Below are 144,179 nucleotides of genomic sequence, written 5' to 3' on the forward strand. Positions count from 1 at the left end.
ACAATAAGTACCCTCCGCCACACACCGTTAGGTGGCTCGCGGAGTATAGATGTAGATGTAGATGTAGATAAAGGTCGTGTCAGTTATATCTATACGGTGTACATGCATTCGGCTGAGTTTTGCACGAATTGTCTAAGAGATATCGCAGCCCACTATGAAGTAACATTAAATGACGCGGCTGTGTGTGTATGTGTGTGTGTGTGTGTGTGTGTGTGTGTGTGCCCATCTTACTGAAGTATGTAACAGATAAGAACATAAGAGATAGCGGACTAGTGCTGTTGCAGTTTTCGTAGCACTTCTATGTAAGTCTGTCACAAGGTTTAGTGCTGGGAACTGAAGAAGTGCAGAGGGACGTAGGTTGAAAGACAGGCATCAGCGTGAATTACGTTCCACACAGATAACTTGGGTGTAGACAAGACGTGAAGGATTTTTCTCGTAAAGCTGTTTTATCAAAACAATAGCAATAGTGCTGCACCTCTTTGCGAGCATCGACGTTTTAAGGGAATGCAGAGAGGTTCTCTTTCCGCATTGGGTTTGAAGAACATGATTCGGAATTTAGAATTAATTGGCGACTTGGGAATTGCTCCAGGGAAATGCCGACGGTCAGTTGCGCCACAAATTGTCGAAAAGTTACTGTTGCCTCGGCTAAGAATTCTGGCAGTGCACGAGCTGTTTCACGACCGCTGAACATCTCCCCCCTCCCCCCCCCCCTCCCCCCCACACACACATACCGTTCGAAAAGTGCTGCGAAAAATTGTGGAAAGTTATCTCTAGTACGGCTGTCGTAGTTGCAGATGGTCCTCACGCTGAGCAAGTTGATAATCTGGAAAGTAAACATGGTACGCAATTAACAAATATTTCTCTCTGATGTTGAAACTAAAATGTGTTTCTTTCAATAGTCCATTCCTTATTAGTCTTCCGCATGTCCTTACAAATGGTTTCAAAGTTTAATTGTCTTATGATCACGCGTTGTTCATGGGTGTCATCTCAAGTAGTGAAAGTTTAATTACAACCACCCCATACTCCATCCGTCCCTGGTGATCTGACACCTTTAATGCGTCATAGATGACTAACAGTTTAAAAGTAGTAAGGTATATAAAGGCTTTTAATACAATGATTAAAAATCGATTAATTAGAATAATATATACAGGGTGCCTTTCATAAAAGTCGTCTCCCTTACGAAGTCCGGTGTCAACAGAAAGCGTTGGTTTCTTTTTTATTGAACAAAAAATTATTTTTAAATCGGGATTCTACGTATCCATTCGGCAGAGCGCTCCCAAATTAGTCTTAGTAAGATATTTATCGATATGTATTAACAGGGCCAGTAAAACACGGAGAATGATCACCAATCCGGCAGCGACTTAGTAGCGATCCATGCTTGGGAGTAGCAGTTATCGCTGGCAGGTGTGATGCTGTTGCTGCAGGACTACTGATTATTCATCGAGTTTTTCTTTCTCTGTTAATACATACCATAAAACATACATAGCAGTAGACTAATCTGGGAGAGGTCGATCGAATGGGAACATAAAATCCCGTTTTAAAAATCCTTTTTTGTGTAACGGGTAAAAATCGACGCTTTCCGTTGACACTGGCTGTCCCACGAGGACTTGATGAGCACTGTTTGCAAGGGCTGATTCCTGCTATACAAGGCAAAAAAAAACTGCAAATATGTGTTCGAACCACAGAAAGTAGGTGTGTCTGTGTGTGTGTGCATTAATAATTAATGTAAATGGCCGGCCGGAGTGGTCGAGGGGTTCTAGGCGCTATAGTCTGGAACCGCGCGACCGCTACGGTCGCAGGTTCGAGTCCTGCCTCGGGCATGGATGTGTGTGATGTCCTTAGGTTGGTGAGGTTTAGGTAGTTCTAAGTTCTAGGGGACTGACGACCTCAGATGATAGGTCCCATAGTTCTCAGAGCCATTTGAACCAAATTAATGTAAATAGTAATCAACTTAATTACGTCTGTGTTTAGAACATCGCTTTAGCATAAAATTCTCGAATACGCAACTCAGAGAAATTTAGCGCTTGAAATGCATACGTCCGAAAGTTTAAGTGCATGTGTCATGCAGTTAATTTAGGAGCCATAATAGCAACAGAATCCCACAACTTCAGTAACGTCATAATGTATACAATATGAAATTGAAGTGTGCTGTCCTCAGTATCGTTATTTTTCCAGGTAAACCGGTTGAGAACAAAAGCTTGCAGACTATAGTTATATGTGCGTGTTAACTAGAGGAATACTGTTTGTTTCGGTCGTTCCCGCCTTCGTTCTGGAAGTCAGTCTTCCAGTTATTTTTTCCCCTTATTGGAGGGTCTTTGCCTTTCTGTCTGCCCGTGGATCCATGAGCCTTGTCGGTTCTGGTTATGACAGCATGTACGGCCAGGCTACGAATCTGCGTGTCTACCGGACTGCAAATTCACCGGTCAGCCCGCAAGCGCATCCGCGTGAGCATGCGCTGACACAAGCAGCTCAGAAATACCCTGTGTAAAATGTATTTCTGATATTTCTAATTTATGGAATAATTGTCCGAAACTTGTCTGTGAAATCTGTAAACTGATAGATGTAAAATATAAATGCATTTACTACAGAGTTTTTTTTCTGTGGGGTGTTAAGGCCCGTATACCACATATCTCCCCCACCCATCCCTTGTCATCCCTTTGGATCTGCTACTGCTCTCTGCCTCTCTTTTTTTCTGCATGGTCTCTCTCCCACAGACACTCTCTCTCTTTCTCTCTTACACACACACACACACACACACACATACACACTCAAAACGTCCTCGTCATTTACATCGCCCACGTCTTGTGGTCCTCCGAGCGACGCGTGCGTATGAAGGTGTGGCATTGTACCGGCCAGCAATTCTGCCGCTTCTCGTACAGTAAAGAGCCGGAACGCAGACGGTGTGTTAAAGGCGCACGCGGGCTCTCACGTCACGAGCGCCGTAACGCGGCCGGCCACTCTGCGGGCCCTTAATTAGACGCAGCAGTGGAGACGAGAGGAGAGGAGAGGAGAGCGGGCGCGCCGTGTCGGCTGCTCGCCGCTCCCAGTCACGACTGCGTCCACTGTGCGGCCGGTGAACACTGAACACTGTGCCTGGCGCCACGCTGACGCCACACCTCTCGCCGTCTCGGCGACGCGCCTGCGTCTTCTCTCTGTAGTCATGCATGTCAAAATGGCTCTGAGCACTATGGAACTTAACATCTATGGTCATTAGTCCCCTAGAACTTAGAACTACTTAAACCTAACTAACCTAAGGACAGCACACAACACCCAGTCATCACGAGGCAGAGAAAATCCCTGACCCCGCCGGGAATCGAACCCGGGACCCCGGGCGTGGGAAGCGAGAACGCTACCGCGCGACCACGAGCTGCGGACATCATGCATGTCAACAATCCCAAGTACCTGACGGTGTACACTAACTTCAAGAAACTGAACAGGTGGCGGTGGGGTGGGCGTCGGCAGTGGGGGAGGGCGTACTGGCTTCCAACCCCCGGCATGGGTCTCTGCAGGCGGCGCCGACATCTGACTTGTTTATTAACCTCCTGTGTTAATGGGGGGTAGGACGTCAAACGGGCCGACTTCGAGAAGGAGAGGCACCACAGGACATTTTAATTTGTACTGTCTACACTTTTATAAATAAATTCATAAAACTTTGTCAGCATGACCAGGAAGGATTCAGGATTCACTGTCATAGCAGTGGAAGTTCAAAAACAGGAAAAAATATGTTTTTTAAATGTGAAATTTCATGATTTTTTTCACTTACAGTTGGCTGCATTTGTTGCTATAGGTACACTTTTCTTCATTAGTAAGAGAGATTCTTCGATCAATTTTGCACAGCTTACAAACCATACTTACAGGTGTATGAAACTCTAGAATTTATTTTATCTATGGAAAAATGAATGGGCTGTTACGTTTTAAACTTCGTGTTTAGAGAAAACTCGAATTTTATAGTTAATTATCTCTGTTTTTACCACAGTTTTTAACAGATTTGGGAAATTCTAGAGTTTCATATACCTGTAAGTATGGTTTGTATGCTGTGCAAACTTCATCGAAGAATCTCTCTTACTTATGAAGAAAAGTGTACCTACAACAACAAATGCAGCTAATACCAAGTGAAAAAATGATGAAATTTCACATGTAAAAAAAATTTGTTTTGATATGTTTTTGAACTTCCTCTGCTATGAGTGTGAATCCTGAATCCTTCCTGGTCATGCTAACAAAATCTTATGAATTTATTTGTAAAAGTATAGACAGTGTAAATTAAAATGTCCTGTGGTGCCTCTCCTGCTCCAAGTCGGCCCGTTTCACGTCGTACCCCCTGTGGTGTCACCGCCAGATACCACACTTGCTAGGTGGTAGCCTTTAAATCGGCCGCGGTCCGCTAGTATACGTCGGACCCACGTGTCGCCACTGTCAGTGATTGCAGACCGAGCGCCACCACACGGCAGGTCTAGAGAGGCTTTCTAGCACTCGCCCCAGTTGTACAGCCGACTTTGCTAGCGAAGCTACACTGACCAATACACTCTCATTTGCCGAGACGATAGTTAGCTTAGCCTTCAGCTACGTCCTTTGCTACGACCTAGCAAGGCGCCATTACCAGTTATATTGAGCTTATTATAAAACCTGTACCGTTAAGAGCGATGTACACCAATTATGGATTAAAGTTAAGTATTACATCATCTACGTACTTTATTTGCGATTCTCAAGACATTGTCCTGTTCCAGACCTCATGCCAGTCTGCGTGTAATTAAACGCGTGCATTTTGGCCTCCTCTAGAAACACGGTGTTGGCACTTCTGCCAACACTTCATATGGTGACGAAGAATTAACGGTCGTATTGCTCTAATTTATATGTGTCATGGCTTCGCCACAATCTCCAGATGTACTGTCCGAATTTTATCGCTTGCAGAATCAGCAGACGCAGGCGTTATTGGATGCCCTTTGACAGCTCGTCCGGGGTCAACGTGCAATGCAAAACGATTCGGCCGCCGCCGGTCCACTGCTACCGCAGCCACAACATGCAGTTGCACCACCTTTTCGTCCATTTGATGCGGCACTGGAAAGCTGGACGGAGTGGTCACGCCAATTTGGATTCCATCTCGCCGCCTACAGAATTCAAGGTAACGAGCGGCAGCCTTTTTTGTTAGCATCCGTCGGGGTGCACACGTACCGTGTGATAGTGAAATTATTTCCCCATCGCGACGTAGCAACTCTGTCCTACGACGAAATTTTGTCTGCTTTAGATGCCTATTTCAAAGAATCAGTCAATGTAGTTGCCAAATGGTATACATTCTTTTGTACCAAACGTACGGCCGGTCAAACTAATCGGGAGTGGGTTGCAACTTTGCAAGGCCTTACCAGGGATTGTGCTTTTGAGTGTGAATGTGGACTCCCTTATTCAGATACTATGGTGCGTGATGCAATTGCACAGAACGTTTCTGATGTTCGTATAAGGGAACAGATTTTGAAACTAGTCAATCCCTCCCTTCAACAAGTGATGGACATATTGGATCGGCAAGACACACTTGACTTTGCTCAGAAATCATTTGAAACTTCGCCAGCTGTGTGTCACATTAAGCGGCCCGCCGGGCGAGCTGCACGGAACAGTAAACAGCCCTCGCGCTCGTCCGCAGAGCTGCCGCCAAGCTCTCCGCTACGTTTGCCGCGCCAGCAAGCAAATGCAGTGCTAAAGTCATGCCCGCAGTGTGCTACTAGACATTCGCGTGAGAATTGCCCGTCACGCCAAGCTATTTGCTTTCTCTGTAATAAAAAAGGACATGTTCAGAGTGTTTGCCAGAAAAAGCTCAGATCGGACACTAACAACCATTCCAGGCCCTTTGCTTCGCGCCGGAATCGGAATCGAACCAAGAATACTCGGGCTTGTGAGCCTTCGCCCATGGACATTCATGTAGTTCATTCCACTCCGCCCATTGCCACTCTCTCTAACAGTGACTGTGTTCGTCCCACAAAAAGTGTGCGTCGACGTCGCCGGAAATCACGTCAAATAGCAAGTGATTCTGTACCAGTGTCTGTTCACGTTGCACGAGACGGTCGCTCTTGTCGTCAGCAGGACAATAAACTTTTTGTAGATTTCGACATTCATGGCAAGGTAAATAACATTCCAGCTCGATACCGGAGCTGCAGTTTCACTAATCAATAAAGACACGTACAAACAGCTGGGCATACCCCTGTTGCGTGCCGAAAATTGTAACCTCCCCCTCACTTATCAACCTTAATGACAGTGAAAAATTAAACCGCGTGTACCTAATGGGAATTTTGGAAAAGCAATCGTCACCGAAGTTGATCTGTCGGTAAAGAGGGAGGAAAGGGTTACATCTAAATGAAAGGAAAAATGCAAATGAAACTGGTGGAAATTAATTTTGAAAAGGGGTAAAGTTAATAAAGAAAGTAAATGTGCGGCCGTTACGTCAACAATTAACTAGCGGTAATTAGATATTTGAGATTTGGGGGAAATCACAGTCGCCTGTCCTAAGGACAATTACTATAGTAACTGAAAAAGAAAGGTTATTACACATATAATTAGCACTAGAAGCGTGGCAACTGAAGGTTGACACGTGTAGTGTGAAAACTGAAAGTTTGTCAGAAGTAATAAATTTCGCTACACTCTGACTTAATTTAGCAAAAGAATTAATAAATCCGGAAAATCGAAAGTTAATTTAGTGACTGAAGTTAATAGTGAGCTTTCTTTCTGAAGCACATCAAAATCCAGCAGAATACGGTTAGCCTTGGACTACCTCAACAATCATTTCAAAAGCAACTTGACTCTACACAATTTAGAAACAAGAGATTTAACTTTGAACTTGAATTAAATGATTCTGAATAATTAACAATAGTAAAATTTAGTACGTACCAAGCTGAGCTGCAGTCACAGGTAAGCTAAAATATGCTAACAAAACTCGCACTCTTAATTTGTGCTTGTGTAATCTAACTATTGTAGCCAGCTATGCTTTAACTGCACTTTGAAACTAAAGTAATGAAATGCAATGATAGTACTTTAATGCTGGCGTCTGAATTTCAACGACACTCGGTTTCATTTCGGAAAACGAAGGGACCCTGCTTGGTAATGCAATTGGGACAATGAGCAACAAAGGTTCATGCTGTGTTGCTGTAATTTTGCGAGGCAAATGGAACAATTTGAAAAGCTGAGGTCTGCCATACAGTTCTGAAACTTTACGTGCTTTTAGTCTTCCTTGTTGGTTGATTGAAGGTTTGAAGCCGTCGATCGAGGAGGTGGAGACAGTCACTCATTGTCGGCCGTCGCTGTTGCAGAAGCTGGATGTTGGCGGGCCTTCTTCTCGACACGGTCACCAGGCGAAACGGGCTCTTGATGTGCGCCAGCTAATGCTTCCCGTCCGCGACACCATGTCAGAAACTATCATCGCGAGCCGAGCGCAATTACATGCTGCCAAACCCCGAAAGCGCGGCAACTCGCGGGAGCGTCACACAACACACCTGCTCCACTCGCTACTCCAGCCAGACCCCGACTGCCCTGCCCGCGCTCCACGCGGCAGAGTTAACACTACCAAAGATCCTACACACTTTGATTCTTCACACGACCTATCGATGTAATCGTTCGATAGCAGTTTTCCCTAGGCAAGACCCAGCGTAAAAATACAAATAATATTTACGAAACAAACCAATTATACATCGACATAAATGCATAAATATATATATACAAATAGTAAAACAATTACAATATGTAAAGACACAGAAATGTCATATATTCAGGTAACAAAAATAAGGAAAACAAGTTATAGTACAATAGATGGAAATAGGAGGATATGCATTTCCGGCGTTACAAAATGTTAAGTTAAATAGTTATTCCGGTCAGAATATCCCTGTGTTAGGACAGTGCAGCCTTCTTGCAACATACAAGGAACAAACAAAACTTGTGTCACTTTACGTACTTCGTTCTTCTTCTGCTGTGAACTTGTTTGGTTTGGATTTATTTCAGTTGTTTAACTTGTCTATAGTCAATCAGGTCCTATCAGTGAACCAGACTGTGCCTTCAGCCAGTGTTTCTCGTCTATGTGAAGAATTTGCAGACATTTTTGCACTGGGCCTTGGTTGCGCTAAGAACTATGAAGCCCATTTGGAACTGAAAGTAAACGCGCAACCGAAATTTTTCCGAGCGCGCAATGTTCCCCACGCATTGCGTGATGAGGTCGCAAGAACCTTACACGATTTGGAATCACACGGTGTGATTGAACGTGTGCAGGCTTCTCTCTGGGCCTCACCCTTAGTAATTTTGCCAAAACCTTCCGGAAAATTGAGACTTTGTGTGGACTTCAAGGCAACGGTGAATACACAACTAGTGATTGCAACTTATCCTTTACCCCGCCCGGAAGATCTTTTTGACAAACTGTGCCCGGGTAAATATTTTTCGAAGTTGGACCTAGCAGATGCGTACTTGCAAATACCGGTGGACGACGAATCCCAGCGCGTTTTGGTGGTTAACACGCATCTTGGTTTGTATCGATTCAAAATACTGCCATTCGGGTGTGCATCCGCCCCTACATTGTTTCAGAAATATCTGCAAACTGTTTGTGCGTCGGTCCCTACTGCAGCAAACTATCTGGACGATATTGTGATCTCCGGAAAGACGGAAGAAGAACATTTAGCCAATCTCAGAACATTATTTCAGGTCTTGCGACAAAATGGTCTTCGCTTGCGGAAGGACAAATGTGTGTTTTTTGCTCGTGACTTACCCTATCTGGGACATGTAATCAATGCCCACAGCATACATCCCAGTCCTGAACACCTCCGTGCCATACAAGACTTGCCTTCGCCGCAGAATTTGAAGCAGCTACAGAGTGTGCTGGGAAAAATTAATTATTACCACAGATATGTGCCACATGCCTCTTCCATTTCAGCTCCGCTTCATCGCTTACGCCGTAAAGGTGTTCCGTTTGTCTGGACGACGGAATGCGAACGCGCCTTTCGCCAGTTGAAAACGGCGTTGCTTTCAAATACTTGCCTTACGCCATTCGATCCCCAGAAACCCCTTTTGTTGATGGTAGATGCATCGGATTTCGGGATCGGTGCTGTGCTTGCGCACAAAGATGGATCGCATGATCGCCCTATTGCCTTTGCGTCCAAATTGCTCTCGTCGGCGCAAAGAAATTCTTCTCAGATCGAGAAAGAAGCATTGGCTCTCGTGTTTGGTGTTACTAAGTTTCATGATTTCTTGTATGGTCGTCACTTTACCATCATCACAGACCACAAACCTTTGACATCGCTTTTTCATCCGAACAAGCCTGTACCTCCACGTACAGCGCTGAAATTCATTCGCTGGTCTATTTTCCTCTCGCAGTACCGCTACGATATCTTGTATCGGTCCACTGCTAAGCACGGAAACGCCGATGCGTTGTCCCGTTTGCCTGTTGCTGAGGATAGAGCATTCGATTCTTCCGAACTTGCTTGCATGTTCATTGATTCGGAAACCGATGACGTGGTCGAATCGTTTCCGATTGATTTTCGTCGTGTAGCTACTGCCACAGCTGCTGACCCTATCCTTGCTACCGTTTTGCGTTTTGTTGCTACGCAATGGCCGTTGTCGAAGTCACGGATCGAGGACCCGTTGGTTCGCCGATTTTTTGCTCACAAGGAGAGACTTTTTGTTCGACGTGGTGTTTTGCTGTTGCGTTCTGATAATGATCAGTCCAGGATCGTGGTCCCACGTTCGTTACAGTCCTCTGTCTTACGACTTCTCCACCAAGGACATTGGGGTATGGTGCGAACGAAACAACTTGCTCGTCAGGACTGTACTTGGTTTGGAATCGATGCTGCGATTACGAATATGTGCTCTTCTTGCATGGCGTGTGCCGAACAACAATCCGCACCACCGCGGAAATTCTTTGCACGGCCGAAAGCCACTTCCCCTTGGCAATGCTTGCACATTGATTTTGCTGGTCCATTCTGGAATGCTCGATGGTTGGTTGTGGTCGATTCCTTCAGTAATTTTCCTTTTGTTGTACGGATATCTTCCACGACGTCGTCTGCCACCATCCAAGCGTTATCCGCTACCTTTTGCATTGAAGGTCTTTCGCAGACTATTGTTTCCGACAATGGCCCACAATTCATGTCCGCAGAATTTCAGTCATTCTGCAAGGCCATTGGAATTCAACATTTGACATCCGCGCCGTTTTCGCCTCAGTCAAACGGTGCCGCTGAACGATTGGTCCGGACTTTCAAGTCACAGATGTTGAAGTTGAAAGAGTCTCATTCTCGGGAGGACGCGTTATTGCTCTTCTTGTCTTCGTATCGCTCTCAGCCCCGAGATGGTCGCTCGCCGGCTGTGTTGCTCCACGGTCGTCCTCATCGAATCTTGATGTCTTTGCTGCATCCGCCGCATCAGGTTCCTGTGCAGCGGCAGCCACCTGTTTTTGCTCCAGGCGACGTTGTATACTATCGCAACTATCGCGGTTCACGGCGTTGGCTCGCAGGGCGCATTCTTTGCTGCCTCGGCCGCGCTATGTATCTGGTTTTGGGGACCTCTGGTGAGGTGCGTCGGCATCTCAATCAGCTGCGCCTCTGTCGTCGCGCGGGTTCTGCCGCTCCCCGTCTGCTTTCAGCGACGGTGCCGTCCGGTCAGCGCCCTGGGGACCCATCTACTGGCTCGCCTCAGCCCCAGGTGTTACCGACGCTGCCTTCCATTTTGCCCCATGGCGACGCGCCGCCGCCGCCGCCGGTCCTCCCGCCGGCGACGCCCGCAGTGGACGCGTCGCTGCAACCGCCGGGCGTCTCCCTGGGTCACGCGCCGCCGATCGCTTCCCGTGACCAGCTGTCCTCCGCAATGGAACTCTTGCCCGCTCCGGACCAGATGTCGTCTTCACCCGTCGGGTGCGCCGCCCCGATGGAGGTCGACTAGTCGGCCCTTCCTATCTCTCTAAGGGCGCATACACCGCATGTTGGCGTGCACCCTGGACTAGATTTTCAGGCGTTTCCTAGCTCCCCTCGGACCGAATGGCCGGGTGCGGGTGGCACAGCCTCGCCTGTTGTTAGGCTCCCGACCTCGTCGCATACGTCGACATGGGGTCCTCCCCACGGCGGGCGGAAGCCTTATAACACAACCGTTCGCCGATTTGCGGGGGAGGAATGTGGTGTCACCGCCAGACACCACACTTGCTAGGTGGTAGCCTTTAAATCGGCCGCGGTCCGCTAGTATACGTCGGACCCACGTGTCGCCACTGTCAGTGATTGCAGACCGAGCGCCACCACACGGCAGGTCTAGAGAGACTTTCTAGCACTCGCCCCAGTTGTACAGCCGACTTTGCTAGCGAAGCTACACTGACCAATACGCTCTCATTTGCCGAGACGATAGTTAGCTTAGCCTTCAGCTACGTCCTTTGCTACGACCTAGCAAGGCGCCATTACCAGTTATATTGAGCTTATTATAAAACCTGTACCGTTAAGAGCGATGTACACCAATTATGGATTAAAGTTAAGTATTACATCATCTACGTACTTTATTTGCAATTCTCAAGACATTTTCCTGTTCCAGACCTCACGTCAGTCTGCGTGTAATTAAACGCGTGCATTTCGGCCTCCTCTAGCAACACGGTGTTGGCACTTCTGCCAACACTTCACCCCCCTTAAACTGTAAATGCAGGAATGGAGAGTTCAACGGACACCGAGGTGACAAAAGCTATGGTATACCTCCTAATATCGTGCTGAACATAGTTTCGCCCAGCGTAGTGCAGCATCTCAACGTGGCAGGAACTCAGCAATTCGTAGGGAGCCCCCATATTTGTTTGGCGCAGCATTTTGTGCACGGACTCAAAAATGGTTCAAATGGCTCTGAGCACTATGGGATTTAACATCTGAGGTTATCAGACCCCTAGAACGTAGAACTACTTAAACCTAACTAACCTAAGGACATCACACACATCCATGCCCGAGGCAGGATTCGAAACTGCACGGACTCACCTCCCGATTACGTTCACAAATGTTCGAAGGGATCTACGTCGGGCGATGCGGGTGGCTAGACGACACGCTCAATTGTTCATAATGTTCATCGAACCAGTTGCGAACAATTTCGTCCTGGTGATGCCGCATTGTCATCCACAAAATTTCCGTCGTTGTTTGGGAACATGAAGTGCATAAAAGGCTGAATATGGTCTCCAAGTAGCCCAACATCCACAGGGGTCAGTTTATTCTGTGTAAACATAGCCCACACCATTATCGAGCCACCACCAGCTTGCACTGTGCCTCGTTGACAACTTGGGCCCATGGCTTCGTGGGGTCTGCACCACACTCGAACCCTACCATCAGCTCTTACCAACTGAAATCGGGAGTCATCCGACCAGGCCACGGTTCTCCAGTCGCCTAGGGTCCAACCGACATGGTCACAAGCCCAGAAGAGGCCAGCAGGCGATGTCGTGCTTTTAGCACAGGCACTAGCGTCGATCGTCTGCTGCCATAGCCCATTAACGCCAAATTTCGCCGCAACGTTCTAATGGATACTTTCGTCGTACGTCCCACATTGATTTCTGCGGTTACTTCATGCAGTATTGCTTGCCTGTTAGCAATGACAACTCTACGCGAACACCGCTAATCTCAGTTGTCAAGTGAAGGCCGTCGGCCACTGCGTTGTCCGTTGGTGAGAGATAATGCCTGGAATGTGGTTTATCCGCCAACTCTTGACAGTGTGATTTGTGGAGTACTGATTTCCGTAACATTTTGTGAATGGAAAGTCCATGCGTCTAACTCGAATGACCGTTCCGCGTACAAAGTCTGTCAGTTCCCGTCGTGCGGCCATAATCGCGTAGGAAGCCTTTTAACATGACTCACCAGAGTACAAATTGATGTGTCGGCAGCTGGGCCAACACCTTGTAGAATGAAGTGGCTGAAAGTGCACGCTAAACTAACGCAGACGGGCGTGAAGTACTGGAACATGAGACTTATTAATGAATAAGAAGAAAAGTACGTAGCTGGAATAATATACTTAACTTTATTCTCTTGTTGGAATACATCTCTTGAATAGTAGTAAGCTATAAGCACTGATACAAATGGCGCCTTGCTAGATAGTAGCTATGGAATAAGCTGAAGGCTATTCTATCAGTCTCTCGGCAAATGAGAGGAAGACTTGGTAGGTCTGGTCGCAAGCTATGTCGTCCGTACAACTGGGGCGAGGTCATGTCCGTGTCTTGTGACCTGCCATGTGGTGGCGCTAGGATTGCGATTACACAGTGGCGACACGCGGGTCCGACATGTACTACAGGACCGCGGCCGATTTAAGTTACCACCTAGCAAGTGTGGTGTCTAGCGGTGACACCACACAAATGACAGCTCCGCCATTGCACTGGCCTTTTATACCTTGTGAACGCGATGCTACCACCATCTGTATAAGCTATCCCATAACTTTCGTCGCCTAAGTCTGTAGAGATTTATTGCGAGTACAGTATCATCATATCTGTATATTATTTTGTTTGATGGTGTTCACAAGCGTATAAAACTCTTTACAAGATATCATTGCCGCTAAACACTTTTGAAATTATTAGCATCATAACACCGTGAAAGAGGCATGCAACAAACGCCAAATAGCTATTAAGTGTGCTACATGGTCGGATGTGGAAATGATTAGCGTTTCAATGCAGTCACACAAAGTAGGCAGCAGGACTCCTTCAACATCTATGCATATTATAGAAGTGGATCTACGTCTGTATATTTCACATCTCCTCCTAAGCCACTGGACCCACTGTCTGGAAAGAACCACTGTGGCGCACGAACCACCTACTTCTCAAATGGGTGGATGTCGCCGTGAGAAAGAGGCGTACCTCATAACGCGCAAACAGCCAGACTATCCAGTATTTCAGAACGAGAGCATCCAAATTTACACATAATTTCAAACCTTTATGATACTTTTTCTCGCTGACATCCCTCACAAAATGATGAAAGGGAAAAGCTTTCGCAGTTCATGCAGTAAAACTGCTGCATCAGGCATGACCTTTTACTTTATTACTTCCTTTCTACTAACACTATTCGCAACGCATTTCCCGGACAATATCCACATTCATCACTGGATGCACCTGCAACATCGTGTCATTGTAAGCCACAGAGTTAAGAGAATATGACGTCATAAATACTGAGGTTCGTGAAAACTAAACTGCAGGACAGAATTACCTAGTACAAATGCATGAAATACGTTAAATATATTTGACATGTGTGTACACAGGCAAAACTATGGGTAGAAAGCTCCGTTTACACCCCTGGACCGATTTCAGACAAACTTGATACACATTTTACTTACTGTGTGCCAACGAGTACTGCTGGGGTAAGAACCAGCAATCTCCTATAGAGATGGGGCTGTAGATGTAGCGAGGTGTGAGAGGAGGGAGGAGAAGGTGGACGGACAGAGAGGGGGAAGAAGGAGATGGACACAGATCGGAGAGCAAGAGATGGACAAAGAGAGGGGAGGAACAAATGGACAGAAAGGGGTGAGGAGGAGATGGACAGAGAAAGCGAAGGATATAGAAAGAAAAAAGCAGAAGATGGACAGGAAGAGGAGGGAGGAGGAGTGGTCAGTAAGAGGGGGAAGAGGAGATGGATTTAGAGAGGATGAAAGGGTTGGAGGGGGAAGAGAAGATACAGGGGGAGGAGGAGATGGACAGAGGGAGAAGGTGCATGTGGACAGAGGGGGAAGGAGCAGATGCACAGAGAGAAGGGGGAGGATTAGATCGACAGACAGAGGGGAAAAAGGAGATGGACAAAGAGTGGAGCAGGAGGAGATGGACAGAGAGAGTGGGGGAGGGGATGGGCAGAGAGAATGGGGGAGGAGGAGATGGACTAATAGAAGATTGGAATAAATATATAGCTGGGCAACGCTGGGTACGCATCTACTTCTTCGTAAAAGCAAACCGTGTGCAACTGTTCAGTCAGAAATCGAATATGAATGTTGTTTCCTTGTGAGAAGTGATGTTACGCAACATGCATGAAGAAGAAACGTTTACCAACACACGACGGAATTTGAAAGTGAAACGATCACTGCCTGCTTGCTTACTTACGGATCCCAAGACTGTCAAGCAAACCTGCGATCGATGGATTCAGGACAGCCATAATCAACGCTATGCAGTACTGCAACGTCGTCCCTTCCCCCTACCCAGCGACTAGCGTCTGAGAGGACAAGCATATTACGCCGTATTGTCAGCTCCGGCGTGCAGGATCGTATAGCCACTTTACATACTTTGAGTTAGAAAATGGGCTTTTTTTACAGCAAGATTTGCATCCACATGGACAAAGCTGATTCATTAATTTATTTATTTCTTAGCTTCCATTAGACGTACTCTCTCTATTTACATAATATGTCGTGTTTATACTTTTTGAAGTTGTTAGTGTTTTGACTGAATACGAATTGTGTCTCGGCAATAGTAATAATAATAATAATAATAATAATAATAATAACGGAAATAAAATGTTAGTAATGATTAGGTAGTCGTAAAAGAATAAAGAAAAATGAATACTGGACAGATAGAAGAAGTCATTTTTCACTAGATTGTAAATAAGAAGGCTGTGGACAGACACAAACTGAATGAAAACAATCCTCTTATAAAAATATAACTACATTTATATGCAAAGGTGTGTATGGTCAGTATTTATGCATGAAAACTGCCTCGGAAAGGCATCTGAACTGTTTTACGGCGATGTATTACACTCGATATGTTAGGCACCTCCGCCCGACACTCATCTCCTCGTCGTCTCCTAGTCACCGCCGCCAAGGTGTCCTCACGGGCAGTACCACGGCGTCTTTAGCCCCACAGACTGTCAGCTCGGCTACCACTGTTGTGTCTTTCCTTGAGGCGGAAGGAGACAAACGACAGCATTCGACGCAGGATTGGCATCAAGTGGCGGTACCAGATGAGTTCTGGTGCTATGTGCAGCATCACGAGGCACGAATCTATGCGCAGAGGATGTCAAGACAACGAATATCGCCAGACTATATTTGTCATCATCGTACTGGCGCAGGGTTTTGGTTAGGCGTGCCTTTGGGTAGACAATACAACCACTGGTCCGCAGAATCGATGATATGGACAGCAGGCACTTCTGACGTTTTAAAGCAGGTGGCAGCACTCTGTCTTCGAGATCTCCTTGGCGTTATCTTCCAACCAGATAACAGAAGATGGAATGTTGCCCGTGGTGTTCTGATCTACCTCTATACAGAGCATATCCGCGTCCTGTCCAGGACAGCATGTTCTGCAGATCTCTCACCCGATGAAAATATCTGTGCATCGATTGCTAAGAGATTGGTTCGCCACTACTCGCCACCGCTTGTCAACCTCAACTCAGGCGTACGGTTGTAGCTGCTTTCAAACATGTGTCCGTTTCTGCCATTCAAGATCAGTTCGACTCAATGCCCAACCAGACTGGACCCATGATTGCTTCTAGCAGTGATAGCTGTGTGAACTAAACTTTGCCATCCTGTGCATCCCCAGATCCCCTTCAAATTTGATCACGTATTCTTGCTACCACACTGTGTACGCAAAATATGTAAAATACCTCTTTCTGCTATCCTGCATTGATCGTGAGCTCGTTTACATACTTCACGTCTTCAGTGGACATCCTTCCTTGCGTTGCAATTTTAATGCTCAACATTGTAGCGCTTTCAAGTACCGCATATAGCCATCTCCATCTGAACAGCGCGGAAACAGAATGTAGAAGTGGAACAGTAATATTTCACTAACATAACACTGTGCAACGACACATTACTCACCTTTTGTGATTTAGCATGTGCCGAAATTGTAATACTGGCTAATTACAATTAAAGTGCAGCTATTCACAGAATTCCAGTATGAAGTGTAATTATCGCATGGGAGCGAAACTTCGTAGATATTATAATGCATCAATGTGGAACTGATTTACGTCGGAAAAAATTAGTTCCAATTTTGGCCGAAAGGTGAAAATCTGATACTGTAAATGCAAGAAAAACTTATAGAAATGTAGAAATGTTTCCATTTGTAAGGATTAGGAAGGCGACGTGGGTAGAAAAGGTCAAACAGGTGAGAAAGGCCTAATGTTGATTTTATTATGAACCGTTGCTTCCACAATGTGTTCAGAATGAACACCGGTGACATGGACGAAATGCTGCATCCGTAAAACAACTTGAGCAACAATTTTCTCGCAGTGGAAACTAACAACGAGTTCCAGTACACTGGCCTTCGTCTCAGATAGAGACCGAACGTTTCCTTGGAAAACGCGCAGTGGTAGATGTCCCCGCAACCAAAGATCACATTCATTCGAAGCATGTGATACTACAGGCCACGCATCTGGAAAACCTCTGGAGATAACTCGTTTCTGAAAGGTTGCGTGAAGCAGATCTTTCAGTGGGCGAACGATATAGCGTTGCCCCGTCTTGCATCATGGAAACAGCGGTTTCCACACAGCTGCGCTCTTCTAAGGCACGAATCACGTGCTGTACAAAGAGGTCTCTATAAAGTGCAGACGTCACTCTACACCTGACAGTCCCTTTGGGTGTACTCTCGTCAAAGAATAACGGGCCGAGAATAAAGGTGCTTGTAAATCGACACCACACAGTCACAAGTGGGCGAATGTAATAGCTATTCGTGCGCAACACGCCGTTTAATAGTTCTGCGTATTTGCTGCACCCTGTAGTGTCAAATGTGCCTCATAACTCCATAGAATATTACCATTTCACATGTCAACTTTGACCCGTGCCAGAAACCGAAGAGCATATTCGGAATGTTGCTGCGGATCGAGAGGTTTCAGTCTGTACCTTGCACCGGTAGTAGTGTAGAATGGACTGCAAAGCTTTCCGTAGTGTTGATCATAGGATGGACGATTCTCGTGACAATGCACAAGCACTCGCACTACTTGGGGCAAGTGCTGCACGGTCAGTTACAGCAACAGAAACCTTACACTGGGATAGGACCCCTTCCTCTTCCAGATGTCACATCAAGCTCACCCGTGTTTCCGAATTTCATTTTACAACTTCTTTAAACCATTTAAAGACATCGGGTCTCTCCTCAGACCTTACAGTCAACGATGATCTCTCAGTGTGGCGCTGTAATTGCTGCTTTCACATAAAACAGTTACACTAACAGCGCATGATCTCTCTTCTCGACAGCCACACTCACGTTATACTTGTCAAATGATAGAGTGGATGTTATACGATCATACAGTGTACAGCGCCAGATTTGCACCTGGTAGCCAAAATTGGAACTAATTTTTTCCAGCATAAATCGGTTGCGCATGAAAAACATTTGCATATCTACCGAGTTTAGTTGCAATACGATAATTGAGGCCCACTCTGGACCGCAGTGAGTAGTTGGACTTTAATTATAGCCAGCCCCTACATCAGACAACCCCAAAACAAAAAATACGAGCAATGTGTCGTTTTATAATAGAACTGCCACTTTAATGCGATGATGTCAGTGATGTAACATAGTTTTAAATGCACATTCTATTTCCGCAGTGTTCCACAGTGAAAAGAGCCAAACTCTGAAATTACAGCCGCGGCTGTTATGCACAACATTATTGGTGGCAAAGACGTCTTATAAAAACCATGTTCTCTGTTAGAACGCGGTGAGAAAGGGTAATGCCTGGAATTCAGTTAATGAGCACGGCTTTTCCTCGTTAGTGAGTCTTGTTATTGAGTACGCTAACGTAGGCTGCCACGCAACATGGATAGGTTTGGAAAAGCTGTTCTTTTGTATAGACAGCAGTGACGTCAGATGATACCGTGGTAGAAATAAATCATGTGCAAATGATTCAAGCTGCCGAGTTCAATGACAATCAGATTGTACTTGAGTCAAAATGAGCGACATTTTCTCAATAGATAATAGATTTTGAAATTTAGAGGCACTTGGTATGGAATCGACACTGGCTCGTCAGTTATACCTGTAATGATGTAATGAATGCAATGAAGAACCGAGGAAAACTTTTTTATGAACTTAACGACCTATTACGCTCTGTGCCGTTCGTTTATACTACTGCGCAGTAGTATACTACACGTTAGAACATGTGGGAAACTGTACATCGCTTAATCATACCGCGGCATCTTTTCTAAAGTGTTAGATGTTTGCTGTGTGTGTATTGTTATAGTAAAATGATTAGCTACGTAATAAAAGAAATACAAAACGTTTTCTTCTGCTTCATAGCGCACTTGCAAGTAATTAAAAATTAACAAAGATGTGGAGTATTTTTTGCACTCAAATGACAGACCTATCCTATAGACCTCCTGGTTCTCAACGGTTCTGGATATATGCCTCTTACTTCCGCTCAGTGATGTGCCACAGCATACAGTCTGTTAAAGAAATTTATTGATTCATGTCAATAACTGCCTCTTTGAGAATTATCTTCTATCTGAACAGAAATTCCTTCGCTTGCTCTACTGTACCGCACCTCAACATTTTACGCCACGGTATCAACGAATGTATGGCAGCGTACTCGTACTCATTACCGATATTGAGAGGCAGCGCCGGTCGTGGACTGTTAGTCGCTGGCGCGCCACAGATAAACAGCGCCCCTGTCGGTGACGCTAATACGAGGCAATAAGAATGGCATCCTGCCACCCTACACCATTAATATCGCCACATCCGAAAATTAACATGAGGACCTCGGAGATAGGGGTAAAGACTAGGAAAAAGAACATTACATTAATCGCATATCGTATCATACATCGCGTGGGCAGCAAAGTTCTCTGTGATGCCGAATAACTCCTGTACCGCTACACCGTGTTGTACACGCGACGGCACCTGCACCGTCACGCGAGGTACTGGCCCAGCGCGGCGGTGACAAATGCAGTGCGTTCGTTGGCTTGGGATCCGTCCAGCCTGAATCTGCACGCAGCAGCAGGCCTCTTCTGGAGAGACGGCGAGCCGTCACTGCTGTGTCTCATAGCTGTAGCTGATCGTGCCGCTGACGGCGCAGCTCGCCCTGCTGCCGCGTCGTGGCGGGTTGCCACCGTGGTAGTCGTGCTGACAGTCCGTGGTGCTCCAGACATCGTCGCACTGTCCATGTGGATATCTGTCTTGCTGCAAACAAGTCCATTTCCTGATTCTAAGTAGGTGACGTGGCTGTACGAGCCTGCTCTACCTAGTGAACCATATGTTTGATCTCTCGGGCACTATTCGCGTGCTGTAGTCGAGACCCTACATGGGGTCGAGTGTAACCCGCTTGGACCCATCGATTCCTTATTTTCATTGCAGTCGAGTTATCCCGACCAACGCGGGACACAGTAAACGTCATTCTCTACAGGGCACGACCCTGCCGCTGCCGAATACGAACACGTTTCTCATTCTTCCACGAGGCATAACACGGTCTTCTACCAAACAGACAATATTTGAATGTGATTTCTGAATGAGAAACTCGCTGCATCATCTTCTCTTACACGTATAGGTAATGCAGATGCATTACTCGTATATACTTTGTGTGGTTGCGCTTAGTGTTAATAATTCGCATACGTAAGTATGTAGTACACTTTATGACAGTCTGACTTTCCTTGTTGCCGCCTTCGTGATGTCGTAGTTTTAATGGCCACCAGTGTACTTGTATCGCTGGCTGTTCTACGGGAAGAAAATAACGAAGAATATTTGTATTTCTCTCTAATAGCACAATGCGTGGCGTCACAATCTAATTCTCCCTCTCGCCCCTTCTCCACTTCCGAAACCGAAAAAATTCGCCCGTAAGCGAGCACGTACGTAGTTATCACCTCGCACGACCGGCTATGATGTGATAAAATTTATCACTGCTTATTGGCTACGTGCTAATGAAGACTATTTGCCTCTGTGTTCAGTCAGTGCAAGATCGTGCGGATGACTCTGACGTTTCTGCAGTGTATATGTTCTTATGCACGAGAAAGGAAAAGAAGAGTGCTGACTCCTCTTGAATAGCATCAAAAGGCTCTCCTACTCTATCCTCATCCCGCAGACGTATCACAATGAATAGTGTCAATACGCTCACTGCACTGGTCATTGCGCAGACGTAGAAGTTATATACCTCAGGGTATTTGCTTACATTATGATGTAGATGGAGAGTTTTTCCCTCTCTGCCTGATAACAATGATTAAACATTTGTCACTGCCACAACTCCAGTCAAACACCACCAGGTTGAACGTCACTGCACTTTCGTAAGTCGCAACGATGGTTTGCTTTTACAAGCTGCAGGGTGTTGCGGTACTTATGATATTTTGCACGTACTCAGAGAACCGGTTTTCGAGTCCGTGCCGGGCACCCAGACTTAGATTACCAGGACTCTGCAAACAGTATCTGTCCCCTTAGCTGAGTGGTGAGCGCGTCTGACTGCCATGGAGGTGCTGCGGGTTCGATTCCCGGACGGGTCGAAGATTTTCTATACTTGTGGAGGGGGTGTTGCGTTGTCTTCATCATCATTCTCGCCGTCATACAAGTCGCCCAATGTGGCATCAACTGAAAACACTTGCACCTCGGCAGCCGAACCTCCTCAGATGGGGACTTCCGGCCATTAATGCCATACGTTGACTTCACTTCAACGAACACTGTCCCATTATTGACTATGAAGGGTTGTAACACTTACTCTTTAGCTCTCACGGTCAACGGAACGTTACCTAAGCTTCTTACTTTCACAGAATTCCATACAAGGTATTCGGTTTTACAATTTCGAAAGTTATCTTTGGATTCCTAAACGTCATGGAGATACCCAAGTTCCTATTAATTCCGTTATGGGTTACTAAGTGTTTGACAACAGTTGCCGGTAGAATTTACTTTTTTACCTCCAATTAAGATGAATTGATCACCATGCATTGTTTCAACCGCCCTTCCTAACACACTTTGTGCTATTTGACCCAATAATATAGAATAAATCGTCGTGTAACCAATGGTATGCTATTCACACTCAACTTACTTCTAATTTATTTGGGAAAGTTCTTTTTAATGTTGGTGACGATTATGTCATCTTACGGTTTGGTCTCCACATAAGATCAATGTTTCATTCTCTTATTTTTTCTTATGCGCAGCTTAGTGTGTGCTGCAATGATACATCATAAGTTCACGTTTTCGTTACAGAGCTTCATTTCTTTTCTGTAGTGCTACGATTAACGTTAGTGTTGAATCGCCTTTTTATTCCATATCAATCATTTTATATTGTGATAATGCTGCACGTTTCATCGCTTTCGAGTGTCATCTTTCCTTTGTCGGGCCTTACCCCTGTTGGGGCACTGCCTGCAATGTAAAACGACGACCTGTCTATCAAAATTCTTTCGCACTCTGCGATCTCCTGAGACGGATGCCCTAGGCGGCGCAGCGTGCCAGATTCATTAGCGAGTCGCTGGTAACAGCGTAGCGGGCTCGTGTTCGTCCCACGCGGGACACCCACAGCTGTCGGCGCCTGCTCTCATACCGATCCAGCCCCAGTCAACTTCACACCTTTTAATTAGTCTCATACCTATGTAACAGAGAAACGATCTGTCTCACATGCTTCTCCGGAGAACAAATTTAACCTTATAATGACGGTAATCTAATATCTTATATTATTATTTACTAACAAAACTTTTTCGACGGAAACTGTCAGTATCTCATCATTTCACTTTAATTGCTGAAGGCAGTCTCGGTGCCGTGTTGCTAGGGTTCCGAAAGTAAATGTTATTCGTGTTGTAGAAACTTCGCAGTTGAGATTTCACAACCCGTTGCGAGGTGTATGAGGTAGCCACCTACGATAACCCGCTGCTGACTACCAAAATACTGTTGCAAAGTACCTTGCAATACAAAATGGGACTGCTACGGTCGCAGGTTCGAATCCTGCCTCGGGCATGGGTGTGTGTGATGTCCTTAGGTTAGTTAGGTTTAAGTAGTTCTAAGTTCTAGGGGACTTATGACCTAAGATGTTGAGTCCCATAGTGCTCAGAGCCATTTGAACCATTTTGAACCAATACAAAATGGCTCTGAGCACTATGGGACTCAACTGCTGTGGTCATCAGTCCCCTAGAACTTAGAACTACTTAAACCTAACTAACCTAAGGACATCACACATCCATGCCCGAGGCAGGATTCGAACCTGCGACCGTAGCAGTCGCACGGTTCCGGACTGCGCGCCTAGAACCGCGAGACCACCGCGGCCGGCTCTTGCAATACAGGGAGGTTGCGGCGATTGGCTGGAATTCCTTACGGCGTGGCATAAGACTGCGCTCCGGGGTCACCTATGTGATCAGGTGTTGACATCTGTCACAACAAAGCTGGGCAAAGCGACTAGAAATACTCGCCGCTCAGCCCTTAGCAGCACTTGTTTCCACACTACGACTGGCTGCGGGACTTCAGCCTACTGCCGACCTGTAACAGTCTCCCTGCCAGCCAACAGCCCAACATGGACTAAGCAACTTCAACTACGCCTAACAGCATCATCAGCCTAGCCGCATGTCTACTAGCTAATGCTAGACCTGATGGTTCTGGGTCTTGATCCGGTGTCGCCAAAGGGAGACCTCCTCTACGGTGGCCACAGCGACGTAAGAGAAGAAACATTAGTTTCTGGAGATTTCAACGTACATTTCTTGAAAGATGCGGACAGGAAAAATGAGCTGAAATTATTATTTGGGTGTTTCAATCTAATTTCAGTAATCAAATAGGTCACTGATTGATAACATTTTTATAGGCAGTTATCAGGCTGAAACAACTAACGAGTACCCAGTTGCTAAGGACCTATCTGGTCATGCTCCACAATTAATATACATAAACAGTGTGGCACCTTGCAAACCTGAGGCAGGTTCATACGAAGCAGTGAGGCTTATTAATGAGAACAGGATACAGTGTTTTAAGAGTAAACTAAGAGCTTTAGGTTAGGTATAAGTAGAAACCCCCCATGAACCATGGACCTTGCCGTTGGTGGGGAGGCTTGCGTGCCTCAGCGATACAGATGGCCGTACCGTAGGTGCAACCACAACGGAGGGGTATCTGTTGAGAGGCCAGACAAACATGTGGTTCCTGAAGAGGGGCAGCAGCCTTTTCAGTAGTTGCAGGGGCAACAGTCTGGATGATTGACTGATCTGCCCTTGTAACATTAACCAAAACGGCCTTGCTGTGCTGGTACTGCGAACGGCTGAAAGCAAGGGGAAACTACAGCCGTAATTTTTCCCGAGGACATGCAGCTCTACTGTATGATTAAATGATGATGGCGTCCTCTTGGGTAAAATATTCCGGAGGTAAAATAGTCCCCCATTCGGATCTCCGGGCGGGGACTACTCAAGAGGACGTCGTTATCAGGAGAAAGAAAACTGGCGTTCTACGGATCGGAGCGTGGAATGTCAGATCCCTTAATCGGGCAGGTAGGTTAGAAAATTTAAAAAGGGAAATGGATAGGTTAAAGTTAGATATAGTGGGAATTAGTGAAGTTCGGTGGCAGGAGGAACAAGACTTTTGGTCAGGTGATTACAGGGTTATAAATACAAAATCAAATAGGGGTAATGCAGGAGTAGCGGGTTAGCTACTACAAACAGCATAGTGAACGCATTATTGTGGCCAAGATAGACACAAAGCCCATGCCTACTACAGTAGTACAAGTATATATGCCAACTAGCTCTGCAGATGATGAAGAAATAGATGAAATGTATGACGAGATAAAAGAAATTATTCAGGTAGTGAAGGGAGACGAAAATTTAATAGTCATGGGTGACTGGAATTCGTCAGTAGGAAAAGGGAGAGAAGGAAACATAGTAGGTGAATATGGATTGGGGGGAAGGAATGAAAGAGGAAGCCGCCTTGTAGAATTTTGCACAGAGCATAACTTAATCATAGCTAACACTTGGTTCAAGAATCATGAAAGGAGGCTGTATACATGGAAGAAGCCAGGAGATACTGACAGGTTTCAGATAGATTATATAATGGTAAGACAGAGATTTAGGAACCAGGTTTTAAATTGTAAGACATTTCCTGGGGCAGATGTGGATTCTGACCACAATCTATTGGTTATGAACTGCAGATTGAAACTGAAGAAACTGCAAAAAGGTGGGAATTTAAGGAGATGGGACCTGGATAAACTGAAAGAACCAGAGGTTGTAGAGAGTTTCAGGGAGAGCATAAGGGAACAATTGACAGGAATGGGGGAAAGAAATACAGTAGAAGAAGAATGGGTAGCTCTGAGGGATGAAGTGGTGAAGGCAGCAGACGATCAAGTAGGTAAAAAGACGAGGGCTAATAGAAATCCTTGGGTAACAGAAGAAATATTGAATTTAATTGATGAAAGGAGAAAATATAAAAATGCAGTAAATGAAGCAGGCAAAAAGGAATACAAACGTCTCAAAAATGAGATCGACAGGAAGTGCAAAATGGCTAAGCAGGGATGGCTAGAGGACAAATGTAAGGATGTAGAGGCTTGTCTCACTAGGGGTAAGATAGATACTGCCTACAGGAAAATTAAAGAGACCTTTGGAGAGAAGAGAACCACTTGTATGAATATCAAGAGCTCAGATGGAAACCCAGTTCTAAGCAAAGAAGGGAAGGTAGAAAGGTGGAAGGAGTATATAGAGGGTTTATACAAGGGAGATGTTCTTGAGGACAATATTATGGAAATGGAAGAGGATGTAGATGAAGATGAAATGGGAGATAAGATACTGCGTGAAGAGTTTGACAGAGCACTGAAAGACCTGAGTCGAAACAAGGACCCGGGAGTAGACAACATTCCACTAGAACTACTGATGGCCTCGGGAGAGCCAGTCATGACAAAACTCTACCATCTGGTGAGCACGATGTATGAGACGGGCGAAATACCCTCAGACTTCAAGAAGAATATAATAATTCCAATCCCAAAGAAAGCAGGTGTTGACAGATGTGAAAATTACCGAACCATCAGTTTAATAAGTCACAGCTGCAAAATATTAACACGAATTCTTTACAGACGAATGGAAAAACTGGTAGAAGCTGACCTCGGGGAAGATCAGTTTGGATTCCGTAGGAATGTTGGAACACGTGAGGCAATACTGACCTTACGACTTATCTTGGAAGAAAGATTAAGAAAAGGCAAACCTACGTTTCTAGCATTTGTAGACTTAGAGAAAGCTTTTGACAATGTTGACTGGAATACTCTCTTTCAAATTCTGAAGGTGGCAGGGGTAAAATACAGGGAGCGAAAGGCTATTTACAATTTGTACAGAAACCAGATGGCAGTTATAAGAGTCGAGGGGCATGAAAGGGAAGCAGTGGTTGGGAAAGGAGTGAGACAGGGTTGTAGCCTCTCCCCGATGTTATTCAATCTGTATATTGAGCAAGCAGTAAAGGAAACAAAAGAAAAATTCGGAGTAGGTATTAAAATTCATGGAGAAGAAGTAAAAACTTTGAGGTTCGCCGATGACATTGTAATTCTGTCAGAGACAGCAAAGGACTTGGAAGAGCAGTTGAATGGAATGGACAGTGTCTTGAAAGGAGGATATAAGATGAACATCAACAAAAGCAAAACGAGGATAATGGAATGTAGTCAAATTAAGTCGGGTGATGCTGAGGGAATTAGATTAGGAAATGAGACACTTAAAGTAGTAAAGGAGTTTTGCTATTTAGGGAGTAAAATAACCGATGATGGTCGAAGTAGAGAGGATATAAAATGTAGACTGGCAATGGCAAGGAAAGCGTTTGTCAAGAAGAGAAATTTGTTAACAACGAGTATAGATTTAGGTGTCAGGAAGTCGTTTCTGAAAGTATTTGTATGGAGTGTAGCCATGTATGGAAGTGAGACATGGACGATAACTAGTTTGGACAAGAAGAGAATAGAAGCTTTCGAAATGTGGTGCTACAGAAGAATGCTGAAGATAAGGTGGGTAGATCACGTAACTAATGAGGAGGTATTGAATAGGATTGGAGAGAAGAGAAGTTTGTGGCACAACTTGACTAGAAGAAGGGATCGGTTGGTAGGACATGTTTTGAGGCATCAAGGGATCACAAATTTAGCATTGGAGGGCAGCGTGGAGGGTAAAAATCGTAGAGGGAGACCAAGAGATCAATACACTAAGCAGGTTCAGAAGGATGTAGGTTGCAGTAGGTACTGGGAGATGAAGAAGCTTGCACAGGATAGAGTAGCATGGAGAGCTGCATCAAACCAGTCTCAGGACTGAAGACCACAACAACAACAACAAGTAGAAAAAGATGCTAACGTCAAATTAAATTTATTTCATATGTTCCAAGTTGCTCCTCTAAAAATCATCCAGAAGATCCATTACAAAAACCAAGCTAGCTAAGGGAATTAAAATCTCATGTAAGAGGAAGAGTGAAATTTATATAAAGTCAAGTCAATACCTGACATTAGTTGCATACTAAAAGAAAATTATTGCGTTATTTTAAGGAAAGTCACTAAAGTGTCCAGAAGTATGTACATAATGATATAAATAAATAATACAAATAATAAGATACAATCTATATAGGATATTGTCAAATGGGAGACAGGACAGGCACTCAGTGTACAACATTCCAAAACAGCTAAACTAATTGACAATGTAGTAACTGGTATTCACAAGTTGCAAGTACATTTAACAACCACTTTCTAAATGTTGCAGCAATTGTGGGATTAAATGGTTCCGTTAAAGAAGCAAGATAACATATTAAACATGTCATTCCAAGAAATTGTAAGCATCTAGAAGTGGCACCAACATCCTTCACTGACATTAAAACAATTCTTAAAATTCTAAAAAACAAAGACTCACGTGGCCTTGATGGACTTTCAAACAGAATTCTGAAAACTTGTTCCAATTTAATAAGCAATGCCTTTAGTAGTATATGCAATATGTCACTGACACAGGAAATTTTACGACAGGTTAAAACGTGCAATTCTTAAATCCTTTTATTAGAATGGTGACGAGACAGACTTAAACATTTTCCTCCAGTTTCGTTATTGACATCTTTTTCCAATCTATTAGAAAAAGGTGGAGTACTCAAGAGTATTCGCAATGTTAAGTGGAAACAGTTTACTCAGCATTCATTACAATACTAGACTTTAATGATAATATGTAACCAGTTGGTGGTTTTTGTGATCATTCCAAGGTTTCTGATAGTGTTGATCATGTCACTGTCACAGAACAACTCAAGTGTTATGATCCAAGATGCTATTCCAGGCAGGTGTAAAATGTTTGTGCGTAACGGAAAATACTGAACGCGAAAATCAAGATCTGACCCTGCCTGACTACCCTTAATTGTTATATTATTTCCTCCTTCTTGCTTTTCAACATATAAGTTAAATGAATGATTAGTGGAACTAGCAAGTAATAAATGATAAATGTTGTTTCAGGTTATACATTTATTGTAGATTAAAAACTCCTTTATATTACAAATGTTTATATTTCCAAACTAATATTACTGATCAATTGCCCAAATCTGCCCCTTTTTATGGCTACTCGATCTACTATAAATAACGCGAGATGACTGACATCATCTGCGTACCAAACAAGAGAAGACACTACTTTCAAAGATGATCTACAGTGGTGTGCAACCTCAGTGGAAATAAAAATTATGTAATCACAGCTGTTTAGCCTTATAGCCCTAATATCAGAAGCAATTAGCAATATCACCATATGTACTACGTCCGGTGCATCGGAGTGATGGTTCTCGTACACGTCTGCGACGATGGAAGAACTCCAGCCACAAAATAAACTCTTTCAAACATTAGGGCGGCAGAAGGCGGTCCTCTGACTAGTATAATCTAATACTGTCTTCTCCTCTCTCTGTACGACACACAAGAAACGAGAACTCCCAGCCACAAGGACGGAATTCAGATAATGTCTCTACATGAGTATAGACAGAAGAAGTGCTCTCAATCACCGAACGCTGCGTACTCAACGACGACTCCCTACCCGAAGGTGAAGTCCAGAATCATATAAGTTCGCAACAGTACAGTACCTATCCGTTTTAACTATAAAATCTCCTGAGGGCAAAGACAGAAAGTCCGTCTGTACCATCAAAAGCTGATACTGAGCGACCATCAGACACGGACGCTCAAAACGGAAGACCTCATTCTCTCCACTGCTGGCTTCCTAGCAAAGCTCGGCTCCCCTCCCTCGTAACTACAGAAAGGCGAATCATATTCTTGAAACCACGGACTATTCTCCTTGTATACAAATTCTTCCGAACACTGACCAACCATATTTTAGTCTTTTGTCGTCCAGCGCGGAAAGTTTGCGGGGGAATACCTATCCCCGTTAATTAGGAATCCATACAATGACACGCTTCTCAGAGTAAAAATTCACGGAAATAACTCAGCCTGCATGATTTCCGAAGTAACGCTTCTTTGTTCCTCTCTGCTGCATCCAAGATTTTCAGAGTTTCCGGTTATCCTTCCGGCCTAGCTGCAACACGGGCCTGCTGCCACTATATTGTGCTTCAGCACTCAGGTGCCCTGACCGTCCGGCTAGGGCTACTTCCTCTGTTAAGCAGGACCAGCACACCTGTGCGGACTTTTGCACCCAGGGCCTGAGTTACGTCTGCCGTTTCATTTCCACTGGCGTTCCAACCTCTACTAGTATAGGCAATCATTTATTACGCCGTTTTGATAATAAAAACACTCCATCGCCTTTCATGCAATAAGCGTTAATAACTATTTACAAGGTGTACGTGACAACGTCAGTCTTCTTTAAATGTTCATATATACGATTTACAACCTATCAAATGACACCTAATTCCGGTTGTAAATCATGGCAAAGTATGTAGATGAATGAGAAATTATAGCCACCTTACAATGAAACTGATGGCTTTACGCACAGCTGGTTTGGATCATACTTTGCAAACGGAATGTAAAAGGTTGTGCTGAATAATTCAGTGCCTGAAAGGTAGAAAATTTTAGTGAATGAGAGGGGAAAAATTACAAAGGGACTTCCACAAGGTTCAATTTTTGGTCCACTCCTATTACTTATAAATGTGAATAATGTTCCACTTAACGTTCAACAAACAAAATTGGTACTTTTTGCAGATGATCTAGTGTTATTATAAATTCCGTTAGATAGAAAGCAATAGAAGATTTAGTCGATGATGTTTTCCAAAAAATTATGAAGTTATTCCTCGAAAATGGAGTCTCCCTAAATTTTGGAAGAAACATACTGTATTCAGTTTTGTACAACAAACAGAGTAATACCAACAGCTGACGTAGCACATGAGCAGGAGTCAGTAAGTAGGGTACAACGCACAAATTTCTGGGTGTACATATTGTTGAAAACTTAAACTGGAAGAAGCATATTGCTGAGCTTCTCAATTAAGTTCACCAACTTTCGCTCATCATATAGTTGCTAATCTTGGAAGCAAATGTATCACTTTCTTAGCATGTTTTGTGTGCTTCCACTCAATAACGTCATACGGAATCATTTTTTAGGCTAACTCATCACTTACTAAGAAGGAACTGATAGCACAAAAGTGAACACTAAGACTAGTATGTGCTGTTTATTCACAGATATTATGTAGATATCTCTTCAAGGAGCTGGACATTTTAATTGCGCCGTCACAATACATATATTCGCTGATGAAATTCGTCATAAAAGGTCCATTTCAATTTGAGAAGAAGAGTGGTGTCCATACCTTCATCACTAGAGGTAAAAATTAACTTTATTACCCATTGTTAATGCTGACAGTGGCTCAGAAAGGAATTCAATATACAGAAATAAAAATTTTAGATCGTTTGCCCAATAACACCAATGTCTGACGGGTAGCGAAGCAAGTTTTAAATCTAATTCAAAATCACCTCTCCTGGACAATTCGTTTTATTCCGTTAATGAATTTATACTTAAAAACTGGTAGTCAGTAAAAAAAGTGTGGTTGCATGAATAGGACTAAAAATAATAATATATTCATTAATGTCAACACTAATATCTATACACACCCTGTAAACTGACTTTGTTCCGCGTAATTTCGATCAAAGAATAATTTAAATACTCTATGGAACATGTAACTGGGGCAACGGCCTTGCCACAGTGGATACACCGGTTCCCGTGAGATCACCGAAGTTAAGCGCTGTCGGGCGTGGCCGGCGCTTGGATGGGTCACCATCCCGCCGCCACGTGCTGTTGCCATTTTTCGGGGTGCACTCAGCCTCGTGATGCCAATTGAGGAGCTACTCGACCGAATAGTAGCGGCTCCGGTCAAAGAAAACCGTCATAACGACCGGGAGAGCGGTGTGCTGACCCCATGCCCCTCCTATCCGCATCCTCACCTGAGGATGATACGGCGGTCGGATGGTCCCGATGGGTCGCTTGCGGCCCGTTAGACGGAGTTAGTTAGTTAGTTATGGAACATGTAACTAACTAACTATCTAACCAAGCCCACTGGCTGCCAGAGGCACCTTCTCTTAAACTAGATGCACGCGTGAGATTTTTTCACTCTCAGAGAACTTTTGCGAATAATACGTGTCTCGTAAACAGCATCGAGAGTCGGCTCGCCGGCAGTGTCCTAGAGGGGGACAAGATCTTATAGCTGCGCTCTGCGAGTTTAGACCTCTCGAGTAGACGGCAACCTCCATCTCTCGAGACCTATTCTCCATAGCTCTCAGACAAGAAAAACTATACTGGCATTATTGTGGGAGCTGAGAGTACTTGACGAGTGCTGAGCGGCCCGTGCCCTATTTCACAGTTTTTGCGCTGCCACATCTTGTTAATATATTTTTTCCGTACTCATTCACACATTAAATGAAAGTAGTCACTGAAATGCATGTTTTGAGTCATAATTTGTGGCGGTAGCATGTTTCCGAGCGAAGAAATCTCTCGTTTTGCTTCCTAGACGAACAGCGTGAGCAGTTAGCCTATTTCGTAAGTTCTAGGCTTAAACAATGCACCGTAACAAAGACGTTATAGAAATCACCTAGGAGACTCGTTCTATGTCATTATGAATAGGAGACTAGCACGTTATCCATTGCGCCAGACAGACACTGCTACGTGTTGCTCTATGGACACCTACCGGCATTGTCGGACAAGGGAGAGACTACTGCCGTCTTAGATACGCCGGTGAAGTGAATGCCAGCAATGTGTCGGCAAAAAAAAAAAAAAACAAAAAAAAAACAAAAAAAAAAGTGACGAAGAAAGCTGTCAGGAAATGAACTCACGACGAAGTCGTGTATTTAATTAGTTTGTATGAGGAAAGGCTAGCGTTATGGAGTGCACATTTACTGGGCTATAGGAACCGAGATAAAAAGCGAAGTTTGTTGGCTGAAATGTCTACAGTTTGTGACACATCCACAGAAAGAATTTTCTAGTGTAATATCTCCACAGAAAGAATTCTCTAGTATATCCACATTCTATGGAAACAGATGAAGTGTTTTTATAAGGTAGATGAGTTAACATTAAGAAACAAGTGAATTTACCTTTCATAATCCGCAAAATTACCATTAGTTAACATAAGGAAACAAGTTAACTTACATTTTGGTACTCACAAAATTATCACTTAGCTTGAAGTATAGGTGTATCTGTAATTTCTTATGACATGGTATTTATTAATTATATTATTACATTGGGTGCTGGTTCGAATCCTGCCTCGGGCATGGATGTATGTGATGTCCTTAGGTTAGTTAGGTTTAACTAGTTCTAAGTTCTAGGGGACTAATGACCTCAGAAGTTGAGTCCCATAGTGCTCAGAGCCATTTTTGAACATTGGGTGCTGAAGGAAGGACTTGAGGAATTTCTGAATGGTTCCTTAAGTCAATATAACTAAAATTTTTCAGATAAATGTATGTCCATAAATGCTGCATTTCTCAGGTGGGTATCACGTTGAAACGTCGTAAAACATTATTTCATGGTAATTGTTATTTCACCAAATCTTATAAAGAATAAACGTACCTGATGCTAGAAATATTAGTGTCTCAAGCAGCCTGTCTTAATACTAATGGTTTTATGCACAACAGTGTGTCGTTTGGCAATTCTAGGTGCAGTTAGTAGAGCGGGCTGAAAAGCAATGCCTCCGAATTTTTCATGTGAAAATTCTTAAAGATTTTTAAATAAAACCAAAGTTATTAATAATCTACATCTTTATTCTTCACGTCTACATATTTATTTCGAACGCATTTCTACCAGCTAGAGACCAGTTTGCTGATACTGTCACTCCGGAATGTCTGACTTTGTGGACGGAGCCACAATCTCACTTCTGCATGCATTGCTTCATCGCTATCAAAATGGAGTCCTCGAAAGTTTCTTTAAATTTTGGAGACAGATGAAAATCATATGGGGCCAAGTCGGGACTGGAGGATGATAGATGACTGTGAACCCAAGGCTTCGGACTGTAGCAGATGCCGGAGCACTCGTGTGTGGTCTGGCATTATCACACTGGAGGTGATGGTGCTCCATGTGCGGACGAAGTCTTCGCATTCGAAACTCGATTTCAGCAAGCTGTTTCTCACGCACAGACATAGTCATGTTACACGCCGCCACGTTGCACATTACAATTCGGAACCCTCTGGCGGCAGAGGGCTGCTAATGACATGAGGAATAAAGATGTAGATTGTTAATAACATTTGTTTTGTTTAATAAAAGCTTCAAGAGTTTTCATGTGAAAAATTCGAAGGCATTACTTTTCAGCACGCCCTCGTATTACTTCCATCACCATTTCTATCATTCTCGTAAAATTTCAATATTGTTGTGGGTCTTTCATCACAATCTCTAGAATGAGATTCTTGCATACCCTAAATTCATCCCATCGCCCAGTCCACTTTATTATACAATACGAACACGGTAATTTATGTTTGTACTTTGCCATTAACGTCTTAGTAAGTCCAGCTGCAGCCCGATGCTCTTCTAACGTAGACTCTTCCTTCACGAATAGAACTATTCGGAAAATGATCTCTCACTTCTCGCAAACTTCCTCACTCTGCTATGTGTAAACGCTTCTGACATCTGCCCTCGCAAGGCTCTCAGGCACCTACAGTAAAATCAACTATCAGACAATAACCGTAGGAGGAAATTCTCTCTAGAGTAAACAATTTTGCGAGTACTGTCTGAGAGTGCCATGGCGTCTGAAAGCAAAAATCTGTCGCCTGTATGCCAGGCCGTACACTGGCACAGCAGCCGCGCTGACCACGGCCAACTGGTGAGTCAGGGACACTGCTTTGTAAGTCGCAAGCTGGGCACGCCTCTGGCTGCTACGCTGAGCCCACGTCCACCAGTTGGAGGTCGTCTTAGAGCTGCTGCGGTCCGGTACGCCACTAGTTATGCAGCCCGCCGCATATAGCTGTACGATGTGACACAGCAGTGTGCCGTACCTGCGGTACTTTACGCCACTGTGGCGGATCTCTCGGATATTTACGGGTCTGAGGGCGTCGAAATGGCGACTGTTACATCGGCCGGCAGTGTGTTGAAGTGCGCGCGCTGCTCGGTCATTTGAATAACTGGAGCGGGTTTGTAACGGATAAAGGGTCCACAAAAGTGCCTTTATGACGCTTTTCGTGGAAGATTCAGCAATTGATGTTTCTTATGCTTTTTGCTAGCGCTCGCGGAGTATCCTTCATTATTTGCCGTGAACTGGTATTTTTTGTCTTTGGATACTTTCACTGTTGACTCCACTAACAAACAATGGCTGCGTCATCCAGTTCGCAAGTGAAGGATATAATGAAGTAGATTAAGAAGAGGGAGTTAACACCTTCCCACGGTAAAACCTGCTGGGTGAGATTAGAAAAGCCTCGCCCCTCCACAGCTTAGAATGGAGGCACGTCTTGAGCTACATATTGCACAGTGGCGTTCTTGATGCGATCACACTCTCCCAGGAGCACAGAAGTTGAACTATGCAATCGAAAAGCAGTAGCCGGACGAGGGAAGCAGCCGAGATTTCGAGAGAATCAGAACTGATTACGACACTTAGGGTGACGACGTCATGACGTGCGAAGCTACGACGATGTGTCTCTGTATCAAGTACTCCACACATCACACTTCTACGACATAGGGTCAGTATTGCCTCGCGTGTTCCTACATTCCTGCGAAATCCAAACTGACCTTCCCCGACGTCGGATTCTACCAGTTTTTATTCATTCGCCTGTAAAGAATTCGTTTTACTGTTTTGCAACCGTGACATATTAGACTAATAGTTCGGTAATTTTCGAACCTGTCACAACTGCTTATTTTGGGACTGGAATTATTATATTCCTCCTAAAGTCTGAGGGTACTGCGCCTGTTTCGTACATCTTGCTCACTAGGTGGAAGAGTTTTGTCATGGCTGGCTCTGCCAACGCTATCAGTAGTTCTAATGGAATGTTGCCTACTCCCGGGGCCTTCTTTCGACTTCGACCTTTCAGTGCTCTGTCAAATTCTTCAAACAGTATCATATCTCCATTCTCATCTTCATCTACGTTTTCTTCTATTTCCATGATATTGACCTCAATTACCGCGCCCTTCTATAGACCCTCTACAAACTCTCACCTTCCTGCTTTCCTTTCTTTGCCTACGATTGGTTTTCCATCTGAGCTCTTGATATTCGTACAGATGATTCTCTTTTCTCCAAAGGTCTCTTTAATTTTCCTATAGGCAGTATCTATCTTATCTCTAGTGATACATGCATCTACATCCTTACATCTGTCCGCTAGGCATCCCTGAGTAGCCATTTTGCACTTCCTGAGACGTTTGTATTGCTTTTCGCCTGCTTCGTTTACTGCATTTTAATATTTTCTCCTTTCATCAATTAAATTCTGTATCTCTTCGGTTACTCAAGGATTTCTACCAGTTCTTGCCTTTTTAGTTACTAGATTCTCTGCTGCCTTTGCTACCTCATCTCTCAAAGCTACCCACTCTTCTTGAACTGTATTCCTTTCCCATGTTCTTGTCAATCGTTCCCTAATGCTCCCTATGAAACTCTCCGCAGCTTCTGGTTCTATCAGTTTATCGAAGTTCCATCTCCTTAAATTGCTACCTTTTCGCAGTTTCCTCAGTTTGAATCTGCATTTCATAACCAATAAATTGTGGTCGGAGTACACATCTGCAACTGGAAATGTCTTACAGTTTAAAACCTGGTACCTAAATCTCTGTCTTACCAGTATATAATCAATCTAAAACCTTCCCATGCCTCCAGCTTTCTTCCACGTATACAGCCTTGTTTCATGATTCCTAAACCAAGTGTTAGCTATTGTTAAGTTATGCTCTGTGCAAAGTTCTACCAGGTGGCTTCCTCTTTGATTCCTTACCCCTACTCCATATTCACCTACTACTTTTCCTTCTCTTCCTTTTCCTACAATCGAATTCCAGTCCTCCATTACTATTACATTTTTGCCTCCCTTAACTTTCTGAATAATTTCTTTTGTCTCATCAAGCATTTTTTCAATCTCTTCATAATCTACGGAACTAGTTGTCATATAAACTTGTACGTTTGTGATGGGTGTGGGCTTCTTGGCTGGAAAAATGCGTTCACTATGCAGTTCATAGAACCTTATCCGCGTTTTTATTTTCTAATTCATTATTATACATATTCCTGCATTAATACTATCTAATTTTGTATTTATAACAATGCATTCACCTGACGAGAAGTCCTGTTCCTCCTGCCACCGAACTTTACTAATTGCTAGTACACTCCTGGAAATTGAAATAAGAACACCGTGAATTCATTGTCCCAGGAAGGGTAAACTTTATTGACACATTCCTGGGGTCAGATACATCACATGATCACACTGACAGAACCACAGGCACATAGACACAGGCAACAGAGCATGCACAATGTCGGCACTAGTACAGTGTATATCCACCTTTCGCAGCAATGCAGGCTGCTATTCTCCCATGGAGACGATCGTAGAGATGCTGGATGTAGTCCTGTGGAACGGCTTGCCATGCCATTTCCACCTGGCGCCTCAGTTGGACCAGCGTTCGTGCTGGACGTGCAGACCGCGTGAGACGACGCTTCATCCAGTCCCAAACATGCTCAATGGGGGACAGATCCGGAGATCTTGCTGGCCAGGGTAGTTGACTTACACCTTCTAGAGCACGTTGGGTGGCACGGGATACATGCGGACGTGCATTGTCCTGTTGGAACAGCAAGTTCCCTTGCCGGTCTAGGAATGGTAGAACGATGGGTTCGATGACGGTTTGGATGTACCGTGCACTATTCAGTGTCCCCTCGACGATCACCAGTGGTGTACGGCCAGTGTAGGAGATCGCTCCCCATACCATGATGCCGGGTGTTGGCCCTGTGTGCCTCGGTCGTATGCAGTCCTGATTGTGGCGCTCACCTGCACGGCGCCAAACACGCATACGACCATCATTGGCACCAAGGCAGAAGCGACTCTCATCGCTGAAGACGACACGTCTCCATTCGTCCCTCCATTCACGCCTGTCGCGACACCACTGGAGACGGGCTGCACGATGTTGGGGCGTGAGCGGAAGACGGCCTAACGGTGTGCGGGACCGTAGCCCAGCTTCATGGAGACGGTTGCGAATGGGCCTCGCCGATACCCCAGGAGCAACAGTGTCCCTAATTTGCTGGGAAGTGGCGGTGCGGTCCCCTACGGCACTGCGTAGGATCCTACGGTCTTGGCGTGCATCCGTGCGTCGCTGCGGTCCGGTCCCAGGTCGACGGGCACGTGCACCTTCCGCCGACCACTGGCGACAACATCGATGTACTGTGGAGACCTCACGCCCCACGTGTTGAGCAATTCGGCGGTACGTCCACCCGGCCTCCCGCATGCCCACTATACGCCCTCGCTCAAAGTCCGTCAACTGCACATACGGTTCACGTCCACGCTGTCACGGCATGCTACCAGTGTTAAAGACTGCGATGGAGCTCCGTATGCCACGGCAAACTGGCTGACACTGACGGCGGCGGTGCACAAATGCTGCGCAGCTAGCGCCATTCGACGGCCAACACCGCGGTTGCTGGTGTGTCCGCTGTGCCGTGCGTGTGATCATTGCTTGTACTGCCCTCTCGCAGTGTCCGGTGCAAGTATGGTGGGTCTTTTTTCCATTTCCAGGAGTGTATATCTAACTTTAATCTATCCATTTCCTGTTTTAAATTTTCTAACCTAACTGCCCGATTAAGGGATCTGACATTCCACTCTCAGATCCGGTAGAACGTCAGTTTTGTTTCTCCTTAGAATAGCAGTTTGTGTGTTTCATATTATGGACATAATTGTTGAAATATATTTCCATAAATGTTCATGAGAGAATGAAGAAGATTCTGCGAGTGGATGATTTGTTAAATGAACATACGTCATCATTAATGATATTTATTTGCAGGTGGATCTATAAATCAATTAATTATAAGAATAATAAAAAAATTTCAGAGAATTTTTTCTAGAAATTATTCCTTTTGTGGAGTCAGTGTCATATGCCTATGTTTAAAATTTTTCATCAGGTGTAAACTAAAATTTTATCCATAATTTCGTAATTGAAAGCAAACCTCGGACAGATTCATTGCTCTACTTCCACCTGCACTATATCAAAACGAAGACTAGAAAAAAAAATTGAGAGGAATACATTCGATATGAGCTACAACAAAATTTAAATGCCCACAGTCTATTTGGCAATATTTTGGACAATCAGCAGTTGTAATTGGTATTGAGGACTACAAAAATATTCGCAATTGTCAGGACTGCTGGATGTTCCAGTCTAGTACAGATGGAAGAATATAAGAATCCACTCCGATTTTGAGTTCAATGATTAAATATGGACTTCGTTGCCTTAATACACTCTCTTCCAGGGATTTATTCAGTCAGAACCTTTTCTTATTCCACTTTAAACCTGTTCCATGTTCACGTCCCTGACCATCTGTTCCTGAGATGGTCTTGCTGTTTCTGCGGCACATTACCAGCTTCTGTCCTGTACCATAAGCCATCGCCTGTCCTCCGTACCGCCTCCACCAAACGCCGTACGTCGCCAACCCGCTGTCCGTACCCAGTTTTCCTGTTCCATCGACTTCACAACGAGACCGCCGGCTACATCGTCGAAAGAAGAATTTTGAAATTTTTTTTTTGGAGCACTATTGTAAAATTTTTTTTGGCTATGAGGCACTTTTCCTTCGATCTAATCTATCGAGCTTCTATATATTTCAAAATTACTGGATTTAGGCGTTCCTATCTTCTCTAATACCTGAGTTTGGGTCTATTCTTCCGGGTTTTCCAGGGTTTCCCTGTGAAGGCCAGTTCCCAAATGGGTAGACCTTTTTCGTAATTACACCAATCTACATCTTCCCTGGTTATGTACTCGGGATGCGGGTATACCCCGGTACATGTAAAAGCTACAGCTTAGGTATTCTCGTACTTACTGTCTTAACGTGTTACCCATACTCTCTACAGTAAAATTCTATTAATTCAAAATATTCCTCTTTTGAATAAACAACCCAACAAAATTTTCCTGTTAGCTCGCAAAGTGTATTATCATTAACTTTGCTCGCTGCGAGGGGCAATTGTAATATCTCTGTATATTCGATGAATTATTCTGATACAATTCTACCCTTGAATGACGTTTACTAATTTTCTATCTTCATACTCGCAGAATCCATGCGCAAAGTAGTTTCATACAATAGCTATGTCATGAGCGCATAATTATTCTTTGTAGTATTCTCTCTGGTGGTAAAAAAAAAAAAGCTTCCGAGCTTGTCTTCGTGCCGATTAGCGTGAGCTTGGTTTTGAAGAATTGTAATCTGATTATTGAGATTTATGACAGAAGATAACTGAGACGAAATTGTACGATTAAAAGGGAAATATACATATATTGCTCCTTTATACAAAAGGTGTGTATTTGACAATTGAGAATTAATGATATTCATCGATATATTGCGTAGTTGTTAATCAGAATGGAACTTACGAAAGACTGGATACGAACCTGCATGTAATAATCCAAGAGCTCCATTACTTCTTCGGAAGGTTAAACTTCATCAAAGCCAAATATCCGCTTGATCTGAGATTTCCCGACTGATTATACAACGCTCCCAAAAATTACGAGGCATTTTATTTGTACAGATTAGCAGACTGCCGTAAAGCACGAGCCTCCAGAGAAGAAGAATCATCGCCTGATTTCATTCTAGCAAGTAAAATTTTGAGTGAATGAGCTATGACTGTGTTTCATATTATGAATGACTGATTGCTCGAATGAATTGAGAGCTACATAGATAGGAGGAAAATTACAAACGAATTAATGACAATAATATGTAACAATTAATTAAGTTCGTCTGAAGTTAGGCAATTAGCAATTAGTCCAACGACTGAGAAAGGAAATTAAATGTATTGAACATGCTGGAATTCACCTTTAGGGAATCAGAATACTCGTCTAGTTTACAGCTTTTGCCGCCAACGTAAAGTCCTTTGTGCTTCAGCGTTCTGATGGTTTTATGCTTGTTTGTTGACGACGTGCGTCCATGCCTGCGTGGAGTCTGCGCCACACTCGAACCCTACCATCAGCTCTTATCAACTGAAATCGGGACTTACCTCACCAGGGCACGGTTCACCAGTCGTCTAGGGTCCAACCGATATGGTGACGAGCCCAGGAGGGTCGCTGCAGGCGATGTCGTAGTGTTAGCACGCACACTCGCGTCGGTTGTCTGCTGCCACAGCCCATTAACCCCAAATTTTGCTGTACTGTCCTAACGGATACATTTGTCGTACGACCCACATTGACTTCTGCGGTTATTTCACGCAGGGTTGCTTGTCTGTCAGCAATGACAACTCTACCCAAACGCCGTTGCTCTCGATCGGGAAGTGCATTGTCCGTGGTGAGAGGTAATGCCTGGAATTTGGAATTCTTTGTTGAAGACGAACTATGTCCCAAGACGGATTCGGATACGAGCGTATTCGTGTATCACACAAACCTTGAACGTTGGTAAATCAACCGACGAGTTACGCAGCTCAACAATAAGACATTATATGCGTATTTTCAATCCTTCATGTTCAGTTTTCGGTTAACCTCTTCATGATTTCCGTCGTTTCAATAAATTACAAAGTGTATTACTTCTTTGGACAGTCTAAAATCAAATTAGTTTCTTCAACAACAAACATGCTATCCACCAAATAATAAAGCACGATCATCTACCCAATAGCAGGCCCATAATACCCGGAAAGACCGAAAATATCAAAGAAGCTGTTGTCTGTCTCCTAACGGAAGAGATTTCAGTCGAATACCCACTCAGTTTATCCCACTACGCCACAAACAGCAACTACAGACTGTTTCATAAGATTACACCGACCTATCCGCAGTGCTCCTTTTCAATCACTGTCGACGCAGTCGTTTCTCAGGAAATATGGGTGTTGTCCAGAAAGTAAGTTCAGATCGGCCGCGAAATGGAAACAACAGTGAAAATCAGGAATCTTCTATTTACAGCAGTTAGCTACACATGCCAGCTTCTTCTCTACATGGTCGCCGCTCCGACATGGACATTCGGGAGGACGACGGTTCAATCTCGCGTCCGGCCATCCTGATTTAGGTTTTCCGTGATTTCCCTAAATCACTCCAGGCAAATGCCGGGATGGTTCCTGTGAAAGGGCACGGCCGACTTCCTTCCCCATCCTTCCCTAATCTGATGAGACCGATGACCACGCTGTCTGGTCTCCTTCCCCAAACAACCAACCAACCAACCGACATGGACATCTGTCGCAGTGTTGTAGCAGCTTTCCAATAGCCTCGTCATAGAAGGCAGCCGCCTGTGCTTTCCATCAATTCGCTACGCAGCTCGTTGTCTGAGCCAAAATGTCTTCACAGCCAGTGGTTCATGTGAGCAGATATGAAAATCAGAAGGAGCCATGTCCGGGCTTTTTGGTGGGCGATCAAAGACTTCTCATCAAAACGCTGCAGGAGCATCTTCATTGCTATTTTCTAGGTATTTTTACATGCTCACTGTGCGTTCAGAACTGTAAAGTGCAACGTGTCACGATCGACGGTTTTATTAGAGCCACTGCTCAACACAACTCTGCAAAACGTATTCGGATTTTCACAGTGGTGTCCATTTTGCTGCCGATCGGAACTTACTTTCTGGACAGTCCTCTTGTTAACAATAGAACACTGAAATTTTTTCGTCTACATTTACACTACTTGCTAACAAGCTGACATTTTTCTATGAATAATATACTAAAAATGTAATTTTGGAAAATATTTTAATAATGACTCTTTTTTGGGCAAATTTTTATGATTTAGCTACAAAGTTAAAAAAAGTCACTTCATGGACGTGTACTACGACAGTTGACTGTCAGAATTCCGTTGCCCTGGGAGAAATGGTTTCGTAGAGAAGGTATATTAAATGCCAATGCAGGCTTTCTCGGCGAATTTCATATATGAAGTCTTCACGGGTTGTTAGTCGAGTAGCATCGTCGTCTCGTAGCAACGTTTCGATGGAATGCGTCTCCATCATCTTAGCCTGAAGATGATGGAGACGCATTCCATCGAAACGTTGCTACGAGACGACAATGCTACTCGGCTGACAACCCGTGAAGACTTCATTTATAAAAGGTATATTCAGCTAGAAAAAAGTAAAGTTGCGGAAAAACGAGTTTAAAGTTTTACTGCACTTGCATTATCTTTAATACATTCCTGCTATGCATTCGCCATTTAAATTCACAATTTCTTGTACTGCATCTGTCATAAATTTTAAAGCAGCATGTATCAAAGAATTATATTTCTGAAGTGTTGTAGGAGGACATGGTAAATTCACAACGGCATGTAAAGTTTTTCCTGCTGTGATCCGCTTTCCAGTAGTACGGTTACCACACACAAATCTAATATTGTTTTCATTGTATTTGCTATTTTAGTTCATCAAAGCCCTACAGAAATTTTCTTGAAAGCTTTAGAGGTCGATCTTCATATTTCTTTGCTCAGAATCAAATGAAGCACATGTGCGTTATTGCTGTAGGAAACAATTGAATACAAGACAACCATCACTGTAGCCAATAGCTGAAAGCTCAAAGCAACTAAAAAATGACCCTAGGCTTATGAATTCAAAGAGAAGTCACAGAGCAACAAGTGAGCGGGTTTCACTCTGCAACCTGCCATTTAAACTAATATTTAGCACCTTTAAATATGTATTTGATCTAAAATACTTTTTTATCTGCACAAAGTATCACCATAATAAAAAGCTGAAAAATTCATGTTTTCATTATTTTAGTAACTAATATAACTAACGCAAGAAACGGCCACGGACTGAATCTACGTGAATCTTCGCACGCTTCTTTGCGCTGCTTAAGGGGAAACTTATTCCTAAACGTCAGTTGCAGCGTTCTTGCGGTTAAGGTTACTTCCCTTCCCAGGGGTGCTACTCGCTCTTCCATTTACAGACAGACTGCACCATGAGTAAAATGTGATATTTGTACCACCGCGTAGTACAGATAACATTAGCTAGATTAAGCACAACGGAATGAAAGACTGGCGGGCCAGGCTGTTTACGGGTCTGAATGCTGCCAGCACCCCGTACACCCTGGCGAGATTTCCCTGCAGGCAAACATAACTCAAGTGATCTCTCCGCAGCCGATTACCCTCTGACCTCTACGGGATGCGGGGGTGGGCAGGTTGCCGCGATAATCAGTGCTGTTGTACCAAAACATCTAAAACGTCTGCAGATAAACAGATTATCGGCACCTGAAAAAAACTACCATAACCACTTAGACGGTAATAAGCCTTCAGTCATGTATTTAATTTAACACGTGATTTACCGCGCCGATATCAGACTGTTATCCAGCGTAAATCACACGCAGCTGCGCTCGTGCTCGCTTCACCGCTGAGACTGCTGCTTCGCCTACAACCCCCCGACAGCAGGCTGGGGACGTGTGATGATGAGCCAACCAACTGCAAAGGAGACTGCTCCACTTCAAAGGAGTTCTTGTACGGTGATTCACGTTGCAATACAGAAATGTTAGCCTATGCTTTCTTCCTTATATTGTAGCTTATGTGATTGATAACGACAATCTGTCAACCACAGTCACGCGTCAGTTATGCGATGCATTGCAATTCTGTTTCAGGGTCAAGTGCACATTTGTTATTTAGCAACGATAAAGTTGCACATGTCTGACAATTTAGTAAAATAGTGATAAATTAAGCATTTCTTTTTTTCCCTTTTTTTTTACGCAGAAGAATTACAATTGGTCGCTCTCAGCAGAATGACGCCGTTACTTATAGGTTAGAATTGTCTCAACAACAATATATCATCTTCAGCCACTCCATTTAGTTTTATTATTTAAACATATTGAAAATATTAGCTAAAGAGCATTCTAAAATACTATTTGAGCTTTAGATATATTCCGGTATTCCACTTCCATTTATCCACACTGTATCCGAAATGCGCAGGGGCTACAGGTTGCAAAAGTACCTTCGTAAAGGCATGTTCTTATTCTTATATCTGGACCCATCTGTACACCCTTAATCCCTCCATTTGCGTGTTTTGCCATAACATGAGAGCCGGGCTGTCCGGTGACGAGGTAGTCTGGGAAGCAGCGTCCGTCGCTCGCAGCTCGGTATCTGGCAGCAAACGTTACTTGCTGGTCCTAGCCGAAAGCCATGTCCAACGTCGATACAAATTTTTATCAGTAGAATAGGACAACGAGGAATACTGCACGTGTACAAAGGGCTCAGGTATATTTGACTCAATGGCAGGGATTCACGGATAATACGAAAAGCCTGATCTCACAGATCCTTGAATGAACGGTACTTCAGCCCCTAAAGTATAATTCTCGTAGGCACGATGTGGACGAGATTCAAAAATGGCTCTGAGCACTATGGGACTCAAAATCTGTGGTCATAAGTCCCCTAGAACTTAGAACTACTTAAACCTAACTAACCTAAGGACATCACACACATCCATGCCCAAGGCAGGATTCGAACCTGTGACCGTAGCAGCCGCGCGGCTCCTGACTGAGCGCCTAGAACCGCTAGACCACCGCGGCCGGCTGGACGAGATTAAACTAACTGTATCACACATGAGGAATTAAGCAGTCATTCATTTCGCGCTCCATACGTGAGTGGAACAAGAAAAAACTCTAATACACCTCGATGATAAAAGTCGTGGGATATCTCCTAATATCGTGTTGGACATGTTTAGTCCTGGCATACTGCTGCAACTCGACGTGGCATGGACGTAATAAATCGTTGGAAGTGCCCCGAGAAATGTCGAGTCATGCTGCTTCTAGAGCCAACCATAACTGCGATAATGTTACCTGTGCAGGATTTTGTGAACAAAATGGCCTGTTGATTATGTACCATAAATGGTACATGGGATTCATGCTTTAGCGGTCTGGGTGGCCAAATCATTCGCTCAAAATGTCCAGAATATTCGTCAAAACAACAGCGAACAATTGTGGCCTGGAGACATAGCGCACTGTCATCCATAAAAAATTCATAGTTTCTAAACATCATGAAGTCTATGAAAGACTTCAAATGTATCCAAGTAGCTGAACATTCAGAGGAAATAGCCGATTCCATGTAAACACATCCCATTCCACTCTGGAGCCACCACCAGCTCGTACAGTTCCTCGTTGACAACTTGGATCCATGGTTTCGTGTGGTCTGCACTACTTTCCATCAGCTCTTACCACTTGAAATCGGGACTCATATGACCAGGCAACTTTTTCCAGTAGTGTAGGGTCCAACCGATAAGGTCACGAGCCCATGAGAGATGCTGCAGGCGATGTCGTGGTGTTAGCAAAGGCACTCGCGTTGAAGCTTCTTTGTTTAATAATATTTTACTTAAATTGCAATAACTGAGAAGGTGAAACATCTACATTATTTAATTCTGAAACTGCTGAGTGAAAATGAATGAAAGTGCCACTTTTCTATTTTTTTATCATTTAATTTCTGATCTACAGAATTTGCCCTGACAAACACAACTCAAACTTCTCCTATTCATTAATTACCCACAATATTCAAGGATAACGCGATCTGATTGCTTTAAAATTAAGTCAGAAGAATAGCCCTGAATTAGAAGAAAACCTAACAATAACCCATACATTTCATAAGTCACTTACATCACAGAAAATCTTCATTACACGAACTACAGCAACACAGCAAGCACCAATACAGCCAGCTAAATAAAAAGATTCTAACTACTGTAGGCCTCAACTATTAATAGGCATGTGGTTAGTAAACGAAAGATTTTGTTGCACAGCAAACAATGTATCTGCCAGCCGCTGTGGCCGAGCGGTTCTAGGCGCTTCAGTCCGGAACCGCGCGACTGCTACGGTCGCAGGTTCGAATCCTGCCTCGGGCGTGGATGTGTGTGATGTCCTTAGGTTAGTTAGGTTTAAGTAGTTCTAATTTCTAAGGGACTGATGACCTCAGATGTTAAGTCCCATAGTGGTCAGAGCCACGTGAACCATTTGAACCAAACAATGTATCTAGCAGATTTTACCTTAATCATCTGAAATCACATATATAATCAAATTATATAATCGTCAGTAATTCCATTATTATTTTACATTAAATCTACCTGATGGACACATGTCCAGACCGTCGGCTCGCGCTAATACTTCGGACCTCTAACACTGCTAATTATTAACCTTTAACCTCCATCACTGCTGACTATTCACTTCAAAACTGCCATCACTGCTGGCTATTCACTTCAAAACTTCCATCACTGCTGGCTGTTAACTTCCAACTGCCATCGCTGCTGGCTATTCACTTCAAACTGCGAGTCCAACCAGCCACAGAGTCTCTTACAGAGAGCGCACAGCGCTGTCAGAGATTTTAATGTAGTATGTAGCGCTGCATAGCGCTGCCAACATACAAACACATAAACAGGCTACATACAGCGTCAATGGTCTGCTGCCGTAGCCCATTAAAGCCAAAAGTCACTGCACTGTTGTAACGGATACGTCAGTCGTACGTCCTACATTGGTTTCTGTGGTTATTTCACGTAGTGTTGCTTGTCTGTAAGTATTTACAACTCTACGCAAACGCCGCTGCTCTTGGTCATTAAGTGAAGGTCATCGGGCACTGCGTTGTCCATGGTAAGAGGTTACGCCTGAAACTTGGTATTTTTGGCACACTCTTTGTGGACCTCGGAATATTGAATTCCCTAAGATTTTAGAAATGGAATAACCGATGCGTCTAGCTCCAACCACCAAACCGCGTTCAAAGTATGTTAATTCCTGTCGCGCGGCCGCAATCACGTCGGAAACTTTTTCGCATGAATCAGCTGAGTACAAATGACAGCTCCGCCAATGAACTGCCCTTTTATACCTTGTGCACGCGATACTACTGCCATCTGTACATGCCCATGTCGCTATCCCATGACCATTATCACCTCAGTATATGTGTTACAATAGGAAACGCATTCTGGCTTGCGGTTCAAAAGGCTTTACCTGGCGCGGATGTAGACGCAGAATGGTTATTCACCTGGTGCAGCGACCAAAGCGGCCACCTGTGTGGCACTGCTATCCATATTGAAGCAGCGGCACCGACAGTGATGTACAAGCAGACACCTTACGTCTGCGTACTAGCCAGGGTGACGGATATACCATGCAGACTCCGTCAGTTCAGTTACGCACTGCGCTCGTCAGTGCGTTTCTGTCACGTTTGTTAACTCAGTAAGACGAAACAACAGATCGCTCTTTCACTCAAAAGTGACGGCGAACAAGAACTAATACCTGCTGCAAGATGCGCCTAATTTATCAGTCCTCTTCCCTAGAGCGTTTGTGTTTGAGATGGCTCCACGTTCTGCAGAAGGCCTCTCAATTATTTCTGCAGCTTAGGGTGACATTATCGAACATCTAACGCAAAAGAAGCAAGACCTTTACCGTCATGGATTGATGCTGAAATATTCCTTCTCAGAATCTCCGTGGTGCCGCACCACGGCGGACACTGCCAAGACGCAATCTTTTAGCGGTGTGGGGCGAGCGAGACAATTTATACGAAGTATTGTTTGATAGATTTACTGAGGAACGTTTAATAGGGAAGCCGGATTAATCCTTTGCACTACTACACTACTGAATCGGTCTACATAAGGGTCTGCAATCTAACTTTGAGTCGTGCGACAGAGTTAGAAGTGAAAAAACTCATAGGGGCTATACCACAAGTAAAGGCCCGATACCAATCTTAACTACATTATAATACATCTGATATTCATTGCAAATATTATCGAACTACCAGTTTAATAAGTGATGGTTGTAATGTACTAACACGAATTACTTATACACTCCTGGATATTGGAATAAGAACACCGCGAATTCATTGTCCCAGGAAGGGGAAACTTTATTGACACATTCCTGGGGTCAGATACATCACATGATCACACTGACAGAACCACAGGCACATAGACACAGGCAACAGAGCATGCACAATGTCGGCACTAGTACAGTGTATATCCACCTTTCGCAGCAATGCAGGCTGCTATTCTCCCATGGAGACGATCGTAGAGATGCTGGATGTAGTCCTGTGGAACGGCTTGCCATGCCATTTCCACCTGGCGCCTCAGTTGGACCAGCGTTCGTGCTGGACGTGCAGACGGCGTGAGACGACGCTTCATCCAGTCCCAAACATGCTCAATGGGGGACAGATCCGGAGATCTTGCTGGCCAGGGTAGTTGACTTACACCTTCTAGAGCACGTTGGGTGGCACGGGATACATGCGGACGTGCATTGTCCTGTTGGAACAGCAAGTTCCCTTGCCGGTCTAGGAATGGTAGAACGATGGGTTCGATGACGGTTTGGATGTACCGTGCACTATTCAGTGTCCCCTCGACGATCACCAGTGGTGTACGGCCAGTGTAGGAGATCGCTCCCCACACCATGATGCCGGGTGTTGGCCCTGTGTGCCTCGGTCGTATGCAGTCCTGATTGTGGCGCTCACCTGCACGGCGCCAAACACGCATACGACCATCATTGGCACCAAGGCAGAAGCGACTCTCATCGCTGAAGACGACACGTCTCCATTCGTCCCTCCATTCACGCCTGTCGCGACACCACTGGAGGCGGGCTGCACGATGTTGGGGCGTGAGCGGAAGACGGCCTAACGGTGTGCGGGACCGTAGCCCAGCTTCATGGAGACGGTTGCGAATGGTCCTCGCCGATACCCCAGGAGCAACAGTGTCCCTAATTTGCTGGGAAGTGGCGGTGCGGTCCCCTACGGCACTGCGTAGGATCCTACGGTCTTGGCATGCATCCGTGCGTCGCTGCGGTCCGGTCCCGGGTCGACGGGCACGTGCACCTTCCGCCGCCCACTGGCGACAACATCGATGTACTGTGGAGACCTCACGCCCCACGTGTTGAGCAATTCGGCGGTACGTCCACCCGGCCTCCCGCATGCCCACTATACGCCCTCGCTCAAAGTCCGTCAACTGCACATACGGTTCACGTCCACGCTGTCGCGGCATGCTACCAGTGTTAAAGACTGCGATGGAGCTCCGTATGCCACGGCAAACTGGCTGACACTGACGGCGGCGGTGCACAAATGCTGCGCAGCTAGCGCCATTCGACGGCCAACACCGCGGTTCCTGGTATGTCCGCTGTGCCGTGCGTGTGATCATTGCTTGTACAGCCCTCTCGCAGTGTCCGGAGCAAGTATGGTGGGTCTGACACACCGGTGTCAATGTGTTCTTTTTTCCATTTCCAGGAGTGTAGAAGAATGGAAAAACTGGCTGAAGATAACCTCTCGGAAGATCAGTCCCGAAGAAATGTAGGACTATGCGAGCCAGTACAGACCCTACGACTGGTCTTAGAAGACAGGTTATAGAAAGGCAGGCAAACCTACATTTATATGTTTTGTGGATTTGGAGAAAGCTTTTGACAATGTCGACTGCAACATACTCTCAAATTCTGAAGGTAGGAGGCCTAAAATACAGGTAGCGAAAGGTTATTTCTATTCATTTATTTCATACAAGCCCTGTCTTACATCGGACTAGGGTATCACGAATACACTACCTTTATTACATCATAGTTACCTAAGGAATAACCATTTCAGTGTGACAAATAGCGTTAAAATGATGTGAATGTCTACAGTGACAATTTGAATGAATAACTGATGTGAAGCTATCATACGACTGTTATTCAAGCAATATTGAGGATACTCAGCGCAGTTGTCAATCATGTGATTATTGCCACAACAGCAGTTTGTAACCGTTCCTCGGAAACGGTGGATGCATCGGGCTCTGACGTTCTATGTTTTATACTTTATGTTGACAAAGCACGTCTGCAGCTTGTTTTTAAGTTGTGATGATGCTTAATGGCATAAAAAGCTTTTTAAGCACTTGCAAAAGGGATAATGTTGTTCCAAAACATTTTGTGGCAATACACGATAGACAACTAGGCTGAATGCCCTGAGCTCTGCTTGATGTGAGTAAATAATACTGACTGTGAAATAATAATATTAGTACTGGCAATACGTGTACTGCTGCTGCTGCTTCTGTCATTTAGTTCAAATGGTTCAAATGGTTCTGAGCACTATGCGACTTAACTTCTGAGGTCATCAGTCGCCTAAAACTTAGAACTACTTAAACCAAACTAACCTAAGGACATCATACACACCCATGCCCGAGGCAGGATTCGAACCTGCGACCGTAGCGGTCGCTCGGTTCCAGACTGTAGCGCCTAGAACCGCACGGCCACTCCGGCCGGCCTTCTGTCATTAGCAATAATAATAATAATAATAATAATAATAATAATAATGACAATAATTACAGTAACGATAGTGTCAGAAACAAAAAAGAATTTATGGGTGTACAGCCTATCAGCCACCGAAGATGAATGTAAGTACATGCATCATGCACTGGCCGCTCCTGCTTCCGCTAACAGCATTCCTTTTCAAAATGAAGCCAGGCCTTTCAGAAGTTTCCTCCCAAAAATTACTGGGAAAATTCCTGCCAAAATGGGAAAATCACTAGTCGTTAAGCCACATGATAGGAAAGGACCACAACGCAAAAGCAAGAGTACGGTAAGACTCACCGATAATCACCAAGTGGGACAGAGTCCCTTTTCCCCACATGAAACCGGCTCTGGTGTTCATAGTAGCCTAGAAAATCACATTAGCGCGATCAGGAACGCTATACTACAACTATTTATTGAAGAAACTATGAAATTCTATCTTACTTTCTACCGCTGCTGAGGCAATATCCATCCAGACTTCGACACATGTGCTTCACCAAATACTTCGTTCTGTATGTAGCACTGAAGGAATGAATACATTTGCAAACATTTGCAAAGGATCCGAAACATGCACCAGTGACGTTATCGAATGGAGCGTCCATGAACTTCAAAACGTTCTGGTTCACTCTATTCCACAACTGTATTCCGTTTTTGGCAGCACAGCAGTATTTCTGAGTGCAGAACTGTTCACAGAAATCACTAGAAGTGAAGAACTGCAAACTACTGCTACGTAAGAGATTCGCGCAGTAACGACAGGAATTCGCGAATGTGACAGCCAGCAGAAAATCTCATATTTGCAGTGTTGGGGCCGGTACTGTTCGTAAGTGTGTCGCAGACTGCCAGTGGTGAGATAATCGTAACTTCATAGACACTGGAGACACTGAAGAAACTAGAAAACCAAATTTGAAAATTTTAGATGTGCCATATACTTCGTATCGTCTCTTCTATTCAAGGAACCGAGTGAGTAAGCGCTTAGTTTCGCAAGCGAGAGGCACGTGAATCGAATCTCGCTGCTGCAATTTTTTTTTCGTTTCCACAAAATTCTAATAACAGATATGTGTGGTCCGCACGAAACTGTGTGATAACCGAGAGTCGTTTATGAATATAAACAAAGTTTGTTTCGAGAGAGGCACACTGAAAAAAACACGAAAAATTCGGCGTTCATTAAGACTGCTGCATGAAGCAATAATTATTTTTCGCATGTTTCTATGGTCCAAACACATCAAAGACACAAGTGTATGCTTTCCATCCGAATAGGGAAACCATCGACAGTTAAAGGTAGAGTGGTCAGGGGCTAAATTGGAACACTGTGACACTGCAAAGTACGTACGAATAACACTCGACAGATCTCTAACGATAAAAAAACAATGCACGAATTTTAAATCAAAAGTCTCCACAAGGAACAACCTATTGAGAAAACTGGCCGGATCACAGCGAGGCAGCCAAGCTGAAATCATCCGAACTTCTGCAACGGCATTATGATACTCCGCTACAGATGATGCCTGTCCTGTTTGGTATAAATCAAGGCATGCCAAACGGGTGGATATTGCTCTAAACGACACATGCAGAATTAGAACAGGCTGCTTGAAGTCAACTCCAGTCGAATGGCTCCTCCACCTTGCAGGAATTGCAGCACCTCCTGTTCGAAAAGAAATAGCAGGCATCCTGTGCATGAGCAACAACCATATCCACAACGACTAAGGCCAAAGAAAAGTTTTCTCAGAACATCGGAGAAATTAACGACCACTGATGAAGAAGCTTGGATGCAACTGTGGATGGCTGAGACAGCCCACCCTCCTGGTTTGAAAATATTTTCAGAATCTTTACCTCCTGTTCGTCATGAGAATTGCCCAATCTGGAAGTCCTTGAATAGGATGAATCAGCAGATCACGGGCTAACCTGGCAAAATAGGGATACACTGAAAAAAAAAAAAAAAACAATGTGACTGCGCGAAAGAACAGACTGTTCAACATATGCTACAGTGTCTACTGTGTCCAGCCACCTGCACAGAAGGTGACCTTCAAAAGGCAACGGAAAATGTACTCGAAGTGACCAAATTCTAGTCAAAGTTTATATAAACTGTGTTGATGTATCAATAATATGTTTTATGTGTGTTTCTGACATGAGAACAATAATGGTCGGTATCATCCTGATTCGAGCAGTGGTTCACAGGTTACACATTAAAATTGTAGCAAATGTAGATACAATAATATAAATAAAATGAACCGGCCGGAGTGGCCGAGCGGTTCTAGACCCTTCAGTCTGGAAGCGCGCGACCGCTACGGTCGCAGGTTCGAATACTGCCTCGGGCATGGATGTGTGTGATGTCCTTAGGTTAGTTTGGTTGATGTAGTTCTAAGTTCTAGGGGGACTGAAGACCTCAGAAGTTAAGTCCCATAGTGCTGATAGCCATTTGAACCATTTTTTTGACGTAAAATGACTACATTGATTTGATAGAAAGTTCATGTGTACCCTTCTTCTATTTCCAGTCTGCTTACGAAAATCTCTTCTCCTTTTTTTAATACAAAGATAATCAAATTAATAAATGAATCGTTCAATATTGATAATTTACACAGTTATAATAAATCTGTTGATAGAATTACGTGGAAATGAAAGAAAGTGTGTAGATAGGGGGATTCGATACCTGGACTTCGCCCTTGTGAAACCAATCGCTTACACGCTCGGCTGCGAACTTCTTAAATGCTAGCGACGAATTAAATTATATAAGCACGAGTAACATTTGCAAACTCGATTTTTTTCGAAAGAGGTTGGGAGTTGCGTCTTCCTGTTTACTGACATTGAAGTCCTCGTCGTGCCCTACATAGGCCAATACGAATCAAACCGGTGAGGAAAGTTCGTAAGGCCCCTAGTAAACAGGAAACTGCAGCGGAAAGTAACACAGCAACAGCGTGAGTGGAGAAAGCAGCTTTCTAGTAAATATAGGATGCATGTGTAAAGCTGGCGAACACGAGCTCCGGTGGTGAGCGTTCAGTCAGGCGGCTGTACAGCACGAGGCAGCGCTGGCGCCAGCGGTGCGACCTGTGGAGCACTATCTCCCCTCGCCAGCCGTCGTCACGAGGGCGTTAAAGCGGAGGGCGGGCGCTTAAGCCTTTCTCGCCAGATAAGGTAGAGGAGGTGTGCGCCAGTAATGCGGACGCCTTTATCCGAAAGGGTGCACACGGACACGGCATCTCTCTCAGGCCGCCGGAGCCGCCAGCCGCTATCGCGTGCCAACGCGTCCTTAATAATAGACAAGTTCTACACTGAACTCCAGAAGAGGCCTCCATTAATCGTGCAGTGACAAGCCAAAGGCACCTCCAGAAGGAAATAACGTCCGTCACTGTATAACGGAGCACAGCCCAGCTGGCGCCAGTTAGCATCATCACAATAGTCGTTGTTTATACTTACGAGAACATGTATTGTACACTCTCAATCTATGCAATTCAGCGCTTGATTTTTCCATTAGAGGTTTAATTTCTATGTCCAGCTACATGTTACGGTATCCCTTTCTTGTGAAATTACGTAATGAAACTGCGTGACAAAGTTAAAACTTAACGCAGGATCGGAACTCAACACCGGAAATTGTCCTTCCACAGCCATCGCTCACCCACTGAGCCATATGAGCACTTTTTATATTTATTTATTTTGGCATGTGGTTATACTGAACACAGAGTCATCTACGTACTGCTGGGTATCATTACACAAATACATCACACATTTTTTGTGCTTTGAATATATTTAATAATTAATATTTATTTAATAATATGTGTACTGCGATATTATTCATGGATAGCAAATAGTCGACAGGATTTGCTAGTTGTTTGCCACATTTTACAAAAAGGATCTGTAGATCTTTTGATGACTGTCATACCTCTTGCAAGACAAAAAATAAAAAAAATAAAATTCAGGAAAGCACGTGGTTGAAATCTTCTACTAACAAGTTATCACACTGAGAAAATGAGGACTCAGTAACCTTGATTTGATTTAAATGATCACAAAAATAAATCGCAGTTCAATGTGATTAATGATATTCTTCTCTACTGTTTTGTTTAAACGAAGTAAACAAGATTTACGGAGAATATCTGCCTAGCATTGCTCTTGATTCCAGTCAGAGCTTCAGCCTGTCAGCGCCTTTCTACACACAAGTTTGTGTACGTACCTTGCTTAACGAGTGTCGGACTGGAGAGCCAGGACTGCCTTATAAGATTTCAAACTCACAGAACCCATCTTTGTCAAAATTAATACGAATGTTCCAATATGTTGCACTCACCAAACATACGTCTCTTTTTCATCGACTTTCCGGTTTCATTTACTGCGGCACATCACATACTATGTCCTCCACTTGTTATGATTTCCCATCGGGTTCATGGTGTGCTTAATCTGTGCACTGTTAATCCAGATGCATGAAATGGTAAGGACCGTCTGCTTGAACGTTTTTGGGGTATTCCTTCGTTTGGCACTGTTATTTTCTACCTAATCCCAGACTATTTTGCAGAACTATGCATTTCTTGATGTGAAACTCAACACAATGTAGCACCACTACTGTTTGTTTGACACAAACGAACATTAGTGGCGTTTCATTGTGTTGTGTATCACATGAAGAAATGCAGAGATCTGCAAGCACAGTTCTGCAAGCCAGGTGGTACAAACAAACAGTAATGATGGTAAACTGTGTTGCGTTTCACATCAATAAATGCATAGTTCTGCAAAGCGATGTGGAATTAGGCAGAAAACAATAGCGTCAACGAAGGAATACCCCAGAAAAGGGCAAGCAGATAACGTTTCCTGGTGTGAGCGAAAATCGAGCAGTAAAACCACCAATGATGATGTTTTATTTCAATAAAATGAGGCCGGCCGGTGTGGCCGTGCGGTTTGGGCGCTTCAGTCTGGAACCGCGTGACCGCTCCGGTCGCAGGTTCGAATCCTGCCTCGGGCATGGATGTGTGTGATGTCCTTAGGTTAGTTAGGTTTAAGTAGTTCTAAGTTCTAGGGGACTGATGACCACAGATGTTAAGTCCCATAGTTCTCAGAGCCATTTGAACCAATAAAATGAAACAATTTTGGGTACAAAAATACTCATTTTCTTATGGTTGCAAAGGCGAATTCAAATTACTCATAATAGCTATAAAGCGACAATGCACAGTATCTTCACACAAATGAAGAATGTAAACCATCTCTCTGAGGTAGTAACGAAGTCTCAAGTCGCGGGAGTATCGACCTGCCTGCTCAACTATAGTTATCATAATTTTCCAGTTTGAGTTATATATACTCTTGTCGTAATTTCCTTCTTGGCTCAAAGAAGTTTCTTAAAAAAAAAATAACCTCAGTCGGTCGCGAAATTAATACCACAGTGAAAATGCGGTGAAGGTTTGTGTAGATGTATTGCTCTATACCCGTCTGTCGCGTCACGTCTCACTTTTGAGTTGTGATCGCACAGTGACCACGTTAAGATACCTCAAAAATACTGTCTTCCGCCAAATATGATGTTCTGCTGAGGGGTTTTGCTTTATTTTACGCAGCTCACATAACGTAACTGTCATGCGTTTCCTTCTTCATGCCAATTTAAATTGGACGGAACACATAGAAAATGTTGTGGGGAAGGTAACCAAAGACTGCGTTTTATTGGCGGGACACTTAGAAAATGTAACAGACCTACTAAGGAGGCTGCCTACACTACGCTTGTCTGTCCTCTTTTAGAATACTGCTGCACAGTGTGGGATCCTTACGAGATAGGACTGACTGAATACATCGAAAAAGTGCATAGAAGGGCAGCACGTTTTGTATTATGGAGAAATATGACAGAGAGTTTCGCAGAATTTTGACTGGAATGCGACGGAATCTTTTCACGAAATTCCAACCACCAACTTTCTACTCCGAATGCGAAAATATTTTGTTGACACCGACCTACATAGGGAGGAACGATCACCACGGTAGAATAAGGGAAATGAGAGCTCGTTCGGAAAGATATATGTGTTCATTCTTTCCGTGTGCTATACGAGACTAGAATAATAGAGAATTGTGAACGTGGTTCGTGAACCCTCTGCAAGGCACTTAAATGTGATTTCCAGAGTATCGATGTAGATGTAGAACTCTCGCCAGTACACTGCAGGGGTAACGAAAAGGGGCAACGAAGACGCTCCTGCAGCGTTTTGGATGGGAAGTCTTTGATCACCCACCGTGCAGCACGGACTTCTATTCAAGACTAGTCGCACATTAAAGTGGTAACGATTTACTTAGCACATCAGAATTTGGATGCTATTTATTGATTCACTCATTAGACAGTACAAGCCTTAAGTAATAATATATCGCCAATTGGTATTTTCTGTGGTCTCTCTAAGGCCTTCGACTGTGTAGATCATGATACTCTCTTAGAAAAACTCAAGTTTTATTGAACTGATGGCTTCACAAACAGCTGGTTTGAATCATACTTGACAAACAGAATAGAAGAGGTTGTGCTAAATGGTCAGACGCTGCTGGAAAGATAGAAAATTTTAGTGGCTGGGGTAAAATATCACGATTCAGTTTTGGGTCCACTCCTATTTCTTATTCAGCAAGGAAATAGGTACTTTTTGCCGACCGTACTATGTTATAATAAACCCCATTATAGAGAAAGCAACAGAAGTGCTAGTAAATAATATTTTCCACAGAATTATTAAGTGGTTCTCTGAAAATGGACTGTCCCTAAATTTTGAAAAAAAAAGAAAACCACACACACACTACATTCAGTTCTGTACAAAAAATAGAGTTGCCAACAATTGGTGTAGCACTTGAGCAGGAGTCAGTAAGTGGCTAGAATGCTCAAATTTTTGGGTGTGCATATTGATAAACACTTGAACTAGAAGAAGCATATTACTGAGCTTCTCAGACAATTAAGTCAGCTACTTTTGCTCTTCGTATAATTGCTAATCTTGGAAACAAACTTATCAACCTCCTGACATATTTTGCGTATTTCCACTCAGTAATGCTGTACAGAATAATTTTCTGGGCTAACTCATTAATTGATTGCGAGCAATAAGAATAATATGCGATGTTCGCCCGCGGACGTCATGTAAGTACCTCTTTAAGGAGCTACGCATTTTAACTGTGCAATCACAGTACATAATTTCGGCCGGCCGCGGTGGTCTCGCGGTTCTAGGCGCACAGTCCGGAACCGTGCGACTGCTACGGTCGCAGGTTCGAATCCTGCCTCGGGCATGGATGTGTGTGATGTCCTTAGGTTAGTTAGGTTTAAGTAGTTCTAAGTTCTAGGGGACTAATGACCACAGCAGTTGAGTCCCATAGTGCTCAGAGCCATTTGAACCATTTGAACATAATTTCGACAACGAAATCCGTTGTAAATAACCCAACATAATTTGAGAAGAACAGAAATGTCCTTACCTACAACGATAGAGGAAAAATAACCTTTATCACCCCATGTTATAGTGCCAATGGCTCAGAAAGGAGTTCAATATGCAGCGAAAATATATTTGATCATTTGCCCAGTAATATAAACAGTCTACAAGGTAGCAGGTTTTAAATCTAATTTAAAATTATTTCTCCTGGACAACTCCTTCTATTCCATTAACGAATTTGTGCTTAGAAACTGGTAGCCTGTTTTTCGGTGTAGTCCCATGAATAAAAATAAAACGATAATGTGTTCATTAATGTTTACAGTAATTATGTGTACATATTCTGTAAACTGACTGGTTCTACATCATTTCGATGAAAGAATCGTTCAAATGATCTATGGAACACGTAACTGATTAACTTGGCTCCTTCTGATTTTCATTTCTTCGCTCACATTAGCCGCTGGCTATGAAGGCAGCATTTTGGCTCAGACGACGGGAAAGAGAGTAAGGAGCTGACAGAAATCACATGTGCCTACCTTCAATGACTCGGGTATTGGAAAATCCGTACCACGCTACGACAAATGTCTGACGGAGGGTGGCTATGTAGAGAAGTAGCTCGAAGGTGTTGCTAAAGGTTGCGAATAGAATATTTTTGATTTTGACCAAGGTATCCATTTCGCGAGAGATTGGATGACGAAAAAAATTGCTCTCGTTTATACGTGATACCAAGTAATTATTTCTGCGGATATAGGTGCAAGAGAATGTGTGTGTGCAAGTTCATTGTTCTAATAGTGTGAGTGCATGCACGCGCGCGCGCGCTCGTGTGTGTGTGTGTGTGTGTGTGTGTGTGTGTGTGTGTGTACGCGCAGGCGGAGACGAATTGTTATCGATTGTATTTGCTTGACAATTTCTTCTCAAAAAGTTACGATATGCAAATGGAGAAGAAATACAGAGCAAAGTTTTTGTAGCACTTTAAAACATACCTTACTCCTCCTTTTCCAATAAATCATGATTTCAGTAGATACAGAGACGTATCTGAGTTAAGAACCTGAGAATCGTAACAAAACTAGAATTAAAATCGTCGTCGGAAATCACCAATCGTTAGTGAGAAGGATATACGGCTTGCATCAATCTCATTTATAGCCCATAGAAAAAGGGTCGGCGACAGTGCGTTATAAAACTTGCTTCCCTACATAGTATTGTAGTTGGAACGGAGTACGATTTCCCCCTCAGACGGTTCTCTCTTTTCACGATGGGCTGATAAAGAGTGGGAGGTGGCCTCGCTAAACACCGCCCGCCCACAGAGGGACGCCACGAAGGGGGTTGCTCGGGGCAGATAGCATCGCGACACGCCGGCCGCAGCAGGCGCGTTCAGTGTCTGTCCCGGGTGCGAGTCTGCCACACAACCGCAAACGGAACGAAACTCATATCGGGGAGTGCGTCAACGACTGACAATTCACATAAGCAGTTTGTAATACGAATGTAACGGAAGTCTGCAAACACTTTCACAGTTAACTATTACCAACATCTTAAAATGACAGCGTCACTAAATATTGGGACTGTTTCCGGAGAAAAGGAGGGTACGTTCGAAGGTGATGATAGGATTCATTACAAACGGGAAAACATCATAAAAACAAGTTCTGTTTTAAACTGATTCGGATTTAGATCTGTTTTATTCTGCCAAAAATAGATACTATGTAGATCCTACTAACTTCACCCGTGCTTACGTGTTGTCTTTTACCGTTAATTCCTATCTAAAATGAATGTCCAAAAATGCCATAAACTTCATTGCACGCTGCCATGAGTGTGGATAAATTCTTTGTCTCAAAGAGCAACTAATAACGTTACCAGTGCTCCAGCGGGCCGGCACTGTAGTTCAGCGTGTTCGGTCAGATGGTCAGCTGCGCTCTGTAATAAAAAAAAAAAAAAAAAACTGAGTTAGTCGATCAACGATGAACTTGAATGGATGTCAGGAGACGTCCGCTCCCAACAATTGCAAAGAACCATAACGAACAATATGAGACAAAAGATAAGTGGTAGCGTCGTTGACGAGTATTCAAATTGTTTAGGATTCGAACACAACCACTGCTTAAATTCTGAATTTAAAAAAAGCATCAGCAATTGCGATGGAAGACTTCCGACATGAGAAGTAGCCCTCGTGTAAGAATGGGTGGAGGATCATATAGACGTTCAACGTGGTCTCTTGCCACTGGGGTTGGAAAATTCCTAAAAGGCGGAAGAATCAGCAGTAATCAACCGCACGAGGATGCAGAAGGCAATACAAAGCACTGAATTAATTGTGCATCCACAAGATATGTTGCCTGTAATTGAAAATGTATCACGAAGATCTCTCCATTGGCAAAAGTTTCTGGCTTAGTCCCAGATTTGGATCTCCGAGAGTGGACTGTCAATGGGGAGACGGCCATGAGAAAAAGATGGAATAACTAAAGAAGGGATAACATTCCACGTGATTGAGTGTGGAATGTCAGAAGTTTGAACGTAGTAGGAAAGCTAGAAAAATCCAAAAAGGAAATGGTAATGCTCAATCTAGACATAGTGGAGGTTAGGGAAGAGAAATGGAAAGAAGATAAGGATTTCTGGTCGAACGAATATTGGACAATAACAACAGCAGCTGAAAATGGTACACCTGGAGTAGGTTTCGTTATTAATGGGAAGGTAGTGCAAAGACTGATCTACTACTAACAATTCAGTGATAGTGTTGTTCTCATCGGAATCGACAGCAAACAAACGCTGGCAATGATAGTTCAAGTATACATGCAGAAAATTAAGAAATAGAGGGAAAGTATATGAAGATAATATTGAACAGGTAATTCAGTATGTAAAGGGAGATGAAAATCTAATTATCATGGGGGACTGGAACGCGGTTGTAGGGGAAGGGATATGAAAGGGTTATGGTAGAATATACGTTTGGTATTAAGAGTGAGACAGGAGAAACACTAATTGAGTTCTGAAATAACTTCAGATGGCAATAGAAGAAAAAAAAACAGTTTAAAAATCACGAGGGTAGGAAGCAGACTTCGAAAAGACCCGGAGAAGCAGGAAGATTCCAGCTGGATTACATCAGAGATTCGTCTGGAAGGATCAGTGTAGAAGGATGTGGGGTACAAAAGTACTGAGGAAAGGGGAGATGCTCTGCAATTGAAGACGAGCGGACGCGTCTAAAGGGGTAATCACAGAAATTGGACAGACAATTATAGGTACAAACAAGGTAACTGTGAAGAAACCATGGGTAACACAAGAAGTACTTCAGTTTACCGACGAAAGAAGGAAGTACAAAAATGTCCAGGCAAAGACAGGAGTACAGCAATATATTTTCGTTAGGAATGAAATAAATGGGAAGTGTGCAGGGCAACCAAGGCGAAACAGCTGCGGGAAGATGAGAAGAAACAGAAACTGAAATGATCGTCGGAAGGACTGATTCAGCAAACAGAAACATCAAAACAACCTTGGATGAAGTTAAAGGCAAGGATGGTATCATTAAGAGCGCAACGGAAATTCCAGTGTTAAAAGCAGAGGACAGAACAGGTAGACGTATATGAGGGGAAGGACTTGTCAGAACAAGAAACTGGAGTCGAAATGGAAGACATACGCGATCCAGTATTTGAGACTGAATTTAAAAGACTTCTGGTAGATCTGAAGTATTACAAGGCAGAAGGTACAGATAACACTCTATCAAAGTGAGTTTCTAAAATTATGATGAGTAAACGGCAACCAAACGACTATTCAGTTTCGTGTGTACAAACTATGAGACAGACGATGTACCACCAGACTTTCAGAAAATGTCATCCAGGTCAGAAAAGGCAAAAAAATGGTTCAAATGGCTCTGAGCACTATGGGACTCAACTGCTGAGGTCATTAGTCCCCTAGAACTTAGAACTAGTTAAACCTAACTAACCTAAGGACATCACAAACATCCATGCCCGAGGCAGGATTCGAACCTGCGACCGTAGCGGTCTTGCGGTTCCAGACTGCAGCGCCTTTAACCGCACGGCCACTTCGGCCGGCTCAGAAAAGGCAGATAAGTACGAGAACCATTGCACAGTCAGCTTAACAGCTCATGCATCCAAGCTGCTGACAAGAATAATATACAGAAGAATGGAAAAGAAAACTGAGAATCTGTTAGATGAAGATTAGTTTGACTTTAGGAAAGGGTTGTTCTGACGTTGCGGCTGATAACGGAAGCTAGATTGAAGAGAAGTCAAGACACGCTCACGCGATTTGTCGACCTAGAAATTAGCGTCTGAAGATGTAAAATTGTGCAAGATGTGCAAACTCTGAGAAATGTAGGAGTAACCTATAGGTAAAGACGGATGATGTACAATATCCAGAAGAACCAATAGGGAGTACGATTGGAACACCAAGAACGAAGCGCTAAGATTATAAAGGGTGTGATAAAAAGAAAGCTTCAAGTTGGAATTAAAATTCAAGTTGAAAGGATATCAATGATAAATTCACTGATGACATAGCTATCCCCAGTGAAACTGAAGAATAACCGCAGAAACTGTTGAATGAAATGAACAGTCTAGTGAGCACAGAATATGGATTGGAGAAACCGGGCCGGCCGCTGTGGCAGAGCGGTTCTATGCGCATCAGTCCGGAACCGCAATGCTGCTAAGATCGCAGGTTCGGATCCTGCCTCGGGCATGGACGTGTGTGATGTCCCTGCGTTAGTTAGATTTGAGTAGTTCTCAGTCTAGGGGACTGATGACCTCACGTGTTAAGTCCCATAGTGCTTACGGCCATTGGAACCATTTTTTTTTCTTTTTTTTTTTTTTTGAGAAACCGGAAGAAGTAATAAGAAGTAGCAGAAATGAGAATAGCGAAAAACTAACAGTAAAATTGGTGATAACCAAGTAGAGGAAGTCAAGGAAACTGCTACCTTGTTAGCAAAGTAACCCATGAAGGACGGAGCAAGGAGGACGTAAAAAGAAGACTGGCACTGGCAAAAAAGGCAATCCCGGCCAAGTCTACTAGTATCAAAGATAGGCCTTAAATTTGAAAGAAATTTCTGAGAATGAACGTTCCGAAAACATTAGTTTATGGTAGTGAATCATGGAGAGTGGGAAAACCGTAACACAATAGAACAAAGCGTTTGAGATGTAGTGCAACAAAGGAATGTTGAAAATTAGGTGGACGAAAAGGTAAGAAATGAGGTTCTCCGCAGAATGGGAACATATGGAAGACACTGGCAAGAAGATGTGACAGGATGACAGGACATGTGTTAAGACAATTGAAAATAACTCCCATGGTACTATAGGGAGCCGTTGTTGTTGGTGTGGTCTTCAGTCCAGAGACTAGTTTGATGCAGCTCTCCATGCTAATTTATCCTGTGCAAGCTCCTTCATCTCCCAGTACCTACTGCAACCTACATCCTTCTGAATCTGCTTAGTGTATTCATCTCTTGGTCTCCCTCTACGATTTTTACCCTCCACGCTGCCCTCCAATGCTAAATTTGTGATCCCTTGATGCCTCAGGACATATCCTACCAACCGATCCCTTCTTCTAGTCAAGTTGTGCCACAAACTTCTCTTCTCCCCAATCCTATTCAATACCTCCTCATTAGTTACGTAATCTACCCACCTAATCTTCAACATTCTTCTGTAGCACCACATTTCGAAAGCTTCTATTCTCTTCAAAAAAATGGTTCAAATGGCTCTGAGCACTATGGGACTTAACATCTATAGTCATCAGTCCCCTAGAACTTAGAACTACTTAAACCTAACTAACCTAAGGACATCACACACATCCATGCCCGAAGCAGGATTCGAACCTGCGACCGTAGCAGTCGCGCGGTTCCGGACTGAGCGCCTTAACCGCGAGACCACCGCGGCCGGCTCTATTCTCTTCTTGTCCAAACTATTTATTGTCCATGTTTCACTTCCATACATGCCTACGCTCCATACAAATACTTTCAGAAATGACTTCCTGAGACACTTAAATCTATACTCGATGTTAACAAATTTCTCTTCTTCAGAAACGCTTTCCTTGCCATTGCCAGTCTACATTTTATATCCTCTCTACTTCGACCATCATCAGTTATTTTGCTCCCCAAATAGCAAAACTCCTTTACTACTTTAAGTGTCTCATTTCCTAATCTAATTCCCTCAGAATCACCCAACTTAATTCGACTACATTCCATTACCCTAGTTTTGTTTTTGTCGATGTTCATCTTATATCCTCCTTTCAAGAAACTGTCCATTCCGTTCAACTGCTCTTCCAAGTCCTCTGCTGTCTCTGACATAATTACAATGTCATCTGCGAACCTCAAAATTTTTATTTCTTCTCCCTGGATTTTAATACCTACTCCAAACTGTTCTTTTGTTTCCTTTACTGCTTGCTCAATATACTGATTGAATAACATCGGGGAGAGGCTACAACCGTGTCTCACTCCCTTCCCAACCACTGCTTCCCTTTCATGCCCCTCGACTCTTATAACTGTCATCTGGTTTCTGTACAAATTGTAAATAGCCTTTAGCTCCCTGTATTTTACCCCTGCCACGTTTAGAATTTGAAAGAGAGTACTCCAGTCAACATTGTCAAAAGCTTTCTCTAAGTCTACAAATGCTAGAAACGTAGGTTTGCCGTTCCTTAATCTTTCTTCTAAGATAAGTCGTAAGATCAGTATTGCCTCACATGTTCCAACATTTCTACGGAATCCAAACTGATCTTCCCCGAGGTCGGCTTCTACCAGTTTTTCCATTCGTCTGTAAATAATTCGCGTTAGTATTTTGCAGCTGTGACTTATTAAACTGATAATTCGGTAATTTTCGCATCTGTCAACACCTGCTTTCTTTGGGATTGTAATTATTATATTCTTCTTGAAGTCTGAGGGTATTTCGCCTGTCTCGTATATCTTGCTCACCAGATGGTAGAGTTTTGTCAGGACTGGCTCTCCCAAGGCCATCAGTAGTTCTAATGGAATGTTGTCTACTCCCGGGGCCTTGTTTCGACTCAGGTCTTTCAGTGCGCTGTCAAACTCTTCACGCAGTATCATATCTCCCATTTCATCTTCATCTACATCCTCTTCTATTTCCATAATATTGTCCTCAAGTACATCGCCCTTGTATAGAACCTCTATATACTTCTTCCACCTTCCTGCTTTCCCTCCTTTGCTTAGAACTGGGTTTCCATCAAAGCTCTTGATATTCATACAAGTGGCTCTCTTTTCTCCAAAGGTCTTTTTAATTTTCCTGTAGGCTGTATCTATCTTACCCCTAGTGAGATAAGCCTCTACATCCTTACATTTGTCCTCTAGCCATTTTGCGCTTCCTGTCGATCTCATTTTTGAGACGTTTGTATTCCTTTTTGCCTGCTTCATTTACTGCATTTTTATATTTTCTCCTTTCATCAATTAAATTCAATATTTCTTCTATTATCCAAGGATTTCTACTATCTCTCGTCTTTTTACCTACTTGATCCTCTGCTGCCTTCACTACTTCATCCCTCAGAGCTACCCATTCGTCTTCTACCGTATTTCTTTCCCCCATTCCTGTCAATTGTTCCCTTATGCTCTCCCTGAAACTCTGTACAACCTCTGGTTCTTTCAAGTTATCCAGGTCCCATCTCCTTAAATTCCTACCTTTTTGCAATTTCTTCAGTTTTAATCTGCAGTTCATAACCAATAGATTGGGGTCAGAGTCCACATATGCCCCTGGAAATGTCCTACAATTTATAACCTGGTTCCTAAATCTCTGTCTTACCATTATATAATCTATCTGATACCTTTTAGTATCTCCAAGATTCTTCCATGTATACAACCTTCTTTTATGATTCTTGAACCAAGTGTTAGCTATGATTAAGTTATGCTCTGTGCAAAATTCTACCAAGCGGCTTCCTCTTTCATTTCTTAGCCCCAATCCATATTCACCTACTATGTTTCCTTCTCTCCCTTTTCCTACTCTCGAATTCCAGTCACCCATGACTATTAAATTTTCGTCTCCCTTCACTACCTGAATAATTTCTTTTATCTCATCATACATTTATCTCATCATACATTTATCTCATCATACATTTATGATGGGGCCATAGAGGGTAAAAATTGCAGGGACTGAGATACTGATCGTTAGGACTATGCTGTGTTCCATCGCTGTTGCTAAAGGAAACTCGTTCAAAACATCGAAGATCCCGCTGTTCTTTGAGAAGTTTGTTTGCAAAATCTGAACCATGGAGTTTATTTTGAAAGGTACTGTACTACGCGAAACTACTGTCCACAATCGTGTTTCGGTTATCAGTCGCCCGTGTGTGAGGGGTGCGACTACTGTTACTTCCGTCACAACTAAACGTCGATTCATCGCTAAACATAAATCCTGAAATCAACTTGTCCTGAAATACCTTTCATCTGATGTTATTTCCTTCCTAACGTTGCTGTACTCGTTGGTAATAATAGGGGTACAACCCGCGCACCTACATCGCGTGTGATACTCGTTGGTGTGGAACGCCCTGTTAAGCAGAAAATCTTCTGCAACTACTTATTGGATTCCCCTCATTTGCTCGTAGGATTTTCTCCAACTCAATTTTGTTGGCCATCCCATTCAGACACAAAACCTGCATAGGGAAGAGACTCGCAACGGCATTCGTGACCATTAGCTCATAGTGCAAGCAGTTTCCCCATCAGTTTACAAGTATTCAAATCACCATTACGGAAAGCGTAATTAATTTCAGATAGGTGACTCTCGAAAGCTGTTGGAAAGCAACAACAGGTTTAGCTGATTAAATATTGCCGAACGAACTAGCGAACTGTCAATATGCTCTGAAACATCTTTTATTTTTCTCCGTAAAACTAGTTTCTGTCCTGGAGCCATGATCAAATGACTCCATTTGTGCTTACATCCCTCTTCCCGTAAAAATAAAAATTAGTTACAAAAAAGTATAATGAAAAATGGATCAAATGAGTGATATACTCTTTTATGTTTATTGCAATTTTTCCACAATCTTACCCAAAAGCTTATTCTATGTATTTTAAGTATTAATACAATTAGTACCAACATAAACTGTTTACAATGAAGCGCTAAAGAAACTAGAATAGGCATGCGTATTCAAATACAGAGATATGCAAACAGGCAGAATATGTCTCTGAGGTAGCCAACGCCTATATAAGACAAGTGTCTGGCGCAGTTCTTAGATCGGTTACTGCTGCTGCAATGGCAGGTTATCAAGATTTAATTGAGTTTGAACGTAGTGTTATAGTCGGCGCACGAGCAACGAGACGCAGCACCTCCGAGATAGCGATGAAGTGGGGATTTTCCCGCACGACCATTTCATGAGTGAATTGTGAATATCAGGAACCCGGTAAAACATCAAATCTCCGACATCGCTGCGGTTGGAAAAACATCCTGCAAGAACGAGACCAACGACGACTGAAGAGAATCATTCAACGTGACAGAAGTGCAACACTTTCGGTGTTCGATTGCTGGAGATTTCAATGCTAGGCCATCAAAAAGAGTCAGCGTGCGAACCATTCAACGAAACATCATCGAATGGGCTTTGGGAGCCGAAGGCCCACTCGTATACCCTTAACGACTGCACGACACAAAGCTTTACGCCTCACCTTGGCCCATCAACGCCGACATTGGAGTGTTGATGACTGGAAACATGTTGCCTGGTCGGACGAGTCTCGTTTCAAATTGTTTCGAGCGGATGGACGTGTACGGGTATGGAGACAACCTTATGAATCCATGGACCCTGCAAGTCAACAGGGGACTGTCAACCTGGTGGAGGATCTGTAATGGTGTGGGGTGTTCGCATTTGGAGTGATATGGGACCCCTGATGCGTCTAGATATGACTCTAACGGGTGACACGTACGTAAGCATCCTGTCTGATCACCTGCATCCATTCATATCCTTTGTGCATTCCGACGGACGTGAACTATTCCAGAAGGACAATGCGACCCCCCACACGTCCAGAACTGCTACAGGGTAGCTCCAGGAACACTCTTTTTAGTTTAAACACTTCTTCTGTGCACCAAACTCCCCAGACATGAACATTATTGAGCATATCTGGAATGGCTTGCAATGTGCTGTTCAGAAGAGGTCTCCACCCCCTCGTACTCTTACAGAGTTATGGACAGCCCCGCAGGATTCATGGTGTCAGTTCCCTCCAGCACTACTTCGGACATTAATCGAGTCCATGCCACGTCGTGTTGCTACCCTTCTGCGTCCTTGGGCGTGCCATACACGATATTAGGCAGGTGTACCAGTTTCTTTGGCTCTTCAGTGTATATTACAGTATAGTTGTGATATCATAATGTAATCCTCCTACCTATGTTATTCTGTATTTGCGTTACCTGCACTTATATACCAATTTAGATTATTATATTTTTTACGCCTTTACACATCTCTGACATGTCACCATTTTTGCTTTTTCCATTATACTCGCCTTAGCGTTTATATTATCTACTAGTGAACCCGGCAATGCTTCGGAATTGCTAAGTATTGTGGAACTAGATATACGTCCTAAACTGAACTACCCTGGGAATTGTGTCGGGACGCAAATTTCGGCTCCCCGTATTGACTTCACCCACTTTGAAGGGATGTAACTCGAAATTATAACACATAATTTAGAATACGAATGAAAAAGAGGCCTTTTGTTTTGCTACTGCTTGGTGTTGTTTTTAAAGTTTTTTTAATTTTTTTATACAGAGTTTCAAAACTTCAGAACAGATATTTTTCGTTTTTTTCGGATATTGAATTTCTGACCATGAGCCTTCTTTACTGTTACTGTAAACGAAACCTTGATATGGAAACAAATTCGCTTAAAACGAACGAATAAATCGGTTGGGAACATTGGTATACGGGGTATGAGAGAGGCCTCTCCAGCTGCTCGACCAGCGTGTTAGTTGCTTCAATGACATTATTTCACGTAGTTTTAAACTGTGAGCGGAAAGCATTACGAAGTTTCGGACGATTTCCATTGCATAGAAGCATTCCGAATATGAATCAATTAGCCCTTTCAAAATACACAGTTTTCTGTTAAACCCGGCTATGAGAAAGAAAACGAAATCGTACGTTTTTACAACACAATATTTGCTTTCTCGCAGTCGGCTCTAGCAGGAAACTTGCACAATATTGTTTAAAAAAAAACCTATAACACATGTGAGTTCCGATAAACTGATCAGCCAGAGCATTATGACCACCAACCTACTCTTCCTATGAACCTGTTCCGGCGATAATAGCGTTACCTGGCAAAGAATGACGTCTGGTGAGACATACGCATGGCGCGCATAACGTCAGTGATCGTCTTGTCCGTGTGTAGAATTTGGAAGGCGCGCAATCTATCTGAGTTTCACCGAGATCAGACTGTGATGGCCCGGATGTTCACCACGAGCATTTCGGAAACTGCACGACTTGTCGGGTGTTCGAGTGAGTGTCTTCAACACATGGCGAGAACAAGGTGAAACCATGTCCAGACGTCATGGGGTTGGGCGGCCACACCTTATTACACATGTCGGACGTCGTAGGCCGGGCAGAGTGGTAAAACAGGACAGGCGGCGGACTGTGCTGGAACTAACATCAGACTTTAACACTGGACAGAGTATACACGTGTGCCTGAACACACAGTGCACCGCACACTCCTAACGATGGTACACAGCAGCCGACGACCCTTGCATGTGCCGATGTTAACACCACGACATCGGCAGCTATGACTGAAATGGGCACGCCACAGTCGGAACTGGACGTTGGCGCAGTGGCAGAGCGTTGCGTGGTCTGATTAATCCCAGCGCTCTCGTCATTATGCCGATGGGAGGGTGCAAATCCGTACTGGGGGTTGGGGACAAGCCCACGGCGGTCCATTATGATCTGGGGAACATTCACGTGAGCGTCCACCGGTCCCACGAGGCTCGAGCGAGACCCCACGACGGCTATGGAGCGTCGTACACTGGTTGCAGACCAGACGATAATGTGTGTGAATTCCTAAGGGACCAAACTGCTGAGGTCATCGGTCCCTAGACATAAATACTACTTAAAATAACTTATGCTAAGAACAACACAGCCATGTTCGAGGGAGGACTTGAACATCCGGCGGGAGGGGCCGCGCAATCCGTGACATGGCGCCTTAAACCGCGCGGTCACTCCGCGTGGCAACGATAATGTTTCCTGACGGCAGTCGCATTTTTCAGCAAGATAGACTGCCATGTCACAAGGGCATGAGTGCGATGGAGTGGTTAGAGGAACACAGTGTCGGGTTCCAGTTGATGTGCTGGCCCTCCATCTCGCCAGAACTGAACCCGGTCGAAGATATCTGGGATGTGACTGAAAGTGGCGTCAGAGCTCATCGCCCGCCTCCCGGGAATTTACGGAAACTGGGTGACCTGTGTGTGCAGATGTGGTACCAGCTCCCTCCAGCGACCTACCATGGCTTCATTGCTACCATACCACGACGCATCGCTTCTGTTATCCGTGCCAAAGGTCGACATACCGGCTGTAGGTAGTCATAATGTTCTGGCTGGTCATTGTATATTTACATAGATTTTTCCTATTTCTATATATCGAGTCACTTTTTTCCAACATGTGTTAGTAACTTTCAGCACCGTATGCAGGATACAGACAATTTGTATCATTTCTTTGGTTTATTTTTCATAACACGCATCTACAGCATGTTTGGTAAGCCTTTGATTTGTTTACAGTTAGCTGGCAATCACTTATAACTAAGGTTTCACATCTGACACACCACCTCGTAAGTTTGTATGACATTAACGTAAATATTATATGAACTTTTCTAAGTATTAAGTTATACCACGTCATATATAGGAAAGAAATACAGTTGAAGAAGAATGGGTAGCTCTGAGGGATGAAGTAGTGAAGTCAGTAGATCAAGTAGTTAAATAGACGAGGGCTAATAGAAATCCTTGGGTAACAGAAGAAATATTGAATTTAATTGATGAAAGGAGAAAATATAAAAATGCAGTAAATGAAGCAGGCAAAAAGGAATACAAACGTCTCAAAAATGAGATTGACAGGAAGTGCAAAATGGCTAAGCAGGGATGGCTAGAGGACAAATGTAAGGACGTAGAGGCTTGTCTCACTAGGGGTAAGATAGATACTGCCTACAGGAAAATTAAAGAGACCTTTGGAGAGAAGAGAACCACTTGTATGAATATCAAGAGCTCAGATGGCAACCCAGTTCTAAGCAAAGAAGGGAAGGCAGAAAGGTGGAAGGAGTATATAGAGGGTTTATACAGGGGCGATGTTCTTGAAGGCAATATTATGGAAATGGAAGAGGATGTGGATGAAGATGAAATAGGAGATATGATACTGCGTGAAGAGTTTGACAGAGCACTGAAAGACCTGAGTCGAAACAAGGCCCCGGGAGTAGACAACATTCCATTAGAACTACTGATGGCCTTGGGAGAGCCAGTCATGACAAAACTCTACCATCTGGTGAGCAAGATGTATGAGACAGGCGAAATACCCTCAGACTTCAAGAAGAAATAACTGATGATGGTCGAAGTAGAGAGGATATAAAATGTAGACTGGCAATGGCAAGGAAATCGTTTCTGAAGAAGAGAAATTTGTTAACGTCGGGTATAGATTTAAGTGTCAGGAAGTCATTTCTGAAAGTATTTGTATGGAGTGTAGCCATGTATGGAAGTGAAACATGGACGATAACTAGTTTGGACAAGAAGAGAATAGAAGCTTTCGAAATGTGGTGCTACAGAAGAATGCTGAAGATAAGGTGGGTAGATCACGTAACTAATGAGGAGGTATTGAATAGGATTGGGGAGAAGAGAGGTTTGTGGCACAACTTTACTAGAAGAGGGGATCGGTTGGTAGGACATGTCCTGAGGCATCAAGGGATCACAAATTTAGCATTGGAGGGCAGCGTGGAGGGTAAAAATCGTAGAGGGAGACCAAGAGATGAATACACCAAGCAGATTCAGAAGGATGTAGGTTGCAGTAGGTACTGGGAGATGAAGAAAGCTTGCACAGGATAGAGTAGCATGGAGAGCTGCATCAAACCAGTCTCAGGACTGAAGACCACAACAACAACAACAACATATAAATGATTTTGTTCCATGCATTTCTTGTTGCTTCAGTTTTTTCTCTGTATACGTACATTGTTATGATTGCTGTGAACCGAAACCAGTGCGATATAGGTCATATAGACCGCTGCATGTCGTGCCACGGACTCCACGAGCGCCGACAGTGTGGAACTTAACTTCGTCTATTCGTTCACTTGTAACGCTGTATCTAGTAGCCCACAGATTGATTCTGTTTCCGGCTTCTAGAATATCTTCAGTACAATTTCACATCATCGCTTGCTAAACCAAATACCTCTGTATGGTGTATCGGAAGAGCGAATGTAGCGTCCAGAATATCTCAGCGAAGTTTGATAGGACCGTTATTTTGTCGATGTACCTAAATCTCATAGTAAACAATATCTGTAGGTCTCCGAGGGTATTTGCAGAGAACGTAGTAGTATACGGGAAGATCATATCATCAGATTGGTGAGAAGACTGATAGATGACCCTCAATGAATGCAGTGCAGTAAGCATAAACAGACGTTGTGACACTATACGATCGCTTGCCTATACGACTGGCGAGCAGTCACTTGAATTATCCACAAACGTCAAGCACACGTGTGTAGCGATTTAAAGTGGAACTACTACGTAAATCTAGCAGAAAGTAGACTGACTCTTATTGGGTGAATCCTAAGAAGGTAAGCAATCATCAACCCAAAAGATGGGTTGAGTACGGATCTGCTTTACTTGCCATAGTCCCGCATGTGGTGGTGTGCCGTTGCCTTCCTCTGGCCTTCGAAATGACTTACCAGACAGGTATGAAGGGACCTACAGTTTAACGCAAGCTCCGAACCACGGAGCAACTCAATATTTTTCACATCAACGGACTTTGGCTGAGGTGAAAGAAGCGGTATGTGACAAGGAACCCCTACCACCGACTGGGGTTCCCAAGGAAATGTAATTCACTCACAAAGGAAGCCGTTTACAAAAATCATGTTCAACCAATTCCTCAGTATTATTCGTCGGTCCATGGCCCTTAATACGTAGGATTAACAGAGGAGATAGGGAAGATTAAGAAATGAGCTGCGCGTTCGTCAGTTTAGTCAAAGCGAGCGTCGCATCAATGTTCAGTAAACTTCAGCCGAGTATGCCACAAGAGAGGAGACGCTTCTTGCTGGCAGCCTTACCCTGAAATTTTCGCTCTGCAGCGGAGTGATCGCTGACATGAAGTTTCATGCAGATTAAAACTCTATGCCTGAGAGAGACTAGAGCTCGAGACCTTTGCCTTTGGCGAGCAAGTGCTGTACCATCTGAGCTGCATGTCTATTTCCGCCAGTAGCTCGTTGCTCAGTTGCTGGAGCACTTGCCCACGAAATGCAAAGTTCTTGAATTCGAGTCTCGGTCCAGCACACAGTTTTATTCTGCCAGGAAGTTGCAGGGAGTTCTAGTTCAGTTACTGTAAGTATTTTCTGGATGCATTCCGCGTATTTGGCGAGGAAAAATTAGGGAAATTCTGGAAAAAATAGAGGAATGCAGGCTTTATGTAGAGGTGTTAGGAAGACAGTAATTGCACTCACCATCCACAATGCAGGAAGGGGCGGGATATGAATTCTTTACACTATGTATCGTTCGACGCACAACGTACTGTGGTTTTCGGGGTGCAAATAGAGTTGTATATTTTGGGTGTATTTTCTCATAATTAGGATATTAATTTCTGTTACTTGTATATAGTGGACTTAAAATGCTGTTATGAACATGCCAAAAATGTTTAATTGCTATAAGTTGTTAATTTCATTATTAAAATCAACAACCACACGAAGGAAATATATGCGATTAAATCACAAACGAGTAATATCCAGACATGACAGTACACAGATTTAATTTGTAAGGACAAATGACATTCTACAGCCTCAACTAAAGCTCCTATTTCATATAATCTTGTAATGCGGGCACATTTACCGAATTCGAGAAATGTAGCGAGTGTAGGTTTGACAATAGTAATAGGAGTGCCATTAGTAAATTAACTTCCGATTGGCTATTAAAAATATGTATACAACTACACTTACATGTTGACATAAATGCTCTACGTAAATTCAAAGATTTGTCACACCGTGACTTCAGCTTCTTTATCCCTTCATCAAAGAGTGGTGCCGGCTGGTCCTTCAGCCAGTTGTTGAGGCCATCCTTAACCTCATTGTCGGTCGTGAAGTACTGCGCAGCCAGCTAAGCTTTCATCTTGAGGAGGAGATAACAGCCAATTGGCGCCAGGTCTGAACTAAAGCGAAGATGTTGAAAAATCTCTCAGCCAAAAGGTCTGAGTTTTTCCTTTGTTCAATCCGCAGTATTGGGTCGCGCATTGCTGTGAAATAGAATGATTCCTTCGCTAATTACCACAAGTCGTTTGTTTTGGTTTGACCTCCGGTGTTTCGTAAATTTCTCAAAATAAACGTGTGATGTCACAGTAATCTCACGCATTACTTGGATGAAATATGTAATCAAAATTCCATTGCGGGGAAACTGTAGCCACCATTTTGCGGTTTGACAACGACTGCTTGTATTTTTCACCTTATGTGTAGGATGAGTGAGCATCCAATGACTGAACTCTTTCTTTCAGAGTTCATGTAGTGCATCCATGTCTCCAGCCAGGATTCCTTTCAGAAAATCCTCATCCTCTCCATGGTAGCGATAAAGGCATGTCATGGCCGAACCCATTGTTACCGTTGTGTAATCATCGAAAAGACGTTTTGGTACCCATATAACACTACTTGTTTATAGTTCATATAAATTTTTATAGTTTTTTGCTTTAAAAATTTCGCATATTGGTACTATATTTTCTGAACATGTAAAGTAAAGTGTACTATACAGGAGGTTGAAGTTCTTTGTATTGTGTGTCAGCAATGTATGTAAAATACTATGTAAATTGTTTATTACGTTAAATAGTTTTCTGATGACATTCTATATTTAAACATTTTTGTGTGTATAAACTGTTCATGTTGATGTAAATTTGACAATTATAAGAAAGGGTCACGCTTAGGAACAACGTAAGAAATAGGTATTCTGTAAAAGCCAGTGTGGTTTTGTCTGAAACGAAAGTGGCTTTGGGGAATGGAAAAGGTGGCAAGGGAGAATTGGCGCGCTACCTAGAGCGAGCGCGGGAAGTATGCCACACACTCTGTAGGCAGCAGTGATTGAGGCAAACACCCTTGTGGAGCAGGAGAAGTTTTGCCTGCAGGTGTGCACAAAATAGCCTCGGATGAAGAAGACTTCAAACGGCTTACGGCATAGCTGCGAGTTGTTGGACTACTGTATGTAAAATTGAACGACGCCGAAAAGAGAAATTAATCCCATACAGCAAGATACATGCAGGCCAGCATAATTGTTCTCCACACCCAAGTCTACAGCCACCAGATAAGACTTTTTTGGTATTCTACTCTTTAACTGTGTTTTATTAGTGAAAAGTCATTTTTGAACTTTAAAGACACTGGTTCACTCTGTTATTTCATCCTAATCGTACACCTATGCAGGGTTCCTTCCTGGTGTTTGATTAATCCGGGTATTCTGTTTTACAGACTTGTGAAGTGCCAAGTTAATATAAAGAGGCACAATTAGCTTTTGAAAGTAAATTCCAGTAAGAAAGAGATTTTTTTGAAGTGAAATGTTCAGTATAAATAGTGTGTGCTTTAGTATCAAAGTATTTTAGTATTTAAGTTTGTTGGTTATGAAAGATGCTTTTCTGAGAGTCCCCCCTGGCCAAATATTTTTAGTTTCCTTGAAGTTAACTACTTGCGTTTTTTTTTTCTTTTAAAAACGTAATGTGTAAGGGTGTAGTTGTCAAAAATAAATTCCAGTGCTGCACCAACATTGTTTACGTGGAATAATATTTATTTGAAGAGGCAACTTAACGGTAGCAAGAAAGTAGGCAAAATTCATACTTCTGCTTTTTCTAATATTGCACTCTTTCATTGCATGGATAGGCTGGCGACCGTTAGTACATGTTTTAAATCACTAAATGAACTTGGAACTGAGTTGTCCTAGCTTCAATATAGTACTATTCATACTGCGTATCTATCCAATTGCTGGGTGAGATCTTAGGAAAAGAACTGAATAGTCTGATTTACTTATCCATTAGACACAACAAAGGGTCTAATACTGTAAAAAAGGTAACTCTACTGATTAGCTTTTCCTATTAACAGGACTATCATCCCATAGTGTACTTTATTAGGAAACTAAACTAAATTTAGTAACAGAGTTATACGTGGCAACATAGAGACAGAGTTTTTTGTTATTTAGCTAAAAGCATACTAAATTATAATTGTAGTGGTATGCTTATACCCACCGTGCACAAAACTCAAGGAAACCTAGCCTCTCTTTGACAGTAATAAAGAGCATTGTCCACGAGTTCTTAGGCATAACTGCCGGCCGCTGTGACCGAACGGTTCTAGGCGCTTTAGTCCAGAACCACGCGGCTGCTGGAGTCGCAGGTTCGAATCCTACCTCAGGCATGGATGTGTGTGACGTCCTTAGGTTAGTTAGGTTTACGTAGTTCTACGTCTAGGGGATGATGACCTCAGATGTTAAGTCTCATAGTGCATACAGCCATTTGAACCATTTTGAAGCATAACTTCAGGAATGCCGGAAATTGAACCGACTTCTCGCATTCTCAATTTCATCAACATGTTGCACAAGTTCATTCTCGACAACTTTTATCATGCACATCTGTGCGACAAGCCTTGAATTTTCTGAACCACTCCCTTACAACAACATTTCTGATAACCCTACCCCATAGGAAAGACATAATCGGCGACAGTTCACGGTGGCACTGATGGCTTCTGCTTGCAGGAAGTGAATAATACGACGAACCTCGCTACCGGAGAGGTCACAATGATACTATCCACACGTGGCGTGCACACGGGGGTTTTTTAGGTTAGAGGGACCCCCCCTTGGGCGAAACGATAAAATACCTGACGGCTTACCAGAGAGAACATCAGCATCGTTGATAAAGAACGTCCGTCCTCAGAGACCAAAAACAGGAAAAGTTAACGTAATATTGGTAAACTGCAGGAGTATCCAGGGCAAGGTTCCTGAATTAGTATCGCTTATTGAAGGAAATAGTGCGCATATAGTATTAGGAACGGAAAGTTGGTTAAAACCGGAAGTGAACAGTAACGAAATCCTGGACACAGAATGGAATATATACCGCAAGGATAGGATAAACGCCAATGGTGGAGGAGTATTTATAGCAGTAAAGAATTCAATAATATCCAGTGAAGTTATTAGCGAATGCGAATGTGAAATAATCTGGGTTAAGTTAAGTATCAAAGGTGGGTCAGATATGATAGTCGGATGCTTCTATAGACCACCTGCATCAGCAACCGTAGTAGTTGAGCGCCTCAGAGAGAACCTGCAGAACGTCGTGAAGAAGTTTCGTGATCATACTATTGTAATAGGGGGAGACTTCAATCTACCAGGTATAGAATGGGATAGTCACACAATCAGAACTGGAGCCAGGGACAGAGACTCTTGTGACATTATCCTGACTGCCTTGTCCGAGAATTACTTCGAGCAGATAGTTAGAGAACCAACTCGTGAAGCTAACGTTTTAGACCTCATAGCAACAAATAGACCGGAACTTTTCGACTCCGTGAATGTAGAAGAGGGTATCAGTGATCATAAGTCAGTGGTTGCATCAATGACTACAAGTGTAATAAGAAATGCCAAGAAAGGAAGGAAAATATATTTGCTTAACAAGAGTGATAGGGCACAAATCGCAGAATATCTGAGTGGCCACCATCAAACGTTCATTTCTGAGGAAGAGGATGTGGAACAAAAATGGAAAAAATTCAGAAACATCGTCCAGTACGCCTTAGATAAGTTCGTACCGACTAAGGTCCAAAGCGAGGGGAAAGATCCACCGTGGTATAACAATCATGTACGAAAGGTACTACGGAAACAAAGAAAGCTTCATCATAGGTTTAAGAGTAGTCGAATCATAGCTGATAAGGAAAAGCTGAACGAAGCGAAAAAGAGCGTAAAGAGAGCAATGAGAGAAGCATTCAACGAATTCGAACATAAAACATTGGCAAACAATCTAAACAAGAACCCTAAAAAGTTTTGGTCATATGTAAAATCGGTAAGCGGATCTAAATCCCCTATTCAGTCACTCGTTGACCACGATGGCACCGAAACAGAGGACGACCGAAGAAAGGCAGAAATACTGAATTCAGTGTTCCGAAACTGTTTCACTGCGGAAAATCGTAACACGGTCCCTGACTTCAGCCGTCGCACGGACGCCAAAATGGAAAATATTGAAATAAACGATATCGGAATTGAAAAACAACTGCTATCACTTAGTAGCGGAAAAGCATCCGGACCAGACGAGATACCCGTAAGATTCTACAGTGATTATGCTAAAGAACTTGCCCCCTTTCTATCAGCAATTTATCGTAGATCTCTGGAAGAACGTAAAGTACCTAGCGACTGGAAGAAAGCGCAGGTCGTTCCCATTTTCAAGAAGGGGCATAAATCAGATGCGAATAATTATAGGCCTATTTCGCTTACGTCAATCTGTTGTAGAATAATGGAACATGTTTTATGTTCTCGTATTATGACGTTCTTAGATAATACAAATCTCCTTCATCATAACCAACATGGATTCCGCAAACAGAGATCATGTGAAACTCAGCTCGCCCTATTTGTCCAAGAAATTCACAGTGCCGTAGACACTGGCGAGCAGATTGATGCCGTATTCCTGGACTTCAGGAAGGCATTTGATACGGTTCCGCACTTACGTTTAGTGAAAAAAATACGAGCTTACGGAATATCGGACCAGGTTTGTGATTGGATTCAGGATTTCCTAGAAGAAAGAACACAACATGTCATTCTTAACGGTTCAAAATCTGCAGATGTAGAGGTAATTTCGGGAGTACCGCAAGGAAGCGTGATAGGACCTTTATTGTTTACAATATACATAAATGACTTAGTTGACAACATCGGTAGCTCCGTGAGGCTATTTGCAGATGACACGGTTGTCTACAAGAAAGTAGCAACATCAGAAGACTCGTACGTACTCCAGGAAGACCTGCAGAGGATTAATGAATGGTGCGACAGCTGGCAGCTTTCCCTAAACGTAGATAAATGTAATATAATGCGCATACATAGGGGCAGAAATCCATTCCAGTACGATTATGCCATAGGTGGTAAATCATTGGAAGCGGTAACGACCGTAAAATACTTAGGAGTTACTATCCGGAGCGATCTGAAGTGGAATGATCACATAAAACAAATAGTGGGAAAAGCAGGCGCCAGGTTGAGATTCATAGGAAGAATTCTAAGAAAATGTGACTCATCGACGAAAGAAGTAGCTTACAAAACGCTTGTTCGTCCGATTCTTGAGTATTGCTCATCAGTATGGGACCCTTACCAGGTTGGATTAATAGAAGAGATAGACATGATCCAGCGAAAAGCAGCGCGATTCGTCATGGGGACATTTAGTCAGCGCGAGAGCGTTACGGAGATGCTGAACAAGCTCCAGTGGCGGACACTTCAAGAAAGGCGTTACGCAATACGGAGAGGTTTATTATCGAAATTACGAGAGAGCACATTCCGGGAAGAGATGGGCAACATATTACTACCGCCCACATATATCTCGCGTAATGATCACAACGAAAAGATCCGAGAAATTAGAGCAAATACGGAGACTTACAAGCAGTCGTTCTTCCCACGCACAATTCGTGAATGGAACAGGGAAGGGGGGATCAGATAGTGGTACAATAAGTACCCTCCGCCACACACCGTAAGGTGGCTCGCGGAGTATAGATGTAGATGTAGATGTAGATGTAAATCACTTACACACTGTCTAACGCAACACAGATCTGGCTGGCGCAACTTGTCCTGAAAAGTCTCCTTTTTCATCCACACAAGCACCTTGAAGCTACGAAGATTAGTTCAGATTTAAGAGCCAGTCGGAGATTAATTTATGAATAGCTCTCCTATTAGGAAATGTCATTGGTGCTCTTGAGACCAATATCGAAAGGTTCTCTTCAATGCTGAGCTATTGCTAAGATCTTGCTTCATTTACATTGTCTGTTTGTTGAGACTTATAAGAAACACAAGTACTACATGAAGCACTCGTTGGTGAAATTATAGGTTCCACAAAAAGAGAAGTCAGACCCCCATACAGTTTTGGGGGACGAGTTTAAACACCAGACAGCAGTGTGATGCAACAGGAGCACGCCTCTCTGTTAAAATGGGACAGCCTTTACTTTGCGAAAGTGCTGCTTTACTTGTCTGAGTGGAAGTGGACTGGAAACGGGAGGTGTCGTTGGTAAACAAGGAATTAAACGAGAGAAGACAGCTGCTAATGAGAAGTGGCTCGCAAGTCGCGTGTTGTGTCGCAAGCGGCTACGGTTGATGAGGAAGGCGGTGCCCCGGCGGCTCCAGGGTCAAGGGGCAGCCGGACTGTGGCTGTAGTTTTTCGTTTACTGCCTACGGTTGCAACGCGACTGACTCCTGGCCCCTGACGGAATGTTTTCGGTGCCGCAGCCTCATTTACAGGCTGCCCCTGTTCCCGTCGTTGATGCAAACTGCCACATACGAATGAAAAATACTCAAGACGTAGCTACAGTTAACTGATATCGACTCAAGCAAACTATCCTAGGAAATAAGATAGAGACTTGAAGCAATTATGATGAAAACAATCCCACTTTACGTACTCCATTTTACAATAACGTGCCAACCATTTTAAATCTTAAGATTCTTTTCCATTAATAATAAGTTGTGCCATACTTTTATCTACATTACTGAACCATCTAAAACATCTTTTCAATCACCAATACAAATAAAATTACTTGTTTTCCATGTTCTGTTTAGTATCTAAGGTAAACTACACAAAACTTCAGTAGCACCTTCAAAGATCTCTACAAACAACCTGTGATTTGCACATACCGCAAGTAAATTGTATGGAAAAAAAAACTCAATAAAATCCTATAAAAGTGTTTCGAATGTGTAACAATTACATGTCGTAGAATCTTTGATGTTAGACTTATCAACGATTAAAATCTTTGATGTAACAGAGAAAATTTTATCTTCTAAGAAATGCAAAGTATTATTGTATTCGAGAGGGTAGTGACAAAAACGTGGCTAACGCTATACCTCGACATAGATACATACAGACCGCGTATGCCCCTGTCTCTGTTGTGTTTAGGTGTGAAACATCTGAGTGAGATGGCAGAGAGCAAATCCCCGAGGAGGAGGAAGAGGAGATTAGTGTTTAACGACACGTCGACAACGAGTTCATTAGAGACGGAGCGCAAGCTCGAATTAGGGTAGGATTGGGAAGGAAATCGGCCGTGCCTTTGCCTGAAACGATTTAAGAGAAATCACGGAAAACCTAAATCAGGATGGCTGGAGACGGGTTTTGAACCGTCCTCCCGAATGAGAGTCCAGTGTGCTAACCATTGCACCACCCCGCTCGGTGAGCAAATCCCCGAGTTTCTGTCATCATGGAGCAGCTAGTTAAAATTATTCCAATTTATAGCTGAAACCAAGTACTGATTTTAACAGTTGAATGACTTGTTGTATCAGTGTTACACATTTAGCACTACAGTTGATCTAATTTCTTCAAACTTCCCGATATTAATACGATGGTTACAGTTTTTACATTTGGCCAGGTGAAAGTGTAACAAAAAGTTCGGAAATGTATCGACAGTTCTTTCGTTTCACAAACGACTGAGGTACAGTTCTTCAGTGAATTCTTGTTGCCGGGATCTGAGTCATTTAGTTCACCGCTTCCACAGGAGCAGATGGCGAAATATCAGTTCAGCAGGAAGAATTTAGTTTTTTGAAGATTTCTGAACAATGCGTGTGAAGTATTTTATTATGGTTGTATAGGAAATTACATCCATTCCCATCCATAATGTCTGTTTATGACTTTCTCTTAATCAAAAAAATGTTCAAATGTGTGTGAAATCTTATGGGTCTTCAGTCCCTAAGCTTACACACTACTTAACCTAAATTATTGTAAGGACAAACACACACACACCCATGCCCGAAGGAGGACTCGAACCTCCGCCAGGACCAGCCGCACTTCTCATACTCCAGAGACCGAAACAGTACAAAGGTAAGAGGCATAATGTATTAGAAAACGTTGGTTATAGAGAAATCCCTTGCACTTACTGAGATATTGACTTTCTGTCGTCTCAAATCTTTGCCGTTCATGAAATATTGCGATGGGCTTTCAGTGAATAATGCAGCACATTTTTTTCTCGGTCATTTTTAGTTGAAAAAATGTAGTTGTGTGACATCATGGAATATTCCCGCTTCAGTCCCTATAGTTCCATGAAGTTCCGATAGGTGTCGGCGGTATGCGCAGCTTTCAAAATGGAGTCTGTAACGGAGGTGCCTTCCAAGAACAGACCAGGTCATTGAGCTGTCGGAAAACCAGAGATTTGCAGATATTGATAGGCGCTTCCAGAATGTCTACAGAGACTTGGCAGTGAACAAAAGCACGGCGAATCGTTGGGCTTGGCTTCTGGCATTATCACAACAAAGTCGCGCAGATTTGTCCGAACTCCCACGTGGCTGTTGGCAATCCATGGAGTGGCTCCACACTACGTCTCCTCGGAAGAAAAAGTTCAAAGCCACTCGCTCAGCTGGTACAGTGGCGGCAATGGTTTTCTCGGACTGTGTAGGTGGTATTCTGTTTGATGTCCTCCCTCACGGTGCAAAAGAAATTGTGAAGTGTACTGTGCAACCCTCAGGAAATTGAAGAAACGACTTCAGCTTGTTCGTCACCACAAAATTGCAAACAAACCTCTCCTTCTCCACTGAAAGGCAAAACCACCGACAATTCTGCGCACCAGAGAGGAGCTCACAGAACTTCACTGGACTGTTCTTCCTCATCCGCCCTAAAGCCCAGATCTCGCACCTTCCGCCTCCCACCTGTTTGGCCCAATGAAGAATGCACTCCGCAGACAGAAGTACGTGGGTAATGGATAGGATATTGATTCAACAAGACGTTGGCTCCGACGTCGACCTGTAGAGTGGTAACATGAGCACATACAGACCATCCCAGTACGGTGGCGTAAGCCCGTCGCGATGAAAGATTATTTTAAAAAATAGGGTTTTGTAGCCAAAAGAATGGGGAATAATATGGTGTATTGGAACCCTGAATAAAACCAACCTGCTTTCAGAAAAAAATGTGTTGCATTACATATTGAACACCATTTGTAGTTCTAAGTATCATGGTATTCAAGGTATTTTTTCGAGACAGATATATAATGACCCTTAATCATTCAGTTCGACTTTCAAATAGAGACCATCCGCATCTGCTTGATGAGGAGTCGATCTTTACCTTCACTTGAAATTTCACTGACTCAATCTGAAAAAAAGGGTTCGCACTTTTTTTTTTAGAAAGCTTTACCTGAGAACGAAATATTACTTCCTTTCAGTGCGACACTACACATAAGAATAAATACTCCCTGAAAATTCTACAACTAAGATAAATTCAACAGTGTCTCAGAAGCCGCTTGCAAATGAACTCCGCCACTTGTATATAATGACGCAATACGCAGTCTATCTCACCAATGGTTTAAGACGCTGTTTCAGTATCAAAGCTAATGTTTCACTTCAGTAACGCAGTAAGTGCAAATTATAGACATATGCATAAATTTGCATCCCAATATTCAAGTAACATTGTAGAAAACAACCAGCGCCGATTAAAATACGTGGACATATATTACCTAAATTTCTTCTTTTTCTTGTCCTGTTGCGGTGTCGTCGAGATCTCCTGCATCTTTCGGTCTACCTAGTGATCTTACACCGTTGTGGTCGTAGTGTAACATGGATTTTGGGATCCTCGTTGAGTTCATATAAAGTGTGATGGCTTTAATTTTAAGTTTCTTCAATACATATTTACTTTTTTGTGATCCCATTTTCTGTAACCAGCTGTCCGTCTCAGGACTTTCATTTTTGTGGCTGTTAGTCTTTTCGCTTCTTCTGTCTTTATTGTCCAGACATTGCTGCCATAGCACAGCACAGGTCTTGCTAATGTCTTATAAAGGCGTATTCTGATATTCTACTTGACTGGGAAAGTTTCATTACATTATTAACGACTTTCACTGTTTTCTGTATACCTGGTGGCTTTTTCAGTTACATCTGTTTCTTCCCCAAAAGACAGTTTATAGCTTAAATACATGAACATGTTCACTCTTTCCAGAGTTTTCTTTTTTGGACAGATCTTACTTTGTACTGAGTATTTTCCACAGGAAGCCATAGTTTTTCGTTGTTGACGCCTATGCTGCATTTCTCGGATATAATCTGTAAACTGTGTGCAGAACGGTGCAGGTCATCTTCTTAATATGCTACAAGAGCCAAATCATGTGCAAAAAGTAAAGCATCTATAGCTGTGTTTCTGTTGATTTTGATGAATCCGTGTGACCGTCGTCTCCATTCTTGGATGATTTTGTTCACATAAATATTAAACAAGAGTGATGAACGGCTGTATCCCTGTCGTGCTCCAGCATGGATTCTGCCCACTCTGATAATTTGTCTTCTCTCTGGACATGGATTAAATTTATTCTGTGTGTACATTTTCGGTAAGTTGCTGGGAAGCATGATTTGCCAGAACTGTCATTAAGCCCATTTTTTTCTGTTGACTATTTCAAACGCTTGCTTAAATCTAACGAAGGCAATATGTGTTTCTTGATTAAACTTACCATGTTTTTCTATTAGCGATTTCAGTGAAAAGGCTATCACAGCATTTTATTCCTTTTCAAAAGTCATTTTCTTCCTCACACGTGATGGTTTCACGATGCCTGTACAAATTACTTTTGATGATGTCGGTAAAACTTTTGCGAGGGTTGGAACTTTAATAGTGGTAACTATTTATTTACAGCTCGTATAAAACAGGTACGCGTTTCAAAGTTTTACTGACCTTCAAAGTAGTCATTGCAGTAGGTACTGGGAGATGAAGAAGCTTGCACAGGATAGAGTAGCATGGAGAGCTGCATCAAACCAGCCTCAGGACTGAAGACCACAACACAACAACAAAAGTAGTCATCAGCATTGTGTATAACCCGTTGCCAGCGATGTGGAAGTCGTAGGATACTCTTAGCAGTGCCAGTTGTGTTGACAGTCAGAGCGGCGGTCTATTGCCAGGCTAATTTGCAGCAGTTCTGAAGCTATTGCCGTGAAGTGTTTCCTTCAGTTTAGAAACTGAGTTGAACTCACGAGGGCTTAATTCAGGAGAGTGCAGTAGGTGATATAGCACTTAGCAGCCCCATCAGTCAAACAAATCAGTAACAGCTTGCACTGTGCGTGCTTGAGCATTGTCGAGCAAAATGAAGGTCAGGTCTTGCAGAATGTGTCAACACTTCTGTCTCTATGCTATTCATTTTTGGAACACAACCTACGACCAGCTTAGAGACAGAAGTGATGACATGGTCAACACAACTGGCACTGCTAAGGGCATCCTACGACTTCCACATCGCTGGCAACGGGTTACACACAATGCTGGTGACCACTTTGAAGGTCAGTAAAACTTTGAAACAAGTATCTCTTTTGTACGAGCTGTAAATAAATAGTTGCCATTATTAAAGTTCCAACCCTCGTATATGCCGAGTTCAGTGAGCTTATTCATCTGTGATTATCATTATTTTTCAAGTCACTTTTATTTTAAGATGGGATGACCATTCACTTAGTCCAGCTTTCAGCTATGTCATCTGACAAGATCATATTTAACAAGTTTAGAAATCTGCCTGTGAATGACTTGCAAACGTATTTCAACAGCTCAAGACTAGTTTAATCTTCTCTTGGGTCTTCATTATTTTTTATCTGGTTAATACTCCACACTTAGAGACGGTTTCTCTTGAACTGTGTCACGAGAGTTGGATTGTAAGAGGCTCTGATGTTTGGTAGTAGTAGTAGTAGTAGTAGTAGTAGTAGTAGTAATAGTAGTAGTAGCTTTATTCAGCTGTAGATCTCGTTTTACAAAGATATAGGACATGTCAAAGTATTTACAAATTTAGATCAATTTAAAATAATCTAATTCGTAAACACATATATTTACAGACTTCTGGTTAGAGACAATTATTAGATTCACTCCTGGTATACAATATTTTTTTTACAAATAACTTATTAAATAATGCAATGCCATATTGTTCACTCATATCACACTATCAGTCACTGCACACACTATACACACATTGTTTCATAATACTTCACTCACTACACACACACACACACACACACACACACACACACCACAGTTTCTGAAAGTATTGTAAGCTTTTAGGTAAAGGGATGGGATTCAATTACTTTTTCTCAATTAGTGGCCTTAAGGTTATGGAGGTTACAGGTTCCTGACATAGTTCACCCACTACCCATATATGTTGCGCTTTGTCCCGTTCATTGTTGATGATAAAACTGAGACATACATGTAACAAATGCTAACTATTTCAAGATAAAGTCTTCTCGAAGTTGTAGATAGTATCTACAGTACCACAACCTGCGACATATTCGCGGATTGAATTGTGGCCCAAAATGGAATAAGTTTCCCTTAACAAGTTTATCCCCCCCCCCCCCTGAACCATGGACCTTGCCGTTGGTGGAGAGGCTTGCGTGCCTCAACGATACAGATAGCCGTACCGTAGGTGCAACCACAGCGGAGGGGTATCTGTTGAGAGGCCAGACAAACGTGTGGTTCCTGAAGAGGGGCAGCAGACTTTTCAGTAGTTGCAGGGGCAACAGTCTGGATGATTGACTGATCTGGGCTTGTAACACTAACCAAAACGGCCTTGCTGTTCTGGTACTGCAAACGCCTGAAAGCAAGGGGAAACTACAGCCGTAATTTTTCCCGAGGGCTTGCAGCTTTACTGTATGATTAAATGATGATGGCGTCCTCTTGGGTAAAATATTCCGGAAGTAACATAGTCCCCCATTCGGATCTCCGGGTGGGGACTACTCAAGAGGACGTCGTTATCAGGAGAAAGAAAACTGGCGTTCTACGGATCGTAGCGTGGAATGTCAGATCACTTAATCGGGCAGGTAGGTTAGAAAATTTAAAAAGGGAAATGGATAGGTTAAAGTTAGATATAGTGGGAATTAGTGAAGTTCGGTGGCAGGGGGAACAAGACATTTGGTCAGGTGAATACAGGGTTATAAATACAAAATCAAATAGGGGTAATGCAGGAGTAGGTTTAATAATGAATAAAAAAAATAGTAGTACGGGTAAGCAACTACAAACAGCATAGTGGACGCATTATTGTGGCCAAGACAGACACGAAGCCCACGCCTACTACAGTAGTACAAGTTTATATGCCAACTAGCTCTACAGATGACGAAGAAACTGATGAAATGTATGATGAGATAAAAGAAATTATTCAGGTAATGATGGGAGACGAAAATTTACTAGTCATTGGTGACTGGAATTCGAGAGTAGGAAAAGGGAGAGAAGGAAACATAGTAGGTGAATATGGATTGGGGCTAAGAAATGAAAGAGGAAGCCGCCTTGTAGAATTTTGCACAGAGAATAACTTAATCATAGCTAACACTTGGTTGAAGAATCATGAAAGAAGGTTGTATACGTGGAAGAACCCTGGAGACACTAAAAGGTATCAGATAGATTATATAATGGTAAGACATAGATTTAGGAACCAGGTTTTAAAGACATTTCCAGGGGCAGATGTAGCCTCTGACCACAATCTATTGGTTATGAACTGTAGATTAAAACTGAAGAAACTGCAAAAAGGTGAGAATTTAAGGAGATGGGACCTGGATAAACTGAAAGAACCAGAGGATGTACAGAGTTTCAGGGAGAGCATAAGGAGACAATTGACCGGAATGGGGGAAACAAATACAGTAGAAGAATGGGTAGCTTTGAGGGATGAAATAGTGAAGGCAGCAGAGCATCAAATAGGTAAAAAGACCAGGGCTAGTAGAAACCCTTGGATAACAGAAGAAATATTGAATTTAATTGATGAAAGGAGAAAATATAAAAATGCAGTAAATGAAGCAGGCAAAAAGGAATACAAACTTCTCAAAAATGATATCGACAGGAAGTGCAAAATGGCTAAGCAGGGATGGCTAGAGGACAAATGTAAGGATGTAGAGGCTTATCTCACTAGGGGTAAGATAGATACTGCCGACAGGAAAATTAAAGAAACCTTTGGAGAAAGGAGAACCACTTGCATGAATATCAAGAGCTTTGATGGAAACCCAGTTCTAAGCAAAGAAGGGAAAGCAGAAAGGTGGAAGGAGTATATAGAGGTTCTATACAAGGGTGATGTACTTGAAGACAATATTATAGAAATGGAAGAGGATGTAGATGAAGATGAAATGGGAGATATGATACTGCGTGAAGAGTTTGACAAAGCACTGAAAGACCTGAGTCGAAACAAGGCCCCCAGAGTAGACAACATTCCATTAGAACTACTGGCAGCCTTCGGAGAGCCAGTCCTGACAAATGTCTACCATCTGGTGAGCAAGATGTATGAGACAGGCAAAATACCCTCAGACTTCCAGAAGAATATAATAATTCCAATCCCAAACAAAGTAGGTGTTGACAGATGTGAAAATTACCGAACTATCAGTTTAATAAGTCACACCTGCAAAATACTAACGCGATTCCTTTACAAGCGAATGGAAAAACTGATAGAAGCCGACCTCGGGGAAGATACGTTTGGATTCCGTAGAAATGTTGGAACACGTGAGGCAATACTGACCCTACGACTTATCTTAGAAGAAAGATTAAGGAAAGGCAAACCTACGTTTCTAGCATTTGTAGCTTTCTCTAAGCTTTTCACAATGTTGATTGGAATACTCTCTTTCAAATTCTGAAGGTGGCAGGGGTAAAATACTGGGATTGAAAGGCTATTTACAGTTTGTACAGAAACCAGATGGCAGTTATAAGAGTCGAGGCGTATGAAAGGGAAGCAGTGGTTGGAAAGGGAGTGAGACAGGGTTGTAGCTTATCTCCGATGCTATTCAATCTGTATATTGAGCAAGCAATAAAGGAAACAAAAGAAAAGTTTGGGGTAGGTATTAAAATCCATGGAGAAGAAATAAAAACTTTGATGTTCGCCAATGACATTGTAATTATGTCAGAGACAGCAAAGGACTTGGAAGAGCAGTTGAACGGAATGTACAATGTCTTGAAAGGAGGGTATAAGATGAACATCAACAAAAGCAAAACGAGGATAATAGAATATAGTCGAATAAAGTAGGGTGATGCTGAGGGAATTAGATTAGGAAATGAGACACTTAAAGTAGTAAAGGAGTTTTGCTATTTGGGGAGCAAAATAACTGATCATGGTCGAAGTAGAGAGGATATAAAATGTAGACTGGCAATGGCAAGGAAAGCGTTTCTGAAGAAGAAAAATTTGTTAACATCGAGTATAGATTTAAGTGTCAGGAAGCCATTTCTAAAAGTATTTTTATGGAGTGTAGCCATGTATGGAAGTGAAACGTGGACGATAAATAATTTAGACAAGAAGAGAGTAGAAGCTTTCAAAATGTGGTGCTACAGAAGAATGCTGAAGATTAGATGGGTAGCTCACATAACTAATGAGGAGGTATTGAATAGAATTGGGGCGAAGAGGAGCTTGTGGCACAATTTGACGAGAAGAATGGATCAGTTGGCAGGACATGTTCTGAGACATCGAGGAATCACCAATTTAGTATTGGAGGGCTGCGTGAAGGGTAAAAATCGTAGAGGGAGACCAAGAGATGAATACACTAAGCAGATTCAGAAGGATGTAGGCTGCAGTAGGTACTGGGAGATGAAGAAGCTTGCACAGCATAGAGTAGCATGGAGAGCTGCATCAAACCAGTCTCAGGACTGAAGACCACAACAACAACAAGTTTATTTACGTGGTCATCCTCCGCAGCAACCATAGAAATACTTGTTTTGGAAATAAAGCAGTCTTTTCCTGTTGCCACTTAATTTATTTTTCCCAGACGTGTTTCCCCTTTTTCTTGTTCTAAGGCATCATTAGTGGGATCTATAACGATACAGTTTTGTTATTTTCAGATTATCAAACAGTTCACGTCACTTTTTTTATGTAAAAAAGTAATTACTTACGACTTGCTGTGATTTGCGTTTCCTCTGTCTGGTCTGGAGGTTGCACTACCACTTTATTACCGACATATAAGCGCAATTTTGAGTTCTGACCTTTTTCACACTGTTGACCATGTTTCTCCTTCTCTTATTTGGTGTACTATTGTTGTTTTGCCACTCAATATAACTATTTATTCGAACACAGTGCTCTCAATAACGTGAATATTGCAACTCCATTACGTGTTCCTTCCTCTTTGATGTGTTTACATACTTGTTGCCAACCTAACGATGTTCGAAACCAGCTTCTATTCATGATCTTCATATTGTGTGTATTTATGAGAGAGAGAATGAGAGTTGAGGAATGTGTATGTTTCTCTCTTCTCTCTCTCTCTCTCTCTCTCTCTCTCTCTCTCTCTCTGTGTGTGTGTGTGTGTGTGTGTGTGTGTGTGTGTGTATGTGCGTGTGCGTGCGTGCGTGTGTGTGTGTGTGTGTGTTTTGGAGGGTGGGGGATTTGGTGGTTTGAATTGTATGATGTTGAACGTGAATGTACTAGCTGTTAGCGAGTGGTTGATTGCTTTGGTGGCAGCTGATATGACATTTCGTTTCAGTGTTCTGTGGAGGGTTTAATGGATAAGTGAGTGTAAGGTTGATTAGTATTACTATTATATTGGATTGTATTATATTAATCTTATTTGGGAGGATTATTTTATTATTATATCTATTGGTGTAAACAATGAATTGCTTGGCATGTGTACTTGATCGTTCAACAAGGTTTCCCTTTCTGCTTTGGTTTTCTGTAAGTGGTAAGTTCCTTGCAGGTTAGGAGGTTTTCTTTATTGTTGATTCTAATTATTTTCATGTCTTCTTCTGTAGTGGTTGGTTTGTGGTCATGTTCTCTTAGGTGTTCTGCAAATGTGTAGTGGTTTGTGCCATATTTCCAGGCTCTCATGTGTACTTTGTATCTAACATCAAATGTTCTACCTGTTTGTCCTATGTGTCTGCCTTCACAAGTGTTATATTGTAGTTGATACATACCTGCTTTCTGGTATATGTTTTTGTTATTTATCATGTTTGGTGTACATTTTATATAGAATTGTCTGAGTTATTATATTATGGATTTCTTTTTTTACTAGTTCTCTAGTTACTCCAATGTTGACAGTGCTGTTTTCATTTTCAAGAAGATGGATTACCATTTGCAGCACCTGCATGAAAATGTTATCATTTCAAAAGCAGACAAGGGGAACACAGTAGTACTGATAGACAAGGAACAATACATTGAGAGAACACAAGAACTCATCTCACAAAATAAAATCACAACATTAAAATCAGATTCAGACAAAACTAAAAAAGACTCTGCATAATACTGGCATTGTACTAGATTACAGAGAAAAGTTAGTGGACACAGATCAATCCCACTGCACCTGTCCTCTGAAGCCAACCAAAAATCCACAAACGGGATATTCCCCAAGGCCAATACTTGATTTCAGAAAATACCCCACTTACAAGCCTACAGGATACATGTTGAAATTACTGTCTAAAAATTTCAAAGTACAAGAAGACAGAGCTACTAAAAACACTACACAGCTAATATAACAAATAAAAGATATAAAAATTACAGACACAGCAACACTTCTATCATTTTATATAGAAATATATTCCAACAAACCAGTTCCAGAAACAACAGAAACAATAGATAAGAATCTGAGAACTTATAGTCAACTCCCTGATGAGCAGGTTAAGGAAATATTCACATTAATAAAGATCATAACACAACAAAATTATGACCAATTCAATAATGAATTTCATTTACAAGAAGATGGATTACCAATGGGGTCCCCAGTCCAGGAGCCTTAGCAAATATTTTTGTAAACCAGATTTGAACAGATCATTTTCACAAAAATAGTAGCAAAAGAATACAACATATTATATTGGTTCAGGTATATGAATGACATCATTTTCTTAATAAACGAACCACAAACAAAAATTGAAAAACTGTCTACTGCCATCAACAAGATACCCAAAAATATAAAATTCACGACTGAAAGAGAACAGAACAAGCAAATTAACTTTCTGGATACAACAATCAAAAAACAAAACAATAAGCATATGTTTCAGATTTACCATAAATGCACAGCAACAGACATTATCATTCCCGCAATCCTCGAACCACTCAAACTCACAAAAGCATGCAACACTTCTACACATGCTCCACAGACTCAACACAGTGCCACTCACCAAAATTAAACTACCACAAAGAACTGCACTTAACAGTGCAGATAGCACAAAACAATGATTGGAGTAGTAACATAGCCACAAAGCTAACCAACAGAATTAAAAGCAAAATAAAAGCAGAAAACATCAAACCACAGACAACAACACAACTGAACCAAACACTGACATGCAGTCCCATAACAACTGCACAGGATAATCAGAAGAAGATGAAAGGAAACACAAGTTGGTACATAATGCCATCAAACACAAACTCACCCATAAAATCACCAACATTTTCAAAAGACACAGAATAAACATAGCATACACAACAAACAATTCTGTACAAAAATACATCACAAAACTGACAAAAACGGAGATATATACCAGAATGCAGGTATGTATCAACTAAAATGTAACACTTGTCAAGGCAGACACATAGGACAAACAGGTAGAACATTTGACAAAAAGAACACATGAGAGCCTGGAAATATGGCACAAACCACTCCACATTTGCAGAACACATGACCACAAATCAACCACTAGAAAAGAAGACATGAAAATAATTAGAATCAACAATAAAAAAACACCTCCTAACCCTGCAAGGAAATTACCATCTACAGAAAACCAAAGCAGAAAGGGAAACCCTGTTGAACGATCAAGTACACATGCCAAGCAATTCATTATTGGTGAGGAAACCGGTAATCTGAGGAGTTAAAAAAATTCTTATCAGAGATGTGAAGTAAATGAAATGTACCTACAGTAATCCAGAAATTACTTCATTATTCGCTTCTAAATATATGAATGAATTGATTGACAGTATGACACACCATTAACTATATAAGGGCTACTATAGTGTAGTACACAATCTTATTACTATTATTATTGCCAGACACAAAGCATTAACAGCCTGAAGTCTTCCAATTTCTGCTGTTTTAGAAGTAACGAGTGCCAAAATCAAGTGATTTACTAATGATAAGTGTAGTTGACATATTTTAACTTGGTTGATTTTAAATGGAGTTGCAGTGTGCACAATAAGCAAGTGATGCAATTGAGTTGATTAATGCAGGGGAAGTATGTTTTGTAATAAGTGTGTACCCTCACAAGGAGTTGTGAGTAGCACCTGCAATGCACCACGAATTCCTTCGTCATTCATTCCAACACACACACACACACACACACACACACACATATATATATATATATATATATATATATATATATATATACGATTAAATATTATTTATCGTTCATCATTTTAAAAATAAAAGTGTTCCAAGAAGCGTCTTTCATTCTACAGTTTAGTTTGGTGGTACTAGCTAATGTCCAATTGCACTCAGGGGTAGTGGCCTAAGAAAGGCTGGGAACCACTACCTTAGCCACTCTCTGATTGGCCTATCTAAGGTAGAAAAATCCAACTTGCGTCGTTTCTTGGCGCCTAGTGGGAGGTACAGAGAACGAGATGGCTGGCTCTGAGATACATACTAACTGCCTATTTCATTTGAATGGATCTGAATGGCCGGTAAAATACTGGGCTGGGACTGGAAAGGTAAAATATGTTTGTGTTGGCTTATGGAGGGATTGTATAAACTCCTCCCCCCCCCCCCCCCCACACACACACAATCGATTTGATTCATATTAAAAGGTTTGTAGGACACTACCAGGACTTCAAAATATGTATACAGGAAGGTGCATCTCTCAACAGTTTTCGAGAAAATCTTTTTTTGTAGATTCGCTAGTATTTCATTATTTACACATCAAGTTCCGTAGGACCAAATTGAGAGCAAGTCTCCGAGGTCATGGAACGTGTCAGTACATGAAATTAAAACATAAAAGTAATAACAGATAAAAATAAAATGTTTATGAGCCAGAAAAAAGGCAATCCATAAGTTTAAGTAAGCCCAATCAAAGATAAAACAAGAATCAGCTTATTTTTTTCAAGGAAACCCTCGACAGAATAGAAAGAATGACCCATTAGAAAACTCTTCCGTTTTGATTTGAAAGGGCGCGGATTACTGCTAAGATTTTTGAATTCGAGTTGTAGCTTATTGAAAATGGTTACAGCAGTATACTGCATACCTTTCTGCACAAGAGGTAAGAAAGTCCGATCGAAATGCAGGTTTGATTTCTGCCGAGTATTAACTGAGGGAAAGCTGCTTATTCTTGGGAATAAGCTAATACCGTTAACAAGAAATGACAATAAGAAATATATATATTGAGAGGCCAATGTCAAAAAACCAAGACTCATGAACAGGGGTCGACAAGAGGTTCGTGGACTTACACCACTTATTGTCCGAACCACCCGTTTCTGGGTCAAAAATATCCTTTTAGAATGGGAAGAGTTACCCCAGAATATAATACCATATGACATAAGTGAATGAAAATAAGCAAAGTAGACTAATTTTCGTGTTGAACGATCACTCACTTCAGATATCGTTCGAATAGTAAAAATGTCAGTATTAAGTCTTTGAACAAGATCCTATGTGGGCTTTCCACGACAGCTTACTATCTATTTGAACACCTAGAAATTTGAACTGTTCATTTTCACTAATCATATGCCCATTCTGTGAAATTAAAACGTCATTTATTGATGAATTGTGTGTTACAAACTGTAAAAATTGAGTCTTACTGTGATTTAGCATTAGTTAATTTTCTACAAGCCATGAACTTAGGTCATGAACTACAATATTTGAAACTGAGCCAATGTTGCACACAATATCCTTTTCTACCAAGCTAACGTCATCAGCAAACAGAAATATTTTGGAGTTACCCATAATACTAGAGGGAATATCATTTACATAAATAAGGAACAGGAGTGGCCCCAACACTGATCCTTGTGGCACTCTCTACTTGACTGCACCCCAGTCAGACCTCACCTTGCAGCCATTCTCAACATTGTGAATAATGACCTTTTGCTGTCTGTTGCTAAAGTAAGAGGTGAACCAATTATGATCTACTCCCCGTATTCTGTAATGGTCCAACTTCTGGAGCAATATTTTGTGATCAACACAATCAAACATCTTAGTTAAATCAAAAAATATGCCTAGCGTTCGAAATCTTTTGTTTAACCCATACAGTACCTCACAGAGAAAAGATAATATAGCATTTTCAGTTGTTAAGTGACTTCTAAAGCCGAACTACAAATTTGATAGCAAATGGTGTGATTTAAAATGATCAATTATCCTTACATATACAGCGTTTTCAATAACTTTAACAAACACTGATGGCGTAGAAATAGGTCTAAAATTGTCTCCATTATCCCTTTCTCCATTTTCGTGAAGTGGCTTTACTACTGAGTACTTTAATCGTCCAGGAAACTGGCCATCCATAAAGGAAAAATTACAAATTAAATACAGGGCTAACATGTGCAGCACAGTACTTTAATATTCAGCTAGGCACTCCATCATATCCATGAGAGTCCTTAGTCTTCAGTAATTTAATTATTGACTCAATCTCCCCCTTGTCTGTATCACAGAGGAGTATTTCAGATATCAATCTCAGAAAGGCATTTGCCAAGAGAGTTATATGATTCCATGTAGAAACTAAATTTTCATTTCATTCACCAGCAATTCTCAGAAAAGGATTGTTAAATACTGCACATATATCTGATTTATCAGTAACAGAAATATTTTTACTGCGAACTGACGTTATATCGTCGACCTTGTGCTACTGACCAGACACTTCCTTCACAACTGAACATATGTTTTTAATTTTATTCTGTGAATTAAATAGTCTACTTGCGTACCACATACTCTTTGCCTTCCTAATAACATTTTTAAGCATCTTACAATAGTGTTTGTAATGGGCTACTGCAGCTTGATTGTGACTGCTTCTAACATTTTGATATAATTCCCGCTTTGTTCTACATGATATCCATATCCCACCAGTCAGCCACCCGGGCTGCCTATTACTGCTAGTACCCCGTTTACAACGTTCTAATGGAAAGCAACTCTCAAAGAGCAGGAGAAATGTTTTAAGGAAAGCATTATATTTATCATGTATGTTATTGGCACTATAAACATCCTGTCACTCTTGTTCCTTGACAAGGTTTAAAAAACTCTCTATTGCTGTTGGATTAACTTTCCTACATAGTTTGTAATTACATGTGACATCTGTTTGAGTACAAAAGCCTTTTAGTGTTAAAATTTGTGCATCATGGTCTGAAAGACCATTCACACTTTTACTAACAGAATGCTCATCTAGTAATGAAGAATAAATAAAAATATTGTCTATGGCTGAAACCCTAGTTGGAAAAAACACCGTCTACATCAGATCATATGAATTTTTGAGATCTACCAACATCCTTTTTCTTGTACCATCTTACACAAAATTTGTATTGAAGTCACCATATATAACTAATTTCTGGTACTTCCTACAAAGTGAATCAAGAGCCTTCTGTAGCTTGAACAGAAATGCTCAGAAGTCGGAGTTAGGGGACCTTTAAGCAACAACAATTAGAAGTTTAGTTTCATTACATTCTATTGCCCCTGCACAACATTCAAATATCTGTTCAATGCAGTGCTGTGATATGTCTATGGAGTCAAATGGAATACTGCTTTTTACGTACGTAGCCACTCCCCAACCCTGCAAGGAACTCCTTGAACAACAGCCAGCTAATCTGTATCCAGGTAGAGGAAGCCCCAGAATTGTCAAATTATTTAAGTGGTGCTCTGACATACCAATAATTTCAGAATCAACATCTGTAAGCAGTTCACTAACTTTAACTCTAATACCTCTTATATTTTAATGAAATACGCTAATTTCTTCTCTACTTGGAAACACTATACCCTCTGAAGGTGAGCCCTTAGTTAGAGGGACTTCCTTTAAGCAGGTATACCTATCAGCTGACTTCAGTCTAAAAAAGGTGCACTTCTAACACCAACTACAAAGGAATTTTTCCGTGACTGATCGTACCACCCCCACTACACCGTCACCTATAAGCTTTGCCAACCTCCCTTCCCATACCTATTGAGGCGCAGGCAATGCCTAGTGAAACCTGATCTGCTGATAGAGCCAACTGGCACCACTGAAATCTGACCCATGCACTCTGCCATCAGCACCCTCTCCAGCCACATGTTCACACGTCTAACAGCCGCATTAAGATGAGACCAATCATGATACTGAAGCAGTTGCATGAAATGCACATTAGTGCCACCAGTTTGGGTAGCTGTCTTTACCAGGTCACCACCTACATCATATTCCCCGTCCCTATCAAGACTGTTCCCTGCTCCACCCACTATGACTACCTTATCCTCCTTTGTAAAATTCCTACATAACTCCCCTATGCTGTCGGTCACCTGAGGCAACCATGTACTAGGCTTCACAATGCTGGTGACGTGGTACTCACTCCCCAACACTTCCTGCAACTGCTGGCCCACAGCTCTACTGTGCGAACTATGGTTCAAATGGCTCTGAGCACTATGGGAATTAACTTCTGAGGTCATCAGTGCCCTAGAACTACTTAAACCTAACTAACCCAAGGACATCACACACATCCATGCCCGAGGCAGGATTCGAACCTGCGACCGTAGCGCTCGCGCGGTTCCAGACTGTAGCGCCTAGAACCGCTCTGCCACTCCGGCCGGCTGTGCGAACTACCTATCAGCAGAACCTTCTCCTTTCTGTTTGACTTTTCAACTAACCTAGACCTCCTAACATCTGAGGAATGCTGCATGTTCCCTATACCTATAGCTACAAGAGGCTCCTCGCCACTCAACTCAGACAGTTGGTCAAATCTATTGCATATAAGCAAAGTATAACTGTCTGAATACCTCCTCCTCCTAACTGCCTTCTTGCCAACTGCCAGTTTCCATCCCCCGCCACCCTTCACACTCCTCAGCCTATCTAGTTCCTCCTTTCCGCGTTGTAACTGCACCTGAAGGGCACAGATAATACGCTCCTGCTCCTCTATCAACTTATTTCTACTACAGATTCTGCATTCCGAAGCGAGGATCTCGCTAGAATGCCCACTGATAAGCGGTTACTTCCATAATCGTGAGGTCTGTGGATCTAATCTTGGCACTGGTGCCTTTCTTCCACGTAATTCTAACAACAGCTTTATAACTACTGTGGAAATCATCAGTAGTTAATGATTCCTTCAGTATTTTCCTAATTTTTATCGTTAATAAAGGAGAAAAATTTTTCTTCGTAGTGAGGTCGGAAAAAAAGATACACACCAGGACCTTCAGTCAGATCAGTATAGTCATCTTCTTTGCATTATTGTACCTACGTTTGTGACCAGTATAATATGTAACCTATAAAGCACTGCACGAACCAGGATGGTACTAACCATAGAAACAGGAAAAACAATAATTATTGCTACATATAGCACATGTAATGAGCCACAAATTCTTGCATGGTTTTTCAGTGTGTCTATTGCAAAACAAACTTTGATTACATTCATAAATGGTTTTCGGTCGCCACACAATTTCGCCGTGTACCACGTAATATCTAACCACATTACCGAATACTGGTGCGGCGCCAACAGCCAGATTCGAGACAGAGACATAAGCAGGCCTACAATTTACGAACTAGATTTCCTCGAAAATGTTTGAGAGTTGAAGTCCCAGCGATGCCCTACGCTCCCTGTCACTATGAATGAAATCGCTGAGGGGAAATTCGTACGCTCCTCTTATTAGAAGCAGCACTCTGATCGGTCTGTCTCAAAGAAAGTGGCCTGACTTTAGCGCGGTTGGGGAGTTGAGGGGAAGGCGGTCAGAGATCGAGTTTTGGTGACAAGTGTGGCTATGAAGAAGGTTCAAAATGGCTCTGAGCACTATGGGACTTAACATCTGAGGTCATCAGTCCCCTAGACTTAGAACTACTTAAACCTAACTAACCTAAGGACATCACACACATCCATGCCCGAGGCAGGATTCGAGCCTGCGACCGTAGCAGTCGCGTGGCTGCGGACTGACGCACCTAGAACCCCTCGGCCACCGCGGCCGGCTATGATGAAGAAGGAACTACTGTCCTAGCATATTTGAAGTGGGTTGGTGGGGAGGGGGGGGGGCGCAGCAGAGATCAAACTAGCAGAGCAAGATGGGCCACCGACTTCAGTGCCACCCAGTAGAACCTCCCCCCCCCCCCCCCCCCCATAGCTCGCTATACTGGCGACCTTGTTGGTAGTGTCTAACTGCAAGGCCACAAAGCAGAAGCTGCCTGAACTCTAGAACTCTATATAGTGGCCCAGGAATCGCGTTTCGCTCACACTTGAAGAATACGTCTACTGTAAAATTCCTTTACTAGGTAGTTTCACATTCTTTGTAAGAGTTGATTCTGTAACGCCCGAGTCTTCTAGAGCATCAACGTTCATTAATAAACAGGCTTTTCTGTGATCGCTACTAGTCAAAATTTTTATAATTTGCACAAATAATTTATTATATGGTTTCTCGTGTTCTAATCCCATCATCAAGCTAAAAAAATTGCAATTGAGTGTAATTTATGACAAATACAAATAGAACTTTAACCCTTTCAGGGGCAAAATAAAAAAAAAAATAATTTTTAATTTTTCCTTGTTTTTATTGTATTAATTTTCATACAGTGAGACAGAAAAATGTAAAATTTAAATGAAATATACATAAACTGAACACATACAGGGTGGTTTCAAATGGAACCACCACAACATTCACGGACATAAATGCATTACTTTGGTTATTATTACAGTACATATATTATTAATGTAAACAGAACACTATGCTGCATTTAATACATGCATAAAAGTTACCTAATACAGAAGAATACAGTCACAATTTGAGAACAAAGACGTTCGCTCACAGCGTACAAAAATGGCTATCCAACTCGCCTCACTACTTGCTAATATTTACAGATTTGGAAGCGGTTCTAGTGACAGCCGCTAGAGGGCAGCACCAACTAGACTGCTGAATGGTATCCCAAATGTAGCCACTGCCCTTTTGCCACAAAATGAGAAAATTGTAGGTGGTTTCAAATGGAACCACTTCCCCTGAAAGGGTTAAGTAGTAGCTTTTGGTCTTGTAACGTGCCAAGTTATGTTAATCTGAAATGGCTATCTCCTTGTGGCGTATCCACTTTTATTCAATATTGTGGCTATCTAGAGCTATTTATCCACTGTTTACAAACTTGTAAGAAGCAACAGTATCAGCTTGTTTATTGCAGACAACATTGTTGTTGAATAGAAATAAGATGGAGGTGAAAACAAAGCTTAATTCGACTTCTCTATCGACACATCGATCCTGGTCTGTCATTTTGCAACTCGTTCTGCATACGGCGGCGAAGTATCGTTGAAGTTAGTAGGCGAAATGCATTACGATTATTTGATAGTGCACGAAATAATTGTAAAATTATAATTACTCTAAAATTACGAAGATTGAACACACAAATTCTTGCATACTTTGAATTCAACTACAGCAGCATCTTTTAAGACTTCAGTACCCTAATAGGATGGCTGTGCTTTGATATGCTTTCTTGTTGGCGTTGATATTTTGATTCAGGCTATTGTCATGGTGTTAAGCACATCTACAGGTTCCTGATGCTTCTAACTTGTGGACAGATTTCGTATTGATTGTTACTGAGAAGGTATACAAAAATTATGTTGGCACCTACGTTTGAAACATTGATCGATTGCTTCCACCTTTGTACAAAAAGTATGGAAGTAACATAATCTGTAATGGCAAACTAAGCTCTCTATATTTCTATAGGTCTGATCATTACAGAGATAATTAAAATATTAAAATATTCCTGGATAACATTGCGAATAGACTTAATGTGGATACACGTTGTCGAGTGTTCCTATGAGATACATCTGGTTGTGCTTTAGCATATATTTCTTTAGCATATATACAATGGATTGTTAGATACTGCTCTACATAATATATTTCTGCGACCAACATTAAATATTTAATACAGGGTGGCCCAGGAGGAATATTCAGGGATATGACAGGAACGATCACACGAAGCAAATAAAGTCTAGTAAACATGTTTTCTAAAATGGATAGCTTAAGAGCTATGAGCACTTGTTCAGTGAAGAGATGTATTTTACAGTGACGAAGATGACGAGATTTTTCATAATATACACTCCTGGAAATGGAAAAAAGAACACATTGACACCGGTGTGTCAGACCCACCATACTTGCTCCGGACACTGCGAGAGGACTGTACAAGCAATGAACACACGCACGGCACAGCGGACACACCAGGAACCGCGGTGTTGGCCGTCAGTGTCAGCCAGTTTGCCGTGGCATACGGAGCTCCATCGCAGGCTTTAACACTGGTAGCATGCCGCGACAGCGTGGACGTGAACCGTATGTGCAGTTGACGGACTTTGAGCGAGGGCGTATAGTGGGCATGCGGGAGGCCGGGTGGACGTACCGCCGAATTGCTCAACACGTGGGGCGTGAGGTCTCCACAGTACATCGATGTTGTCGCCGGTGGTCGGCGGAAGGTGCACGTGCCCGTCGACCTGGGACCGGACCGCAGCGACGCACGGATGCACGCCAAGACCGTAGGATCCTACGCAGTGCCGTAGGGGACCGCACCGCCACTTCCCAGCAAATTAGGGACACTGTTGCTCCTGGGGTATCGGCGAGGACCATTCGCAACCGTCTCCATGAAGCTGGGCTACGGTCCCGCACACCGTTAGGCCGTCTTCCGCTCACGCCCCAACATCGTGCAGCCCGCCTCCAGTGGTGTCGCGACAGGCGTGAATGGAGGGACGAATGCAGACGTGTCGTCTTCAGCGATGAGAGTCGCTTCTGCCTTGGTGCCAATGATGGTCGTATGCGTGTTTGGCGCCGTGCAGGTGAGCGCCACAATCAGGACTGCATACGACCGAGGCACACAGGGCCAACACCCGGCATCATGGTGTGGGGAGCGATCTCCTACACTGGCCGTACACCACTGGTGATCGTCGAGGGGACACTGAATAGTGCACGGTACATCCAAACCGTCATCGAACCCATCGTTCTACCATTCCTAGACCGGCAAGGGAACTTGTTGTTCCAACAGGACAATGCACGTCCGCATGTATCCCGTGCCACCCAACGTGCTCTAGAAGGTGTAAGTCAACTACCCTGGCCAGCAAGATCTCCGGATCTGTCCCCCATTGAGCATGTTTGGGACTGGATGAAGCGTCGTCTCACGCCGTCTGCACGTCCAGCACGAACGCTGCTCCAACTGAGGCGCCAGGTGGAAATGGCATGGCAAGCCGTTCCACAGGACTACATCCAGCATCTCTACGATCGTCTCCATGGGAGAATAGCAGTCTGCATTGCTGCGAAAGGTGGATATACACTGTACTAGTGCCGACATTGTGCATGCTCTGTTGCCTGTGTCTATGTGCCTGTGGTTCTGTCAGTGTGATCATGTGATGTATCCGACCCCAGGAATGTGTCAATAAAGTTTCCCCTTCCTGGGACAATGAATTCACGGTGTTCTTATTTCAATTTCCAGGAGTGTATATTCCCTGCTGTTATTTTATACCTGAAGCTTTTGCATTACCTTGCAGAGTTAGTATCAATACTTCTAGAAACAAAGGGCTTAAAGACACGATAATGACACATTTCCACGAGCTGTTGATAGGTAAATCGTGGCTCACAGGACATTACATCCAGAGATACTCATCCACACCCACCCAAAGATCCACATATACGGACACTGTTACAGTGATATTTTATGATTTTATCTTTTGATTTACAACATGCTGCAAGTGTTTCTAGTTGACGCATGTTGGGTAGCTCGCTTGCCGGATATGTTAAGTATAATTGTTTTTTGTATGTGCCTGTGATGTCTTACATGTGTACTGTAGTGACGTGTCTGTGTTTCTGATGACGCTGAAGGAATAACACCAAGGGATCTAAAGAGCTTAACGTTCCCAACTCACAGACGGATAACTCAAAAGTATCACTTTCGTTAATTATGAGTCTCTGTAGAGAAGTTTGGTATTTAACTCACGTCCTTGGCGCACAATCTGGCGGTGAGGAATTTAGTGCCACCACCTCTTTTAGTCTTCAGAACGAAGTCTTTTACGACGGTACTGTTGTATAACACATTCTCGGATTTAGTGTCGCGTCAAGCGTCAATTCAGGGCAAAACTATGAGCTTTCGACTATTACCTCTGTCATCTTACTTTGGAGCAACTGAGTATCAAAACTGTTGCTGTGGTGGCCTTATGCATTCCAAGGAAGAGATATTCGTCGCAATATACTCGCTGCTACGGGGGAGGTGGTATCTCCAGTTCTGACATTGCGACAACATTACGTAATTGCCGACCAGTCAGAAGCAGCAGCTTTGACAGTCAGTTACTCCTGACGAAGAAGGTAATCGTCGAGGTTTTACCCTGAAATGGCGCCGTACAAACCCGAGAATCTTTCACCCTTCCTTTCACAGCCAGTTTTCGATCCAACTACCCCAGCGTCGAGTGCCACCGAGTGACTCAGAGACCGCTATTACGCGATCTGGCACTGTGGTGTTGCCACGCTGGAGCAAAGTGTGAGAAGAACACCTCAGCACTGGTGAATGCAAGTCGTGATCCACTGCATGTGACCTTGTGTAGTGGTGAGGCTTGGCGTCTCGTGTGAAGCACACATGTAGCGCGGTGGCTCCCCTGAGAGCCCGGCGGCTGCGCCTGCGCAAACACGGCCCGCCCCGAGCCCTGAGGGACTCGACTACTCGTTTACAGGCGGGCGCCTCCCGGCCCGCGATGCTATCAGCGGCCGCGCCTACCTGTCCGACGACGACCGACTCACGTGCTGCATAAGCGAGCCGGATTATCCCGCCCTTACTCTCTGGGGGAGCGTTTTGTACTTCCCGACAGGCGCAGCTACCTGTTACTTTTTATACGCTCTCTATCCATTAAGTAAACCTACAGTGTTTCATGTTTGGAAATACAACGATCTAAGTGTAAATAGGAACAGCCAGAGTCCCATCGTGGTGACTGTGATTGAATAGGCTCAATAAACGGATGTGAAGCCTCCATATTAATTGAAGTGATAAAATGTTCCCCGTATCCGTACCCTCTACAAAAAAGACACACCGATTGCCACACCACTCGGCCATACACTGAGGTGACAAAGTCATGGGACAGTGATATGCACATACACAGATGGTAGTAGTATCGCATACACTAGGTATAAAAGGTCAGTGTATTGGCGGAGTTGTCGTTAGTATTACAGGTGATCCACGTGAAAAATTTACCGACGTGATTATGGAGTGCACGACGGGAACTGACAGACTTTGAACGCGGAATGGTAGTTGGAAACAGCCACATGGGACATTCCATTTCGAAAATCGCTAGGAAATTCAATATTCCGCGATCCACACTGTCAATAGTGTGCCGAGAAAACCAAATAGCAGGCATTACTTCTCACCGGGGGTAGCTCAGTGGCCGACGGCCTTGACTTAATGACCGAGACCAGCGGCGTTTGTGCAGAGTTTTCAGTGATACCGGACAAGCAACACTGAATGCAATAACCGCAGAAATCAACGTGGGACGCACTACGAACGTATCTGTTACGACAGTGCGGCGAATTGTGGTGTTAACAGTCTATGGTAACAGACGACCGACCCGAATGACTTTGCTGACAGCACGACATCGCCTGCAGTGCCTCTCCTGGGCTTGTGGGCACATCGATTGGGTAATAGACGACTGGAAAACCGTCCTAGGTCAGATGAGCCCCGATATCGGTTGGCAAGCACTGATGGTAGGGTTCGAGTGTGGTGCAGACCTCACGAAGCCATGGGCCCAAGTTGCCAACAAGGCATTATGCAAGCTGTGGTGCTTCTTGATGGTGTGGGTTGTGTTTGGATGAAATGGGATCTATAATTCACTGGATATGGTTGCAGTAACATCAGAACGAGTCGATCTGGAGAGTTCAGTGACTTCGAACATGGACGGAACGTTCGATATCACCTCATAACAAATCTATCATGGACGTTTCAACCCTTTTAAACCTGTCCTAATGGAATGTTTGGCGATGCAATGGTGAAGTGGAAATACGAAGAAACAACCAAAGCCAAATCAACACCAGTCCAGTCCTCATGCATTGATGCACAGATGCCATAAAGCATTTCAGAGAGTACTTGTAAAATATTGCATCATATCAGTGGACTGAGACACTCTTGAGTTCCAAACTGCTACCAGCAGTCCAGCCAGCACAACGACTGGTAGGAAGTCAAAGAGAATGGCGCACAGTGGTCGAGCAGTTTTTCATAAGCCACATACACTCCTGGAAATGGAAAAAAGAACACATTGACACCGGTGTGTCAGACCCACCATACTTGCTACAGACACTGCGAGAGGGCTGTACAAGCAATGATCACACGCACGGCACAGCGGACACACCAGGAACCGCGGTGTTGGCCGTCGAATGACGCTAGCTGCGCAGCATTTGTGGACCGCCGCCGTCAGTGTCAGCCAGTTTGCCGTGGCATACGGAGCTCCATCGCAGTCTTTAACACTGGTAGCATGCCGCGACAGCGTGGACGTGAACCGTATGTGCAGGTGACGGACTTTGAGCGAGGGCGTATAGTGGGCATGCGGGAGGCCGGGTGGACGTACCGCCGAATTGCTCAACACGTGGGCCGTGAGGTCTCCACAGTACATCGATGTTGTCGCCAGTGGGCGGCGGAAGGTGCACGTGCCCGTCGACCTGGGACCGGACCGCAGCGACGCACGGATGCACGCCAAGACCGTAGGATCCTACGCAGTGCAGTAGGGGACCGCACCGCCACTTCCCAGCAAATTAGGGACACTGTTGCTCCTGGGGTATCGGCGAGGACCATTCGCAACCGTCTCCATGAAGCTGGGCTACGGTCCCGCACACCGTTAGGCCGTCTTCCGCTCACGCCCCAACATCGTGCAGCCCGCCTCCAGTGGTGTCGCGACAGGCGTGAATGGAGGGACGAATGGAGACGTGTCGTCTTCAGCGATGAGAGTCGCTTCTGCCTTGGTGCCAATGATGGTCGTATGCGTGTTTGGCGCCGTGCAGGTGAGCGCCACAATCAGGACTGCATACGACCGAGGCACACAGGGCCAACACCCGGCATCATGGTGTGGCGAGCGATCTCCTACACTGGCCGTACACCACTGGTGATCGTCGAGGGGACACTGAATAGTGCACGGTACATCCAAACCGTCATCGAACCCATCGTTCTACCATTCCTAGACCGGCAAGGGAACTTGCTGTTCCAACAGGACAATGCACGTTCGCATGTATCCCGTGCCACCCAACGTGCTCTAGAAGGTGTAAGTCAACTACCCTGGCCAGCAAGATCTCCGGATCTGTCCCCCATTGAGCATGTTTGGGACTGGATGAAGCGTCGTCTCACGCCGTCTGCACGTCCAGCACGAACGCTGGTCCAACTGAGGCGCCAGGTGGAAATGGCATGGCAAGCCGTTCCACAGGACTACATCCAGCATCTCTACGATCGTCTCCATGGGAGAATAGCAGCCTGCATTGCTGCGAAAGGTGGATATACACTGTACTAGTGCCGACATTGTGCATGCTCTGTTGCCTGTGTCTATGTGCCTGTGGTTCTGTCAGTGTGATCATGTGATGTATCTGACCCCAGGAATGTGTCAATAAAGTTTCCCCTTCCTGGGACAATGAATTCACGGTGTTCTTATTTCAATTTCCAGGAGTTTATTTCTCTAATAGTCTGTGTTAAACGGAGCTGGAGGTGGTGTAAAGAGAAACGTTACTGGGCAGTGGATGACTGGAAACGAGTGATTTGGAGCAATGAATCACACTGTAGCCTGTGGCAATTCCATGGGGTTTGGTTTTGACGAATGCCTGTGGAACGTTACCTGCCGTCATGTATAGGCACAACGGAGAAGAACGGAGAAGTTGGTGTTACAGTATTGGGACTTTCTTAGGTAGCTTGTGATCCCCTTATTGTTCTTAAGAAAAAAATAGGAAGGATATGAATATATTTTACAGCATTAGGTACTGCATGCTGTAGAATAACAGATGGAAGATGATGACTGTTTGTATTAGCAGACAATGCACCCTATCATAAATCATCATCTGTGAGCCAATTGTCAGTGGACAATAACACACCTGAAATGGACTTTCCTAACCAGAAACCCTACCCGGACACAATGGAAATCCTTACAGATGAGTCAGAACATCGACTTCGCTCCAGACGCTAGCGTCCAACGTCAGTACGTTCTCCAATTTTAGTTCTTGAGGAAGAATGGGCTACCGTTTTTCCATAGACATTCAGACATCTTACTGAAAGTGTGCCTAGCAGAGTTCAAGTCCTCACAAAGGCGAAAGATGGAGACATCCCATATTAATATCTGGTAATAAATACTTTTGTTGAGAGAGTGTGTGTCACAATCAACAAGATATTGAGAAATGAGACGAGACGGGAAATAAAAATAAACGTTCTCACTCAGAGAGCGGGAGCATGAAGATGGCTAACAGCTGTGGTGAAGAGATTTGCACTGAAACAGGGTTCACTCCTATGGTACGAGAAGTGGGCATAGGTTTTAATCTGGACAGGAAGAAAAGCGTGACTATGGGAAAACTTGTTGACATCTTTTTCTGCCGAGAAACGTTATCTAATAAGCCCGGTGGAGACGAGCTGCTTCGGCACGCTTCCGCCAACGCATAGTAACAACGCCCGCCTCCACTACCACTGAGGGCTGGGATAGGTGGACACTTGTAAGAACCTACCACACACAGGATAGTTTCATTTTAAATATAGTCGATTAACTTCGACCTGTAAGTAGATACGGGTTATATATGATCACACTAGTGTGTCGGGCTAGTAAGTGCACTGCATCTGTATGGTTTCAACGAGCTTAAGCGCTTGATAATAGGTTTTCGACCATGTCACTGGTTGTGCTCAAATAAATAAAGTAATAATTTTATCTCAGAGCTTTTCCAATGGTCTGTGTTTGCATACAAAACCAAACATATGGGAATTATGGGTTCGCCTTGATGCAAATTCTTTTGTTTTTTTATTTATTTATTCCTTGAACTAGAAGACAGCGACAAATGTCGCCATCATCAGTGGTTTGTTTAATTCTAAAACATGCAGAAATATCATAGTTATAAAACACTATAAAACCCCAGAGGCAGAACTCCACGGACAACACAGCAAGCCACATCACATCAGGAAAATGAAACAGATGGCACACACTAACATACAATAATAAAATATGACATAGAATTGGAAACATTTTGAAAAAGAAAGAGATCCCAATAACATTCAGAACAAATAACACAGTTGAAACAAGTCTAGGACCAGACAAAGGAACTTCAGACAAATTCAGCAGTGCAGGAATATACTAACTCACATGTAAGTTCTGTCAGGCCCAGCGTGTAGGACAAACAAGCAGAAATTTCCGAACGAGGTACACAGAGCGCATGAGAACTCCAAAGATTGGCAGCACCCATTCCACTTTCGCGAAATACCTAGTGAACAAAAACCATAGCCCCACTAATATCGAAAGCGATCTACACATCCTGAACCACAGCAGCAGTTTACACCGACAACTAACAATAGAAGTAAATTATTACAAACTAAAGGGTATAGTCGAAGGGAAAAACCTAATCAACGAAAACACAACATTTTACAACACACTCTTCACCATTTTGAGAAAACTGACACCGCACACAGAACAGAAAACACACTCACAGAGACATAAATAAGGAACAGAAGTTGTCAAAACTCCTGCTACAATTTGCGTAGCCTTCTCGCAACTTACGATACATTTCTCGCGACACACGCTGACGGCAAGATGGCGTAATGTTTTGGATTATGAACGAAGTTCGAAAGTTATGTTTCTCTGGGACTAAAAGTAGCTGCAAGCCGTCCAACGAACATGAGCGCACGACAAACTACGTAACAACCTAGTACACATCAAAACTGTATCCACAACACTATCGCAATCCTAATTGCATAACGCTAAAATGCATAAGTTCACGTTTTTGTATTTGTTTACTAACAGCCGCTCACACGGTTGCAGATGACTTGACGTATGTCGGGAAAAACAGCAACAGAAAAGCACAGAAAATATGCCCCAAACAGCGACAACAATCTTAAAACTATGCTGTAACTTATAGTAAACAAGGTATTATGAAAGTATTCACAGAAAACAATATTTAAAAAACAAACAGAACATAAATAGTAATGTTCTATAATATGTTATAACTATGCTATTTCTGCATGTTTTGGAATTGAAGAACCCACTGATGATTGCGATATCTGTCGCTAAACAGGTTTGTGGAATAAATAAATAAATAACTAAAGAGTTTTGCATCAAGGCGGACCCACAATGTCCATATTGTTGTAAATAAATTAATTAATTGCAACTGGGGAAGAATTATTTCCGAAAATTGTATCAGCTATGGATCTGCAAGAAAGGTCTCTTTAAAAATGGAAGCACCTAGAATATACCTAGAATATGCCTCCACTAATAGTCACGAAGCAATAATAATTTTTAGCCAAAGCTGTTACTCAAAATTCTTTTATTTAATAGGCAATCAGTACATTTTGCAGTCATTGTTAGATTATAAACTCTACGGAGGTGAATTTTGTCCAGTGTCGAATGAATGTATTCATGCGAATGTGCTGATATGGTAATTTTAACACGAGATTGTGAACGATTATTTTATTTCAATGTTCTTTTTTAACTTCGATTTCTCTGATATTCATTTAAATTTTACTGACCTGTGATGAGATATTTTGTTTTTAGCCTCTGTGCAGATTATTTCATGCTATTCCATTTCGAAGAGATACATGTGGTTAAATACATCCATAGGCTTGGATATGGATTGCAGTGATAGAGTAGGAGCGAATTCATTTGTTTGCCCCATCACTTCTGTTTTAAAAGTGTTGACTGTACCTCAATTCGAAATAAACTTCGTTTAAGTACTGAAAACTCAGTGGTAAAAGTGGAGTATCGTATTGTACTCTCCTCGATGTCAGCTTGTAATGAAGAACTTTGGTATCAAGAGTGTAAGCACACTTTTTGTGTAGTTTGGGAACATTTTAATGTTTTCCATTGCCTTTATTTATTTGCTCGTTGGGTTTCACTACATTGTCATTTCCTTGTCGTTTCGAGTAATGGAGAAAACATTTGAACGAATAGCTAACAGCAAATTTATTATTTTATTTTGATAATACCATAACATTACGATGTGTACCTTAACTGAGAACAAAAATATTTTCTCTTTTCTCGGTCCTACGATATATATTAAATACGAGAAAACACGCTTTTCTTTGATACTGGCTTTGTATGCGCTGTGAGGGACTACTAACGTACACGATGCTGCATCATCTTTCCATGAATTGCCTCCAGGGGCTGTTACCATTCCACAAATTATCATTGTTAAAGAAGAACGAAATTAAAGAGAAAATAATTTACTTCACATGTATTGTTTTGAAAGGTGAAAGCTAACAATGTAATTAACATTGAGAATTATTTTCTATGTAGTAATCCTCCCGAAAAGATAATGTGTCATGCTCAAAGCCATTCTGTGACGTATTAGAGTGAGCGAACTTAGACTGAATTATCCAGGACCAAGCAGTAATTAATATACACTGTATTTGTGGTTATTTATGTGGGGAAGAATCTTTTGAAAAGGGTTTCGTGCGATCTGTTGCAATTGTCTTCAGATGTACATGTTTTCCATGAACGAAGATTTGATTTAAATGATTGAAGAGGTGCAAACCTACTGGTACCTTACCCTGTGATTAAAAGGGATTTAAAAATGCTCAGAATTTTGATGATGTCGTGAGTGAAAATATTATTTTGTTTGCACTCATACTTATGCATTTAAAGCTAAATTTATTTCGTGTCGATTTTTTATTGTATATCTGTTTGGTGCAAATAGGCATTATTTTGTTGTTCCACATTTTCAAATATTTCGAATTAGCATAAAACTATAAGACGTGACCAAGGACTAGGTTTAGACGCAAAAATTCTTTAGAGGAAAGTTTCAGTACATGAAATACATTTATTTTTTCTATTTTACAAATTTTCTTAAAGGATGTATAATTTATTACAAGATGAGACTTACTCAGTTTTGCGAATGTCAGGTCATTCTGAGTTTTTTTTCTTTTTCAGTTAAAAATAATAGTGAAAAGTAAAAAAGAACTCAATATGATTACATTAAAAAAACTTTAAAAACAGGATGCGGAATGCAAAGTTAAAATGAAGCACTTCACTGGCACTAAAACTGGAAGGACTTGCACTGGGGTAGAGTTTATGTTGACGGGAAAAAATGGTAGTTGAGGAGGGTAGAAGGGAGGTGCTACAAGGATGGAGGGTTGAGTGAAATATTGATGGGGTAGGAGCGGTTACTGGGATGCAAGAGGGGACGGAGCAGAGTGGGTATTGGTGAGTATAAAATTTGATGGGGAATAGGGGCTAGGGAGAGAGAGGTAGTAGGAGAGGAGGGAGGTAGGGAAATATGGGGAAGGGATGGAGAGGGAATCCTGACAAGACGGAAACAGGTGAGGTATGTTTAAAGTTGGTAAGATGGATAAGTGGCAGGACAGAGTTCATGATCTGGGAGGCAGAGACAATTGAATTTTCTTTGAGAGAGTATGTGAAGGGTGTGTAGATGTAGGATTGGTGGGACGTGTTGGTAGAGTCACGGCAACGTACTGGAGTTGGAGAGAAGAGGGGAAACTATAGTATTATTGAAGGCGAATTTATGGATGGTATAGGTTGTCACAGGTGTTCAATGTGACAAAAAAGAGGTGTGAATCCGATTAGATGGTTAAGGGTCCACGTGGGGGAAGGTAATCAGATATGGAAGACGAGGCAGAGTGCATGATATTCAAGGATCTGGAGGACTTACAGACCTCGGAGGGGGCGGGGGGGGGAGAGGGGGGTAAGACGGATATACACGCAACATTTGCATAGCGAAATGAAGGATATGATCAGAGTCCTGTACGAGTGGTGGACAGTGTGTGTATGGGGAGAGAGGGAGAGGACAATTCCCAAGCACGGCCAGTTATTAGTTTTAGTCTATTGTGAGCTTTCTGTCGGATGGTAATTAGGTGAGGTGTCTACGTTAGTTGCCAGTCGATGGCGAGTACAACATACTTTAGTGCGTTAGTTAACTAAATAGGCACAGAAGGTGTGGGTGGTGAGTCCTATATTTATTATTTGAGTTTTGGAAGGATTTATCTTCAGGAGCCATTGGTTATACCAGAAGTAAATTGATGGAGGCGGATTTGAAGAGTTCGTTGAGATCTCTGGTGTGTAGGGCAGAGGCGAGGAAAGTGGTGTCACCCCATACTGAAGGAAGTAGGGTGATGGAGGTGGTTTGGGCACATCAGCAGAGTAGAGGTGATAAAGGAGAGGAGAGAGGACAGAGACTAGGGGCATTCCTGCAATGGGATGGAAGGTACAGGAATTGGTGTTGTTAATAATAACAAAGGATGTGCAATTAGAGAGGGAGGCTGCAATGAGGCAGACATAATCAACTGGAAGTCCATAGGTCTGAAGTTTGAAGAGGAGACTGGTATGTCATACACTGTTGTAGACTTCCAATTTCAATCTCTATCAAACATTCTGAGATAAAATACAACAGTAACTGCATCTATGCCAATAATAAAACTATGAAACCATCGTGTCTGTCTGTTTGAACACGATAATTTAAAAACCCACTAGACGAATTTTCACGGGGTTTCCACAGGTTTCGTGAGATAGCTTGGGCCAACATATAGGCTTCACTTAATAAAAAACGGAGCACAGAAGAAAAAAATACCGTAATTTAAAGTTTTATCTAAAATCGTCTGCTCAGATTAGTAGTTTGTATGTTTAGTCAACGTACCATAGTACACCAAAGAACCAATGGATGGCACAGTTAGTTCTTAGTACAGCCAGGAACCAATAGATGCGCTATTGTTTTTTTTTTCTTTTCTTAGGGACATGTATATTTCGCAAGTTTACCGTCAGTTATGGAATTACGCACCACAATATTATTTTTACAAATTCAAACTAAAAGCTAATTTAATGGGATGGGATATATGTAGTGATCTTTTTTGTCTATTAAAAACTTAATGACATTGCTTTACTTCTTCCGATAGGTTTTATTTATATTCTTTGCCAGGAAAAAAGAATTTATCAAGTCCACTTTGTGATTTGGGTGCCCACCCATTACGTCTTGGTTTCTTTTTGTTTATGAGTAAAATTACCCATAAAATAATCGAGTCTCTAATGAAGACATGAGAGTGGCTAAACGACTGAGGATTATACTGTGTTGAGAATCCAACGAAGATTGTGAGACAAGAGTTGCTGCAGCTCGATAACGTCGGGCTTTAACTCGATCGCTGGAAACTCCTTCCAAAAACAAGGCGCGAAGAGCATCATGCATTATCTCACTTCTCATAACCCTTCACAAACAGCCTTAAGGTTACGTCTGTCCAAAGTAACGTCATAGAAGCGGAAATTTTGTCGGAAGTGGCGCAGGCAGGTGAGTATTTACACCCAGAATCCCTCTTATTCCTAACGATTCAACATTTCGACTTCAACGTGCACAGTTCGTAGTTAACTTGGTCTGCCATGACCGTAAGGTGAGGCGTTGCTTGTTGCAGACGTGTCCGTTAGTACCAGTTGCTCTTCGTACACTAGGTCTACACGGCTCTCTTCCGTATTAGTTGCGTAAACAAGCTCCTGTTCATTTTCTCAAGCATACTACTTTAAACGATGTATACAAAGAATAGTGGTAAGTCAAATATAAATTCCAGGACGTCTCAGGCACAGCTATAAATAAATACCCAGACAACGTCGGGATTCTCTGCTAGTTTATATAAATAAATAGTGAACTTCTCTCCATGTTATTTATGTTATTATTTTTATCTTTTTCACGGTGAAATGTATTTCCAGGACATTTTCACAAATGCTGTTCACTGCCAGCAGCTGCATTTCGAAAGCGAATTAATACCAACTTACTATACATGGAAGAAGCCTGGAGATACTGACAGGTTTCAGATAGATTATATAATGGTAAGACAGAGATTTAGGAACCAGGTTTTAAATTGTAAGACATTTCCAGGAGCAGATATGGACTCTGACCACAATCTATTGGTTATGAACTGTAGATTGAAACTGAAGAAACTGCAAAAAGGTGGGAATTTAAGGAGATGGGACCTCGATGAACTGAAAGAACCAGAGGTTGTACAGAGTTTCAGGGAGAGCATAAGGGAACAATCGATAAGAACGGGGGAAAGAAATATAGTAGAAGAAGAATGGGTAGCTTTGAGGGATGAAGTAGTGAAGGCAGCAGAGGATCAAGTAGGTAAAAAGACAAGGGCTAGTAGAAATCCTTGGGTACCAGAAGAAATATTGAATTTACTTGATGAAAGGAGAAAATATAAAAACGCATAAATGAAGCAGGCAAAAGGGAATACAAACGTCTCAAAAATAAGAGCGACAGAAAGTGCAAAATGGCTAAGCAGGGATGGCTAGAGGACAAATGTAAGGATGTAGAGGCTTACCTCACTAGGGGTAAGATAGATACTGCCTACAGGAAAATTAAAGAGACCTTTGGAGGAAAGAGAACCACTTGTATGAATATCAAGAGCTCAGATGGAAACCCAGTTCTAAGCAAACAAGGGAAAGCAGAAAGGTGGAAGGAGTATATAGAGGGTCTATACAGGGGCGATGTTCTTGAAGGCAATATTATGTAAATGGAAGAGGATGTGGATGAAGATGAAATAGGAGATATGATACTGCGTGAAGAGTATGACGGAGCACTGAAAGACCTAAGTCGAAACAAGGCCCCGGGAGTAGACAACATTCCACTAGAACTACTGACAGCCTTGGGAAAGCCGGTCCTGACAAAACTCTAGCTTCTGGTGAGAAATATGTATGAGACAGGTGAAATACGCTCAAAGAAGAGTATAATAATTCCAATTCCGAAGAAAGCAGGTGTTGACAGATGTGAAAATTACCGACCTATCAGTTTAACAAGTCACGACTGCAAAATACTAACGCGAATTCTTTACAGGCGAATGGAAAAACCGGTAGAAGCCGACCTCGGGGAAGATCAGTTTGGATTCCGTAGAAATATTGGAACACGTGAGGCAATACTGACCCTAAAACTTATCTTAGAAGCTAGATTAAGAAAATGCAAACCTACGTTTCTACCATTTGTAGACTTAGAGAAAGGTTTTGACAATGTTGTCTGGAATACTCTGCTTCAAATTCTGAAGGTGGCAGGGGTAAAATACAAGGAGCGAAAGGCTATTTACAATTTGTACAGAAACCAGATGGCAGTTATGAGAGTCGAGGGACATGAAAGGGAAGCAGTGGTTGGGAAGGGAGTGGGTTGTAGCCTCTCCCCGATGTTCAATCTGTATATTGCGAAAGCAATAAAGGAAACAAAAGAAAAATTCCGAGTAGGTATTAAAATCCATGGAGAAGAAATAAAAACTTTGAGGTTCGCCGATGACATTGTAATTCTGTCAGAGACAGCAAAGGACTTGGAAGAGCAGTTGAACGGAATGGACAGTGTCTTGAAAGGAGGATATAAGATGAACATCAACAAAAGCAAAACGAGGATAATGGAATGTCGTCGAGTTAACTCGGGTGATGTGAGGGAATTAGATTTGGGAATGAGACACTTAAAGTAGTAAAGGAGTTTTGTTATTTGGGGAGCAAAATAACTGATGATGGTCGAAGTAGAGAGGATATAAAATGTAGATTGGCAATGGTAAGGAAAGCGTTTCTGAAGAACAGAAATTTGTTAACATCGAGTATAGATTTAAGTGTCAGGAAGTCGTTTCTGAGAGTATTTGTATGGAGTTAGCCATGTAGAGTATGGAAGTGAGACATGGACGATAAATAGTTTGGACAACAAGAGAATAGAAGCTTTAGAAATATGGTGCTACAGAAGAATGCTGAAGATTAGATGGGTAGATCACATAACTAATGAGGAGGTACTGAATAGAATTGGGGAGAAGAGGAGTTTGTGACACAACTTGACTAGGAGAAGGGATCGGTTGGTAGGACATGTTCTGAGGCATCAAGGGATCACCAATTTAGTATAGGGCAGCGTGGAGGGTAGAAATCGTAGAGGGAGACCAAGAGATGAATACACTAAGCAGATTCAGAAGGATGTAGGTTGCAGTACGTACTGGGAGATGAAGAAGCTTGCACAGGATAGAGTAGCATGGAGAGCTGCATCAAACCTGTCTCAGGACTGAAGACCACAACAACAATAACTAACTTACTACGACTAGTGAAAATCTGTGTTGTGAGAATTCCGACTGCACCAAGAGGTTCCGATTCAGAACTTGTACTAGCAAAAACAATATAACTGTGTATTTTGCTTTATGTTCGTGTCCGGATTTAGGACTATGTAGCATCAAAGTCGGCGGCTTTCGATTTCACTGAAAATATTCCTAGGAAACAGAAGGGAAGTAAAATACATGCGTGAGAGTATTGCTTTGTCTCAGGTTGATCTATATTCGAAAGTTGGGCGGAATAGATCGCACGCTCGTGAAGCTCAGAGCAAATGCTTCCTGTACATGGGTGGCACAAGACAGTGTGAGTCGTCTCAATCAGTACTAGTGGAATTTGTAATCTAATTCACTAATTTGCACACTTATAAAAGATAAAAAAAAGGCACTCACTGTTACGAAGTCGGTTTGCGGTAAGACTTGAGATTTGCATTGACATGAAATGGAGGTCGCCTCATAAATGACATTGTGGAGTGTAGAGCCGTCCTGTTACGACAATTCTGATCATTTGTAATGAATAAGAGGCACATCTATTAGGCACCTGATCTGAACTTGAAAGAAGGACTTTGCGAAACGTGTTTTACACGTACGTCTTCTTTCTTCACCAAATTTGGGGGTATGCGGCTTAAACAGTCACCTCTGATGAAAATATCTCGGAATGAAATGGAATTGTCAATATCCTTTTGATTGGTATCTGTTTTCTTCTTTAAACAGAAGTCTAGAACTTATCTCGTAAAGGTAGTATATAATGTTTTTCTAACATGTCGCTAGGTACCAAAAATTTTAGTATCGTAATTTTAAGGGGCTCCAGAAAGGCTCAAAATCATGAAAAGTTCAATTTTTACTTTTTTTGCGTTTTCTGAATCTGCAGACTATTACCTTTTAATTGATATATAATTTATTCAATTCCGAAGACTACAACTATTTTTAAATTTTTTTTGAAATGTGTTCTACATGGGCGTGACCCACTGTGGCGCTGTTAAACTGCTGTCAAATGGTGTTATTATTAACGTCCGTGTTCATCAGGTACATTTTAGTGATGTGAGATAAAGTATGTGTTGTGGCTAACCTGTGATGGTTCAATATATATCGCTGGTGTGATAGTCGATTGTTTCATGTTTATTTACTCTGTCGTTATCTCGAAAATATTCGTAATTAATTCTGTTTCTTGAGTCTCTGTTTTGTTGAAGTATAATAATGAGTAAAAGTAAAGTTATTAGAAATCCTCTGAAAGCTTTTAAGAAAAGGAGAAATGTTGGAAAGCCAAAGGTATGTGTTATTACTGTAAACAATAAAGACGATGAAAATCCCCAACATAGCTTGTGTCCCAAAGAAGAAGACAGTTGGTGTAAATATAACAAAGGATTGCTAACTGGTGAAGTGTACACTCATAGGCATAGTCTGCCTCATGCAATAATGGAGGTGATAAAACCTATTTTCAGAGACTTAGCAGCACCTGAACTGTTGAAATAGTGTATTCACGGAAAACTCAAAACCCCAATGAAAGTGTAAATAGTGTTATATGGTCGAGAATCCCCAAGACTGTATTTGTTGGAATAGAAACACTTCACTCTGGTGTGTATGATGCTGTTGCGACTTTCAATGATGGCAACATTGTAAGGTGCAAGGTATTTAGAAATATGGGAATGAAAATAGGTTCTAACATGGTACGAGCGATGCTTGCTTTAGACAAGGAACGCCTTCGGGCTGCAGACAGGGCTGTAAAGAGTCTAGAAATACAAGCAAGAGTAAACAGGAGGAGGAACAAGAGGAAGCTGGAGGAGGAGTTTGCAGAGGATGAAGATAATCCATCCTATGGACCTGGAATGCACTAAAAAGTTAATCCAATTTTTGTCGCTCGATTCCCAAAACTTTTATTTTCTCATACTAATTACATGTTTTCTAAGGATCTTCCAAACATATTTGTTTCAAACTTTCAGTAAATGTTACACAGTACCTTCTGCATAATTTAACACAGCCTTTTTCCAAAAAACTGTATATTTTTGAATATATAAATAAAAAATTGCAAAAAAAGTTATGAATTTTCATTACAATTGAAAAAAAAATCATCTTTAATAACTGAACTCAAATTTTGTAAAATCCCTGTGTTAAGTTGTAGCCCATATTCCAATAAATAATCTGTAAAAAGTTCAACTTCCTACCTCAAATACTTTGTGAGGAAAGATGTAATTTATAAGCGTTATTTTAACATTGCAAGTATAGGGCGTTCCGGAGCCCCTTAATGTAGCCTCTATCAAGCTAGAAATGAGGATAATCGTGGAAAACAAAAACTGTTGTTATTTCAGGAAAGTGAAATATGTTCCTATATTTCTGACGAGAGATGCAGAGGAAGTATCAGATGTCGCATTAAAACAGTCACAAATGACTAGCGTAAAATGGTCACGGACGAAATTTGTTATAGATGAACAAGCTACATGATTCATACAAAAATTCAGATTTCGTTATTTGCATCTGAAAATCAGTGTCACTATCAGTCGCCTACTTATAAGGTATGAAAATATCTAATCAAAACCTAACACTGGGTCATACTGGCGAGATGCCGGGATAAAATCGCCTTCCGACTTCCAGATGTAACTTTCAAAGCTTAACATAATTCACGCACATGTGAGGGAGGTAGTTCCTTTACCAAGCCCGCGATTGATTTCTTCACCCACCGTCCATCAAATGAGTTAGTGTTAAGTTTCTAATTATCTCACTGTCGGAGAGACATTAAGCTGTGCTTTTCCCTTCATTTCCATTTTTGATGACCTTCGTTCCGAGTTTCGTGAAACACTGATGATGTATTATACCGAACATACAAATAGCGGATTTTAAGAACTATGCCACTTCACAGAGTTTTAATGGCGAGGTTACCAGACTGTTAGAAGAGATGGAGTAGTGAAACATTTGATCGTACTACACGCAGAACAGAACGGGATTAAGACGGCGCTATAGATATGAATCCAGCAGTGAGGCGGCACTTGTGGGGTGCGATATGTATCATCTCATTCCAGCTACGGCTGCTGTATCAGGGCACAGGGTTGATGAGCCGCTAATGGCTCCCTCTGAGGACGCTCATTAGCAGCTGCTTGTCGGAAGTGGCGTAATGGCCAGCTAATTACGAACATCCTTTCAAGATAAAGCGGCCGACACCTATCGGAAGTGTCACAGTAGCTAAGCGCGTTTACTGTTCGAAACATGACGACAGAGGGGCCATCAGCATAGTAATGAGAGCTCATAAAAGTGATAAAGACTTTCAGCACTCCACTCTCCAGTGGACAGACACATTCCAAGCGTCTCACAGCTATACGGAGAGCATCTAAAATGTCCGGCAGACGGTATCACGAAACAACGAAATAGAAAACAGAAACCAAATACATTTCTGTTTGCTGGATATAATTCACTTTCAGCAAATATGCAGGTAAAAGCAGTTCCGAAAAACTGGGTTGTTTCGAAAAATTAGTCTAATTCTGGAAACTGTTTTAATGACTCAAGTAAGCCTCTGATATGAATACTCTCAATTTGCCCCGATTTCTGAGTGAAACTTAGGCCGTGATGAAAACCAAACCACAAAAATTTCTAACTTTTTCTCTTACTTTTCTCCTGTCTTTTTTTCGAAATTCCTCCGAAATCAAGCGTATAATTGAAAATCTAAGGATACAAGAAATGTGGAGCATTAAATTCTGCATTGATGAAGTAACAAAACGTTTCTATTTGACAAAAATGTCCTATGGAAATGATAAGACAGGAAATTGTAATTTTTTACATTTTTCGAAAAATACTCGTTTCGTCTCTATGAAATGTGCAGCATCTGAGAATTGTTCAATTTGTCGCAAACTTTTATAGGAGAAACGTTCTAGATCATTTCATTATGTTTTCAAAAAGTCAAAGGAAGTGACAAAAAAACAAGTTGTTAAGTAAATATCGCCATTATTCAGTTATATATAAGTCACATGGTTAATGACCAAATGAACTTTCTACTTTCCATTCAGTGCATTATTCACTTTTTATTTTAGTTTCGGTACAGAATCCCTAACCTACATGTTATCGAGGTAATAATTTTGAAAACTGTGAAATTTGCAGAATAATATTAACTAAAGGACAAAAAATCGTTTGCAAGGGTCTTAATGAAAAGAAAACCAAAGATTTAGTATTGTCTTATCAGGAATTAAGAAACTTAATTCATTTAACAAATGGAGTTACATATTAATATAAAAAATTGTCTTCAAGTAATAAAATAAAATAAGACATAGCTCAACTGGAAATGAAGCGTACTCGACAAGAATATAAGCTTTTTGTAACTGAGAGAGGGTGCACAATTCGAAGGTCAGAAAAATTTTGGGGAGGAAATGTTAATGCCTAAAATGAAAAGTAGTGTTGGCTCAACGCCTGGATGAGGATTAGCAGATACGAGTCTGACCAGATAGTGTGCTTCGATGCCTACAGCAGTTGACATCTTTGACAAAGTTGAGCACCTTTGCTGTGTTTCATTCCCAACTGCTGAGTAACATGTGGATGCTAGAATTGCAAGAATACAAAGAAATGAAGCAGAGACCAAAAAGTTGTACAATGCGTTTTGCCACATGAGCCTTTTGCTATTTATCAGCATGTAATGTCCATTAGAACTGAGGTACTTGGTGATGAAGAGATCAGTTGCCACAAAGCGATGAACTTGGCAATGAAAGCATCCTGCCTGAAATCTGTGCATAGGTATCTAAATGAAGTGAAACCATATGGTTCCAGGGACCTTTTCAAGCCTCAGAAATCTATGATGTTTATATGCAGACTGAAGCGACGAATGAAAATGTTTGATACTTGAAAACGTCTCTGGAACCATATAGTTTTATAAGACTGAAGCACCTATACCTGGGTTTCAGTCAGGCTCCACCGCTTTGTTCCATTCTGAAGTGCCCTTGCCAATACAGCTGGAGAGCTTCTGGAATGCTTTTCGCGTGTATGGTGAATACCACGTGGGCTGAGCTCTGAATAGGAATTGTGATAGATGAGGGAGATGTACTAGGGTAGTCCGTGCAATCATCCAAATCCATCTTCCTAGTGAGCAGGAAACTCGGGTCAAATCTCGGACTTGGTACAAATTTTGCTCTAGTCCATGCTCTTTATAAACCATTTTATATTTACTTCTTCCGTTCATGAGTTGAAGTATTTCTTCTGTTATCTATAGTTTATTTGCAGTTACATTTCTTGTGTTATGGTCATCATCCAAAGGCTGGATGATATAGCTCTCCATTCTAGTCTATCTTAAGCAAGTCTCTTCATATCTATATAGGAACTGTAATGTACACTCCCATGAAGCTTGTTAATGCAGTCAAACCTTGGCTAACCTCTCAAGTTTTATCTCCTCCCGTCCCCCTCACACTTCTTCTGTTACCAAATTGACTATTTTAGTCTTACTGTGTAGCAGTTACTTTTTCTCTCCTTTTGATGTCACTTCCTATTAATTACGTCTTCTATATACTACCTAATCTTCAGTATTCTTCGGTAGCACAAGTTTTAAAAGCTTCTTTTGTCCTTTTTTCTGTACTGCTCGTCGTTCGCTTTTCACTTCCGTGTACGGCACACTCCAGAGAAATACTTTCAGAAAAGACTTTCTACCACTCCGTTGGATGTTAGCATAGTCCTCTTTTTCAGGAGAGTCTTTCCTGCTATTCTGCAACTGCATTTTATAGCCGATTTATTTCTGTCAGCGTCACGTATTTTCTCTCAAAATAGCAGTAGTCCTCTACAGTTTTCACTCTCTCATTTCATAATGTAAATCGTTCAGAATCATCCGCTGTAATTCAGAAACATTCCATTACCAATATTTTACTTGTCAGGTGTTGTTCTTATAATATTTTCCATTCCGTTCAATTGATCTTCCAAATCTTTTTCCATCTCTGCCACAATGAAATCATTGGTGAAACTCAAAGCTTTTACTTCTTCTCTGAGAAATTTAAACTCCTTCCAGAGTACTGCATTGTCTCCTTTACAGCTTACTCACTGTGCAGCTTCAATAAAATGGGGTATACACTACAAATCTGTCTCACTGCTCTCATATCCTTCAACAATTTTTATTGCAGTCTGAATACTGTATAAGTTGTAGATAACCTTCCGCCCATATATTTTGTCCCTGAAGAATTTCAGTGAGTGTATTCTAATCAACAGTGACAAAAGTTGTCTCTAAATCTATAAACATTATAAACGTATGTTTACCTTTTCTCCATTTATCTTGTAAGGTAAGTCGTAGGGTACCTTCTTCCCATTTCAGCCAAGGAAGTACGTGATATTTTCTTCGGTAGAGATGCATATGGGAATATTCAATCCAAGAGAAAGCTTCAGTCGCTGGCGGTTCATCCTATCAGTGAAGATGTGTAGCGAGCGCTCTTTGGATAACAGTAAACCGTGAAATGACGGAAAGAACTGAGCAGCGATATTGCATCCAATTTTGTCAAATGCTTGGAGATACTCAGGTGGTAATCACTCGAAAGATTTAAGAGGCCTCCCTCGGGAATGGGTGTGTGTTGTCCATAGCGTCAGTTAGTTTATGTTAGTTTAAGGCTTAGGGACCGATGACCTCAGCAGTTTGGTCCCATAAGACCTTACCACAAATTTCCATTTTTTTTTCCCCATAGGCTTTCGTTGACGATGCTATGAGCAACTGATGGATAAAGAAGTTGAATAACCGCTTTAAAAATGGCCGCACGTCAGTGGACAGCAAACCGCCCTTAACAAGTTGAAATGACAATGCCACTGAACAAGTGTGGACTTTGTTCACAGCAGACCGTTGTATGACAGTACGACAGATGTCGAACGAGATACGGGTAAGCATTGGATCGATAAATTCTCGTTCCCCGACAGTTTTTGCATGAAGAGAGTGTTTGCGAAATTTGTAACGAAACTGTTGACACTACAGCAGAAGTCACGCCATCTGGAAATAGCACATGGCTTGCTGTACAATGCAAACAGCTGCCCAAACTTTCTTCACACCTTCGTCACGGCGATTAGAGGTGGGTTTATGGGTACGGCCCAGAAAGCGAGCTGCAGTCGTCACAGTGGAAAATCCAACATCCCGAAGGCACTAAAACGCCATATCATCACAAAGGAATACCACCAGGAGGTCATTCGTCGTCTTGGTGATGCTGTGCGACGCAGACAAGATCTGTGGGTAGCAAGAAGGTGGCAGCTACATCGTGATAACGCGTCCACCACTTTGCACATCTGATTCAGAGTCTCCTGGCCAAACACCACATTCCTTCGGTTAGTCAGGCTTCCTGTTGACTTTTGAATATTTACTAAGTTAAAAGCGCACTTGAGTAAAGTACTATGTCAGTCGAGGGAAGGCATCATGCCACATGCAATGGCCCGGCTAATCACACTTCCAAACGACTCGTTCCAATACTGTTTCCAAAAATGATGGGAGGCCTGGAAGAAGAGTGTGAATTACCGAAGAGAACGCCTTGAAGAGAATTTGAATTCTGCACCTCCACATCAATAAATGTATTTCTGGCAACCAAAGATTCGATACTTTTTCAATGCTCGTCACATTCCTTCCATCTCTCCGGTTTCCCTTCTTTTCTTAGTACTACTACCTTGCCATTTGAACTCTTCATATTCATACAGCTCCTTCTCTTTTTCCAAATTTTCGTCAGTTTTCCAAACGCAGCATCTGTCTTCTCCCTAGAAATGCAGGTTTCTACAGCTTTGTGTTTCTCCTCTGGTCACTTCTGCTTTGTCGTTTTCTGTTTTCTGTCTCTCTCAGGTTTTAAATGTCTCTACTCCTCTTCAGCTGCCTCATTTCCTGATTTTTATGTTTGTGTCTTTCGTGAATAAAATGTGGTATCTTATATTTTGTCTAAGGAGCTGTACTGGGTCTTCTCTTTAGACCGAATTGTTAATAGGCTTCCTTCACTATTTCTTCTGTCAGAACTATACATCGTCTTCTGCTGTATTCTTTTTTGTGCTTCAATCAGAAGTGGTAACTTGATTCTTTCAACTTTTCCAGATGTCAGCTCCTTAATTTTCTTCCCCTCCTCAATTTCTTTAGCTTTGATCGGCAGGATGTAGTCAGTGAGTTGTAGTCAGAGTGACCCTGAAAATGCTCTGAATTTCAAAATTTAGTTTCTAAATCAATGTTTTACTATTTTTACCATTATGTATCTGAAAAATTCCAGTGTCTCCAGATATCTTTCATGTATACACTCTTCTTTAATGATTCGTATGCCAAGTGTTTACAGTGAATAGATTTTGCTCTGTGAGAAGTTCTATCAGGCGCTCTCCCCTCTCATTCCTCATCTACAGTCCTTGTTCTTCTACTACATTTCCTTCTCTTCCTGCTCCTACTGTTACATTCCAGTCCCACATCGGAATCAAATTATTGTCTCCTTCAAGAAACTGTATGATTTATTTCATTTGTCAACGGCCTTGTCGCATTGGTAATACCGATTCCCGTCAGATTACTGAAGTTAAGCGCTGTGGGGCTTGGTTAGCACTTGGCTGGGTGACCGAGAGCCGTTGGCAAGCGGCGTGCACACAGCGCTTGTGAGAAAAATTGAGGAGCTACGCAACTGAGAAGCCTCCCCCCCCCCCCCCCCCCCCCTAATTTCCTCATGCAGTAACGCCTGTCGGCTGAGGATAACACAGAGGTTGGTCAGTACCGTTGGGTCTCTCGAGATCTGTCCGGACGGATATTTGTTTAGCTTAGTTTCAGATTTTTTTTACCTGGTCATACATTATTTCAGTCTCTTCACCTCCAGAGCTAATATTATATACTTGTTCTATCGTGATTTGTTTTGACTTTGAGTTAATCTAACTCACGATAACGCTATCAGTATACTGTTTATAGCAGTTCACCCACAACACTATTTTCTTGCTCGTTGGTAGACCCTATTTCATTCTGTGAACATCCTTTACCCACCTCACCAGAAATCCATTTATTTCTGCCACAACATTTTACAGATTCTCATTTGGTTATTCTGATGACAATGTTTCTCTGAGTATTCCCCGCCAGGAAATACGAATTTGGAACTATTTTATCTCCGGAATATTTTCCCCAAGACGATGCCATCATCGTTAAACCGTACAGTAGAGCATCACGTTATCGCGAAATACAACGACTATAGTTTCCCAGTGCTTCCTGCTGTCTCGCAGAATTAACATAGCAAGGCCGTGTTGGCTAATGCAAGATGAGCTGATCAGTCAGTCATCTTACAACTACTGAAGAGGCTGCTGCCGCTCTTCGGGAACCAGATTGCTCTCCGATTGGGTTGCAACTTTTCTGCGGGTATCTGTGTCACACAGGCGCAGTAGCCACACCGCTGTGGTGTGGTCCATGGCTCATGGCGGATTACCTTTCTTACATTTGCTCGGTCAACTTCTGTGATTACCCTGCCTCATATGTCCAATCCTCTTCAACTAAACTATCTGCTGTGGAAGTCGTTATCGCACTACCTACTTCCTCAGAGAACTTCCAACGCAAAACAGCATTCTTCAGCCCTTGAGTATATTTGTACAAAAACTCGTCCTGACAACTGTCCTAAAAGTTCTGTCTAGTCTTCAACATGATCAAATTATGATCTGTGTCTGTTTCTGTTACTGATTACTGCTTGGAATCCAATATCTGATTTCGGTATAATTGTGTTGTCCACGATATTTTCTAGATAGTTTAATGTTAGAGAATAGTTGTGCGGCTGTTTACTAAGTCGTTACTGATAGCCGTCAAGGAATGCGGTCGGCAGTTGTGCAGCTGAAACAGTTTACACTCTTGAGCTATGACGGTCCAACACATCGGAAGCGAAGTACCAAACGTATAAAAACCGCCTCGTAGGGTTCAGGTTTGGCAGCACCATGATTTTGCTGTCGAAAAGGTGGATAACATTGTCTTGATCCTGCATTTTGGGAAAGCCAGCCAGTCTGTTCCATTGATGGTCGATTTCGAATCGTACAGGTAGCACAGTGTCTCATGCCTTGCCATTACGGTTTGCAGGAAAATAGATCTCGGTCATGCGTGTCAATGAAATCAACTTATATATTTTATTTTCTGCAAAAAAAATCGTGGTGATATGCACAGGATCCGAAGAAATATTGTTTAAAATTCCAAATTTATCTTCTGTTCCCAGGGTACATCTAAAATGAGTCACCAGAAACGGTTGTCAAATGTTTTTCATGCTGGATTACTAGTATCCAGCCACTTCAGCATCAGTCTGTGGGACAGTCGCTAATTGTATACTACCATCTGCCACAGTTACAAGATTTTGTCTTTCATTAAAATGACTGGCGATCGGTCTGAAAGTGGTGTATCATCTACAGTTTACTTTCCGCCCACAGACAACAAGAACTTCTCTTAAATATAGATTTGTTTCCGTACAATATAGAAAACGTCACATTAACAGGTTTGCAACAGAAGCTGAAGTTAACACGCTGATTCATTGTACCTACTGACTATTTACACTCAATACGCTCTCAGCAGACAAATATAATTCAGTTTTCCATGTGTCTACTTCACGCTAGACGACGCTTGCGTGTGTCTCTACACGCGCATGCGCATTTAGGACATGTATATATCAGCTCACTCGCTGAGCAATTTAAACACGTCATGTATGAACCATATTTGTTAGAATATTTCCATAACACTAATGGTTTGCTGACAACCAGAGATATGATTCACTAATGATCGCCTCCCTCTTTTCTGTGACCGCGGTGACTGAACTTAGTGAGTCGATAGCATTCGAACTGCAAGTAATGACCTGAACACCGTTGCAGGAAGAATTTTCATCGTAAGTTTTCAATGAACAATTTATAAGTAATTGGCGTCACATGGTTCCCAAGTGCCAGGATGTGTTTACGCGCCACGGATTAGGCTTTTCATAACCGTGGGTTAGAAGTCTCTGAATTGTAGGTTTAGCCTCTTGACTGAAAAGCTTTTCTTTCTTTGCGTAAATTTCCATTTTTTATAAAGGATTTGTGAGTGTTGTGTCTGTAATCATTCTTTTTTTAGCACTCTTTTTGTCTAAGCTTACAGCAGCTTCAGTTCTAAGATTTGGTTCCCATATTTCTGCCTACGAAGTACCGTCATTTTTTCAAATAGAATTCAAATGCACTTTCTTTTTCCTTAACGTTGCTCATCGACATCTTATGTCTCTTTCTGTCAATTTCACGATTAGTTTGTTGTTTTGTGGGACCGCTTTTCTCACAAACTCACCACCAATTTTTTATTTTTTTTGTGGGTTGCCATTATAGTCAGCACAACGTAACTTTGATGTGAAACATAAACTCAGTTGCTGTGTAGGCCTAGCTTGTGCTCTGTCGATAATGATCCCGATGTTCACTGGATCTTAAGCCCTGTTCTTCTTTCTCTCTTCCTTACTTACTTAGACTTACCCGTGGTTCAGTTCGTAGTGTGGGAAACATATTTTCTGGATCCGTGCCGTGTGGGGATGTGAGTGTAATGAATATAAATTATTTTTCACATAGCACATAAAGAGATCACATCATACTATCGCCCCACGTTATGCGATGTCAAAGCAGCCTTCACAAGGTTGGTGCAGGTGAGTGCCTCTTGTCTTTTTATTTAAGTAAATACTGCCAAGGAAGTTTGAGCAAATGAATGTGACAAACTATTTCTCACTCAATTCATTGATGAAACTGATACGAAAGAGGTAACTACAGGATCGATGTTCCTGTGGAGGTTGTGAATATGACTCAGTGCAGTAACTATCTGAAATTTAAATTGGATTTGCGATTAGTTATTACAGTCATTAGTTATTAAAATGATATCCCCTTGAATTCCTGTAACGATGTCTCATGAAGCAACAGCGTTCCCTCTCAAGACTCCTCGTGACCTCAGGTGTAAAGAAGGTGCTAAGAGTTTCGCTCACACAAAAAAGTTTACCTAGCCTGTCGTCAGGAAAAACGGCCGCGCTTCTCGAATACCTTGTTCGAGAGGCCTTTAATTAAAGAATTCACGTGTTGCGATATAGACTGCAGATAGCTGCGAGCTAAAAGGTATCCCGTGTCTGCCGGCTATTCCGATATAAAGTTGTCTCCTACCCTCCTGGACAAGGGGGTGGTATTATCTGTTACTTTAAGAGCTCCGCATCCAGCCTGGAATTCCACACGAGCAGAGCTGAGGCGAAGCGGCGGCGGCGACCGCAGGTAGAAGCCAAAGGCCCAGACAGGGCTCCTCAGGGAAGCCCCAAACCTGCTGTCTGCTGTCTCCAGATATGGCGGCCAGTGCTGAAGCGTCTAGTGACTAATATAAAAACATAGGTCTGAAAAAGCGGTGTTTCCTAGATTAGTGATTTCCTTGCTGCTTAGAGATCACTAAAGTAGCTTCGCAGTTGTGAGTAGTTGGCAAGGTAAGAATTAAAATCTCCACTGGATTCTCCCTATGATTTATTTTTTAAGAGTTGAAATGACTTTCACATCTAAAACGCTTTCTGTTTAAAATAAAAAGTTGAACATCGTTTAAGATCACACGTCCAAACGCAGATCCCGCAAGTATCAGCTGTGTGAACCGGCTGACTGGTCAGAGTGCCAGAAGCTAGCGAGCTGCGGACACGCCCTCTTGCTCATCATCGTTATTAAGCAAGTTTCTAGAATCGTCATGGGGCCTAACTTATTGCTTATTGTTGGAGGATCTGGGGATTTCAACTTGATAATGTACTTTAATGATTGTTGAATGACAGAGTTTCACTGGTAAAATAATATTTATTTGAACAATGTGTAAAATTACTCCAAACACATAAACGTCGAGGTTATAGCATAATCTGACAGTGAATTTACATAATTAAAACAGAACTATGTGTAATTAGGCTGTTTAGGTTTTTATGTTGGTAACACCACGTAGCGCTCTGTATGACAATCACTCACTGTGCTGTGTGCAATCTGTGGCTGGCTGGCATTGTTGGAATATTTGCCGTTGTAGTGTTGGGCAGTTGGATGTGAACAGCGCGTAGCGTTGTGCAGTTGGAGGTGAGCCGCCAGCAGTGGTGATGGGAGAGAGAAGCCACCAGAGTTTTGAGATGTTAATATGATCGGACAAGCTGGACGTGTTTCCGTCAGAAAAAGGGAATTTGCCAAACTGGATCTCACAAATTATACATATATATTATGGCTTTTGAACAGTATTAACGTAAATACATTGTTTGCTCTCTATCAAAATCTTTCATTTGCTAACTATATACCTATCAGTAGTTAGTACCTTCAGTAATTAGAATCTTTTATTTAGCTGGCAGTATTGGCGCTCGCTATATTCCAGTAGTTCCAGTAACGAAGATTTTTATGAGGTAAGTGATTCATGAAAGGTGTAGGTTATTGTTAGTAAGGGCCATTCTTTTGTAGGGATTATTGAAAGTCAGATTGCGTTGCGCTAAAAATATTGTGTGTCAATTTACTGTTGATCAGAATAAGTAAAGAGAAAAATGTCTGAGTAAGTTCAGTTTTGCTCAGCTGTATGAAAATCATATAACGTAGAGGTTTACCAGCACAGTCATTTACAAATTTTTCTAAGAGGATGTTTCAAATGATAAGAAAATGAATGCTTATTAGGGTCGCCATCAGCATGATGCTGGGAAATTACGATTCAGGTGGCCCCCAGACACATAAAGAACACAAATTATATTTTCAAGTGCGGTTGCAGAAGTATATAATTACAGAAAAAAAGAGTAGGAACCCAAAAAGACCACACAACAGGTCAATGAATAAAGGAAGAGTCAGTCCAGGCAGGTGTACTCCAGTGACCTATTTCGCTAACGAAACTAAACGTGAGTAGTTATGGAAAAGATCCTCTTTCAAACACGAATTATATTGGAGAAGAACTTACATACCAATATGTGAAGTCCGCAGATCAGGTTAACAAATAAAGCAAACGCTCTCCGAATAGGCCTCGAATGGCCCAACGTTACCGACCGGCCACTGTGTTATCCGCAGCCCTTAGGCGTCACCGGACGCGGATACGGAGGGCATGTCGTCAGCACACTACTTTCCCGCCCGTTGACAGTTTTCGTGACCGGTATCGCTACGTCTCAATCAGGTATCTCCTCAATTGGCCTCACAGGCGCTGACTGCATCCCGATTGCCAACAGCACTCGACAGAAACGGACGGTGATCCATGTACGTGCAAGCCAAGCCCGACGGTTTCTTAACTTCGGTGACCTGATAGGAGCCGGTGTTACCATTGTGGCAAGGCCGTTGGCTTTCGTAGATCAAGTTAGGAAGACTAAAAATAGAAACAAGGAAATAACTCCTGTTTCCCCCATTATACAGCGATTTCCGAAGTCAGGAGTGGGCATTGCAAAAGCGTTCTTACTGTGGCTATCATTGAGGTGGCTGCCAGCGAGTAGCTGTGCGCCTAACTGAAGTCGTTGCTAACTATTGTTCGGCCGAGCCGATGTGATGTGCCTGAATGGCAGATTTCATCATCCTCCTGATTATTCGTCACGGATGTGCGTAAGTTCGAAGTAAAACTTCGAAGATCTGGTAGAAAGCTGAAGTCAATAAAAACCACACGGTTTCTTTGTTGTGATTGAAAATGTTCTACAATGTAGCCCTCGACGTGTTTCGCTACATCAAATCCGCCCGTTTTTCTGCCACACCTGTATATCAGCAGTTTGTTGCAGACAGGTGGGCAGTGAACATGGGAAAAAAATGTCAACAGCATCTTGTATCAACTAACTTTTTGCCGATTTGCCGAGTAGTTCTCTTTTTAGAGTCGCATACTGGGCACAATCGAACCATTAAAATGACCCTAAGTCTATTAAAAGTGGGCAAGCACCTAACTTGAAAGTAGAAACTGAATTTTTGTAGTTCGCAGAGTCTGAAAATGCGCTGTTGCCTAACAGAGCTCACTTCGGTAAAAAAAAGAACAGCACATGTACGTGTCAGAGGACTCGATCAAAGTCATAAAATCAATAAAGAGAAATAAGTTTAAAATCACAGGTTTTTGAAATGTGCAGAAATGTGAAATGTACTCAAACACTAAACACCAAAACCCAGCAAAGCTCCGCAACTGACAGAAAATAGGACAACCTGTTGATTAGAAGAGTACAGGGTAGCTGAAATTCTGACAAAAGGCTCGATCTTAATGATTAAATTCAAAGAAATTTTCAGGAAACAGTGCAGAAGGAAAACTACCAAATTTCTTCAGCCATACATGCCATCAATGCACCAAGTGGCTTTTCACAATTTCAGTATATTTGAACAATCGCTCACGATATATATTTCAATAATCACCTTGCAAAAAGGTAATCTTCATGTCTAGAAGATTAAGAAATACTTCCGTAAGCAATTGCAACAAATATAGTAATGTTATAGGCTTGCTAAGGCCCACTTCTACGAAAGCTGAGGATACGAAAGGTCGGTGTGTTAATTTAATAGGAAAGGGATTTGTATTTTTTGTGATACAAAACCAAAATTTACAATAAATCTTATGTCATATATTTTCATTGAACTTTTGGATGAAAAATGAGGCAAATCCTAAACACAACAAAATTTTGTCCTTCAAACTTATAACTGTAATATTACAGTTTAATGAAACTCTTACCGAGACTACCTGAACCTTGAAAAAGATTTAAGTCTTATGGCTTGGGACATTTTCACACGTCGCTATGTATTATCAGTTCATTTCATGGTCAGTATTTGGCCATTGCATGGAGAGCTGCATCAAACCAGTCTCAGGACTGAAGAAGACCACAACAACAACAACATTTGGCCATTACAATGGTGGTCTCTTGGACTGTGCCTTGGAAGAGGAAGCTTCACATCCTGCTAGCGTTTTCGGGTAGGGCTGTGGTGTCCTTTTGTGGTGGCAGAGAGCCTGTCAGTTAATCTCACTGTGTAAACCATGCCTCCTAACGGGTGAGCTTACATTGGCGTAAGCCTGGATGGACGATGCCACCGCCACCGTGGGTCGGCCAGAGGCGCCAGGCTGGGTGTCGGACTCCGTGGCCGCCTCGCCACCCACTTGGAGATAAACTGAATGCGATAGGCTGGCTCCTCCTTGCTCGCTTCTTGAGGTCACCGCCACGGCAGCAGTAGGCTAGCATCAGAGTAGCGTCTCTTTTTACTCTCTAAAATTTTTTTCACCCAATGAGATTGCATCGCCCCACCTAGTGCCAGGTGTTGACAGACATACCAATCGAGATAACTCTGTTTCAGTCCACTACCAACTTTGTGAAGGTGAAATATGCACCCAGAGAGGCGGAAGTTTGCTGTGTTTTCCCATTTTTCGAAAATTTTATGATTTTCCTCGGCTCCTTCAAGAGTCATCTATTTACCTGAGACTTTTGAGGGACTGGAAAGTGGGAGAAATGGAGGAATTTTTTGGGGAGCCAGGACCGGAGTTTCGAGGTTAACGGTTGGTGATTGAGAGAGATGGGGGCTCTTTTGCGACACTCTGCTGACTTGGAGGTAAGTTTTAGCTGTCTGCGGTAGCACGATCCATACTCTGAGCAGTTCGCTTCTCATTTGTTTTGGATGCTCACCCTAAATCGCTGACTTAACGCCAGCTTGAATTTGGGTTTTTTATTCTTACATCAGAGCTAACGATAACTAGATACTACAGCCTCCATACAGACTACGCCAAAAAAAGAAAATTCTTTCCATAGGATTCCTCACACAGCGTCAGTCTCGCTCTTTTTTGTTAACCTAATTCGATTTTCAATTGATTTTGTTTCACTGATAACTTTCGTTTAACATTTGCTTCTTTTATGATTAAATGAGGCTCTGCTAAACGTAGATTGTTTGTGATTAACTTTCGTTCTGTGTTTAAAAAATGAGAATCTCTTAAAGGTATATTAAGATTTATCAACCCTTGTTTCATTTACGAGAAGAAAAATTGAATTCCGTTGAAGTCAAATAGTTTTTGACTCATTGTTTTATTCTTTGGAGTACACAAAAAATTTGTTAAAAGCGGACTTGACTTCCATTCCAAGCTCCTTAACTCGCCCTACACCTTTCCTAGTCATGTAAGGTAAAGACAATCTGATGTACTATCAAGTTTTGCTTTTGTGTGTCGCTGGTTGTCCTTTGCATATAATGATCTGATTAGACGATAGGAAATTGTTGTTTCACTTGATAAAGTAGAAGCAGCTTGAGGACACACTCTCTACTCCAGTGCAAAGTTAACTAATTTCAACGCTTTTCCTTTTAAGTCCTTTTTCTCAAAATCAGCTTTGATGGACTAGGATCAGTTTAATTCTAAGCCCCCCCCCCCCACACCCAGCTCAATATAGATATGAAACCATAGGTTGCTAAGATGCAAAATCACAGTTTCGTTAAGCTGTAAAATACTGAACCGATTAGACACAAATCCAATTTTGTTTACTTAAGGCTCTATGTAATGAAGAAAGTGTAGACTTAAATATGAGAAACTTTGCTTTAACATGCTTTATACTAGAAACAGCTAGAGGCGCTGCAGGAACGATGAAGCACACAAGGACACAAGATACTAAATGAAGAAAAGAAGAAATTACAAGTAAATAATAACAGATGACGGATAGAATCAACTGAACTAAATAAAACTGTTAGAAACATTTACGAGAAGATGTCATAAGGTATAATGAGAAAATTATAAGGGAGACATTCAGGAACAACGAAGTATGAAGAAAAGGAAACAGGCACTTACGCTACGTAGATACCGCATCACTTCAGGTGGGATGTTACATGTCTCTGTTATGGCGAACCTAGACACAATACCGAAGGTGTCTGAAGAATTCCTCAAAAATCTATATAACACGACTAATGAAACGGCTCCTCAGATGAAAGATTGTAACAGTGAGTGCACTCCAAAAACATTAAATGATGTAATGAGGAAAGAAAATCGATGCATGGAGAAAGGAAAAACCCGTGGAATTGACAAGATAACAATAGAAATTATAAAATTGGGAGGAGATAGGGTAAACGCAAAAATATTTGAAACAGATAATTGGTATTTGGTGAACTGTAGTAACTGACAATAAAAGGAATATGTAAATAACATTGTCTTTTTTTTCAGTGATGTACAGGATTTTTATATAAGTCCTCACTCATAATCTAGAAAAGACTTCTGGCTTTAACAGGGAAAAGAACAAGTTAGCGTCAGAAGCGGTTCTAGTTCTGACATTGCAGCTGATAGTGCATGCAAGAGTGAAAAAAAATAAAGTAATGTTCATAGGATTTGTCTGTCTGTAAAGTATTTGAAACTGTAAAATGGAGGAAGGTGTTCGAAATTCTTGGAAAAATAGCGGTTAGCTTTAAAAAATGGTGAGAAATGTACAGTATGTACAAGAACCAACAGGGTACAGTAATACTGAAAGATCAAGAACGAAGTGCTCGGATTAAAAAGGGGGTAAGACAGTGATGTGGTCTTTCGTCCCTACTCTTCAATCTACACACCGAAGAAGCAATGCTGGATATAAAATAAAAGTTCAAGAGTGGGAAGAAAATTCATGGTGAAGGGATATCAACGATAAGATTCGCCGACGACATTGCTATCCACAATAAAAGTGAAGAATGGAATGGACAGTCTAATGAATTCAGAATACAGATGAAGGGTAAATGGAAGAAAGACTAAAGTAATGAGATATAGCAGAAAATGAGAAAAGCTAGAAACGTAACATCAGAATTGGGGATCACGAAGTAGACGAAGTTAAGGAATTCTGCTATCTTGGCAGCAAAATAACCCCTGATGGTAGGGGCTAAGTTTACGTAAAAGGCAGACTAGTACTACCAAAAAGGGCATTCCTAGCCAAAAGAAATCTACTGCTACCAAATATAGGTCTTAATTTGAGGAACAAAATTCTGAGAATTTGCACTTGGAGCAGAGCATTGATTTAGTAGAACATGGATTGCGCAAAAACCAGAACGAAAGACAATCAAAGCATCTGAGATGTGGTGTTACAGAAGGATGTTGAAAATTAGGTAGACGGAAAAGGTAAGGAATGGAGAGCTTCTTCACAGAATCGGCGAAGAAACGAACATATGGAAAATCTTGACAAGAAGACAATAGTACATGTGTTAAGACATCGGGGAACGCCTTCCATGGTACTGGAGAAAGCTGTAGACGGTTGAAAACTGTAGAAGACAGAAAAATTAAGTACATTCAGCAAATAATTGAAGACGTTAAGTTGCAACCGCTACTCGGATAAGAAAAAAAAAAAACTACTGTTTGCACTGTAGTGATAAAAGGAATACTTACCTCCTTGCATGGGGTTTATAGGCTGTGGGAGAGCATTTGTCTGTGTTACAGAACAAAATCTACGTACCCCAGTTTGTTCAGAACGTATGCAGAAAGACTACAGCTCTCGTTCGAATGTATCTAGGAAGAGAAAGTCTGAGAACTGAGAAAGGGCGAGGTATGAAAACCATTAAACTGGTGTTAAGAAGGAAACTATCTGAATGATTTGCAGATCGCTTTGCTCTGTTTGCTTCTAATTTAGAGGGACATCAGCAAAGGGTGAGGAGCTGAACGAAGAAAGTATTACAGTTGGTCTGAAGATTAATTACGTTGAGATCAAATACACTGAGGTGGCAACGGACATGGGGTGGCTATATGCACAATACAGATGGCGGTAGTGTCGGGTGCACAAGGTATGAAAGAGAAGTGCATCGGCGCAGCTGTCATTTGGACTCAGGTGAAGCACGTAAAAAGGTTCCCGACGCGATTACGGCCACACAAAGGGAATTAACAGACTTCAAACTCGGAATTGTAGCTGATGCTAGACGCATGTGACATTCCATTAGGTAAACCGTTACAGAATTCAGTATTCCGATATCCACGGCGCGCACAGTGTGCCGAAAATATCAAAATTCAGGCATTACATCTCACAACGGACAACGCAGTGGCCGACGGTCTTTACTTAACGACTGAGAGGGGCTGTGTTTGCATAGAGTTGTCAGTGCTAACAGACAAAAAACACTACGTGGAATAACAGCGGAAATCAATGTGGGACGTACGACGTACGTATCCGTTGGAACAGTGCTGCGAAATCTGGCGTTGATAGGCTACGGCAGCAACTGACTGACGTGAGTGAATTTGCTAACAGCACAACATCACCTGCAGCGCCTCTCCTGGACTGATGACAATAGTAGTAGTGCAAGGTCGGCACCACACCAAGTAGCACTGTTCCCAAATTCATTCAGGATGGTGGATACAAGATGGTGGTGATAGATGTGGCAATGTCGCAATAGTGTCATGGTGGAAAGTTCAAATTTTGGCCAAAAAATAGGTCGACTGGGCTACCTCCATTAACCTAACTTCCTCCCCTACCCCATCTCATCTCCTCCCCACCACAAGAAAATGGCAGGAAAATTTTGGTGGGAGAAAAGAGGTGGGAAAAGGGTCACTTGGGCTACTTCCAATAACCTAACTGGTAACAACACAATGATTAATCAGTATTTGCAAATTGGTGTGATCTACACCGATTATTCAATTGTATAAAAGCAAAGAGAATAAATCAAAATTTTTTAAAGGGAAACAGCCTTATGGCCCCAACTTTAAACTCGAAAAATTACTGTACACAAATATAAGTTTAACATAACTGCAGATCTGAGCTTACTAGTTGTGAATATGAAAAATAGAAATTTTGTAAAGACTATTAGGTTTCAAAAAATACTCAAATAGCAAGATCTCATAAATACGTGAATTAACTATTATGGAAAACATTCGGCAATACGATGTGATAGACTGAAAGACCTACACAGCAATCAGCACATTTTCGACGTTTGGCATTCACATTGGGGTACGCGTCTGAATTCCGTGCTCGAGAGTACAAGTGACAACAACAGGCAGGAGGCCTGCGCATACCAATAACGGCTTCTAAAACACACAAACCCAGTATTAATACACTGTTCACTAAAATACTAAAACCAACAGCCAAGCACTGGGTAGCGCCAAATACAGCAAGAGATGTCAAACGTTATAGTGTGACAGCCGCACTTACTATTAAAGCAATAGTTCATTAAACAATCTCCAATGACATGAAATTTATAAAGTACCACTGACTCAAGGTAATAATGATCAGTCAATCCGCTCACTATCTTTAAATTTCAAAGCACCGTTTTACGGCGCAAAATTGTTATTATAGTTGACAACAACAAGTTTGCAATTCCAATTTAAATTGGCAGCTGAAGTTTTATACATAGAATAAACTTTGATTCATAAAATTCACCACTTAATATATTAACAATAACAAACAAAAAAAGGAATCACAGAATATTGGTCACACTTGTAATGCAACGGTATCAGGGCACAGCATAGTTAGATGGACTTGAAATACCAAGTATCCTGGACCCACATCCAGTGGTTTAAGGAATGATTAGCGAAAATCAAAGTGGCTACACGGAGCCATGACATCCAGAGGGTTCACTACAAAATGGCTCACCGTTTAAAGTTAGTCCAGGAGCTGACCGTTAACATACACGCCAGGGTAAACTCCCGAGCTCTCATACGGATTCCAGATAGACACGAATCTTAAACAGAGCCTATGTTGGCCGGTGACTGCTTCCAGACTCCAGTTCCGCTCGCCGCCAGACCCAGGCACTGGAATTTCAAAACCGTGCGTCCTTGCAGTACACCAAGTGCTGACTTGTTCCACACACAGTCTTCCTTCTGTCACCGCGACCAACCGACTCTCTGTCACTGCCCCAACTGGGCCTTCTTTCCTCTTCAGCCACGGCCGTCGTAAATAGAGGGTACTAGCCAAACAGGACGCCGCAAAGTGCGTAGCTTCAACAGAGAAACTATGCTACCAAGAGCATTACAGCAAGTCACTACTCAATTCTATCATCGTAATTCTGTACCATCCAAAAGAGATAAATTACGAAGTATGAAAGCTCTGCTATCTTCATCCAATAGAGAACTCAATAAGACTTTTAAAGAATCTCCCTCTTCCACTATATCGAAAACAAAAATTCCGTATGCATGCTGCCATCAAGCGTATGTGGCGATCCTATTAAATATACAGGTATTGATCCATTGCACAGACCAGTGTAAAGTGTAGGAGGACCAAATCCCATAGACTATCTGTAACAAGAGAGGGTCACTGTGTCATTGTTCTGAAACATTGTTTTTCTCTCCTGTTACTTGCTTTGCACATTGCCATATATTTTGTTTTTTTTCACCACGGCTTCAAGGTTTGTGTCAGATTCTAAACTGACATTAACACATTATTATCTATTCCATCTCACAGAAAACTAGATGTCGCACGGCCTAAATCATATTGTTGCTGCGGCTACCACAACACACCCACACACCTACCCACCCACCCACACAAACACACACACACACACACACACACACACACACACACAGTGAATGAGCCTGCCCGCTGTGGCCGAGCGGTTCTAAGTGCTTCAGTCCAGAACCGCAGTGCTGCTACGGTCGCAGGTTCGAATCCTGCCTCAGGAATGGAAGTGTGCGATGTCCTTAGGTTAGTTAGGTTTAAGTAGTTCTATGTCTAGGGGACTGATGACCTCAGACGTTAAGTCCCAAAGTGCTTAGAGCCATTTGAACCATTTTTGAACACTGAATGATTTGAAATAAAAGGCAGTCACAGAATAAAGAAACTATAAGATTTTCATGGCATTGTGGAGCGTTTCCAAGCTGCCGTCCAAAGATGAGTGGTGGCCTCTACATTTAAACTCATGTGTCACAGTGACTGGATAGCTGCTAGCTGTGTGTTCCGTTTCAAATGATTCCACGTATTGCAGTCATGTATGCGATCTTTGTGCTAGCCATCACCAGAAGGTGTAGCCCCTCCGTCAAGACTCTTTCTCCATCTCAAACAAGCGATCTGAGTCAATTATTATGTGGTAATTTAACAGTGTACTGGTGAATGGATGGGATGGAAAAAACACCATCAATGTGCAGGTTGGTCAAATCTCCAACTTTATCTTACGAATGCGAGAATGCTCTGTGATTTCCATCCACATAGAGAAAGATCGCAAATTATGCACTATGCTCGAAGTGCTAGAAATATGTCTATATGGTATACTTTGATGGATATATTCGAGAATTAACAATGAATGGACATACTGCACAGTGCTCTAAATACATGCACAATGGTACTTGTGAAGTAGAGGAGGGGCGGTTTGGCGATGATACAGAATCTAAGAAGCATGCTTCCACTTCATTGGTCGGTGTTGAGATTGCGGAAAAATTGCAAAATTATTCGAACTATCAACTGTTACGCTCGTTATTACAGCACATTGATGGTGTCTTTTCGATCCCATCCCTTACTCAACGGTATGCTGTTGATTACCACATAATGATTGACTCAGATCGCTTGTTTGAGATGGAGAAGGAGTATTGGTGGAGGAGCTATACCATCTGGGGATGGCTAGCACTGAAGCACTGATGGCATACATGACAGCAATGTGAGGAATCAATCGAAATAGAACTCAGAGCCATCGGCTATCCAGTTTGGAAACGCTCCACAATACTGTGAAACTTTTCCAGTTTCCTTATGTTGTGACTGCCTTTTATTTCAAGTCATTCAGTGTGTGTGTGTGTGTGTGTGTGTGTGTGTGTGTGTGTGTGTGTGTGTGTGTGTTGTGGTAGCAGCAGCAACAATATGATTTAGACTATGCGACGTCTAGTTTACTATGAGAGGGAATGGATCAGAATGTGTTAATGTCAATTTAGAACTTGACACAGACATCGAAGTCGTGGTGGAAAAAACAAAATATATGGCAGTGTATAAAGTGTGTTACAGCAGAAAAAAATAATGTTTCGAAACAACCTCACAGTGACCTTCTCTTGTTATTGATAGTCTGTGGGATTTGGTCCTCCTACAGTATGGGCGTTGACACTTCACACTGGCATATGCAATGGTTCAAAACCTGTATATAGGATATCCGCAGATGCTCAATGCCAGCTCACATACGGTATTTGTTTTCGATATAGCAGAAGAGAGAGATGCCTTAAAAGTGTTATTGAGTTCTGTATTCAATGAAGTTAGCTAAGCTTCTATACACTACTGGCCATTGAAATTGGTATTCATTGGACAAATATATATTCTACTAGAACTGACATGTGATTACTTTTTCACGCAATTTGGGTGCATAGGTCCTGAGAAATCAGTACCCGGAACAACCATCTCTGGCCTAATGTAACGGCCTTGATACGCCTGGGAATTGAGTCAAACAGAGCTTGGATGGCGTGTACAGGTACAGCTGCCCATCCAGCTTCAACACGATACCACAGTTCATCAAGAGTAGTGACTGGCGTATTGTGATGAGCCAGTTGCTCTGCCACCATGGACCAGACGTTTTCAATTGGTGAGAGATCTGGAGAATGTGCTGGCCAGGGCAGCAGTCGAACATTTTGTGTATCCAGAAAGGCCAGTACAGGACCTGCAACATGCGGTCCCGCATTATCCTGCTGAAATGTAGGGTTTTGTAGGGATCGAATGAAGGATAGAGCCACGGGTCGTAACACATCTGAAATGTAACGTCCACTGTTCAAAGTGCCGTCAATGCGAACAAGAGGTGACCGAGTCGTGTAACCAATGGCACCCATACCATCACGCCAGGTGATACGCCAGTATGGCGATGACGAATACACGCTTCCAATGTGCTTCACCGCGATGTCACCGAACACGGATGCGACCATCATGATACTGTAAACAGAACCTGGATTTATCCGAAAAAATGACGTTTTGCCATCCGTGCACCCAGGTTCGTCGTTGAGTACACCATCGCAGGCGCTCCTGTCTGTGATGCAGCGTCAAGGGTAATCGCAGGCATGGTCTAAGAGCTGATAATCCATGCTGCTGCAAACGTCGTCGAACTGTTCGTGCAGGTGGTTGTTGTCTTGCAGACGTCCCCATCTGTTGACTCAGGGATCGAGACGTGGCTGCGCGACCCGTTTCAGCCATGAGGATAAGATGCCTGTCATCTCGACTGCTAGCGATACGAGGCCGTTGGGATCCAGCGCGGCGTTCCGTATTACCCTCCTGAACCCAACGATTCCATATTATGTTAACAGTCATTGGATCTCGACCAACGCGAGCAGCAATGTCGCGATACGATAAACCGCAATCGCGATAGGCTACAATCCGACCTTTATCAAAGTCGGAAACGTGATGGTACGTATTTCTCCTCCTTACACGAGGCAGCACAACAACGTTTCACCAGGCAACGCCGGTCAACTGCTGTTTGTGTATGAGAAATCGGTTGAGAATGTTCCTCATGTCAGCACGTTGATGGTGTCGCCAGCGGCGCCAATCCTGTGTGAATGCTCTGAAAAGCTAATCGTTTGGATATCACAGCATCTTCTTCCTATCGGTTAAATGTCGCGTCTGTAGAACGTCATCTTCGTGGTGTAGCAATTTTAATGGCCAGTAGTGTATTTCCTAATTTATCTCTGTTGGATGGTACAGAATAAAGATGACAGAATGTTTGAATGATACACAAGAATGGGCCTTGAGGGACATTGATCTTCCTTGGACTGCACTACCCGTATGATGTTGAGTCTTTCTAATTTTCCAGATAAGGAACACCACTACAGCTGTTCCCACAAGGTTTTATACCACATCGTGTTGCAGTAGTGGGCTTCATTTGGTGCTGACCTTAGACATCGTACACAATTGGAAGTGCTACAAGAACGTGTTCCCATTTCCACCGAATGGTCAAAACATGGTCCTGTCGAATTAACTCAGGTCACTCTCTTTTTACATGGGTTTCAGAATGTGGTAGATATAGCTCTCTGCAACTTCTGCACAGTTTCGACTTCAATTGGAACGATCACATGCTCAAACCTGCAGGGATGGCAGGTCAGAATATAAGGAGAAGCTACAAGATGCCTGTCTAAAACCACCTTCGAATTTTACTGTAACAGACAGGTTCGAAAAAGGTGACTCGTTTCGAGATACGAGAGTGCCACGAATATGATTCAGTAGTGGCTGTAATCATTAAAAGACTTCTCCATAGGATCCAATGCCGGTATGTGGGTGAATAGAAAGACTTAATTCCAGACAGCATTTCTACCAGAAAATTTAACACTAGAGATCTGAAAAGACTGTGTACATTTCTTATGACCTCAATCAGTACATCATCTATCGTATGTGATAATTCTCAATTCACCATCGCCTTTAACCCAGTGGAGATACTGCAGAACCTCTATCGTGACATCGAGACAGAATGCTTTACAGATACTGGAGAAATACCCAGTGGCCCCATGAGGGAGTTGCAGATACCCACTTCATACCACATTCTTTGGCTGAATCACATTCTAAATTCGGTTGGTGATGATGATGTTCGGTTTGTGGGGCTCTCAACTGTGCGATCATCAGGGCCCATGCAAAGTCCCAATTTTTACACAGTCCATTTACTTTTCACAATCCATTCTAGTCACTCTCACAAATATTGATGTTAATGATGAAATGATGAGGACAACACAAACACCCAGTCCCTGGGCAGAGAAGATAGCCAACCCAGCCAGGAATTGAACCCGGAACTCTGTGAGCCCCTAGACCACGAGCTGAAGACTTCCAAATTTGGTGTTTTATTATGAGCTTACACAGTCGGCGACGTGTAATCACGCTGATGGTCTGTTAATGTACATGCCGGCCGTTCTGGCCGAGTGGTTCTAGGGACTTCAGTCTGCGACCATTGCGCTCGCAGGTTCCAATCCTGCCTCGGGCATGAATGTGTGTGATGTTCTTAGGTTAGTTAGGTTTAAGTAGTTCTAAGTTAAGTTCCATAGTGCTCAGAGCCATTTTTTATTAAAGTACACTCCAGCGATCATCGTCTGTAGTCAGTGTTCCAGTATTTGTCTGGAAAAACCACTTCATCTGGAGTTAATGCTGTAGCAGCACTACTGTTTGGGATAGGAAAAGTTTTGGTGCAATATTTCTGAACACGCAAGTTACAGCCAGGCACAGGCCGGTTTACAGTGAGTTATTCTCATCAGCAGTTGTGAAGTAAAATAGAAGCCACAGGGGCGTAGAACCGCCGGAAAAAGTGCGCGCAGCAGTTTGCATGGTGCAAGTCACAGGCAGAAGGGTCCCACTGGCCAACCTAAGTGTTATGAGTACGTGACAGAGAGCGGTGCGTTTAGCAAAACAGAGGCACACAGCTGCATATAAATAGGTGCCGGTTCACTAACAAAGATTCAAGTGTGGCAGCTCTCCTAGATGGCGGGGCATGTCACACCACCGGCTACATGCAGCAGCAGATAGGGTGCCAGTGTTCCAGTCCACAGCGGGTCGCTAGTTCGACCCTCTGAAGCCAACGTGGGGAATTCAAGTGCGGCAGCTCTCCTAGATGGCGGGGAGTGTCATCCCCCGACTACACACAGCAGCAGATGGGGCACCAGCATTCCAGTCTACGGAACCCTCTGAGGCCAACGCAGGGTCCATAGTCAGCCAGTGGCTGGCCATTCCATGGCTTGCTACCACGGGCAGTCGTCTTGGCTCCCAACATGCACCAGAGTCATCCAGGGAGAGGGCTGCAGATTCAGCTGCCGGACTGTGGGTGCTTGTTGTCGCGTTCTTAGCCATGCCGGTGAGGCGGCACACCACAGGTCGCCTTGCAGTGGGCGGCACTGAGGCGGCAAAGGCGAAGGCCACTGAGTCGGCTACCGGCGCAATTGACATCGACGCAACTCTGTTGCCGTACAAGGCCGACACACAGTGGGGCATTGTATGGGTCACTGAGGCAGTAATTCTGCGCCCAGCCATTTCACAGACAGTGGAGTGATGTCCTTAGCATTGCGGGACCTGGTGATGTAAACCGAGGGGAATGCAGCACTGTATTAACCTGAGATGTTTCCTTGAAAAGGCACGGCCAATTTCCTTCCGCATCCATGAAACTGTGCTAGTGTAAGCTGTCGCCTGCACACTAAGTGGCAAAGAGATTGCGAGAAGATCCATAGTAGGCATAAGCAACGCACCTATTAGGAGAGAGGTCAAAGACAGACTCGCAAGAAACGTGCCGCCAGTGCCCTCCTGGCCACCAGTATTTATATCGCCGCCAAGTAACGGAAAGCACAGTCAGTCATCCAGTAAGTCAATGAGTCGAGTCATCAGTCGCAGCCCCGCGGGAGTCACAGTTG

Source organism: Schistocerca nitens, chromosome 2 (assembly GCF_023898315.1).
Source record: "Schistocerca nitens isolate TAMUIC-IGC-003100 chromosome 2, iqSchNite1.1, whole genome shotgun sequence".
Taxonomy (NCBI): Eukaryota; Metazoa; Arthropoda; class Insecta; order Orthoptera; family Acrididae; genus Schistocerca; species Schistocerca nitens.